General features: G+C 38.8%; 2 protein-coding genes across 3 annotated transcripts; one reads left to right on the plus strand and one right to left on the minus strand.

The window, feature by feature from the left end:
• The first annotated feature begins 4,433 nt into the window (after positions 1 to 4,433).
• Positions 4,434 to 60,265, plus strand: abcd3a (ATP-binding cassette, sub-family D (ALD), member 3a). 2 transcript variants are annotated; one of them, XM_051933278.1, is made up of 23 exons: positions 4,434 to 4,591; positions 8,518 to 8,557; positions 9,491 to 9,589; positions 18,945 to 19,033; positions 19,420 to 19,489; positions 26,761 to 26,858; positions 31,076 to 31,199; positions 32,664 to 32,720; positions 34,123 to 34,265; positions 37,155 to 37,224; positions 37,319 to 37,388; positions 37,706 to 37,803; positions 37,983 to 38,074; positions 41,622 to 41,713; positions 41,825 to 41,897; positions 44,301 to 44,364; positions 46,333 to 46,410; positions 46,499 to 46,564; positions 46,665 to 46,754; positions 52,906 to 53,025; positions 54,097 to 54,201; positions 54,423 to 54,479; positions 59,569 to 60,265. In XM_051933278.1, exons 1-23 carry the CDS (start codon positions 4,482 to 4,484, stop codon positions 59,644 to 59,646), a joined length of 1,983 nt encoding a protein of 660 aa, XP_051789238.1. In that variant the 5' UTR covers positions 4,434 to 4,481; the 3' UTR covers positions 59,647 to 60,265. The 2 variants fall into 2 exon arrangements, with proteins under 2 accessions (XP_051789238.1, XP_028666943.1); XM_028811110.2 differs by lacking the exon at positions 19,420 to 19,489 and adding an exon at positions 24,574 to 24,643.
• A 15,015-nt stretch (positions 60,266 to 75,280) lies between these two features.
• On the minus strand, positions 75,281 to 86,416 carry f3a (coagulation factor IIIa). The gene is made up of 6 exons (XM_028811111.2): positions 86,082 to 86,416; positions 84,294 to 84,411; positions 83,219 to 83,409; positions 81,570 to 81,754; positions 79,750 to 79,912; positions 75,281 to 75,963 (listed from the first exon to the last, which is right to left on the minus strand). Exons 1-6 carry the CDS (start codon positions 86,149 to 86,151, stop codon positions 75,818 to 75,820), a joined length of 873 nt encoding a protein of 290 aa, XP_028666944.2. The 5' UTR covers positions 86,152 to 86,416; the 3' UTR covers positions 75,281 to 75,817.
• Between the last annotated feature and the right edge of the window lie 57,763 nt (positions 86,417 to 144,179).

Raw genomic sequence — 144,179 nt, forward strand, 5'->3', positions numbered from 1 at the left:
TTTTTCCTATGCTGGTATCAGCAGAAGGATGTGTGGAGGGTGCAGTACTCCGAGGTGAGAGTGAGAGTGGGTTAGGGTGGTCAAACCTGTTAAAAAAGTTGTTCATTTGGTTTGCTCTCTTCACGTCTCTCTCAATGGTGGTACCCCGCTTCGAGCTGCAGCCAGTGATAATAAGAGGAAGTAATGAATGATAACCCAGCCACAGGGGATGCACAAACCAGTATGTTTCTTCGTGCTGGTCCCAAGCCCGGATAAATGGAGAGGGTTACATCAGGAAGGGCATCCGGTGTAAAATTTTGCCAAATCAAAATGTGGACAACAATTCAAATTTCCATACCGGATCGGTCGAGCCCCAGGTTAACAACAACAGCCACCAGTATTGTTAGCCAACAGGGTGCTGGCGGAAATTGGGCTACTGTTGGCCGAAGAAGAAGCAGGAGAAGAAGAAGGGAGAGACGTGTCCGGAGGCAGGAGGAGATGAAGAAAGTAAAGAGAGTGGAACTGAGGGTAGGAACTTTGAATGTTGGCAGTATGACTAGTAAGGGGAGAAAGATAGCAGATATGATGGAGAGAAGGAAGGTTGATAAATTGTGTGTGCAAGACACTAAATGGAAGGGGAGTAAGGCCAGGTGGATTGGAGGTGGATTCAAATTGTTCTATCATGGTGTGGATGGGAGGAGAAATGGGGTAGGAGTTATTCTGAAGGAACAGTATGTCAAGAGTGTTTTGGAGGTGAAAAGACTGTCAGGCAGAGTAATGATTATGAAGCTGGAAATTGGAGGTGTGATGGTGAATGTTGTTAGTGCATATGCACCGCAAGTTGGGTGTGCAATGGGTGAGAAAGAAGATTTTTGGAGTGAGTTGAATGAAGTGATGAACAGTGTACCCAAGGGACAGAAAGGTGGTGATTGGAGTGGATTTCAATGGGCATGTTGGTGAAGGGAACAGAGGAGACAAGGAGGTGATGGGTAGGTATGGTGTCAAGGAGAGGAATGAAGAAGGTCAGAAGATAGTGGATTTTGCCAAAAGGATGGACATGGCTGTGGTGAATACGAATTTTAAGAAGAGGGAGGAACATAGAGTTACGTACAAGAGTGGAGGAAGATACACACAGCTAGATTACATCCTATGCAGAAGAGTTGATCTGAAAGAGATTGAAGACTGCAAAGTGGTGGCAGGGGAAAGTGTAGTTAAGCAGCATAGGATGGTGGTCTGTAGGATGACGTTGGAGATCAAGAAGAGGAAGGAGAGTGAGGGCAGAGCCAAGGATCAAATGGTGGAAGTTGAAAAAGGAAGACTGCAAGGTTGAGTTTAGGGAGGAGTTGAGACAGTCACTGGGTGGCAGTGAAGAGTTACCAGACAGCTGCGAAAACTACAGCAGATGTAGTGACAGCAAGAAGGGTGCTTAGCGTAACATCTGGAAAGAGGAAGGAAGAAAAGGAAACCTGGTGGTGGAATGAGGAAATACAGGAGAGTATACAGAGGAAGAGGATGTCAAAGAAGAAGTGGGATAGTCAGAGAGATGCAGAAAGTAGACAAGAGTACAAAGAGATAAGGCGCAAGGTGAAGAGAGAGATGGCGAAGGCTAAAGAAAAGGTGTATGATGAGTTGTATGAGAGGTTGGACACTAAGGAGGGAGAAAAGGACCTGTACCAATTGGCTAGACAGAGGGATAAAGATGGAAACATACTCACAAGCGAGGAGAATGTGTTGAGCAGATGGAAAGAGTACTTTGAGAGGCTGATGAATGAAGAGAACGAGAGAGAGAAGAGGTTGGATGAAGTGGAGATAGTGAATCAGGAAGTGCAATGGATTAGCAAGGAGGAAGTAAGGACAGCTATGAAGAGGATGAAAAATGGAAAGACTGTTGGTCCAGATGACATACCTATGGAAGCATGGAGGTGTTTAGGAGAGATTGCAGTGGAGTTTTTAACCAGGTTGTTTAATGGAGTCTTGGAAAGTGAGAGGATGACTGAGGAGTGGAGAAGAAGTATACTGGTGCCGATATTTAAGAAAAAGGGGGATGTGCAGGACTGCAGTAACTACAGGGGAATAAAATAGATGAGCCACAGCATGAAGTTATGGGAAAGAGTAGTTGAAACTAGGTTAAGAAGTGAGGTGATGATTAGTGAGCAGCAGTATGGTTTCATGCCAAGAAAGAGCACCACAGATGCAATGTTTGCTCTGAGGATGTTGATGGAGAAGTTTAGAGAAGGCCAGAAGGAGTTGCATTGCGTCTTTGTGGACCTGGAGAAAGCATATCACAGGGTGCCTCGAGAGGAGCTGTGGTATTGTATGAGGAAATCGGGAGTGGCAGAGAAGTACGTAAGAGTTGTACAGGACATGTACGAGGGAAATGTGACTGTGGTGAGGTCTGCAGTAGGAGTGACAGATGCATTCAAGGTGGTGGTGGGAATACATCAGGGATCAGCTCTGAGCCCTTTCTTATTTGCAATGGTGATGGACAAGATTGCAGACGTGATTAGACAGGAGTTGAGGAGACCCTGGAGAGGTGGAGATATGCTCTAGAGAGGAGAGGAATGAAGGTCAGTAGGAACAAGACATGAAATGACATGTGTGTACATGAGAGGGAGGTCAGTGGAATGGTGAGGATGCAGGGAATAGAGTTGCAAAGGTGGATGAGTTTAAATACTTGGGATCAACAGTACTGAATAATGGGGATTGTAGAAGAGAGATGAAAAAGAGAGTGCAGGTAGGGTGGAATGGGTGGAGAAGAGTGTCAGGAGTAATTTGTGACAGACGGGTACCAGCAAGACTGAAAGGGAATTTCTATAGTACGGTAGTGAGACCAGCTATGTTATATGGGTTGGAGACTGTGGCACTGACTAGAAAGCAGGAGACACAGCTGGAGGTAGCAAGGGTTAAAGATGCTAAGATTTGCACTGGGTGTGACGAGGATGGATAGGATTAGAAATGAGTACATTAGAGGGTCAGCCCAAATTGGATGGTTGGGAGACAAAGTCAGAGAGGCGAGATTGCGTTGGTTTGGACATGTGCAGAGGAGTGATGCTGGGTATATTGGGAGAAGGATGCTAAGGATAGATCTGCCAGCTCAGAGCGTTTCAGCAGATGCAGTGGCAGAGGCAGTTAGGACAAAAGTCAGAAGTGTGGACCGCAGCTGCAGATGTCTTAGCATTGTGATGAGCTGGGGAGACAAAGGAAGAAGACATGCTGGGCTCAGGTGGAGAAATGAGATAGAAAGAGAGAGAGAGAGTACAGAAAGTACCTGATGACTGTATGTTTTTTTTTTCAGTTTTATTGTTGAATTATTATTGGATTTTAATTTATGGACAGACGCTGTTTTTTATGGATTATTTAGTTATTTATTGAAATAACAGTTTGGACATTTTATTGTTTTCTGTAATAAAAAGCACTGAGCACTTTTCACCTTCCTTTTTTGTTGACTGTGTGTGTCCTCATTTGCACTAGGCACATCCTTAGTGACTGATCCAAGTTCAAGCTGTCAGGGACTGTGGAGCCAACCTGGACCATCACACACAGGCGTAGATATTTAAATGTTAAGGACTGTTTATGTGTTGAGGCATACTTATTTTCCATAAAATGAATCCCAACATTTCATTAACTTTTAAAGTCAATAAAATGGATGCAGAATGGTGAGCTCATAATACTGGAGCAAACTTCTTCAATATTATTCATTGAAATACCTGATGCATGATCCATACTGACATTTTCTGTCTCTTGTTCTAATTCAAAGTTTTGTGTTTCCTGTAATTATTGTTTTAAGTGGATATTATTTGTATCCAATGTTGTATATGCCCTGTTGTTCATTTTCAATTTCTATGAAGTGCTTTGAGCTTGAGAAAGATGCTATACAAATAAAATGTATTATTGTTATTGTAATTATTATCATTATTACTCGAGTTACAATAAAGAAAATCATGGAAGTGAAGAGACATAGATAATGAAAAAATTAAAAATGTACAGATCGCGGTGGTTAACGCTCGAATTCTGCACCCAGTTGTTATCTACATTTAATTTTATCGTTCCCTTCATATCTGTGCTGGTTTCTTCCTTATGTTTGCTTTCATCACACATCCAAGAAATGTGCCAGTTACGTTGACTGGGGACTCTCAGCTGGTTTCTGTGTATGGGTGTCAGTGAGTTTGGTGTAGAATAGATTGCTGTAATTTGCTTCTTTGTTGCTAACATTATATAAAATGTATTAAAATAACCGTCTAATTCTAATGTAAATGCTTTGAATAGATTATTTCTCTTTTGCCCAGTTTTGTTACGAATTTAACGATAAGTAACAGACGAAAAACAACTTACTAAGCAACGAACAGTATTCCACTCTGCAGGCGTAATGCCTCTCATGCGCATGCTCGGCTAGCAGAAAACAGTTAATGGGCGTGGAAAAACCTTTCCCATTGACCCCTCCTCTCACGCCATCTGAATTTTCCCAACATGCACTCATTCTCCTGCCTGCCGCTGACAGAAACATGGCGGGGGCCAGCAAGTTTTTGACAGCGAGAAATTCTTCCATAGCTACAGCCGTCCTCATCGCACTTTATTTTCTGAAGCGTCGCCGTAACGCTAGTTTTTCCAGAAGGTAATATTTTTACTAGTGGTGTGTCTTGTAACTACTGCCGAGACTTTAACATGTCTGGGAAGGGCTTTGGGATTCATTGTGCTTGACAGGACGGACAGGTGTTGCAAGAGGTCAGTGACTCCACATTTGAAAGCAGGTGGTTAAGATTCATGATGAAATTGAGGTGCGGGATGCGAGTGCTATTCGAAAGACAAAATGGAAAGAAAAAAAATATCAGGATCACTGAAAAGGCTGCAGACTAGACTCGGCCTCAGCATTGTGACAAAGGGGGTCTTTATGAACAGTGGAAAGCACTGGACTTAGTGAAGTCCCTTTTAATTGCAATGGAATGAATCGAGGCACTCGGCAGCTTTGTCTTATATGCAGAATTAAATTTAGCTTCTCTGTAATAAAATGATATTTTACAGTGTGAATTAGTGGACTAGTGAAGTTGAGCATTCATTTGTATTCAGAAAGTAACACCTAAAGACGTTCGAGAAATGATCAATCGATTACACATACTTCGCACGGTACGAGTGAGCTTGCATTGCGTTTGACTGAGGCCTCCCACTGCCATATGTCCAGTGTCGCAGGGATAGTCACCGATGTCCCAGTGAAACAGATTTGGAGAAAGGAGGAGCAGGTTATGGATGTATAGATTTAAATGACACCTGTGATTCGAACTGTATGTGAGAAAGCAGTTAGGGAGCCAAACATATTATTTCGTGTTAGTTCATTGACGGTTTGAGTGACCTTAAAGTTCACTAAAAATATCATATTTATATATTTTGTAGCCAGTATCTTCAGCATCTTAGACTGTAAGCTAGTAATATGTGGTGCAAGGAAGTCCTGACAGTATCCAGTTTTATTGTATACACCGTCTTTATTTTAAGTGGCAAAGACTAAAAGTGAAGGCTTTGAAAATTTTCATGTTGACCGTTTTCAGGTATCTATAATAGCATGAACACAAGTTGTGCGTGGAGATTTTATGGTGAATTAACTGATAAGTATAATTGATCAAAAAGAAATACTGTACCTCACCCTAGAGTAGCAAGATATTCAGTGATGAAAGGTGGACCATGTGCAATCATAATTAAACATTGCATAAGATGTATCTTGAATCGATGAAGTACATGGTGTACACTCCAGCCCAATAGCTGAAACATCAGCTTAATCAGTGCATGGAATGTTTATTTTTGAGTATTGGAAATGATGGTCCAATCAATATCATAAATTGAAACTGACATGATCAGTCACATTAAGTACTTTTATTGGTGAAAGCATATTTGAGCCCTTTAGACTGTAGTAACTTGTATTAAAGAACCGTTTCACATTTTGTGGGATTATTTGAGTCTCCTCAAATTTTTAACATATTTCATTTTACCATGTGGAGCTGTTCAGGATCAGAGCAAGTAGTCATAACCCCACAGTTGACCCAAATTTAAGACAGTTTTGATTCGCCAGTTGCATTTCACTAAAATACAGTAATATTTCCCAGTTTAAATTTAGAGTGGAAATAATACTTGGGCCAAGTCTGGAAAGAAAGGTACAGGTTCAAAGTAGTGTGTGGTGTGAAATACTACAAAGTGGACTTTTGATAGAGAAATAGTGCAGTGTGAATGGTGTGATGGTGACTGCTTGCTTTTCTACCAATATATCCAGTTCAGCTCCATTACGTTTAACTTTTCATTTTTAAACAAGCATTTCCAGCACTATTTTTGTCATGGCCCCAAGCTGCCCCGTATGACCATATTTTTGCAAATGTTTTTCAATGCATTTTTCTAGGTTTGTTATTTAAATCTATTATTTAAGGTCTAAGGTTTTGTAGTTAGTGATGCTTACACAGAAAAACATGATTTATGCCTTTTCTGATTCATCCAAAACAGACATAAATAAAACAGAGACTACAGGTTGAAAGTTATACAAACATCTGAAATATTTAAATTCTTTTGAAAGCAATACTTTCTAAACTAAGTACATCTAATGGTTTGATAGTAGGTTTTTATTGAGTGTTATAAAACACATAAAAAGAACTATACACCCATAGTATTTTTATTACATCCAGTATTTCTTATTAAAAGCCATATGTTACTGAGAAACTGTTCTGGAGTGGTTTGTGTGGGTCTTTAAAGCAACTGCTTTTCTTGATTTGCTGAAGATAAATTGTGCATATAATGGGTGTCAACAGCTGAGATGGTGTTTTGAACTTTGCCCTTTGACACATTCTTAGATATCATCCACATTAGCTCCAGTAATTTTTGCCTACATGTTTAGTAAAATGCAGGAACACTTTAAATTTTTGCTCTGGCAGACCACTGAACTGGATAGTTCTGCTGAAAATGATGGCAGATTTGATAACACTGTGATAAAAGGATAGCATGAGATCCCTGTCCACTTTAAAGAATCTGAGTTTATGATGGAGAAATACATCAGGATTGCTTTTAGAATAGGTATTTTTGGATTAAAATTCTAATTTATGTAGACTACTATCTAGGTGAGTTCTTAAGACTTTATATTTTCGCTTTCTAAAGTCAAAATTAAAGTCATAAATGTTTTTGTTTTTGACTTCAGGTAAACATAGTTATCATTTCACCAATTTACTGAACAGTCCAGTTGGTTGTAGTAATAGTTTTCGTCCACCCTAGATATCTGTCCTATTGCCGTGGTGTCCTCAGTATATTTCATAATGAAATAATGGTCATTTTTCTGTCTAAGGCCCCTTGAGCCCAGCTGCTTTTGAAAGAATGACCTTAGAAAAAGTATGGTTACTTTTAAGCTTTTTTGCTGTAGTCTTTTGAGGATTGCAATGAAACAATGAAAAAACAAGAATATTGTGTAAAAGAAGGTTTCCAGTATTAATAACAATTAAGTATTATTAAATGCAGCAGTTTTATTCCACCTTTTTAATCTACACAAAGCCAGGTAACTCAGCTAGTACATTTTAAGTGCATTTCCAATATATACTGTCTAAATAAATCATCAGATCCCTCCATTGTTTGTTATTTCGACAGTGGCAATGAAAGAGCAGTAACTTGTGTACTATTTCATGTTAGTTTGTCTCGTTTTCTGATCCTGTTTAATGTTTAGCTTTCAGGAAGATGGCCTCAGATATAATCTGTGAGCACTAGAGTACATTTTTAAGTTCAGGATAGACTCATTTACAGCATTACATTCAGGTCTTAAGAAAGCAAAGTAGATATTTACCTACCCATCCATCCTCCATTTGCTATTCTTGTTAAAGGTAGCGTTTCTATAGAATTGCTTCCTTCTAATGCACAAATCATTTTCAAGTGCAGAATTTGGTTGTCCTTGTAATATAATCTCTTAATTTTAGACGATAGCATAAATGGTGTTGTTGTTCATAAAGCCATACCTCTGTTTTGAATGCATAGTGATAAGATGGAATTCCAGTGTTCTTTTTATTTTCTTATTGGACTTTGCAAGGATTGAGTGAAGGTAAAATATGTGTTAAGCTGAAAAGGTCATACATTGATGTACTCCCAAATTGGATGTGCATACTGTATATGCTTATAGATGTATAGCTGTATAATTAGTATTCAAAGAATTGTGTTGTCTGACAGAAAAACCATTAAACTGTTTACTAATTACAAACATGTTCTTTAAAAAAATAATATACTTGATATTAAAAAAATAATGTTTTATGATATGAAGCCACTGACAATAACACCAAACATCCCAGAGCATCTAATTATTTTTAATATGGCGCTTGTACCACCTTAATTTATTGCCTATAAACTTTCCAAAATTAATTTGCTTGTGTTGTTGGGGAAAAATAAGATAGATAAGAAAATGTAATTATAATAAACTTTCATAACACCAAAATCTGGCAAACTACATTTTACTGAAAAGGCACATATTTTTAAACCAAATAATTCAATTTTGCATAGTACTTTAACACATTTTTTTGCTTATTTTGTTTCATTCAGCAAGAAAGGTGGATCAGACTCATCCATCTTAAATAATGATGTAAGTACTTGTTGCAGCAACTTTATAAAATTGTAATTTTACTTGTGCCATTGTTAGTCTTTTTATAATAGGTGTGTTTTCAATGATTAATAACAATTAAATGGAAACTGTATAATTTTGTGCAATTATCTGCTCCTAGAAACTCAAATTATATTGTATTTTTGCATTAATTTTATTCACATAGTGTTCACATACTTTCAGTTGAATGTTTTGGTTGCTGTATTTATTTATTTAAGTTTATGTTAGTTGTTACTACTGGCCTAGTTACATTTTGAGGTTGAATTGTTTGAATCATAAGATGCAATGAGTATCATCCAGCAAAGTAGGTATTCAACATTCTTCAGATAAAATGGACAATCCATTATTCTAATTTTAATTTAATGGCAAATTTTTATTTGTTTCATGTCACTATCTTAAGATAGGAGGAGACAACATTACTTTTTAACATGTTAAAGATATGTTGACACGGTTTTATAGTCAAATTGGAGGGTTTTTCACTGTGTGTCATATTTTGTTTCAGAAACCCATACGAAGGTAGTCTCCAGGTCGTGCAACCTATATTTTGTTGGATCTGAAACCTAATATTAGCTGTTTGTTTAGTTTGGTTTTAACTTTGGATCCCTTTAACCCTAATGTAATAAAAAAAGTATTTAAAGTTTAAGTACACTTTTCCTTATTCTTTTATGGCAATACTCATATTGCTGTGTTGTGTGTTTTTAATCTTCTGAGTAACACTGTAGTTTTTACTAGAAAGAACCCTTGCTTTATACCCCTGCTGTAAGTAGGAAAAATGTTGAAAGTAAAATTCACAAACTGTATCTATTAATTCATCAAATATGTGTAAGATGTATTTTGTCTATTTATCTTTTCTTTTGACAGAAAAAAAACACATCATTCATCTCATTGAGTCGTCTTTTTCAAATTTTTTTGCAGAAAGATGGCAAGAAAGAAAAGGCTGTTGTGGACAGAGTATTCTTCGCAAGAATCTGGAGAATCATGAAGATTATGGTTCCTTGTACATGCTGTAAAGAGGTATGAATATTATCTTTAACCCTTTGAACCCTGCCCTCCCCAGCAATTTTGAGCTATTTTGAAAACCAAATGTTTTGATTTATAAAAGTAAAGTTTTATTACATAATAATATAATGATAAGCCACAATGTTATAATAACAAATTGATACTATAGAAGAAGCTGTATCACTTTCAGTCATGTTTTCAAAAAGCGCTATAGAAATGCAAAGAATTATTATTATTATTATTTTCTATTGTCTATTTCAAGGATCTAATGCCAGAACTGCACTTTTGAGTAATATGCTTCAAAAAAGCTTTAGTGCCAGAAGCAATGCCAAGAATACTTCATATGATTTTCACCATCTTCCAATCAATTGCCCTGTGTCTCCCCTGTCCTGCGCGGTTTTTGGTTCTGGAGTCAAGCACCAGAACTCCTTCTGGCATGGTGCAACCCACTGCAGGTACAGTGGCAGGTGGGGAGTTTGACTGGGGTGGTACAGTTGTCACACTGTAACTCAGATGTTCTAAGGCGAGCTTAGCAAAGAAAGAAACCTACCATGGAGCAGAAGGGTAAACACTCTCTTTGCTTGCTTGTACTGCACTGCACACATTAAGGATCTAGGTTTAATATTGATTATCCAACATTATGACATATAATAATAAAACCTGCCTTTTAGATAGGCATGCACTACTGATCATCTTTTGATAGCAAATCCCAATGCCTATTACTTTAACAGAAAGCCAAATACAATTACTTATCTTAGATTTACAAAAGAAATATGAGAAGAATATTATATTCTTGTTAGATTAGTGTATAATACCTAGTTTTTTGCTTAACTCTTAATGAATTACTGTTACTAGTAATACCCTCTTGTTTTTTATCTTGTTGTCTGTTTTATTTGATACTTGCACCTTCTAATCATTCTTGTATGTATTAAAATTTGCTTTGTAAGTTGCCTTGAATAAAAGTATCTGCTAAATAAATAACAATAATAATTTATATTTCAGTTTCAGAGTAGCATCATGAGCAGCTAAATCATTGCCTGGCAAGTGTAGAAGTTTTGAAACAACAGATAGTACATTTTATTTCAGAGTAAATAAAACAGCTCATTTCACTGCAATTGTAAAGTAGGTGCTTGTAGAGAGAACCACTTGGTGTAAAATATATCTGTTTTTATTTGCCACAACTGTGAATTCATTACAGTTTCCTTAATATTAGCCTTAGATTTCAATATAATTTTTAATTTCCTGATTCTTTTTAACAAGTCCACTTTTCTAATTGCGAGATACTAAAATTAGTTACTATTCGCAGTTAACTAATTGGTCACATAATTGCAATTTCAAAGCATGTACAAGTCAAGTGTTTTATTTTAGAACTTCCACTATAGCTGGCAAAAATTGTGAATAACTAGTTTTTTTTCTATGTTAAAACTAGCTGGCTTTTACTACTTTATTAAGTTAAATTGTATAGCATTTTATATTAAAACTAGCGACTTGGCGCGCGCTACGCTGCGCGTTGGATGACCACAGTTGAAGGACTCCCTGTTTAAACGCGCCTGGCAGTCGTGAACTGGGTCCTTCATCGCACCGCATTTGATTTTTGCATGGGAAACAAAATTTCAAAACAAAACCCATGATTCATGAAGTGCGGGACGCAGACTAATCAGAATCGTATACATTGTGTAAATGGTTGTAAGGAAGAGGAGTGGAGACGCGTCGTTGCGGTAATGTCTGTGAGTGGTGAGTGTCAGTTTGTTGCGAGCGAGAACGGTGAGAGCGTTCACTCGGAGTTTCTTGGGAGACTGTACGTTTCTGTATATTACGGTTGTTTTGCAATCGTAAGGACCTGTCGTCGGGTGTCTCATTGGCACGCTTTTGCCTCTTTCTTTCGCGATCACGGCGTAATGTGTCCTCTCTCTCTGTAGGAGTTTGTCTATTACGGTTATTTTGCAATCGTAAGGACCTCTCGTCGGGTGTCTCATTGGCAGGCTTTTGCCTCATTCTTTCGCGATCACGGCGTAATCTGTCTTCTCTCTCTGTAGGGGTTTCAGTTGCCTTTTGTTGTGTGGCAGAGACGCATCGTTGAGCTAATCTGTGTGAATGCTGAGTGTCCGTTTCTTGCGAGCGACTGACACGCCTTTTTGCTTCGTGATCACGCTGTAATGTGTCCTCTCTTGCAGGAGCAGGTTCAGTTGCCTTTCGTTTTGGCATTGTTCGATAAGGTCTCCTCCATACAAGTGCACATGGGTAGCTGAAGACGGAAAGGCATAGTGGGCTGGAAGGGAGAAAACAGAAAATCGCGGCTTGAAACACCCATCCGACTCAGACGCGGGGCTCGAAATACTCAAGTGCACATGTAGCAAAGTGTAAATGTTATTTATAATTTTTTTTTTTTTTTGTTGTTGTTATGAACTTCCCCAAAAGAGTTGATCCCTGTAAATAGTTAATAGTATATCAACAATATAATCTGTTGTAGTACGGGCGTTAATTAGCGTCACACCTCATAACCTGCATACACCACGTTTTTGGCTCTAACGGCAGAAGCGCGGTGGATGCTGTAAGGGTAGGTTGTGGTTTCTGTTTCTTTCGTGATTTTTTTATTTCATTTACTTTGTGTTAATAATTTATAATCGATTTCATTTATTATTTAATAGGCAGAGGGGAGAAGACGTTAATGTGACGCTCTGTCTGTTTTCTTTACTTTTGTTTTGAAAAGATTTTCGGGAACAGGAAAAATAAAAGCAAAGGGGAAAGAACGGAAGGGGGTAAGCAGGAATTCTGAGAGGGGAAGGACTGGGGCTTTTCTACGGGGCGGCTATACAGCCAAAAGGAACCTAGACACGGACACCGCGCTGGGCTTTTATTATATAGATGTGTGATTCTCAAAATTCTGAGCTGGAATACAATTAAATCTCTTAACAGAAGATATTTGAATGAAAAGTAACAGTTTAATTGTAAATTTCTTATTTTTTTCCTTTATTTAGAGAAACTCTCTGGCTCCCTGTGATCATGTACATTAGAACTATTCCATATTGATCTCTTTAACATTCTTTTTAGAAATTGTGCAACACACTTTACAGAGACTAGGTCTCATTATACAATGTATTCCAAGTGAATAAGCTTTTTGATACTCTTCTTTAAGGCAACGGAATGCAGAAGAGGAGGAAATAAACTTGTATTGCTTAGCTACAGTATATGAGCTAAGATAATAAAGTGTGCCAATAAAATCACCAAAAAGTGATAGATGGGGGGACGGGGAGGGGTGTAGGTGTGCCGCAAAGCATTGTGCACCTAGAGGAAACGACACATGATCAACGATCGGGGGTTTAACCTATGAAGCACAGAGCGCTGGTAAACTATAAAACACAGTTGATGAGCTTTGTCCCCTGTGAAGTGACACAGTAACACATGTGTGACAATTCAAAAGTGCTACACAGGACTGGTAAAATTGCAAATGACTTGTGTGTTTATGGAATATCACGCTTTACTGTTAACAAAAGCAGCTTCATTCTCGCTAGGCATCTTTATTGCAATATGTGTTCAGCAAATTTCTCTGATTATGTTTGGAAAACCTGACACTGTGTCAAATACAGTCATATGAAAAAGTTTGGGAACCCCTCTCAGCCTACATAATAATTTACTCTACTTTCAACAAAAAAGATAACAGTGGTATGTATGTCTTTCATTTCCTAGGAACATCTGAGTACTGGGATGTTTTCCGAAAAAGATTTTTAGTTAAGCAGTATTTAGTTGTATGAAATTAAATCAAATGTGAAAAACTGGCTGTGCAAAAATTTGGGTACCCTTGTAATTTTGCTGATTTGAATGCATGTAACTGCTCAATACTTACTTACTTGCAACGGCAAATTGGTTGGATTAGCTCGTTAAGCATTGAACTTCATAGACAGGTGTGTCCAATCATGAGAAAAGGTATTTAAGGTGGTCAATTGCAAGTTGTGCTTCCCTTTGACTCTCCTCTGAAGAGTGACAGCATGGGATCCTCAAAGCAACTCTCAAAAGATCTGAAAACAAAGATTGTTGAGTATCATGGTTTAGGGGAAGGCTACAAAAAGCTATCTCAGAGGTTTAAACTGTCAGTTTCAACTCTAAGGAATGTAATGAGGAAATGGAAGGCCACAGGCACAGTTGCTGTTAAACCCAGGTCTGGCAGGCCAAGAAAAATACAGGAGCGGCATATGCGCAGGATTGTGAGAATGGTTACAGACAACCCACAGATCACCTCCAAAGACATGCAAGAACATCTTGCTGCAGATGGTGTATCTGTACATTGTTCTACAGTTCAGCGCAATTTGCACAAAGAACATCTGTATGACAGGGTGATGAGAAAGAAGCCCTTTCTGCACTCACGCCACAAACAGAGTCACTTGTTGTATGCAAATGCTCATTTAGACAAGATTCATTTTGGAACAAAGTGCTTTGGACTGATGAGACAAAAATTGAGTTATTTGGTCATAACAAAAAGTGCTTTGCATGGCAGGAGAAGAACACCACATTCCATGAAAAACACCTGCTACCTACTGTCAAATTTGGTGGAGGTTCCATGATGCTATGGGGCTATATGGCTAGTTCAGGGACTGGGGCCCTTGTTAAAGTCGAGGGTTGGATGAATTCAACCCAATATCAACAAATTCTTTAGGATAATGTTCAAGCATTAGTCACAAAGTTGACGTTACACAGGGGTTGGATATTCCAACGAAACAATGACCCAAAACACAGTTCAGAATCTACAAAGGCATTCATGCAGAGGGAGAAGTAGAATGTTCTGGAATGGCCATCACAGTCCCCTGACTTGAATATCATCGAAAATCTATGGGATGATTTGAAGCAGGCTGTCCATGCTCGGCAGCCATCAAATTGAACTGAACTGGAGAGATTTTGTATGGAAGAATGGTCAAAAATACCTCCTTCCAGAATCCAGACACTCATCAAAGGCTATAGGAGGCATCTAGAGGCTGTTATATTTGCAAAAGGAGGCTCAACTAAGTATCGATGTAATATCTCTGTTGGGGTGCCCAAATTCATGCACCTGTCTAATTTTGTTATGATGCATATTGCATATTTTCTGTTAATCCAATAAATGTAATGTCACTGCTGAAATACTACTGTTTCCATAAGGCATGTCATACAGTATATTAAAAGGAAATTGCTACTTTGAAAGCTCAGTCAATGAGAAACAAAAATCCAAAGAATTAAGAGGGGTTCCCAAACTTTTTCATATGAATGTAATATGAAATGAAGTAGGTGAACATTTTCCTAATAAGAAAATCGAGAACAGAATTTGGTTGATGTCAAATAAAACCCAGTTATGGTATTGAGATTATATGAAACATGGAGGACTAGAGAAATGCTACTATTCCATCAAGTAAATATTCAGATTTAGGTATGTGCTCCGTTTAAAAAGTAGTGATTTGCCTTAATATCTTCTTTTTGTAGACATGAATTGCTTTTAGTTCTTTAGCAATGGCTATTTAAGTTCAGAAGTTAACTGCAGTTCAATGTCCTTTTCTTGCTTTGCCAAGTTGTGAGGTACCTTTGTACTTTTTGTGACAAACTCCCCTCCCAGATAACCCTTGTCCTTCAGTGACATTGTGTTTTTAACAACCTTGCTTTTTCAGTTGATTTTAACATTTGAAATCTGGTACATTAGCATTTGTAGAGCGAGATACATTATCTGGAGTACTAAAAATGTGTATTATTTACTGCTGCAGCTGTAACCTATCAAACTAGACTTACTTTTGTGTATTTTAAACACAGTTCTGTTGTACCACCCATATGCTTGTGAATGGTGGCAGTTAGAATTAATTCAGGTTTTAGGTGTGCATCAAATTAACATTGTTTTGTCTATCAGATACCCTTGGTGTCACAATCACTCCTAGCCCACTGACAGCTGTGTTCGGTGTACTTTCAGATGGGCTTAAAGTGGAGAAGGACAAACAAATCGTAATTGCTTTTACATCACTACTAGCATGTAGACTTACCTTGCTCTTATGGAAGAATCCCAACCTACTACCTTTAAATCAGTGGGACACTGATGTCCTATATTATCTGAAATTAGAAAAAAATCAAATTCTCAGTCAGATAATCTATTCAAAACCTTTTTAAAATATGACAGGATCTAATCTATAACATTTTTAGAATATGATGCTATATCAGGGAAAATGATACTCTTCCTTCCTTGTTGCTTTGAGAAGTCAAGCAAAATTACACCTTTTATTGGCTAACTAAAAAGATTACAATATATAAACCTTTGAGGCAACCCAGGCCCATTAATTTCTCAGCTTTTCTATCTAAATCAGGGTAATGGAAAACTGGTGTGTATTATGGCAGTGCTGGATGCAAAGCAACAGCCTACTTTGGAGGTATCTCGGCACATCTGCTCTATCCACATGTGTATACTTATATTCAGAGGGACAATTCAGAGTTAAATTAACCTACAAGTTTTGGCAATGTGAAAGAAATACTGTATGAAAACACTTTAAGGAAAATACATAATATGGGCAGAACAAGGAATTGCCACATAATCCCAGCTGTAGTGGTGCCAAGAAAACACTGAAACATGCTTTAAAATAAATGGATATCCCAATACCTGTGACTACTGTTCAACAGTGATGAAATGAGCCATTTTCATGTGTTCATTCTAAAATTAAATTCATTAGTCACCTTTTCAAACCTTATTCACTGATCATCAGGCCTTTGTGTAACACATCAACATCAATTTCAAACTTGAGATAGATGTCCACTCCAGTGACATGTTATCAAATGCAGTGATCACAGCACAGAATCACAGAAAAATACAATTGTGGGGCTGCTTTGTATTTGGAGCTATCTGTATGGCGATTGTTGAATTTTAGGCCTAACAGAGTGTCCCAGCAATACAACAACCAAAATGGGATGAAAGCACGTACACCTCGTTAATAATTTAAGAAGGATTTTAAGTTTTTGATATATGTTAATTACTGCAATTTAAGCAGCAGTAGAAAAAGTGTGGCCATTTATGTAAGATGCATTTAAAGAACCATAGCATATACTATATTTACAGAAATCCTTATATTATTTCGCTTGTGTCCGTCCGTGCTCAATATAAACAAAGGTTTCCACAACTACTATATCCCTCCACAACAATAGCGAAGAATCCATGTTTCTGGCAGAGTTTTGGTCTTAGGCTTATCTTCATGTCTTCAAATTCTTCAATGTGACCAATTATCGACTGTGGTATTTGACTGTTTATTCGGTGTATACTTTGTTACTGACTGAAACTGCATTATGACACTACCATTTTATACCTCCTCTTTCCTTCACTTCAAGGTAAGCTTCCAGATAAAATGGCACATACAGCCTAGCTGCGACCAACAGGAATGGTCTCGCAGGCCTACATACTCACACCAGCGCACAGAAGCAGAAACATCTACATTATGCCAGACCAACCAGCACAGGCAAGATGCCTTAGAACAACAAAGACAACGTATGACAAATCACAGAGCAACATTATCCAAAGATCAGCGGCAGCAAGTCTTGCACCTAGACTACTAATGAAAAATGAATTACACACACAACCTTTCTGAAGAGTAGTGGTAAACTGCCAGACAACAAGAAACATTACAATGGAAAAAATACAGGGATTCCATAACACTGACAACTCAAAACAAGATATTCCTTTTATATTATAGTGTAGGCAATTCCACATTCGTTTAGCATATTGTATGACTATCACCAAGTCACTGTGACAACGTTTATGCAACAAATTGCTTTTTCCGACAATTATTATAGACATTGGTCTATATTCTAATATTGAGTCCTCTCACAAGTCACTACTTATTAAAATAATCTCCTTTCTTACTATAACGTATGATGTTCTTCTCTCCCTCAACATCATTTCATTAATGCTTTTATTCTTGTGATATTTGTGAAAACATGATGTGCTAGTTCAGAAATAATTTGATTGATCCTCATTTGAGAAGTTTGATTTCACAAAGGGATTTTTAAATTGATGTCTTATATTAAAAAGTAGGGATTGATTTGAAAATTTAAAGAATCAGTACTATGTGACATTTAAAAGTTGAGTAAATTTGTCTTTTTTATTAAATTTTAACTTTTCAGTTAAGTATTACTAACTAGTGAATACTTTCTGCATGCACTGATACACACAGAAATCTCCCAACATAAAATTCTCAAAATCTGAATAAGTGCCATGTTTTATATTTCACATAAAGAGAGTTATTAAAGCAGCTTTGAAGTTTTTTTTGTATAAATGAGATTTTTTAATGAGTATCCTGAATAACCTTGATGCTTGCAAATTTATTCTAGTAATGATGTTTGAATTTTGATTTTATTAATTCCTATTTAAGCAATAGCTCATTTTAAGTTGTAATAAATAAATTTAGCACATGGGGATAAATCCACCTGCATCAAAAGGAAATTTAAGCTCCGTTTTTTACATTCTGCCATCTTTCAGGAATTTGTTATCTATATTACTAAATGAAGTTTGTATATATGCACGGATGCCAGATGCACCGAAAGCGCATGCGCACTGCGCCTCAGCACCCCAGAGTCAAACTCAGCAACTTCCCAGAGTCTGTAGGTGGCGCCCAAACAACACAACACAACCTGTAAACTAAACTTGAGGTAAAGTGTGCACCCCAGGTTGTGCATTCGTTTAGTAATGTAGCCCTCCAAGCCCGGATCCACCGCCATGGTCACTTCAGCAGGCGAATCCGCCACCGTAAGCAAACGACTTCTAGCTAACGACACAGCCATAGAAAAACAAAAATGAGACCGCATGGAATAAAACAATAAACGCATGCACCTACAACGCGCTTCTGAAACACCAGAACCAGATGAGTCACAGCTCCAAAAAGAAACCGCTTTAGTACAAATATATTTATTTAGTTAAATGAAAACTTTCCCAGGACGCACCCACCCTCCATGATTTTTCTTCCCTCCAAATATCAGAGGGAACAGAAAGTGATTGCCATTCTTGGATTTGCAATTCTTTCGAGAATCGTGAGTTTGCTGGTTGTATACTAAAACAATCAAACCAGACTCACTGGGAACTTTCAGTTTGAAAACTTTGATGTTAATTTGTAATTGAAGGTTCTTTGTTTGCAAATATAAATTCAAAACTTAGTGAAAATGAAAACATTCAAAACAAGTAATGTTATTTCAAGTATTACAAGATGCTTCATTTATACAGTAAGTGATTTTTTTTTTAAGCAGTGACAGTAACCATTTTTGCTCTGCTAAATGTTTTAAACCTCTTCTATAGGGTTGTGGTAGCAACTTTCTTTGTTGTGTAGATATTAGATATTACTGTATTTACTTATATGCGCTTACTTATTTTTTTGTTATTGCTTATCAGACAGGTTACCTGCTGCTTATTGCAGCTATGCTTGTTGCACGAACATATTGTGATGTTTGGATGATACAGAATGGGACCATGATTGAAAGGTACATTTTCTTTTACTATAGCATCTTTTCTACTTATCGGTGCAAATATTGTGGTGTACTAGATGATGATGTGTATGTATGTATATATAAATATATATAAATAAATTTGTGTTTCATATTTTTGTAATTTTGTTCTGTTTTTTCAGAAATTTATAATATACTGTAGGAAAGATGTTGGAATTAATCATTAATGATACTTGTAAAATGTGTTTTAATGGAAGCTGATAATTGATTGTCTGTACATTGTCTGTGTATTGACATATACTATATATAATCCTGCAGGTGTGTTGTCAATAAATGATGATAAATTATATTTTTATTTAATTGAGAATAATGTTGATGTCCTGTACTTAAGTATCTTTCATATTCTCTTTAATTTTCTGCAGTGGTATCATTAGCAGAGATATCCTTCTATTTGGGAAGCATTTTTATTGGTTTTGTGCTGCTTTGCCAGTGGTAATTTTATTATTTTTGCAGTTGTAACGTTTGAATTAAATTATTAACATCACATTTTTTTTTTTTTTTTTTTGCATCTTGGGAGTGGAGTTGAAGTCTTTACTCTTTAAATGCATCTGCTCGTTTTTACAGTATTGTTTATGGTTTAGACAAATGTTTAAATATCAATATTGGAAATATATTTTCTATATTTTTATATTTAAAATAGGAAAGAATAACTGATTGATTTGGTGACATCTGCCTAAAATACTGTTTTGTATTACATACTGTATATACAGTGTTTGTGTATATGTGTATACATACTATAGGGCTGCCACAATTAATCAATGCACCTGACTGAAAATTTTAATCAATTTATATTTTCTTAATTGAATAGTTGTCCCTGCCCCTCCCCCTCCCCCACATGCACCCACATGCTACAACTCCCTGTGCTGTTTTTGAGTAAGCTAACAATGGCGACAGCTGCACCACTTTCACTGCAAGAAATTTCCTAAAATGTCAGGCAAAATTCTCCTCAGTGTGGGAGTAACGCACCTGAAAAAGTGAAAATAGTTGTTCATTGTGTAAAAAACATGATATTCTACAGCAGTACTAGCTCAATACATACACCTGCAGAGGAAGCATGCTGAAGTATATCAATAAGCAAGCCAACAGTGCTGTAAGTAACCCAATTGCCCTTGCTGGCTGTTTGACAATAGTTCTTTTAGTATTGTGAAGCTGATTAATAGGGATGAAGGTTTGAGCCATATCATTTTGGCAGTCACACCAGGTAAATTGACTGCTAAATGCACTTGTCATTTGTCACAATTGTTACTTGCAAATGCACTGAATTCAAATAAGGTTTCGGTATATATTCTAGCTAAATATGATAGACTAGTCTGTTAAATGCACTTGCTAGTTTTATTTTGGTCAGTGTTGCATTTTCACCCTTTGTCATATATTTAAAACTGCTAACTAGTAACTGTTTAACTGTCACCTCGTAGATTTGAAGAAAAGCTAATTGTCAGTGGCTTTCAAAATTGAGCAACAATTAAATCTCCATATACATAAAATCCAATGTCTGTCTCTGTGTATGTCTGTCCGCTTTTCATGAGAGAACTATTTAATGGATTTAGATTGTTTTTTTTTCTATAATTTTCTTGAACATTCCAGTTGATTTTGTGGCTTCTCTCATTGCGATAAGTATCATAGTTAGCTTGCAGGAGTGATTTTATTTGCGCTTATCCGAGACAGAGGCTGCGGGCCGAGTGGAGGGGAAAGCATGATGTCAGGAGTGGGGAGCCAGGCGGGGCCCTCCTCACTCACTCACGTGCCAGTCTCAGTTTGAGCCGGTCTTCATCTTGCCACGTTTTGGAGCGTAGCTTGCCTCTGCTTAGCTAGCGAAACCTGTTTGTTTTATGATTTTTAAAGTCTGTCCTGTTTCTCTACTATTCGGGCAGAGCTGCAGGGGACAGCTAGTCACATATAAACGTACAGTTAGGTCCATAAATATTTGGACAGAGACAACTTTTTTCTAATTTTGGTTCTGTACATTACCACAATGAATTTTAAATGGAACAACTCAGATGCAGTTGAAGTGCAGACTTTCAGCTTTAATTCAGTGGGGTGAACAAAACGATTGCATAAACATGTGAGGCAACTAAAGCATTTTTTTAACACAATCCCTTCATTTCAGGGACTCAAAAGTAATTGGACAAATTAAATAACTGGAAATAAAATGTTAATTTCTAATACTTGGTTGAAAACCCTTTGCTGGCAATGACAGCCTGAAGTCTTGAATTCAAGGACACCACCAGATGCTGGGTTTCCTCCTTTTTAATGCTCTGCCAGGCCTTTACTGCAGCGGCTTTCAGTTGCTGTTTGTTTGTGGGCCTTTCTGTCTGAAGTTTAGTCTTCAACAAGTGAAATGCATGCTTAATTGGGTTAAGATCAGGTGACTGACTTGGCCATTCAAGAATTTTCCACTTCTTTGCTTTAATAAACTCCTGGGTTGCTTTGGCTGAATGTTTTGGGTCATTGTCCATCTGTATCATGAAACACCGCCCAATAAATTTGACTTCATTTAGCTGGATTTGAGCAGACAGTATGTCTCTGAACACCTCAGAATTCATTCGGCTGCTTCTGTCCTGTGTCACATCATCAATAAACACTAGTGTCCCAGTGCCACTGGCAGCCATGCATGCCCAAGCCATCACACTGCCTCCACCGTGTTTTACAGGTGATGTGGTATGCTTTGGATAATGAGCTGTTCCACGCCTTCTCCATACTTTTTTCTTGCCATCATTCTGGTAGAGGTTGATCTTGGCTTCATCTGTCCAAATAATGTTTTTCTAGAACTGTGCTGGCTTTTTTAGACGTTCTTTAGCAAAGTCCAATCTAGCCTTTCTATTCTTGAGGCTTATGAGTGGCTTGCACCTTGCCGTCCACCCTCTGTATTTACTTTCATGCAGTCTTCTCTTTATGGTAGACTTGGATATTGATACACCTACCCCCTGGAGAGTGTTATTCACTTGGTTGGCTGTTGTGAAGGGGTTTCTCTTCACCATGAAAATGATTCTATAATCATTCACCACTGTTGTCTTCCGTGGACGTCCAGGTCTTTTTGCATTGCCGAGTTCACCAGTGCTTGCTTTCTTTCTCAGGATGTACCAAACTGTAGATTTTGCCACTCATAATATTGTAGCAATTTCTCGGATGGGTTTTTACTGTTTTCGCAGCTTAAGGATGGCTTCTTTCACCTGCATGGAGAGCTCCTTTGACTGCATGATGTCTGTTCACAGCAAAATCTTCCACATGCAAGCACCACACCTCAAATCAACTCCAGGCCTTTTATCTGCTTAATTGATAATGACATAACGACGGACTTGCCCACACCTGCCCATGAAATAGCCTTTGAGTCAATTGTCTAATTACTTTTGCGCCCCTGAAATGAAGGGATTGTGTTCAAAAAATGCTTTAGTTGCCTCACATTTTTATGCAATCATTTTGTTCACCCCACTGATAAAGCTGAAAGTCTGCACTTCAACTGCATCTGAGTTGTTTCATTTAAAATTCATTGTGGTAGGACCAAAATTAGAAAAAATTTGTCTCTGTCCAAATATTTATGGACCTAACTGTAGTTCAGCTTTATAAAGTATCTTGGGTATTTTCTCCAATCATTAAACTAAATAAATCACATTCAATAAGCAATCAGGCTGACTCAGTGAAATGCATTTTTTTTATTTAGTGCAGTATTAGAAATGATCCATTGTAACACTGAAGTCTACGGGAACCAAAAGCCTAATTATTTGGTCTTGTTTCAAGTTGCACTGCTGACATCAAATTATGTTAATAATTACATTATTAATAAAAATATTTTTAATTTTAGGCTTTTTAGACTTATTCTCTACTTGTTGGAGTTATTTTAGTTGTTTTTTCCCATATCCTGTTGTTTACTAATTCAACATATAATTTTTTTTCTCTATTTATATATTGTACTCATTCATATGCATAAGTAAATTTCTTGGTCAAAAATTAGTTGTTAGATTATTCGCAAAAATACTTAATAATTTATTCATTCACAAAATAATTGTTTGTAGCAGCCCTAATATACTTTACGTACGTGTGTGTGTGTGTGTGTGTGTATATATATATATATATATATATATATATATATATATATATATATATATATATCTCTATCTCTATATATAATCTTCATTTGGATCTTGATCTTTGTTGGTCCGTGAATGAATTAGAAGAAGAAGCACTAGATGGCAGTAGAGAGACAGCTAAAACATAGGCATTGCATTAAGAATCTCCTCCAGGCTTATACTACTGATGACTGCAGTACTCCAGTCACACCTCAAAACACAAACATTCAAACTAAACAAATTGATGTGCTTTAAATTAACTAATCATTATATATAATCTTCATTTGGATCTTGATCTTTGTTTGTCCGCGAATTCCATGCATGCGTAGACCACCTTCCAGTTTAGTACATTGTTGTGACTCACGGATGTCAACAATGTGCCGGAATAACGAAAGGTGTGGTGGACAGTGTTACGCTGGTTAGCTCCTGAGGCCTGGTTAGAGAATGAGATTGCCGAAGATATAAGGTACGTGCCTACGTAACATATGAATGAAAGAAAGACGGTGGGTAAAATGAATGACAACGTAACAGCACGTTCCGGAAATTATTATTGTTATGTTGTAGCCGGCGAGTGCTGCGCGTCTCACAGTTGTACCGTGGCTTGCTCACATGTCAGTGAAGTGATCCCTATTTATGCTTTAAAGAGTCTGGATACCTATGTGTCCCCCTTTTATAACCATTGCTCCGTGTATATTGCCTTACTCTTTGGATTGCCACAAAGCAACCTGCGAGATTGGAGAAAGGTTGAGAAGAGATCGTGAGAGGAAACGACAGCGTTGTGAAAACGAGACGGACTGTGAACGGAGAGAAGCAGAAATGTTCCTACACCACAACATAATTACTATTCGGACAGTGATTCCGAGTAGGTCGTTCCTATCGAATCAATGTCCAAGGGTTTTCTTTTGTAATTTTGTTTACCTTATAAAAAATCATAATGCTGTGCAACGAAGGGCCCAGTTCATGACTGGCAGCCGCGTTTAAACAGGGAGCCCTTCACAGACAACTTTAACACGCGCAACGTAGTTGGGCGCACATGGCTAGTATATATATATTAATATAATATACACACACATTTACTGTATTTATAAATCATGCATGTATGTATGTATGTGTATATAATATATATATATAATATAAAATACTTGTATGGCAAGAGTGCAACATACTTTTAGGCATTGTGCCATGAGGTGTGTGTTTTTTTTTTTGTTTTTTTTTTTATTTTTATCAAAAATAATTGTAAGACATTTGACTGCATTTACAGAAGCAAAATAATTTGTTATTTTTGAATGCTGGCTTTTTAACCATTGTTTAATGTGCAAAACAAAGAGCAATGTTGTTATAACAGAATTGGCTTTGGCTTTTCAAAGCATGTATAATTTATAAATAATTGTTTTTATGTTGCCTGCTAACAGCCTTTGCTCAATTTGTTTTTGTGCATGTTGTGGTCTACAGTGCAATTATTGGTCGTACAACGAAAGATTTCAAGAAGTATTTGTTCAACTTTATTGCTGTTATGCCAGTTGTAAGTTTACTTTTTATATTTTCATTAACTTTGTTAAAATCCATTTCATTTTATTGTCTAAATATGCTGATTTTAATTAAGTGGCATTGAAGTAAAAAAAAAATAGACTTTCCTAGATTTCCAAACCTGTGGTAAATAAAGTTGATTCTACTTTCAACACATTTTTTATTCAACCATTAATTTTACCTTGATTTGGAAACTTTGGGTAGTGTGAAGGCTTATTTCTGTTCACATACTAAAGAGCCACAGATACAGTACAATTAAAGATATGTACTTTTGTAAGAAATTCTAAGTTTATTATGCATACTATTAAAAGAACTATGTAATTATGTTATAATTCTTGTTGTAAGTTTTGTTTATACGGTACTTTAAGCTTAATTAAAGGAGGAAATGGCCTTGGAGATTTCGTTGAGTTTAAAGCAACAACTTCTGTGTCCTGTGAGTCTAGACTTGAAATCCAATGCAATCAAATTCACAAATAAAATCAAGTCAATTATTTAATTGATTTAAGAGTCATTAAATGTAACTGCAAATTAAATCAATGATGATTCTGATTATATTATTAAAAGATTGTTTGCTTCATAATAATTTCCAGTAAATAAAGCAACAGCCTGAATTAATTTAGTCATTGGCTTGATTAATAGTAAATTACCAGTAATTATTAATTTTCCAAAAGAGACTTGATTGACTGAATGGTATCCTCTCATTTGTCAACATACTTATATTCTTTTGTTAATAATAAGTATGCTTGCACCTACAATTCACACAATTTTTATCAAACCTAAGGGACTGCAGAGTATCTTATGTGTTGATTGCAAACTGAGATTGAAAGCTCAGCATTTTTCCTCAACAGCAGACATTTAAAAAAATATATTTTTAGAGAATGAAAATAATTCAGTATTTTAGTTGACTATTATTGAAGGATTATCTTTTAATATAAAAGTTATAGTATGCTATTTGCCAACACTTACTAGTTTATTTTATATATTATAGTTTATATTATGTATATATACAAGTATATATGTATGTGTATGTGTATATGTATATATATATATATATATATATATATATATATATATATATATATATATATATATATGATCATAGGAATAGTTTGTTAATTGTTAAAATAGAAAAATAGCTAACCTAGTCCTTAATCAATGAGGAATCAAAACTGAAGATATGCCATTGTTTTTTTCAGTTTAAATTAGTTTCAGTTTTTTCCTGGCAGAGAAAACATTTTGTGCATGTTGTCTTTATATAATCTTTGTATACTAATTAGATTTCGATCCACTATGTTTTCCCTTTTAACGAATGCAGTAATTATAAAAAGAAGGTACATATAAACAGCACTCAAGTAGGAAGAATCCATTTACAATGTAGACCTTAACTCTTCACTGGGCACTTGTATCAGTGAATTTGTTTTTAAGTTTTAAAAACTACAATTAGCCATAGACTCTTGACACAATATTTTGTTTTACATCTTAGTTGAATTGTGTTTTCTGTGAAATCTACAGTAGTTTAGTCACCCCAGTCCTGTCTGGGCTGTTTTTGACTATATGATACTACAAAATGATATTAAAAAAACTTGTATTTGATATAATTTGGAGTGCTTTACTAATGCAAATTATTAAATTCAGGTGTTACTATTATTTTGATATGACTCATTGTTACAAAAATTATTATCTCTGTGTTTGATGAAGCAGGTAAACAAAAATTCAAGAATGCTCTTAACTTTGAAAACAGTTAACTGAGTGCCCTAATGTACCTGAAAGTTACTCCATGTTTACTTCTTTTTTGTGTTAGATTGCTAAGTGGTCATTTACCAAACTACATTGTTAGTGATTTACTTAAGAAAGAAAGCTGTATGACAATCTGTTATAGGGACTGCTCTAGTCAAAATTTACAGACACTTTAAACATAATTGAGCAAAGACTTTATTCTGTTAGACATCTTTGAATTTACAATAGACTTGTAATAAAGGTTCTGTAGACATGCATGATTTTTGTTTTTCTACATATATTACACTTTAGATGTAAAGTTTTTGTTTTATTTTACATGATGTGCTTTTAAACATATTGACACAATAATCAATAATAAATTGTTTTCATTTCCAGATATCCTTGGTAAACAATTTTTTAAAGCTTGGCCTAAATGAATTAAAGCTGCGATTCCGTGTTAGGCTCACCAGACACCTTTATGATGAGTACTTAAAGTAAGCTTGTTTTTAATCTTTATTTATTGGTTTTCTGTTTTTTTTTTCTGAAACCAAGGTTTTTAAAGAATTTTTTGTTTATAAAATACCTAATTATTTTAATCCAACCAGCACTATATTTGTATAACAGAAGTGCAACTCCCATCAGACTAAGATGTTTATGTGGTTGGATGGCTTTGAATGGTCTGGTCATGCTTGGCAGTTTTTCTCTTAACAATAAACAGCTGCATAACTGTGCAATCAACCAGATGTGCCCGTATTTACAAATGTATGTCTTTGAGTAAAGCGTCTGACCTTGAAATTGTCCTGGTGAAGGGGTATTTTCTTCTGTTCAGCATTTGTGCACCTGTATAATATGTGACTGAAGGGACCTGCAACAGTTTTTACAGTCAGTGTGAAAGTGTTAATGAACAACACATAGATTGTTGTTCTTCTTATTGATTAAATAGGTTTTAGAGTAGGACTCTGGCTCCTGCATGTACCACCTGTGTGGGTAAGCCTGATTTTCATTTTTGCTGTCATTTCTGCAATTTGAATCCTACTCCCTGCCTGCTTTGTCAGTATGGACTGATGATGAGACAGGCTGCTCACACTTTTTTCCACAGGAAAATGGAATGGTATTCTTTGTGATAGCTGTAGCAGTATTCGGGAACTGAACCTTTTACTCTGCTCATCTTTACATAACAGTATGAACAGAAAATAATAAATGGAGAAAAAAAAACATTAAGGTCCCACTTTGGACACCACCCTGCTGTACCAATTCCCCGCTATCTGTCAAATAGGCCAGACCAGGTCTGCAACTACTAGCTGCTGATTGTTTCCTATAATAATAATAATGGGACTGTACCCCATTTCCCCTTTCCTTAAAATAACAAGATGCCACACTTATAAAATGTACTTAACCGTGATTATATTGTATTAAACCAAGACATAAAATACAAGATTGATAGGTGTGTACAGTTTACAAACACAAGACAAGCATGAAACAATATAAGGAACACAAATTACAGCAGTCCAACAAATATTAATCCTGACAATCCATAATCAGATGTAGCTCAGTTAAAGATGGGAAGCTTTGCAGATTAAAGCAAAAAAAAAAAAAAAAAACACACACATTTTACTATTACAAACTCGTCCATTCCTCCAGAATAACCCTTCCCAACTTGTCTTGCTGCAACAGATAAACTATCCACCTCTGGATGGTACAAAACTGGCTTCCATCCTAGTCCATTGTATTTCCTCCAGCCAAAAAGTTTCTCTACCTCCACAATTGCTGAGGTCCTCAGAGTTTGAAAATCTCTCTTTTTCTTGAGACTTCCTGTTTCTGTTAAGCAATGTCCTACTCTTCCAATTGGCCAGTCCTCAGTCCATCTTTCATGTTAAAGGTGTACATCTTACCTCTAGTTTGGGGCAAGTTAACGCAGTCAGACAAATTGACAAATAATAAGAGGAGACAACAACAAAGACAAAACTGATACAGCAACTGCTACGTATAACTCCTGCTGAAGAAAAACGTTTTGTGAAGTTGTTGTCAATTTATTATTTGTAAGTGTGCTAAAAAGGGAGAAAGCCCCAAGTTACCAAAGTAGCTGTGTAAAGCACATAGTAAATTTGTATTTATGTGTACACCACGCAACAAGACAGCACTAAATGCTAATTCCAAGCAAAGACTCCACTAGAAATGGGAGACATCTATACACCTCTCATTCTGAACATAGCTGCCACTCAGAATTGTACTTTACCGCCACTCATTTATTTGCTGTGACTGTACAGTACTTCACTTATATCTACATATTCTTTAAGAATGTTTTAATTATGCTGATGACACCCCTTTTGTGGGGTACAACACAAATTGTGGTGTGTCATGTCTGTGTTTATATGAATAACATCACTGGATTAGTCAAATGTTGTAACCGTTTGAATATTCTGAAAGTACTAGGGGCTCCGCCCCCTGCTTGTTTCGCTCGCCCACCCCCGGGTTTGGTTAACTGGATATACAATTAAAAGAGATTGTTATTTTCATTTCATTCATTTTCATTCATTTTTTATTTCTTGATATTTGCCAGTAATAAAGCTATAGTGAATGAGTTATTCCCCCTCCACCCGGGGCACGCTATGCGGCAGCCACTTCGCGTCTCAGCCTTTCGTGTTGTGAAGAGGGAGGCTGAACGAACGCTAAGGAAATGTGGTCGCTCCTCGGAAACGCCCTCTTAAACGGTGATACAATGGGAAACAAATACATTTTTTTACCTCCTCTATGTTCGATCAGCTCGATCAAGATTTTTTTATTATAATAGAGAGAAATGTCAAAAAGAATAATTATCCAGGTCTTAAATATATTGAAAAATTTCAAGTTCATATTTTAAAAGTCCAACATTGGAGGGCATCATATTCATTATAGTTGAGAAAGCTCAGTAGAGGCAGTTCTATCTGTTAAAGTTCAAAGTGTCATAGAAAGCAATGACCCTTTTCTCCATGCTCATTGTTTAGATAGATAGATAGATAGATAGATAGATAGATAGATAGATAGATAGATAGATAGATAGATAGATAGATAGATAGATAGATACTTTATTAATCCCAAGGGGAAATTCACATACTCCAGCAGCAGCATACTGATACAAAAAACAATATTAAATTGAAAAGTAATAAAAATGCAGGTAAAAACAGACAGTAACTTTGAATAATGTTAACGTTTACGCCCCATCCCCCCGGGTGGAATTGAAGAGTCACATAGTTTGGGGGAGGAACAATCTCCTCAGTCTGTCAGTGGAGCAGGACAGTGACAGCAGTCTGTCGCTGAAGCTGCTCCTCTGTCTGTAGATGACACTGTTTAGTGGATACAGTGGATTCTCCATAATTGATAGGAGCCTGCTGAGCGCCCGTCGCTCTGCCACGGATGTCAAACTGTCCAGCTCCATGCCTGGAGCCAGCTTTCCTCACCAGTTTGTCCAGGCATGAGGCATCCTTCTTCTTAATGCTGCCTCCCCAGCACACCACCACGTAGAAGAGGGCGCTCACCACAACCGTCTGATAGAACATCTGCAGCATCTTATTGCAGGTGTTGAAGGACGCTAGTCTTCTAAGGAAGTATAGCCGGCTCTGTCCTCTCTTGCACAGAATCAGTATTGGCAGTCCAGTTCAATTTATCATCCAGCTGCACTCCCAGGTATTTATAGGTCTGTACCCTCTACACACAGTCACCTCTGATAATCACGGGGTCCAGGAGGGGCTTGGGCCTCCTAAAATCCACCACCAGCTCCTTGGTTTTGATGGTGTTCAGGTGTAGGTGGTTTGAGTCGCATCATTTAACAAAGTCTTTGATGAGGTTCCTATACTCCTCCTCCTGCCCACTCCTGATGCAGCCCACGTGGCAGGACTCCGAGTTGTATTGGAAGTCCGATGTATATAGGCTGAAGAGGACCAGAGTGAGTACAGTCCCCTGCGGCGCTCCTGTGTTGCTGACCACAATGTCAGACCTGCAGTTCCCGAGACGCACATACTGAGGTCTGTTTGTAAGATAGTCCACGATCCATGCCACTAGGTATGAATCTACTCCCATCTCTGTCAGCTTGTCCCTAAGGAGCAGAGGTTGGATGGTGTTGAAGGCGCTAGAGAAGTCTAGATACATAATTCTTACAGCACCACTGCCTCTGTCCAAGTGGGAGAGGGATCGGTGTAGCATATATGCTCTTCATCATTGTGTAGTAAAGGAATATTTTAGATGAAGGCAAGAAAAAAGTTGAGTGGTGTGCACTGCTTTTAACATATTTGTTACTTCTCAGTATAGATCTGTCCTACTCTGTTAGACTGGAATATAACACCATTCTCTGACCATTCACACCCCGGATATCCTGTGTTTAATCTCCTGTTGTTTGGTAAACATATTAGATTTCTCAAGATCAGGATTTTTAGGTTTGATGTTAATACTTACTGGGATTTTCTGTTTTTTTTTTCTTTGTATTGCTTATACAGTATATGATTAAATCAGAATGATTATTGCTGGTATATTTATTCTGTATGGTTGTATTGATGCTTTGTTTCTTTTGGGCTTCACCAAATTAGATTGCATGCAAGATTAATGGCAATAAACTAAAGCAAATACTGTAAATAAGTAAACCACTTCACAATAGTTTATGATTCATTGTTTTTGATTTCAGTATTCACTGATCACTGTTATGTACAACACACATGTAAATAACATATTTTGTTGACAGAGGCTACACCTACTATAAAATGGGAAACCTGGATAACAGAATAGCAAATGCTGACCAGCTTCTCACCCAAGATGTGGAAAAATTTTGTAACAGCGTTGTAGATTTGTATTCAAATCTGAGCAAGGTATCTGTAACAGGACATGTTTGATTGTATTAGAATATTATCAGTATTGCTCTCTCTCTCTCTCTCTCTCTCTCTCTCTCTCTCTCTCTCTCTCTCTCTCTCTCTCTCTCTCTCTCTCTCTCTCTCTCTCTCTCTCTCTCTCTCTCTCTCTCTCTCTCTCTCTCTCTCTCTCTCTCTCTCTCTCTCTCTCTCTGTTTAATGGCCATTTTCCTGGTTATGTGAATTATTTTATTTATAAGCAATGTTACTGTCCTGTAATATAAATGCAAACAAATAAAAATAATGTCACAATGCAAAACCAAATATAGCACAATATGTTCTATTGTGGAATTTCACATTTATTTGACATTGCATGTCCTACTTTGTTATGTGTGTGATAGATAATATATATATATATTTAAAATTTTCTTAATTGTGACTAGGGATGCTCTGATCAGGTTGTTATAGGACTAATACCAATCACTGATTACTGAATCAGCCGATTCACTTTTCCTTTTTATTTTTCATCTTTAAAAAACTTTTTACACTAAAAAACTGCGTAACTAGATGCAGAGAAGGCTTATCTTCTATATTAAAGTGTTAACGTTAGTATTTTTATACTTAAACTATAGACCACTGTTGTTACCTGTTAATTTTTTAATAACATAAACTTCTGCAGCCTTATTGTTAACTGACCATAAAAATACTAAAACAAATAAAATTCTCTTTAAAACGTACTTTTTAACTAATAAAATACCTGTTAAGTAGAGAAAATATTTATCCACAATACATATGTCATTAAAGAAAATAAAATGCTTCTCATTATTGGAATCTTACTTATTGTTTAATTTCCTATATAATGTATCTATTTGAAACAAAGCTTAATTTAAAAAATGTAGTCTCTACCATTTGTCTAACAGAAAAAATATATATCCTCACAAAGGTGAGGTTGATATTGACAGTTAAACACTGCTTACATGTTAATATAAATGTGCTTTTATGTTTTAAATGAAGCAGGCTTATAAAATGGTCTGAATTCATTAGCATTTGTCTAATTGCAAAGGGTGACTCCTCAGATTCCTGTTTCGCTGTTTGTTACTTTATTTTCTTTAATGTAAAGGCTAACCTTCCAACCTTCTCAATGTCTGGTAAAGTCTGCTTTGCTGCTCTCTGTTTAAAGGATGTTAGCAGCAAAAAAAAAGACGTGCTAGCTCAACTAATGTAATACTTTGTGTAAAGCTGCACTAAAACTAAATTACCATAAAACCTGGAAAAGCAGATGCTGATAAATTCAATTTTTGTGATCGACCAATGTACCGTCCACCTGTCAAATCTAATGTAGTGAAAATCGTCTCATTTAGCTTGGCAGTCAATCGATCAGAGCATCACTAATTGTGACTTTGCTTTATTCTAGTCATTTAAGTATTTCTAATTCAATGACAAAGAAAGCATACTTATTGAATGTTTATTTTTGTTTCCTTTCAGCCTCTTCTTGATATTTGCTTATATATATTCAAACTTACTAGTGCAATTGGTGCCCAGGTACATCTTTTTATAAGTACAATTATTATAATTTATCCATTAGGCATACCATAAGATTTTATAGTACTTTGTATAAATTCAGATTGTTTCAAAGTTGTTACAAGGAATGTGCATTAATGCTTTATATTTTTATATATTATATATATATATATATATATATATATATATATATAATTTTTTTTTTTTTTTTTTTTTTTTTTTTTTTTTTTCTTTTCTGAAATGAGCAATAACTCTAATGCTATTCAGAATATGTCAAAACAAAATGTTCAAGTTCAATATTACAGGTTTTTTTGTATTTCTATTTTTGAGGTGCTTTTTCTTTGAATACTCTTTTTGGTTTTTTTTATTATTGGTGATTTGATTTCAATGTTTATCATTTTTGTTCATTTTGTTTTTTGATATTTAGCTTTAAAATTAATTTGTTTGTAGGTTAATTTAATATGGTGTATTAAGCAATTTTTAATCCCTGCTCTTTTCTGTTTTGAAAGAAAAAATATATTGTTACTTTGCTCAAGCTAAAAGTTTCAGTATAATTCTGCTTGATAACTTGGTTAAAGGAAGAATGGCAAGGAGGTAATACCCTGCCATTTTTTTGTTGTTTTAGTTATGAGCCGGTAAGACTGCATGTAGAAGTGTTTAAAGGAATATTTAACTTAAATTCAAAATTCCATAGTTGTTTTTAAATGATTAGTTCACGCAAAGTTTCACATCTGTTTCTTTACCTTGAGATAGATATGGAAAACATGATTTTCAGTAAATACATTCCAGTTTCCTTGCCAAATGATCTCCAGTATCATTAAGCATTAGATGAGTGAGTGAATTGTGGGACACATGAATTTGAGAAAAAAATTTGTTTTATGATGAAAATTTATTTTCCCTTTCAATTATTTTAATTTATGTTAAATGTTAGGTTTTTCTTAATATTTTGTATGAAAAATCAAGATGATAAATTGCCTTTTTTTATAGCCGATTTTGTTTTTATTTACCAAGGTGTATGTGTGTGTGTACACATATTATGTTAGTGAATCTGTATTAATTTGAGACAGAGTGTAAACTTAAATTCCATTCATCTCAAATTCAACCAGCCTGATAATATCAAAGTCTTCTCTAGATATTTACTATTTCCAGTGCCACAAATTTTTAACCATTCATTAGCATCTCAAATGGCAAATGTTAACATCTCTAATATATGGCTCATTGCTTTTATTTATCAAACGGTACATAATGAGTTTTAAAGGGGTTAATTCATGTAGTGCTTCCTGAAATTCTTTCCCTTGCAAAAAACTGATATGAGAAGGATTTTACTCTACTACTGCTACTGTCATGAATATTCTTCACATACAGTTTCACTATGTGAATGCCATTGAAGCCTGTGAATTTATTTTTATGTTTTATTTTTAAGGGGCCTGCCAGTATGATGGCGTATCTGATAATTTCAGGATTGATCCTGACAAGATTAAGAAGACCTATTGGAAAAATGACAGTAACTGAACAAAGATATGAAGGGGAATACAGATATGTAAACTCGCGTCTCATAACCAATAGGTGAGTAAGTTTGAGTTAAAAATTTTAGAATTACCCATGTATGTCAAAACCATGTTAGAAGTGTGTTGAATTAGATGCTCTTCAATTTAAAAATATCTGATGTTTATTTACTTCAAAAACATAATCACAAAGGAATATTTATAAATAATCTACTATAGCTGTATACAATTTAAGTGCAGTAGGTTGGAGTTCACTGTAGAAGGGTTGAGTTTACTTATACTTTTAAAGAAAGAGGGTACATTGGGTTTAATGTGTTTTAGTTTATTTTTATGAAGAGCACTTCTATGTGTACCGTATAGTTAAAAATTAAACAAAAAACTTACATACAGAAAGTACATCATTTAATTAATAGAAGTATAAACATATTTCTGTTCGTTTCTTAACTGTCCTTATACCAACAAATAAAATGCGCCACTCAGAAAGAGGTTCTACCCCAGATGTATCAAAGGTTTGCTCTGCTAAGATAATATATAATCAGTCATGATTTACATAATTAAAAAGGTGAGGCTCTTCTTTTTTAATGTATTTTAAATTAATTTTTTATTATAATGAAAACATTATGACTCTGAAACTCATGCAGGTACTAGTTGACCAACGTGCATTTTAATATGTATGAGATTTGTCATTTCTGATATGCTACAATTGTTTTCGAAAAAGTTCTGGAAGAACTGCTGGTACTCTTGGATTAATTTATCAATTTTGAATTGAATTCGTCATGCTTGATTTTCTGAGTTCCAAGATATATGGAGAATTGCCAGAAATAACAAAGGTGTTAATAACTGCAAGATGTTATAATGCTCTGCTGGTATGGATGTAGTAGGAATGCAAAGGAACTTGTTGGGAAGTGACATACATCCATTATAACAGGAGTGTTCTTTCTTAATAAATAAGCTTTTCCTTAGAATGCATAAGCACATAGTTTTCTTTACTTGTGCTAGAATTGTAAATAAACTAATATGAACATATGAGACACTGTCTTCTAGAAGGGTGTTGTTGAAGGCGGTCTTTTTCTTGATGTGTGAGTTTGCACATTGTCTCTTCTTTTGTTTTCTACTGCAAGTGTGTTTATTTTGTGGTAAGCTTTGACTATTTTCCCTGTAGACAAGAGGTTAATTTTCATGAATCTAGAGAAAAGCCAAGCAATATGACACCTTTTATTGGCTAACTAAAAAGATTACAATATGCAAGCTTTTGAGGCAACTCAGGCCCCTTCTTCAGGCAAGATGTAATCAAGTAAGTAAGATTACATCTTGCCTGAGTTGCCTCAGAAGCTTGCATATTGTAATCTTTTTAGTTAGCCAATAAAAGGTGTCATTTTGCTTGGCTTTTCTCTACATTCATAATGGCTAACACGGTACAACACCCTAGTATTACAGATTTTCCTGAATCTGAAATTTAAAGCAGTGATGAGAACAATGTTGGGTGCAGACTAAGATCAATAAAGTAAGAGATCAGTAAAGCCCTGAGGGTATAATAGTGTTTCCTGAATTTTCCATATATAGCACGGTTAAGAAAGCCCCAAAAAGCTCAGGAATTGGTCTTGCCTGCAGACTTGCAAAGCTCTCTGTAGATGGCTGATGCAGACAGTGAGTTTGATCATCTACAATGGTGGAAAAACAATAAAACCAATTTGCCTTAAATGTGTAACCTTACAAAGATATACTTATATATTCCTGCAACTAATGCCCCACCTAAAAGTACATTTAGCAGAGGTAGATACACTGTTACTTGGCATAGAGCATATCAGCTTATTATTCAAAAAGTAATAATCTGAATCTATTTACTTAATTACTTGTCTTTCATTTAGTTCATGGTACACATTCAAGGATTCTAAATATTTTCTTACAAAAAACAGATACAAATTTTTATTACAGTACATTTATAAATGCCATTCACTACTCCAAAATGTTTATAATATGACAGTAATATTCTCATGAGTATCACTGGTGCTGTCTCTTTTATTGAAAAAGGGTTTGTGTTATGCCAAGGTATTCTTCTTCTTCAAAGTAGCAAATTGTACAAAATCTTGCAAAAACCATTACTATGCTACCTCCACATTTTAAACAATGAAAAAGTTTATTTATGTGAAATTATTAGGAATTAATGAAATATGCATTTGTGAACGTTCTGTTACATACAGAAAGACATGTTTGAGGTGTCTTCTGTAATCATGTGTGAACATTTTCAAATGCTAATAAGCTGCAGGAATTTAAAAAAAACTGCTGATTTTAAAGTAAATTATTGTTCACCAGTACCACAAACCACAAAAGCTATTGTTATTGTATTTCCTTTAGTCCTTTCATGTAAAATTCAAGTATAGGACTGTTGATATTTTGATATGTTGTGGAGTTCCTAACACAAAGAACAAAATAAAGATTGGATGCTTAAAGTATTTTACAGGAAGATGCTTTTTATGGATGTTTTCCTGAGCTGGAGCTGGAAAAGGAAGTATGCTAATTATTATAGCATTTTTGTTACACACACAGACCAGGCAGATTACCTTGCCATGTTGCCAGGCTGCTTTAGGTAATGGATTAAAGTCCTCTGCTTTATTACGTAAAAACCTTTTGGCTAGGATTTCAAGTAGGGTGTTAAGCAAGTGGTTTACATTTTATACTAATAGAACAAGGTTATTTTTAGTACTCTGTATTTAACACAATTCTGCATTGAAGTGAAAATTTATCTTTGGAAATACAGTGAAGTGTCCTCATATTGCAACACGGGAGCACTGACTAATATGCCACCATGTTACCATGGTCTTTTACTGTTGTACTTTATATTGTTGTTTACATTTGCTTTTTGATGGAGAAATGAAGCCAAGTTATTGAATATTTTGAATTAAATTTAACCCTCTTTACAAAAAAATATTTCATTTTATTTTTTTTTTAGTGAGGAGATTGCTTTTTATAATGGAAATGCAAGAGAAAAACAAACAATTTATTCTACTTTTCAGAAACTGGTAAGAATTTTTGTTAAATAAGCTATTTTAACCGTATAACATGTCCATTTATTTTAATAAAAACAAGTTGTTTTTTTCCTCCTCCTATTTGTAGGTTGACCACTTGCACAATTTTATCTTCTTTCGGTTCTCTATGGGTTTTGTGGATAGTATAATTGCCAAATGTAAGTATATGGTATTTTAATGTATTTTTTATCAATTCATGTTTATATTGTTTACCACTATTACAAGGAAATCTGCCACTGCTTTGTTTGCTGTCTGTTTTGCATTATTTTTGCCTAATTGTAACTATAGCATAAAGGTTGTTATTCATTCGAGCTGTTTTATGTATTAGTACTGCAAAGTGTTTTAATTATTTGCGTGAAGCAGAAATTAAAGTATTATCTATTTTTTTAACTTACATATTTCTTTAAACTGCCAAAATGTTTGATACAACTGCTTAAAACAAACTTCAAGTTTTGTTATATTATATTTTTTTAAGACCTTGCCACAGTTGTTGGTTACCTGGTGGTTAGCCGTCCATTCTTAAATTTATCACATCCAAGACATTTAACGAGTACACACTCAGAACTACTTGAGGTAGGAACCACTTCTTCATGAAAAACTGTTTTTTTCTTCTTTTTAATATAGTAACATACTTATAATTGTTGACATGTATATGTCAATTAAAATTTAACCCTCTCTTACTTGCATACAGTAGGCTTTATTATACAAATTAGAATAACTTTTTTTTTCCTTTTTTTTGTTCTTTTTCCCAGGATTACTATCAGAGTGGCCGTATGCTACTTCGTATGTCCCAGGCTCTTGGAAGAATTGTACTGGCTGGAAGGGAAATGACAAGGCTGTCTGGGTAAGGTACAGTAATTGAAAAGTGTTTCTGACACAGAGAGCTGTATTTTTTGTTTTCCCCTTTGACCTTACCTATTATATTTGATCATTTTTTCATATCAGAAATCTTAATGAGTTACTTGTCCCATATTTTATATATATATATATATATATATATATATATATATATATATATATATACAGTGGTGTGAAAAACTATTTGCCCCCTTCCTGATTTCTTATTCTTTTGCATGTTTGTCACACAAAATGTTTCTGATCATCAAACACATATAACCATTAGTCAAATATAACACAAGTAAACACAAAATGCAGTTTTTAAATGATGGTTTTTATTATTTAGGGAGAAAAAAAATCTAAACCTACATGGCCCTGTGTGAAAAAGTAATTGCCCCCTTGTTAAAAAATAACCTAACTGTGGTGTATCACACCTGAGTTCAATTTCCGTAGCCACCCCCAGGCCTGATTACTGCCACACCTGTTTCAATCAAGAAATCACTTAAATAGGAGCTGCCTGACACAGAGAAGTAGACCAAAAGCACCTCAAAAGCTAGACATCATGCCAAGATCCAAAGAAATTCAGGAACAAATGAGAACAGAAGTAATTGAGATCTATCAGTCTGGTAAAGGTTATAAAGCCATTTCTAAAGCTTTGGGACTCCAGCGAACCACAGTGAGAGCCATTATCCACAAATGGCAAAAACATGGAACAGTGGTGAACCTTCCCAGGAGTGGCCGGCCGACCAAAATTACCCCAAGAGCGCAGAGACGACTCATCCGAGAGGTCACAAAAGACCCCAGGACAACGTCTAAAGAACTGCAGGCCTCACTTGCCTCAATTAAGGTCAGTGTTCACGACTCCACCATAAGAAAGAGACTGGGCAAAAACGGCCTGCATGGCAGATGTCCAAGATGCAAACCACTGTTAAGCAAAAAGAACATTAGGGCTCATCTCAATTTTGCTAAGAAACATCTCAATGATTGCCAAGACTTTTGGGAAAATACCTTGTGGACTGATGAGACAAAAGTTGAACTTTTTGGAAGGCAAATGTCCCGTTACATCTGGCGTAAAAGGAACACAGCATTTCAGAAAAAGAACATCATACCAACAGTAAAATATGGTGGTGGTAGTGTGATGGTCTGGGGTTGTTTTGCTGCTTCAGGACCTGGAAGGCTTGCTGTGATAGATGGAACCATGAATTCTAGTCAAACTCCTGACCTGAATCCAATTGAGATGCTATGGCATGACCTTAAAAAGGCGGTTCATGCTAGAAAACCCTCAAATAAAGCTGAATTACAACAATTTTGCAAAGATGAGTGGGCCAAAATTCCTCCAGAGCGCTGTAAAAGACTCATTGCAAGTTATCGCAAACGCTTGATTGCAGTTATTGCTGCTAAGGGTGGCCCAACCAGTTATTAGGTTCAGGGGGGCAATTACTTTTTCACACAGGGCCATGTAGGTTTGGATTTTTTTTTCTCCCTAAATAATAAAAACCACCATTTACAAACTGCATTTTGTGTTTACTTGTGTTATATTTGACTAATGGTTAAATGTGTTTGATGATCAGAAACATTTTGTGTGACAAACATGCAAAAGAATAAGAAATCAGGAAGGGGGCAAATAGTTTTTCACACCACTGTATATATATATATATATATATATATAGTGAAAGGGTACGTCCCAGACACAGACAGGCAGACACGTTTACAGCTATCACCACACGTTTATTTTACAAACTCACTATTATTTACAAAGTCCTTAGGTGCACCACACCAAACCCTCCCACAGTCTCTCACAAGTCCTGGCTCCTTCAGCCTTCTCTTCCTTTCCACACAACACACAGGGCCTCTCCTCGCCCCCTCTGCATTGGCCTTGTCCACCTCCTACCCGACTCCAGCCTTGATTGCAGGGCGGCGGCTCCTTAAATAGGTGGCTGATTGCGGGCCGCACCCAGCCACCTGCACCATGACTCCCCCGCTAGCTGAGACCTCCAGGGACCAGCGGACCGTTCCGCGAGGACGTGAACCCCTCGGCGGCAAGCCGACACTCCGTAGCCTAGGGCCTGATCCTGCAAAGACAACAGAAAAACAAGGGGCGGGGACATTGCCCTGACGCAGCCCCTCGGCTCATCTTCTCAGTTGGGCCAACGCTCTCGGCCCCGATCGGCACCCAGATGCTCTTTTTTTCAGCCTCCCAGCCCGAGCAGTCCATGCTCCCCGCCACGGGACCACCAGTGGGATCACGCTCCGTTTCCACCTCTCAGCCAATGGGTATTTCCTCTGCCTCCGCAGTGGACGGCCCTTTGAAGAACGTGTGCACCCAGCGGCACGTCCTCCCTTATCGGAGAAACTGGCTTCCCCAAGCCGCTTCCTCCGTTTACTTTGGGACGCCGCGACGGTTCGGATCTGCCCATTGTAAGAGGGCAGACCCAGCCCCGCTGGCATCCGGAGCTTCACGGGGTCGGTCTCCCTTACCTTCCCCGCTGTGCCTCTCCGTCCAGGAGCTCCTGCAGCGCGCCGATCCTCTCTTGTCTGCGGCTCTCGATCCGACGCCGCTGCCATCCTTCCTGACTCCAGCGTCTCCGCCCGGAGGGCGCATCGCTCGGCCGGCAGCGATAGCACAAGGCGCAGCTGTTCTTGCAGCTCCTGTAAAATCGCTGCCAAGGAGAGAGAAGCAGCCGGCGGTGGGCTTACCTTGCCAGTAGTTCCACTTACCGACTGCTCTCTATGGGCGCTTCCGTGCAGCCCACTCGGGTTTCTTTGGAGCACGGGACGGACATTCCCTGCTCTCGCCTCCGACCAATCACTGGCGAGAGAACAGGACACGCTGTCCAATCCCGTGCCTGTTAGGAGGAGGGACTTCTGGTCGGCCATCTTGCTCTCCTCTCTCACTGGAGAGCGATTCTCTGGGCAGCTCCGCTGCTGCTGCGGCTTCCCCAGCTGCAGCCTCTCCTTCTCGGCAGCCTCCTTCTTGGCGACCATGTCGGTGAGCCGCCCCTGAAACACAAAGTCCCACCACGGACCTCCACTGGTCCGCGATGCCGCGTTTCCCTGCGCGGTTGGGTGCACGCCGCCCCTGCGGCACGTGGGTGAGCTTGCCTGCTGTGCCAGGCCTTTCACAAACTTTTCCATGAATGCAGGTCCCCACCTTGACCCAGGTCGAGCATCCTGCCGGCTATGCCACTGTGAAAGGGTACGTCCCGGACACAGACAGGCAGACACGTTTACAGCCATCACCACACGTTTATTTTACAAACTCACTATTATTTACAAAGTCCTTAGGTGCACCACACCAAACCCTCCCACAGACTCTCACAAGTCGTGGCTCCTTCAGCCTTCTCTTCCTTTCCACACAACACTTCTCCTCGCCCCCTCTGCACCGGCCTTGTCCACCTCCTACCCGACTCCAGCCTTGATTGCAGGGAGGCGGCTCCTTAAATAGGTGGCTGATTGCGGGCCGCACCCAGCCACCTGCGACAATATATAATACATTTGCATAAAATATTTAATTGCAATTAGAGTTCTTTTTTTTTGTTTTTTTTTTAAATAAGGTTTACTGCTCGCATCACAGAACTGATGCAGGTGTTGAAAGACCTTAACACTGGCAAATATGAGCGCACCATGGTTTCCAATCAAGATAAAGGTAAAAGTCAACATTATTTTTACCTATTTTATCATTGTAAAAATTAGTATGACAAGGAGTTTCTTAAATTTAACCAAATATATTTAATATACTTTTGTCTTTATTGTTTAGGTTCTGAAGTGTTGAATTCAGTTCCTTTGATCCCAGGCAGTGGAGAAATTATTAAAACTGATAAAATTATCAAGTAAGATTATATGTTTTACTTTCACATTTTTCTTAGTTTGTTTATAGAAGATTTTTTAGAGGTGGGCAAAGGCAATGCAGAATATTACTGACACCCCACTGCTTTTTATTCATGACGCCTATAACACTCACTGCCTTAGAAAGGCAAACAGGATAATTAAAGACCTCAGCCATTCTGCACAGCCGCATTTCTCACTCCTGCCATTTGGCAAATGATACAGGACCTTTGGTTCTGACACCAAAAGATTCAAGGACAATTTCTACACGTAAGTTGTAAGGTTTCTGAACAGCCAATTAAAACGTGAAAAAACATTGTAACATATCAAACAGTATGTATATATGTATATACAGTATGTACAAATGGGTCCATATGCATTTAAACGGTGAAACAATTTGGTTCTGTACACCACCAATATAGATTTGAAATGAAGCACTCAATATATGATTGAAGTGTAATTTTTGCTTTTGATTCAAGACATTTGACCTGCAAATCTTATACCATGGCAAAAATGAGCATAGCCCCTAGACACAAGGTGGTACTTGCATTGTCGGGGTCTCATCCAAACAGAAATTTTTGTGGCAGACAGGCATTTTTAAATGTGCTGCCCAAGCTCTTCTGCTGAAGCACACACAAAATGGGTAAGGTTGAGGACCAAGAGCAAGATAAGATGGTCAGCTACAGAAACTGATTGAAGAAAACAAATACATCAAGCTTAATTTTCTTTGAAATCAGAAGATATCCAGCATTGTTATTAGCACAGAATGGGCAGAAGCCATTGGGACCCTGGTACACCCATCTACAGTCCAGAGAAATCTTATCAGAAGTGGTCTTCATAGCAGAGTTGTGACCAAACTGCCATTCGTTAGAGGTGCAAATAAAGCCAAACAACCCACCTGCACATGAAAACACAAGGACTGAGTGCAGCAAAATGGCAGCAGGTACTCTGGACTGATGAATCAACATTTAATATGTTCTAATAGAAGGCAGTTTATCCACTGAAAGGCTAGAGAATGGTACATAGATAAATGTGGTGGTTCCCTACAGTTTTGGTGCTGCATTTCCACAAATTGAGTTGGTGATCTGATCAAATTTGATGATCCTGTCACTGTTGAGAAGTATAGGCAAATTCTTATCCATCATGCAATGCCATCCATTAAGTGCCCAATTAGTCTCAGTGTTTGCCTCTGCAGCTTGACAATAACAAAATAATACAGTAATTATCTACAGTGAAAAGAGAAACAGTAAGACCTGCAACAAATGGTATGGCCCCCAAAGAGCCCTAATCTTATCATCATCAATTCAGACTTGTATTACTTGCAGAGATAGAAGTAAGTACGATGTCCAAAGTCTATAGTTAAATTATGGCATGCTCTCCAAGAGGTTTGGAGCAACCTGCCATGTGAGCACAATTGGTGGCATCATGTAATCCAGTCTCTACACCTTTTTGCTCCCCCCAGTCTGTTAACACCATTACACAATGATAAACCATCTATCTCTTCTGTGTTTTCTTAGATGCTTAAAAATGTATTTGAATACACCAATAGAAGGATATCCTTTGTTTTGTATATTCACTTTTTGATTCTCTCATAGAAAAGTATTTTGGTATTGAAAAATATTTAAACTACCAGCAACGTTCCTGTATCTTATGTGTACCCCTACAGCTAAATGTATCATATTATTTGAGGTCACTAATGAACAACCAAAATGAAATCTTTTGAGTGTGAGAGGAAACAACTGTACCTGAAGAAAACCGATGAAGATAATGTGTACACTTCATACTGACATTGACTTGAGGCTGACGACTTAACTATTGCATTGCTGTGTCTCTGTTTTTAAATCTTACATTTTCCTTCAACTGAAACATACTGCATGTTCTGTATTATTTTAACATGCATTTGCAATAGGATTTCAGTATACACTTCTGTAAGAGCAAACCTAAAATAATTACAGAGAACAAAAGTGAAGTCAGTTAATTGAAACCCTTTCCTGCAGATTGCAGTAAGATTTATGACTTTTAAATAGCTCTCATAGTAAGCAGTGATTACAAAGATGCCCTCTTTCTGCACAGTGACAGAAATTATGGAATGTAAAATTTCTATGGCTGAGTCATTATAGATTCCAGCTCTCTTTGTGTATCATGCACCCAGTCCTTGTATTATATATGATTATCCATCAGCTTTTCTGATTATCTATATTTAACTTGATATTAAATGAAAAGCATGGTTTTATTAGTTGCTACAAACAGTTTAAACAATAATTTAAAGCTGTTACTTTAAAGGTGAATTTGTCTACTGCCTTGGTTTTTAGTATTACTGCTGATTATTATTTTTGAGAGTACCTCTTTGCTAGTACTGTCTTGCAGAGTCATCATTCTGACAACTTGGAAATATTTGTCTGTTTCAGGTTTGACCACACACCTTTAGTAACTCCTAATGGTGATGTTCTCATTCAGGATCTCTCTTTTGAGGTATGGTAGAAAATGCAGTTAACTTTATCTATTTAAAGCAGAGAATGAAATATGCTAAAAATATGTTTACTGTGCAGGATAAGTAGGGTTGCATGGTATATTGGTATTGAGAAAGTACCCAAAAACTCAATTTTTAAAATGGTACAGTACCAGCAGTTCGAGAACGTAAAGAGTAGTTTTGAAGGTCCTTGTGCTCAGCTCTTTTTTCTTTCTTCTTTCTTTCATCTGATGTGCTGTTTTGGTGCTGTAGACAGATCTGCATTCCTGTGGCACCCAAGTCTTTTTTTTTTTATATTTTTTTAAGCAGAGAGGACTAAAATTTAATAGTAGTGAACAGACATGTACAAGTCAATATTATTCCTCTGATGCCAATAGGGCAGTCACTAAAAAATCACGTACAATCAGAAATTAAGAAATAATAGTGTGCATGTGTTATACCACACTAACTTTTCTTATTTTAAATTGAATTTTCTAATGAATCACAGCAGGCACAGTTGTAAGTCATGTGCACAATAGTGATTGCTAGCTGGAGTGATGTTGTTTTTTCTCTTTACTTCATACCTGTACCAACTAACCTTCATGTGTTAAGGATTGGTGACATGGTATGCTATGCTGAGATCGGCTTGCATCTTGCAGGAGTGTGTGTGAATGGTGCATATTTAAATGCCTGTCCTAGTGGTTTGCACAGCAAAGTGGCATCTATCTATAAAAGTGACCAGATTTTGTTTTTAAAAGTGACAGGGATATTTTCAAAACTTGACTCATGTCTATGTACAATGGATCTTTATTAATATTTCTAATTGAACAATTCAATCATTTTAAATATTAGTTTATATTCAGTTACTTAGTAAACCATTAAAGGACTTGCAGAATCCTTAAGAGTGTTTTTTTGTTTTTTTTAAGCATACTGAAAACATGTGGAGTAGAAATGAAGACCTCCACGACAATTCCACATCTGTTTTAAAAATTATACTTTTTTGGAACTTTCAGAAATGTATTAAAGGAAGCGTCACCAAGTAGTCTGTCACTTCTGCTGATGACCTCTATTCCTTTAAAGCCGTTTAGTGCTGCTGAGAGCAAACGTAAAGTTTAAGTCGCACAGCCTGCTCTTTGGTCACATATTTGGCTTCCCACTAATTAGGTCCTATCGAAAACATGGGTATTATTATTATTCCTAACAAATGTAATTGTTTGCAAATGTACAGTATACTTTGGCATTTGGGGCACCTTTTGTTCTTTTATATTGGTGTTAAATAGGAATATGGCCATGCCATGTCCTCCAAGCTTTCACTTAACTCAGACTGTCATCTGTGCTGCACGTGAGTTGCACTGACCACGAAATATGTATGTGTCTCACATGGATCGGAGAAAATCTGAAAGTCTGCTGTCTTTTTACACAGTATAATAATGATCAAGACAAAATCCCACACAGTTTTTGGGATTTAATAAATATCAGCGAAAGAACTGTTTCAAGTCTGAAAAAGAGGACATCGCTGGGGAAAAGAGAACATCTTGTGACCCTTTTTTATCTATTCATTTATTTATTATTTATAAACAATAGATATATTTAAATTCTCAACTGCATCGTGAAAAGGGTAAAAACAGTCATAAACAGATGTACTTGAAAATGTGTGAGTCCCTCTTTAATCCAACCACAATCTGATGTAACTTGAGGTGGGCAGATGGGAGCAGACGGACATGGGATAGCATTTTTTTGCAACCGGCATTAGTGAGATGAACTGAATAGGTGTGCAATTGTAGCAGGGCACAATGCTAGGGCATGGGTGGTGAGTGTCCACTTCAATAACATTTTAGTAGCAGTACTGAGGTCCAAAAGCTGGTATTGATACCAAAGTCAAAATTGTAGTGTCAATCTAACACTAGTGCAGAGTTTCCTTTATTTGCATGTTTAAATGCAGTTATCCCACGAGTAATAATTTAATGAACTTAATCATTTGTTAATTTTAGGTGAAATCTGGTACAAATGTTCTAATTTGTGGCCCCAATGGTTGTGGAAAGAGCTCACTTTTCCGTATTCTTGGGGAGGTAAGCTTTAACATTACAGAGCAAAAACTGAAATTAACATCTTTGTTTAATTTTATTATGAAAACTTGTTTCTCTGTTTTATTCCTAGCTGTGGCCTTTGTTTGGTGGACACCTAACAAAACCAGAAAGAGGGAAGCTTTTTTATGTACCACAGGTAATTTTTTTTTCTTTTTTAACATATGCTTCTTTTTAAACTATTAAAAATAAACAGATTGTTTTAACTTTTGTCTAATTGAATATTTTGTTTTTCACAGAGACCATATATGACACTAGGTACGCTACGAGATCAGGTCATTTACCCAGACACAATAGAAGATCAGAAGCAGAAAGGAATCCCTGATCAGGTGCCCAATAAGCAAGCTGGTAGTGATAAAATTGTCAATTTATTTATCAAAATTGGTTGTTTTTTGGAGGTTTTAGAATAAAACACAGATAAAATTAAAGCTGTAACATGGCCGAAAAACAAACTGTTGTAGGCAGGTTAAAAAATGGGCCATCAGCTGGGTCACCTCATTTAATATCAACAGAAAATGCAGCTATGCAGCTGCAAAATGAAAAGTGAAAAATGGCTCTTGTTAGATTCTCTCTGTCGTGGGATCTTGAAGCTTGAGATCTGGATGTTCTGTCTTCCTCTTTCACCACTCAAGGTCTGACTCCTGAAACTCTGGTTGCCTGATTTTCAAATCACTGGCAACAAAAGGGGCAGAGTCTCCTCCGGGGCACAAGGCAGATCCACAAATCTTCCTTAGATCCTACTGGGGGAGAGACTATGCTGTTAGCTTTAGCACCCCCTCTAACCTGGACAGTGAGGTTACTCTTTGACCTTTTATAGACTAGTTGTTTGTTTTAAAAGTAATAGGGTAAGCATAAAATATTTGTATTAAGTCACGTTAAGTAATCTATTCAGTAAACAGTAGATTCATGGTTTTGGTAGTTTTGCTTCTTATACATTTGACTCTTCATAGGTTACTCCTTCAGAATATAAACACTTAAGTGAAATTGTTGACTTCAGATTTAACTGATTATATCCACTTATCTGTTTTCTTAATCATTTATTCATCTTATCCAAGTTTTAACTTTATGCCTAGTGCTATCCCAGGAGCAGAAAACATAAGACGGCATCCAACCCATGACATGGCACAAGTCTATTTCAGGTCACAGTTAAGCAAATTATCACATTTACTCTTAATTAAACAATTTTAGTGTTGCCATTGTCCAGAATTGCTTCACAGAGGTCTGGAGCTGTGTGTTAGCAGCACAATCTAATGTACCTTCTCAAGATTTGTTAAGATTTTAAGTATAAAGTTTTAATTATTTAAATGATATGATGCATTTAAAATAAGTCTTACCAAATTCTCAAAAAAAAAATAGACCCAGATAATCTGAATAATCAGCATCTATATTCCAACTCCTATTTCTTTAAAAATTTCAGAGAAAGTGTTTTGGTCCCCTAATTGATTAATTCTTGGTAGGTGTTTTTAAATTTACAGTCTGATTTGCACTGTCAAAACAAGACTAAAAACATTTAATATATTTGTAAATATTAGACTGTAGATAATACCTACTGGTAAGTAAACATGTACTGCTTTGCTAGTTTTTTTCATCCTTATCCTTAACACTTGTTAGTTCCAGATTGTTTCATTCTTAAGAAGTTTAAATTCACTAGTTTTAGCACTAACCTATTTTTTATATGATAAAAAGGTCTACAGTCAAATCCTAATGTGCCATTAGGGCCGAGGGATAAAACAATAAAGATAATTTTCACAAAATAACTTTTCCTCAATAGAATTATAAGACATGGTCAATACAAGTCGATAGAACTCATTCCATCGATGTTTTGAGAAGCAATATGGAAAGTCAATGATAATGAGAATGGCGCCCCGCTGAACCGATCATTTGGCTGGAGCAGAGTTACAGCCACATCAAGTTAGGTTGACACACACAGCAGTGAGCACAGGAGTAGCATTTGGAATTGACCAAAGAATTTAGTTGTCTATTTTGTTTATGTTCTCCTGTAACACTTGAAGCTTTTGACTGGTGCACTTTCGATTTTAGTTTATTATATATACCTCTTTGATTTATTTGAAATACAGTTTATAATGTTCTACAGTATATTTGTTATGTTCAACTTCTGGCAGAAAATACTGTACATATTTAAACCAAAATTAACATATATTCACATCTCACTTAGGAGTTAGAAGGAACCTTTAAGCTTGACAGAAATAGTGATTTTAATTTATATCATGATATGCATTGATTTTGACTGATATGAAAAAATTTATCATGATAAGATTTTTTTCGATGGACAGGATTAGAAATGAGTACATTAGAGGGTCAACTCTGGTTGGATGGTTGGGAGACAAAGTCAGAGAGGCGAGATTGCATTGGTTTGGACATGTGCAGAGGAGAGATGCTGAGTATATTGGGAGAAGGATGTTAAGGATAGAGCTGCCAGGCAAGAGGAAAAGAAGAAGGCCTAAGAGAAGGTTTATGGATGTGGTGAGAAAAGACATGCAGGTGATGTGTGTAACGGAGGAAGATGCAGATGACAAGAAGATATGGAAAAAGATGAATTGCTGTGGCAACCCGTAACGGGAACAGCCGAAAGAAGAATAATTGCCCAGCCCAATGTGCTATATGTTTCACTACTTACAAGAAAGTTAATTACTTCAATGTGTACGTAGCCTACTTAATTCATTGCACATACTGAAATTGGATTTTATTATAAGGGTCCATCGGCAAAATACTCAAGCGGCCACTTGGCTGCTTTCAGTGGTTTAGTGTTAAAAATGGTTATGACTTTATGCATCTACCTTATCGCATGCAAAGTGGTAAATGGGTTACCCTTTAAAGAATGCAATAGTGTTTGCAACCCCTAGGTGTGCATGGAAATTTCAAGGATAAATAAAGTTATTGTTGAAAGCAGAGACTTAATCTGTAAGGCACACAAGTTTACATTGATATACCTGTCAAGGTCAGAAAAGCCTCATCAGTCTACTTTTTTTTAGTAATGTCTGAAAATTCCTTATTTTAGCACTGTTGTTAAAGCTATTACTAAGATTGTTTACACTGCTGCATTGCCACTTTGGTCTGCCTTGTTGTCTTTTAGAAGTGCACATATAAATAAGTTTAATTTAACTCCATCCATCCATCCATTTTCCAACCCGCTGAATCCGAACACAGGGTCACGGGGGTCTGCTGGAGCCAATCCCAGCCAACACAGGGCACAAGGCAGGGAACCAATCCTGGGCAGGGTGCCAACCCACCGCAAGACACACACAAACACACCCACACACCAAGCACACACTAGGGCCAATTTAGAATCGCCAATCCACCTAACCTGCATGTCTTTGGACTGTGGGAGGAAACCGGAGCGCCCGGAGGAAACCCACGCAGACACGGGGAGAACATGCAAACTCCACACAGGGAGGACCCGGGAATCGAACCCAGGTCCCCAGATGTCCCAACTTAATTTAATTGGAAATGGCATATTTATGGGCTGCTTTTTATATTTAAGTGGCAAAAGCACGTGTGGATTAATATTGCAATTTTTAGTTTGGTAGACATGACTTGGAAGCAGTAACATTTTTGGCATAAAAATTCTGTTAGGGTTACACTGACCATGGGAGGGAAATGTTGACAGAAGAGCTATTTATAGAAGCTTTATGTGTATGTGTATGTGTGTGTATTTGTATGAATGAGAGAGAGAGAGATGATCATGCACTTAACGAGCAGAACATAAAAGACCCAGTACTCTGTTAAATTCATTGGCCCCTGGTGATCTCAGTAAGCATCCTAGCTTGGATTGGCTATTGAGTTGATAAAAGCGAGAACAGATTAAGTTGCTTCTCACCACAGGTGAACAGTGTGAGGCAGAGCCAGTAGAATGAATGGACAAATAAGGGATACTGCAGAAAAAGGTCACTGGCGCTGTATGTAAGGAGTAGCAAAAGTCATATTTTGAGTAATATATGAAATGGAAAAATAGATGCAAGATTCCTTTATTTTCACTGTACAGTACAATGAAGTATTGTTTGGAGGAAGCCTTTAGATGTCTTAGATAAAAGTATGAATCAACATACATTTAACGTTTAATCTTCAGCAGTGCCTGCAATGGAAAAAATAAGTGCCAGTATTTTTGTTGTCTTCTTGGTCCTTTTCATACACTCTAATTGAATAAAGGTTAAAAAGAAATTTGAGCTCTGGCCCACAAGAAAGCCAAACACATTTTTTGGGTCACTTTTAATAACTAAAGATCTCAGCTTATCAGTGATTATATAGAGTAGTTGTAGAAGTAGGATGTTGTTACAAATAAAAGGGCTTGACTATAAAAAGTTTATATTTTATTTTTTATTTTTTTTATTTTTTTTACAAAATTGTACTTTCATTTCTTTTTTTAATAGATCAATATATTAAGAACAAAGTGTTCTTAGCTGTATTGTAATTATGGTAACTTATTCAGACTCGCAACCTGAGACCATTGTAAGCTTTCTGTCTCATTTCTCAGGTTTTGATTTGACATAAAAGAAAAAAAAACTTGTCATAATTATTGAAGCTGAAATTTTCATGTATTTTATTATTCAAATGACCGGTCACTTTTATTGATAATTTAAAAAGCAAACATTAGTCCAAGTAAGACAGAAGAGACTAGAAGGTTTAGTACATAGCTCAGTTTTTGATGTAGGTATAGAGGCACAGGCTTATGGGCCATTAAGGCATGTATTTGGAGATTGGAGCTATACCACTGGTACTGGTTTGATTAGAGCTAGAAGGTTAATATGCTTTGGAGTAATAAATGCACTGGTTAATTAAGGTTGAAACTAGACAGTAGGAAAGCAGGAAACTTAGGACAGGGAAGGTACTGGTAGTACAGTAGTAGTTTCATAGTTTGTGTAACTATTAAACAGTAATATTGGTAAATATAGAAAAGAACAAGTCTAATATTATCAAGAAATGTGTTTTAAAAAGTTCTAGCTATTAATACAATGATTGCATGTTTCAGTAAGAGCTGCTTTACTTAAAATGCCTAAAATTTAAAATAAAGCAAACAGAATTTTCTATAACTAACATTAATATGATGTTATGGTTGTGACAGAAATATTGTTGAATCCTGTTGTTGTAGATAACTTGTATTTAGACTAATAGCCAAAATCTGAAAGGATGTTTACATAAGTATTAGTTATTTACATATATCAATTTACATAATTTAATTTGGGCTCTAATTGAAAGCAGCCATGATAGAAGTATTACATTGAGGACATTCTGTAGGTAGTAATTTCAATTTGCTTCTTTTACAAATATCAGAAGGAACAAGTTTAGACAGAATACTTAGTGTAAATGTAGAACTTTTATTACTTGTATGTAAGCTGGAAACCCTAAGAAAATAGTGATGCACAGGAACAGAAGCTCAATAACATACTATTTCATTTTGTTATCCCAATGAAAAATGATACCTGTATTGCTTTATTATTCTGTAGATAGAATTCACATTGTCCAGCAGGTCTCACTCTTGATTTCACTATTGCTCTTTGCATCACTAACTATCGTAATTCAATGAGTATGATGTAGTAAGTTTTACAGCACAAAGCAAATACACACTAAAATGTGTTGTAATTTCAGTTAATCAAATTTTGAATAGATAATGTGCATTTATCTATTGAGAAAATTCCTAAAGGATTTAAAATGTCCCATTTTGTAAAATGGAGATGATGATGACCTTTTTAAATACAGGCCAATTATCTGTACATTACAAGAGGGATTCGGGGCATAATGTTCAGGTGGTTAATAATTAATATTGGGGTTCCTCTGGGATGAGTGTTACATGCATAATTAGTATAAAAGTGTAACTTAAAAGTCTGAAATAATTACATATATGTTTGCAATCTATGAACCCATCTTTTAAAAATACAACATTTAAACAGAAGATATATGCTGCTGTTGTGCTCCTAATACAGCATAAGGATTGCTCTAACTGAGCCCATAGCAGATAAATAATTTCAGCCTAATATAAAACAAGTATTTTGCATTTTTATTTTTTTTCCCAAGTAGTATTGTTGTGATTTTTTTTTTAAATCAAGGTCTCTCCAATTAGATTTTTTTTAAACCTTGTTATTATTTGTTCATGAAACACATGCAATTCATATTAAGTTTAATAGGTGCAATATAGGTATTTTTTTTTATTAAAGTTATTATTAATGTATATGTTTTTCAGAGACATCAACAGCAGAATATTTGTAATTTCAACACTATCATCAAATACATTACTATACAACTGTATACAGTGTGCTGATTGAGCAAATTGCAGTTTTTAAAATGAGCTCAGACTTGTTTATAAACTGTGTACTGTATAAAACTTTATTGTTTCTAAGTATTCTTGAAGTCGTGGTTGGATTTCTTTTTAAATACTACTTTATAGGTTACAGTATACATGATTCTTAAAGTGCCCTACTAAGAAATAACCTACCAGCTCTGTGTCTTTGCTCTTCAACTTGATAGGTGCTTAAAGAGTATCTGGATAATGTCCAGTTAGGCCACATCCTAGATCGGGAAGGAAGCTGGGATACGGTTCAAGACTGGATGGATGTCCTCAGTGGAGGAGAGAAACAAAGGATGGCTGTGAGTTTTTTTTGTTTTTTTTTTTAGTTGTCAAATAGTGTTTCTTAAATATAGGGTGAATTTAAAAGTAAAAGAGTTGACTAGTCTGTTGCGAAAGTTGATCATTTTAGAAGCACATTTTAGAATAAGCATTTATGTAGGGGAAAAGAACATTCTACCTTCTTTGTTGTTTTTTTAAAAAATTGCCCTTGCTGTTGGCTCTTCTTTCTTTATCTCAGGTGGGGGTTGAATTCTGATTTGTTAAGTTCATCTTGATTGTATGTAATATTGTCTTCTATGTTGTATAAGTTAGACTTGATCATATGGAATGTTATTATCTTCAAATTAAATTAAAAAAAGTAAATCAATGTGATTAAAAAGATCAAAATTACAGTTGGAATAGGAATTTATTTTAAAATACCAATTGGCTTTTAATATTCTAAAGGGAAAATTCTGAATATACATCTTTGAAAGTTTTAATTATGTGTACACTTGTAGAACAGATCATCAGTAACTTACACTCAAAGAGCAGTACTGAATATTGAAAAATAATGTAGATGTTCCTTTGTATCTGTTTGTGCATTGTGTACAGTATTTCTCCTTAAAGTAATCTTGTTTAATTACACTTAGAGTAACACATATGTTTAATGCCTAAAACAATGGTATAAATAGCTTTTTATTGTGATCTGAACTCAAAAGTCTGTTTTAAGTTACTTGTATTTCTTAATTTTACATTGAGCTGTCTTCAGATTCTTGAAAATTTTCAATGGCCAATTCTGTTGAAGAACAAATAAAGTTCATAATTAAACTTGCATGTTATATGGGATTTGTTTTAATTGTCATATTTTCAGTTATGCTATCCTGAATAAAAATATTTTTTCAAAGAAAGGCTTCTGCTGTTCTGTATTGAAAAAGGGTTGCGTGAGAATTTATTATTTTTGGAATATTTGCAAATGTTTAACAAATTGTGACGTTCAGCTGAAAGATAAAACCATAAAGACAGAGGTTATTTTAAACTAAACAATAAAAATTACTGTCAGTAACAACAAACATAATATGAAGGAGATGTAATTATAAAATGTTTTGTTACAGATGGCAAGACTGTTTTACCACAAACCACAATTTGCCATCTTGGATGAATGTACTAGTGCAGTAAGTGTTGATGTTGAAGATTACATCTACAGTCACTGTAGAAAGGTAATGTATTACAATTCTAAACATTTATATGTGTATAATTACTATTTAAAGTACAGAATTCTAGTACTGCAGTAAACCTGTATCAGCACAGCCTTGGCTTCTGAACATTTAAATGTATATGAAAGATATTATTGAAAAAATGTATTAGATTTTTTTCAACACTTTACATTGAAATCTAAACAAAACACGTTCTAATTAGGACATTTGCGTCCGTTCTGCAGGTTGGAATAACATTGTTTACAGTGTCTCACAGAAAGTCATTATGGAAACATCATGAGGTATGTGAACTACATAATGCTTTGGTACGGAATAATTGTTTGACAAAAGGTTAACATGGTTAGTTTATGCTAGTACTACTGTAGCCACATACTTAGCTGCTAGTACTACTGTAGCCACACACTTAGCAATAAAGTCAGTTAACCAAATTTTTGATCGGACATAATTAAATATTATGTATTTTGCAGAAATACAGTATATTAAATGTAATTGAATATGTTTAAAATGCCTGCACCAGTTATTTACTGTAGTTCCATTTTTTCATTGAATCTACTCTACTGTAGATGTAATGCTACAAGAAACGTGGACTTTTTGATGAGGTGAATAACGCAGTTTTTAATTATATCAAATGTTTTATATATGTTTTCTAAGACAAGTGGAGGAAAACAGTGATTTTCCTCCAATATTCTTATGATTAAACTAGGGGGTTTTGCCCCCTGCTCGTTTCGCTCAACCTCCAGGCCAGCACTACGCTCTAGGCACTTTGCGTTTCTGCCGTCCGTGTGTGGGGATTCGGATGTACAATTTAAACAGATTATTTTCATGGGAATTGTTACATATGCATAATAGAACTAACTGTTTTGCATTAATGAGAGTAATTAACCCTGTTAAAAAATAGTTTGAATGTAAATTATGTTTCATGTTGCATTAGTTATTCATTGCGTTATACGATTTTGTTCTGTTTGGCTTTGATATTAACGCTCAAATACTTTTTAAACTTACACTTTTACTGTAAAACTTCAGTAAAAACAACTTTTTGAATTAAATTTTCGTCAATATCACATTGAAATTTGATTCTGTGTTTGGACTTGCATCGTGACAATGCAACCTGTAACTGCCCATGAATTAATTTTGTTTTTTTCTCTCTAATAAATCACCTGACTTTTTGAAATGTTTGTCTCTGTGATTTGTTAATTTTCTTTGGAAAAGCTATTCTAACGGGAAACTGTTAACGTTTTAATACGAATGGTATATCAAGTTCTCCTTTGGTGTCTAATGTTATCCGTAGAAGATGTACTACAGTACATTACCTTTCTTGGATGCATCCTTCTTTCAACAGTAATTCGGGTGGTGGAAGACCGAACGGTGTTAATGGTTGTAGATATTCTTCAGGATATTGTAAATTGATGTTTTCATCTTCTGCACGATCACCACCAACCAGCATAGTCTATTGATACGCATTTAACCAATTTGCCGTGTATCCGAACGACAATTTTCACATTAATTCATTTGAATTCATCGTTTCTCGGTGCTAGGATTGCCCATGTAATCATTTCTTCTGTTGATAACCCTTCGGGATGAAATTCTTCAATAAGATTTGGACATAATAAGTCGTCTTTAATTGGGAACTTAAAGTGAGGAAATTTATAAGAGCTGAGAGAGCAGGAACTGTGTCTGACAAAAACATTCACATGAATGAGAGGTGAGAGGACCGTGTGCATGGTTGAATATTGTTGAGAAGAAGGGCGGGACTTGAAAAAATCTCTTAGAAATAGACTTGTCTCGTCTCAGGATTTTCTTTTATAATAGAGAGATACTGTAGGTTGGCCTTGTAAATACAGAATGTCTAGCAAGTGTAATACTGGCAGATCTTTTCAGACATATTGGCAATACTGGGGCATCTGAGTAATCCCTCTTTCATATTTTTGGCACCTCAGGTCAGAATAAAAGAGAGAATTTTCCTAATTGTTTAGATGTTAGCCAAGGTTATTATAGTTTTGCCTTTTTATATTAGTTTTTATTTCTATATTTTTTCTGACCTTACTTGGAAATTCAGTTTAGTTTTAGTTTTCCTTCATCGTGTATTTTAAGTTTTAGTTCAGTTTTTATTTTACAAATACATTTCTATTTTGTTTTTATATATATTAGTTTCAGTTTTAATTTTAGTAATTATGGTACATTTAAAGAGCTACTATGGAGTTTAGTTTTTGTATCACAATGAGACAGAACTGTACACTTAATGGGTTTGGATATAATGTTAGTGGAAGCTTACTACACTACATGACACAGTTTACTATTTGGTTATTTTTTTGTCTGATAAAAATACGCATAATCAAAACCAGGTGAATATGAAGAATTTTATTTTTTTTTTATATTTTCTATGTCATTTGTGCTGAACAAATCTGTGCTGACTGTTGGCACATTTTTTCTTTTCCTTTTATTGCCCAGAATGGGTCAATTTGTGATGAAATTTAGGTGAATTTTAAGGTGTGAGGGTTTTTTACTCTAAATGTCTACAGCACACAACATATCCTGCTCCAATGACAATTTATAATGAATGCCTTCAATATTGCATTCAAAACTCTCAAATACTGGGCTTTGTTATTTTCTACCAGCCGTATTGATCTCTGATCTCCGGCACAAACAATTTATAGATATAATTTTGTCACCTGCAGGCCTGGAAAGACATAAAAAATTAGAAAACAGAATCTGCTGTGTTCTGACAGGTGTGACCATGAAAATCACAGGGGCTTAGGAAGAACAAGGCTCTTAGACTTGAATCAGTGTGCAGACTCCACCTAGCTGTATTGAGGGAAACATAGAAAAACAAGCATGTAGTGTTAAGGTTTAGGGGCAGTGAGACTTTAATAGCCCGTGCATAAGAACAGTAAATGCATAATGAGCAGAGCAAGAGCAGGTAATAAGAGTATGGACAGGCACAAAATGACAGAGACAGCATCTGAGATTAAGAACAATATATACATTATCTAAATCTGTTTATCCAGAGCAGGATCACAGGAAACTTGGAGCCTACTCAAGCAGGTTTGGATGCAAGGCAGGAAAAATCCCTTGTATGCAATATGTATGATATGGCTGATGTTAAGAATGATGATTTCAATTCTATTTTGAGAGAGAGAGAAACATTGAAAAAATGGGGACAGATATTTTGAAACATAATTCTGCTACTGGGTTATTTTCACAATATCAGGTATTTTGAGCTGTGAATATTAAATTAACTAAAAAAGATAAATTAATAAATATTGCATAAATACAAAAACACATGTTTAGCTTTTCATCACTTAGCAGACTCTCTTCGCTTACCTAACTGTAGTTCAGTAGAGACATTGCCAGCTTAGTAATTTTACAAGGTTTGTATCGCTTTGTTGTTAAAACGACATTTTTAAAGCAAAAGTGATTGGTCAGCAACAATATGCTGATCTTGTATGATGACCTAGTCAGTCTCTCAATCAGTGCTGTTTTATTTTCAAAAATCGGGAGTGGTCTCCCCTAGACTTTCTTGTGCACTCGGATATGGGAATGGATATTTGAGGAGTAAACCGCAAGACAATTATTATATTATGTACATTAAAGAACCATCAGCATCAAATCAAATTAATAATATATGGAACAATTATTATAAAAGTTAAATTGAATAAATCAGATTCTGAAGCTGCACAAAAAAAATAAAAAATCAAGTATGTGTTCAGGTAAAGTACCACTTCCGGTTGATGGATTTGGCCCAAAAGTTAATACAGATCTACAATTTTAGTGCAACAACCACATGCCAGATTTCATTGATCTATCTAGTTGTGTTTTTGCGTTATCGTGTTTATACACACACGCACATACATAATTCCAAAAAACTGTATTTTCGGACTCGGGGAGGTCTAAAACGCCAATATACATGTGCAAAGTGGCAAGTGAATTACTGTCAACAAAAAGCAGGCACCTGAGAAATAAACTGAAACGTTACTCACTCGTGATTTTTTTTGTCCATATGTTAAGTTTTTGTTGACCACCAGCACATTCTGATTTCAGGCATTTGAATTACATCTTGATATATACAACAAGCGCAAAGAAAGGCAGCACATAAATTGCTTTCTATTCCACACACTTTACGCGTGTATTCAGCTTTCTCTGTCACTGCAAATTCTGTGTGAGCATTCGCCCTCCGTCATCAGCCGCCATTCACTGGATGAATATGTGTGGGCGACTCGTGGTGGATGACTTTCAGTTTTAGAGTTAAAAGTTAGGGTTAAAAACTAACAGCAAGAATATTCATTCAAAAATGAAAATGAAAATTTATTTTTTAGTAAATTACTATTTTATTTCAGTTAGTCGTTCCAGTTACTTTATTAGTTTCGTTTAGTTTTAGTTTTTCTTTTTGGTTTTGTTATTTTATTACAGTTTACGAAAATGTTTTTTTTAATAATAGTTTCAGTTTTGATTTTAGTTTTCATTAACTATAATAGCCTTGATGTTAGCGTCCATTAATGAATGAACCAATAGTTTGCTTAATTACTTTTGGTTTGTACATGTCTGAATGTATTCAAGGCCAATTTTTTAGTTAAATGAAGGATTGTATATCTACAATTTGTTAACTGAATTTCCGGAGTTATCAGCATAATTCATTTAAACTCAGAAATGTTATAACACCCAGCTTTAAAAACATGGGAACATATTTAGCAAAAATAGGCCATTCAGTTCCCCACAACTCATCAATACTTACTCACTTGACTTTTTCAAATTATCATTGAGAGCCAAAGGTTCCAAAAAGTGCTGCTGGCTACTACACTGCTTGTTAAATTATTCACTGTATCTGTCTTTGGGTGAGTAAATGCTTTAAAGTATCAGTGCAAAATATACTTTCACTAGCTTCTATCTGTGCCCATGATCTCTTTTCATTGAGTTAATTTTAAATGAATCGCTAGCATCCATTATACAATGTACTTTTAATATTTCTAGATGTTGCAGTGGGATTGTAAGACACCATGACTCCCATCATTATTTTATTGGTTTCAGACTCCATGATGGGGTGAGGAATTCAGCAGTACCAGAATGTTGTTCATTAGAACTGCTGTTTCTTTGAAAAGAGAAAAGATCAGTTGAGGTAGAGGAGTTATGTAGTTAGGCTTAGGTAATATATATATATAATATATATGTTTAATATATATATACACACACAGCTTGTTATGTGAATTGAAATGTTGAGAATATAGAATATTTTGTCAGCTAATGTTAAAGTTTCAAATAATTAGCTCATGCTATGAAATAAACGCAGTGTCCATTATCACATGTATTGCTAAGTACTATTTGTGCTTCTAATTAGTAAGTGTTATTTGCAATTTTCTATTCTGTTTTTGTTTTTAGTTCTACCTGCACATGGATGGAAGAGGAAATTACGAGTTCAAGCAAATTACTGAAGACACAGTAGAGTTTGGATCTTAAAATCTCTCCCATAGGTCATGACGTTTTGTTATCAAAATCAACTAAATCCTGCACTAAAGTTGTAAATTAAAATCAGTTACTTTTTTAATTGGTGAAAATGTCTGTTTAGATGCTACTGTATTTAAAATAATCTATAATGTTTAGATAATTACTGTATATTTGGAATTTATATTGTTATCTGTTCCATATTTTTATGTTCCAGCTAATTCACTGGAGCTTAAAAAAACAGTATGGCACATTGACCTTATCTAATTATAGCAGTAATCTTGTCCGTATCATGCTAAATCTATTTAACGGTTTTCCTGTAATAGTGTTTTATATGAAATGAACAGGACCTAAAATACTTTATGAAAAGAAACGAAATGCCGTGCCACTGTTTCCATCCCCTCTTCCATTGTGCACATTTGTTAATTTTCAATTAACAGAAAAATCACTGAAATGAAACAACCCTTTATCTTCTAGTCTTTATCCATTTTTTTTCAATAAAATCTATTTCAGTTTTTTGAAAATAGTGTACAGTTGGTTACCCAGCACTCTGCAGTAACATAGGAATGAATGCACTCTGTATGGTGGCATGAACTTAATCACACAATGATTTTCATTAAAATATTTTAAATGATTTGGTCTCATTTCTTTGTTTGTACAAGGGAAGTTTCTTAATTTTTAAACACATACAGTATTTGGTGGTTGTTGTTTATGAATTATGAATTCCTAGATGTTTAGTTGAATATTTTACATGTGTGTCTATCCAACAAAACTTTACATTTCATGATATGCTGCAGTTGTTTAAAGATGTATTTTACAGAAGGGACAAAGGCATATTGAGTGACTTGCATGGAGGTTTTGGGTTGACACAGATACAGTGGGGCAAAAAAGTATTTAGTCAGCCACCAATTGTGCAAGTTCTCCCACTTAAAAAGATGAGTGAGGCCTGTAATTTTCATCATAGGTATACCTCAACTATGAGAGACAAAATGAGAAAAAAAAAATCCAGAAAATCACATTGTCTGATTTTTGAAGAAATTATTTGCAAATTATGGTGGAAAAAAAGTATTTGGTCAATGACAAAAGTTCATCTCAATTCTTTGTTATATACCCTTTGTTGGCAATGACAGAGGTCAAACGTTTTCTGTAAGTCTTCACAAGGTTTTCACACACTGTTGCTGGTATTTTAGCCCATTCCTCCATGCAGATCTCCTCTAGAGCAGTGATGTTTTGGGGCTGTCGCTGGGCAACATGGACTTTCAACTCCCTCCAAAGATTTTCTATGGAGTTGAGATCTGGAGACTGGCTAGGCCACTCCAGGACCTTGAAATGCTTCTTATGAAGCCACTCCTTCGTTACCCAGGCGGTGTGTTTGGGGTCATTGTCATGCTGAAAGACCCAGCCACGTTTCATCTTCAATGCCCTTGCTGATGGAAGGAGGTTTTCACTCAAAATCTGACGATACATGGCCCCATTCATTCTTTCCTTTACACGGATCAGTCGTCCTGGTCCCTTTGCAGAAAAACAGCCCCAAAGCATGATGTTTCCACCCCCATGCTTTACAGTAGGTATGGTGTTCTTTGGATGCAACTCACGACAAGTAGAGTTTTTACCAAAACGTTCTATTTTGGTTTCATCTGACCATATGACATTCTGCCAATTCCTCTTCTGGATCATCCAAATGCTGTCTAGCCAACTTCAGACAGGCCTGCACACGTACTGGCTTAAGCAGGGGGACACGTCTGGCACTGCAGGATTTGAGTCCCTGGCGGCGTAGTGTGTTACTGATGGTAGCCTTTGTTACTTTGGTCCCAGCTCTCTGCAGGTCATTCACTAGGTCCCCCCGTGTGGTTCTGGGATTTTTGCTCACCGTTCTTGTGATCATTTTGACCCCACGGGGTGAGATCTTGCGTGGAGCCCCATATCGAGGGAGATTATCAGTGGTCTTGTATGTCTTCCATTTTCTAATAATTGCTCCCACAGTTGATTTCTTCACACCAAGCTGCTTACCTATTGCAGATTCAGCCTTCCCAGCCTGGTGCAGGTCTACAATTTTGTTTCTGGTGTCCTTTGACAGCTCTTTGGTCTTGGCCATAGTGGAGTTTGGAGTGTGACTATTTGAGGTTGTGGACAGGTGTCTTTTATATTGATAACGAGTTCAAACAGGTGCCATTAATACAGGTAACGAGTGGAGGACAGAGGAGCCTCTTACAGAAGAAGTTACAGGTCTGTGAGAGCCAGAAATCTTGCTTGTTTGTAGGTGACCAAATACTTATTTTCCACCATAATTTGCAAATAAATTCTTTAAAAATCAGACAATGTGATTTTCTGGATTTTTTTTTTCTCATTTTGTCTCTCATAGTTGAGGTATACCTATGATGAAAATTACAGGCCTCTCTTATCTTTTTAAGTGGGAGAACTTGCACAATTGGTGGCTGACTAAATACTTTTTTGCCCCACTGTATGTAAATTGGACTGGCAGCCTTGGGGTTTTCTTTAGTCACAACACAACATTGTCTGCAAAGATACACTGATTGTTTATCCATTCTTACAACTTACAAACTGAAGCATCAGGCTTAATGTAGGAACCGGGCCAGGATAGGAGAGCAGTTATATAGCAGAGCTTACGATCACTGCTCACACTGAACCAATTTAAAGTCATCAGTTAACCTAGAATGCATGCCTTTTTGATTTTAGACAGTGTCATGGTACTCATTAGAATGACGGTGAGGAAAAAAGTACAAACTCGACAGTGACCAAAGGCAAGCTAAAAAAAAAAAGCATCACTAACCTTTTCAAAACTATCCCAACCTCCATGCCTCTTATTTGTGCTACCTAGTATGCAGCAGTCAGTATTTATACTGGTACCGTTTCATGTTCCAGTATTATTTGCCCACAGAGTTAGTGTGGTTGAGCAAGCACTATATAAATAGTTTCATATTATTTTCCTTTCCAGTGGTAAGGTGTTGTTTTCTTCAAATGCCTCTCCTTTTTGTGGCTGTGGCTAAAGAGTTCCAATTTTAACCTCATCTGTTCATTGCACAGCAGTTTGCTCTCCAAAATACGTTCTTTTTTATGCAGATACTATTTTGCATGTGCAAGACATTTTTTGATCACAGGTACGGTTTCCTTCTGATGGCTCTTCCATGAAGGCCATGTCTGTTTAGGCAGCACTCCAATGTAGAGCTGTGCACCACCACAGCTTTCTCGGTTAAGTCTGCCTGCAGGTCCCTTGAATTCATATGTTTGCTTTGCCTTCCAGTACAGTATACAAGCTGTTTTGTCTGTCATTTTTCTAGCCCATGTGTAGCTTTTTCTTGACCTCCATGTTTCCCCTTAACTGCCATTCAGACTGTGGAAATTGCTAGCTGGAAACACTTTGCTGTCTTTGTATAGCCTTCCCCTAATTTGTAGCCATCAAATAGTTTAATTTTCAGATCCTCAGTTATTTAGCCCATGGTTGTTGAATGTTGTACAACGTTTGAAGAGTCAAAAAGAATTTCTTGGGCTCTGGGACAGTCATCTTGACAGTTCTTGACCAGACTAACATCTAATGAGCTAAGTGCAAATCGGTGATCTAACAAATTCTGAGACCTTACAGCTGAAAGAGGTGAAACTTTTGCAAATGCCACCTTTACTGTTATTTTGTACATTGTTTCAATTCACCAAATAAATCATTACATTAACAATTACATAAAAATGCCATTGTTTTAATGTCTTTGCTGTCGAGGCTGTATTTATTATTTTTTACTTTAAATGTCAACAAAATATGTAATTTACCAAGGTGTGTCTATACTTTGCCTTGGAACTTTACATTATCTTTTCATATCATGTAAGAGGTTCCACTTTTATCTTATTTGTTTATACAACATTCTTCCAAAACTCTCATGGATCATATAGTGCGATTTGGCACATGAGATAGGTGAACATTTAGGTGGTTCTTGCTTCTTGCTTCTTGCTGCTCTTCAGTGACACTCGGGTTTGTCCATTGTCTTCCCAATTGTGGAGCCTTGAATGTTCACCTTTACTGGGGCAAGAGAAGCCTGAAGATCAATGGATTTTTTGTTTAAAGGATCTTTTGACTATGTGCCATTGATGTAATTTTGGCAGATTGGCAAGATTAACTACAGTATAAGCATTTTCCATTTGGAAACTAGGCCTTCCAAGGAAAAATCCTTGAAGGAACAGTAATGCTGCTGCCCATGGGATTTATTTTAAACCGTAGTGACCAGTAAATTATTTGCCTTTTGCAAATGTATATAGCATTCAAACCTCTCAAATTGAGTTTTAGTTGCATACAGGTATGCAACACAACTGCTATGGAAAGCAACTCTTCTGTGTCGGCTGTGTTGGAATATGGTTTCCTTCCATGAAGGCTGACCAATTAAGGGGGACGTAATGAGCAGAAGCCAGTCAGGGAAGGGCTATGTAATAAGTAGGAACAAATTAGAGTGTTACTAGGTCTGCTTTTTGACAAGTTTACATTTTCACCCATCCACATTATAAAAGCATATGGCTCTGGAGAGCATTTTCAAAAGTCTCAGTTTTCTAGGGTTGAACACGCCAGGAAAGTGCGGACAAAAGGCGATAAAGGGGACTAATGTCTTAAGTTTTAAATGATAACGTAATAGTGTGGACAGTGCTTTGGAAGAGTGCACTTGATCAAAGCATAGCACAGATTTTCATCTCACTGCTCGTGATAATGTTTCATTCCAAATCCTGCCAACTATGCTATTAACAGGAAATCGGAGCATTGTAGTAAAAAAAACCAAAGTGTAGGCATTAGAGTGCCTGTGTGGTCAGAGATTGACATTGAGTTAGACTGCACATGTGTTCTGATGCCCTCTGCTTTTCTTTGTATTTATATGATAATTCAAAAACCCCAAAGCTGAAATGTGGTGGTGAACAAAACCTTTACTCAAAATGCCTTTTGGAGAGTAAAACACGAGTGAGAAATGCTCCAGTTTACTTGTTAAGTATTTGTATTTTGTCAGCGGTCACTTTGCACAGCCAAAGGCATTTTCGCTTATAGAACTGACGCTCACTGGATATTTTCCCTTTTTCGGCCCATACTCTGTAATCCCTAGAGATGGTTGTGTGTTGAAATCCCAGTAGATCAGCATTTTCTGAAATATTCAGACCCACCTCTCTTGCACGAACAACCATGCCACGCTCAAAGTCACTTAAATCACCTTTCTTCCCCATTCTGATGCTCAGTTTGAACTTCAGCAGGTCATCATGACAATGTCTACATGACTAAGTGCATTGAGTTGCTCCCTTGTGATTGGCTGATTAGATATTTGCGTTAATAGTTGAAAAGGGGTACCTAATAAAGTGGCTGGTGTGTGTGTGTATCCTGTCTAGAACAGGTTGAGACCTCTGTGTTAATATTTATAGTGCACCATGCGATACGTATGTCTCTGTTATATGCCATTTGGTGTGGGATTAGAAAAAGCAGTGTTATTGTTTGTGATGCACCATCTGTTGGAATGATAAGAGACATAGCAACCAGACAGACACGCAGGCACATAACCTTTTTATTAAAATGGATGTACACACAGACACATACATCGCTCGTGATCTCAGATGGTCGTTCAGTGGTTTTTGCTGTTATCCTTTCACCTATTGCTTTACATACAGTCACACATGCATCAGGGGAAGAACAAGATGGGTGTGCTATCACTAAAATTGCCTTCTTCATCTCTTCCCACAGCACTGAGAAATCGCCCCTTCTGGTTCCCTATCAGTAAGAACCCCATGCTCCCAGGAGGAGGCATCATTTAATTCCAGGATGAGCCACTAGACGGAACTCCTCTTACAAAGTGGCTTTTGTTATTTTGGCCTGAAATTCATGGCAACCCAACAAAAATGAACTTTAGTTTTGTTTATTTCTCCCTTATATTAAACAGGACCATCTGGTTTGGCACCCCAAATTTTGATCCGGCAATCGGCCATTCCTGTGCCTGACCACAATACTTGGCCCTTCAGAACCCTTAGAACAATGGTATAAGCCTAGAAGCCCCTTTTTCTTAAGTCCACCCCTACCTGTGTGAACTAGTTAGTGTGCTGGGTGTAATTTATTTTGAAAATATTATACCCATAACCTAGGAAAATTATTAGAAACAGCAGCCATGCTTTTACCTTGCAGCACCAGAGTTACAAGAGCTGCTTCACAGTTCTGGGAGACTGAATTGGAATCTCTCGCCCAGTCGGTTTGAGAGGAGTTTGAACGTTCTCCCTGTGTCTGGTGTGATTTCTTAATATCCCAGTTATCCTTCCATCTGGTAAAGTGACTCCAGACAGGCCAGAAATAAGTAAATACGGAATTAGTGAGTGTTCTCTATGATGGGCCATGCTGAGTGCTGGTTCCTGTCTTGTGCCCTAACAGCAGTCATGGTGGATTCAGTAAATGGATGAACATCCAGATTCATTTCTGTTGTTTCTGATGGGTTGAAATTTTGCTTTTAACATAATAAAAGAATGTACAGTTTATTTAAGAATACAAAAATGGTACACTGATCTAAATGAATCTGTGTGGATGATGGATGCAAGTTTAAATATAAAGACATGTTTCAAAGCTGGCTGACTCACTGACAATGCCATTTATTCCATTGCAGGGATGTAAAGTTCAGGGGTTTGCTGAGCTGCCCCAGTCCATCAGGAGACCATCACAAGACCCACATGCACACATTCGTATTACGAAAAAAAGTAATGCTTCTTTAATGGCACTTTATTGTTCTTTACTGGATTGTGTGGTTCTTTGTAGAACCATTGTTGGACAAGGCACCATTTCATTCTAGGAAGGGTCCTTTGCATATGACGTTGGTTCTGCTTTGAAAAATTTTTTACTATGTAGAAAAAACTGAAATCTTTAATGTATGGTATGCTACCTGTCAGTCCAACTAAGATTAAGAAAACCTGCTTTTAAAGCCATGACCCATTGGTACTTCACAAACCTCTTTACTGTCTTTTTGTGGTCATTTAATGTATTGAGTCTGTAAAGGATCTAAATACACAAAGTTATGTGGATGGGTCTTTTGTGAACCAAAAAGGTTTCCCCTATGGCATCACACTAAAAAACCGCACTGGCACCTTTGTCTTTAAGAGGGGACTCTGGAGAGCTCAGAGAAGGTGATAATGACACTCAAGAAACTCCGCAAAGGAAGAGGAATTGACGTCTCTGGAGTTGTGAGTTGACAGCATTCATCGTGATTGCGATTATGATTGTCACCCAGGTATTGTACTTTTTTAAAACCTTTTTTGAGAGAAGAAGCACAACAAATTAATTCCGAAGTCATCTAATCCAAGCCGTTCCATACATCCACTTAAATTAAATAGTAAGGAAAACCAACTTTTGAGACAACAGAAAATGTAAATATGTCTGTTATGTATGTACTATGCGTATGTGCCAATAATGATCTATAAACCTAGAACGGTGATTTTTTTAGGGGGGCAATTCGAGAATTTAGGTACATTAAACTCTAACATCACATGTGATGAAGACCATGGAGCGGCTGCTGCTTCACCACCTGAGGCCACAGGTCCAACACGCCCTCAACCCTCTGCAGTTCGCATACCAGGAGAAGGTGGGAGCGGAAGATGCCATCATCTATATGCTACATCGATCCCTCTCCCACTTGGACAGAGGCAGTGGCGCTGTAAGAATTATGTTTCTGGACTTCTCTAGCGCCTTCAACACAATCCAACCTCTGCTCCTTAGGGTCAAGCTGACAGAGATGGGAGTAGATTCATACTTAGTGGCATGGATCGTGGACTATCTTACAAACAGACCTCAGTATGTGTGTCTCGGGAATTGCAGATCTGACATTGTGGTCAGCAACACAGGAGCGCCGCAGGGGACTGTACTTTCTCCGGTCCTGTTCAGCCTATATACATCGGACTTCCAATATAACTCGGAGTCCTGCCACGTGGAAAAGTTTGCTGACGACACTGCTATCGTAGGCTGCATCAGGAGTGGGCAGGAGGAGGAGTATAGGAACGTCATCAAGGACTTTGTTAAATGGTGCGACTTAAACCACCTACACCTGAACACCAGCAAAACCAAGGAACTGGTGGTGGATTTTAGGAGACCCAGGCCCCTCATGGACCCCGTGATCATCAGAGGTGACTGTGTGCAGAGGGTGCAGACCTATAAATACCTGGGAGTGCAGCTGGACGATAAATTGGACTGGACTGCCAATACTGATTATCTGTGCAAGAAAGGACAGAGCCGCCTGTACTTCCTTAGAAGACTGGCATCCTTCAACATCTGCAGTAAGATGCTGCAGATGTTCTATCAGATGGTTGTGGCGAGTGCCCTCTTCTACGCAGTGGTGTGCTGGGGAGGCAGCATTAAGAAGAAGGATGCCTCACGCCTGGACAAACTGGTGAGGAAGGCAGGCTCTATTGTTGGCATAGAGCTGGACGGTTTGACATCCGTAGCAGAGCAACGGGCACTCAGCAGGCTCCTATCAATTATGGAGAATCCACTACATCCATTAAACAGTGTCATCTCCAGACAGAGGAGCAGTTTCAGCGACAGACTGCTGTCACTGTCCTGCTCCACTGACAGACTGAGAAGATTGTTCCTCCCCCAAACTATGCGACTCTTCAATTCCACCAGAGGGGGTAAACGTTAACATTATTCAAGTTATTTTGCAATATAACAAAAATATAAAATGATCAAAATATTACAGAAAATGCTGTCATTAAAGTTATTTTGTATTTATGAATATCACGTCTCTTATTACAGTATGTTTTCAAAACTGTATTTGCTTATTTTCATATTACTTCATATTATTATTATATATATATATATATATATTATACTATATATATATATATATATATATATATATATATATATATATATATATATTACAATTTAAAAAATTTTACAGTTTTTTAGTGATTTCTTTTTCAGAACTTCAACTATCCTTTCCCTCTTTTGTTTCCATGTTCTTTGGAAGCTGTTTAAACGAAATGAGTGACATTATGGGCTTCCTCCACGTGAGTAGGAGTTCACTTTTTGAATAGGTAATAATAACAATAAGGTATATGTTACAGTGGGGGACATCATGATTTTAGAGAAGCCTAGCTGGGACATGGCCAAAAATTTGTTGGCAACCACTGACCTAGAAGATGCCCACAGCTTCTGCTTCTTTGTGCCCCGCGAGGTTGTTATCAGTCGATGGCCAAACCAATTCCGAACATCTCCGCTAGAGGTCACCTGTATATCAAAGAAACTGTTTAAAGCTCAGGCTGTGTCTAAATCGAGATTAAAACAATCAGAGGTGATTAAACTGTCTATATAATTTCTCCGTTCACTCTTTTCTTTACAGAGTAGAGTGCCTGTGAGCCATGCAGTCCCCGTTCAAACTTCATCGACCCCACTGTACCCTGGATAATCGCAGAGCACACGTACTCCTGGCTAATTTAGCCTCACCACTTAAAATGGACATATGAAAACCGGGAGTTTAATGAATAAATTAAACGCAGGAAAGCAGGAAATACGTACAAGTGGTAGGTTTCCTAGCAAACTAGTTTTTTTTCTTTAAGATGGGTCATATTATTACAATTTTTCACCTAAACGGTATATTTTTAATCATCCCGTTTGTTTTTCTGCTTCCCATATTTAACCTCAAGCACGTAAAACGTTTACTCTACAAATATAATTCATTTGTTTCTGTCCATTAATGAACGTAAAAAGGCGTCTTCAGTCAATACGATGGAACTGTTGTCTTCACAATCTGTTATTTAAAAAAATCAAAGTCGCACATTTTAGGAAAGAGTGGCATTTCCTAGCCAATGTAGTAATCGATTTCTGCTGTGGCACAGACACCTTTCAGTGTGGCTGTCAGGATAATCGCGCAGTCTATTCTCTGCGCTATAATCAAATTTATAATGACATGCACACGGAACTGCCTCTGACGCCTGTGACAGGGGGCGGGGATACTTGTTGAAGCCTGCTGTATAACAGCTCCTGAGAACATGGACAGGTTTGGCAGCGCAGGTACAGCACTTAAGCGGCACCCTCAAACGCGATCGAGCTGCGCAGCGTGGCGGAGCAGCAATTGTAGATCCTTTTATGGCCACTCACCACTGACCTTATGTAAAGTTCTGATTCCATTCTCCTCCCATCCACCTGTCCTTAGCCTACTACAATGTTGTTTCCCTACTTTTTCCGGATCTGTTAATTCAGTTGTATTCATTTGCCACCAGTTCACATCTAATGGAAACAAGAAACCAGGCCTGGCTCGCAAAGGCAAAGGCAAAGGCAAAGAAGGCAAAGGCAAAGAAGGCAAAGGCAAAGGCAAAGGAATAAGCTACTATATAGCGTGGCAGACAGTAGAACTTTAGGGACTTTCAAAATTAGATTTGATGTTATTTTAGAAGAATTAAGTGGATAGGACGGGTGAGCTTTTTTGGGCTGAATGCCCTGTTCTCATCTAGATTGTTGTAATGTTCTAAAGTGTGCCATTTAAATGCTTGTCTATGGACCCCTAGCCACAGTGACAGGTGTCAGGCCTTCACAAATCTGTAATGTAATCAAATGATTTAAAGTGATTTGGCTTCATTTCTGAAAATAGTTGAATATTATTGAGAGTGAGACTAGCTCTTCTTTTTGTATCATTTTGACCATTCTTGGTAGGAAGATAAACCCCTCTAACTTCTTCCACACACATGATGGGCCTTGCTTTCTTCAGCTGCAGCTCCAGACTTGTCATCCTGCCTTTTCAGCTCCAGGCCTCTTGGTCTCCTGCTGGAATGCTTTGAAAGGCCGATGTGTACTGAACCATGCACTTCTGGTGTTTATGTGGGGCACCAGCATTCTCCTTTTATCTTAGTTGTTAAACCTGGCCTGCATACTCTACACTTGCTATGCCAGGGACCTTCAGAAAGTGACAAGAAACAGGCTCGCCTTTGTTTTTGTGCTGTTACATTTCAACAGTATTGCGTTACCTCCCTCATTCTTTAAATTACTGGCTGTGCACTTCTGTCCACAAAGTGAAATGTTTTCATTGCAATGTACCAATGTAATTTCCAAGAAAGAAAGAAAAAGAAGAGCTGTACCTGATAGGGTTGTCCCTCCATAGACAGTAGTTAGCAAGGACTCTATCCAAATAAGCTGAAGAAGCACTTTATTTTGTTTGAGGGGCTGCGTGACTCTGATTTGGAGGTGAGAGTGAATCTCACAATGGCAAACTACAAATCTCTCCAGTTTATGAACACATTTGTATCTTTACAGCACTACAGAGGGAATGGAAAGACAATTCCACTTATTTATTTTTCATACCTACTTGTAACCCCGGAAGAGACAGGGAGGTAAAACTGAATATCAGCTTAGACTACAACTAGGGGGCTCCGCCCCCTGCTCGCTTCGCTCGCCAACCCCTGGTGTTGGGAATGACAAAGAGCGTGATGTATGAATGAGATATAGAATAGTGTGACGGTGTAGATGATGCAAATAGAAAGCAAACAATAAAGTGTGTGGCACAGTGTAAAGGTTTATTGGAAAATTTCTTTATACACGCCGTTTAAGTGTAAAAGGTAATTCCAGGTCAGAACTTGTAATGTCAATGAAGATGGTTATTGTTGTGATCAGAGTCAAGTTTGTCAGAGCTTAGAAAGAGTTGTGTCTCTCCAGGAAGTAATGGAATGACTTGGGTATTTATGTTTTCCACATTAATATTTTTTGGACATAATATAGTGCGTTGTGTTAAAAGGGGCATTTGGTCTAATGAGATTGCTGTTCGAAATGTCTCTGTAACTAAGTCGTCGCAGATAAAGGCTTGAGGAATTGTAATAATATGTGGCTGAAGTCCATCTGTATTGGTGAATGTACCATCTCTCAGTTGTAATAAGCAATTGTTATGATTTGGTTCTGGACATCGTATCTTTTTTACTAACTGTATCTTTTGAAAGCAATGCCAATTGTCTGCGTATTTTAAGGTGCACTGAACAATAGCTGAGTGCATGGCATCTGGAAGAATAGCTAATCACTGTCTAAAATCTCCTCCTCATAAAAGTACCTTTCCTCCAAATCGAATATTATTATTCATAAACGTTTGTAGAAGTTTATGAATGGTGTTGAGTAAGTGACTTCATGCCATTGTACATTCATCAATAATTAACATTTTTTCAAGACGGATGTCACGTGCAGTGCCACCGTTAATGTTCATAGTGGATACCGATTTGTAGGATCTAATGCAGTTGATAAAGATTTCACTTTCAGGTACATCGTCAGTTCTAAGCTTCTGTAGATATTCAGTATATGAATGTAAAGAAGGCAGTCTAATTTGACCCTTTTGACAACAACGTGTAAATGTATAACTTGTATTGCCAGTTGTTTCTTCAGGGAAGTGAACTGAATGACAATGATTGCAAATGACATTCATTAATCCGAATGAATTTTCCTGGTGTATGTTTTGCTTGTGCCGTTTGAGAGGCGCGTTGTTGCATGTGTAGTATTTGGGACGTGTTGTTTTGGAGCTGTAATCGATTTGCCTGTGCTGTGTGAGAAGCCCGTTGTAGCCTTCGCTGCCATTAACGTATGTCTGAGACGGGAGGTGTTTCGTTTTGAATCCGTGCCTGTTGCGATGCAGCACTTTGATTGATAGATTGCGTCATGTGGATCTAGGATGTAGATTTGTGCATATTTGCGTTGTTGATTTGTTTCAGGGTGCACTGTTCCAATGTGATGCAGTATTTGTGCACATATGCGAAAGCAGTATGGGCCATTGCCTTTTGGTGGCCTGATATTTACTCCGGTAGATGCAAAAGCAAATGAACTATTGTAGGATCTAATGCAGTTCATAAAGTTTTTACTTTTAGGTACATCGTTAGTTAGAAGCTGTAGTTGAGCTTTGCGTTTTTGGAGTCGAGACATTTTTTCTTTTAGAAATATGGATATGTAATAAGGAGTATTGCACTCACTGTTAATATGGAGCCTTTTCTGCGGTTGAACGGTTAATAGTGCCTTATTGTAATGAGATCCACCTATGCTGCATAGCCGTCTATTTTGTTGTTTCTTTCGTGTTCGTGTGTTTGTTCCTGTTATCCTTTCCTTTTCGTTTTGTACCCGTGACCGTGTATTCATGACTTGTTTCTTTCTCAGCATGCGAAATATGGATAAGTAATAAGGAGGATCGCAGTCACTGTTAATATGTTTCCTTTTCTGCAGTTGAACGGTTAATAGTGCTTTATTGTAAGGAGATCCACCAATGCTGACACCTATGCTGTCTAGTGTGAAGGTGTTGATGTCCACTTTAGAATATGTGGCTTTGGGTGTCACTTCTTATGGATGTGGGGGGGGGGGGGGGTGAGGATTGTTGTCGCGCGAGCGTCTTCTTTCTTTTTGTGTTCCTGTGTCTTGTTGAATCCCCCTCTTTGTGTGTGTCCCGTCCCTTGCTTGTAGGGTCTGTGGGGTGGTTTTGTGTTCTTTTTTTTGTGTTCCATGGGCTTGTTGAATCCCCCTCTTGGTGTGTGTCCCGTCCGGTGCCTGTAGGGGGGGGGGGGGGGGGGGTGTGTGTGCCTTGCTGTTGTGCGCGGGCCTCTTTTTTTTTTTTTTTTTTTTTTTGGGTCTAGTTTCGTGTGCAATGTGTTTCGTGCTTTGCCTGCGTTTGACTACTTTTTTATGTACCTTTATGACCCACCATGACCCACTACCAATAAAGAATAGAAACTTGCGACTTGACCCAGTGAGAGGCCCACCATAACCTACTACCATAATAAAGAATAGAAACTTGCGACTTGACCCAGTGAGAGGCCCACCATGACCCACTACCATAATAAAGAATAGGAACTCAAGACTTGACCCAATGAGAGACCCACCATGATCCACTACCATAATGAAGAATAGAAACTCACAACTTGACCCAGTGAGAGACCTACCATGACCCACTACCAATAAAGAATAGAAACTTGCGACTTGACCCAGTGAGAGGCCCACCATGACCCACTACCATAATGAAGAATAGAAACTCACCAATTGACCCAGTGAGAAACCCACCATGACCCACTACCATAATAAAGAATAGAAACTTGCGACTTGACCCAGTGAGAGGCCCACCATGACCCACTACCATAATAAAGAATAGGAACTCAAGACTTGACCCAGTGAGAGACCCACCATGATCCACTACCTTAATAAACAACAGGAACTCACCAATTGACCCAGTGAGAGGCCCACCATGACCCACTACCATAATAATGAATAGAAACTCATGACTACCCAGTGAGAGACCCACCATGACGCACTACCTTAATAAAGAAGAGGAACTCATGACTTGACCCAGTGAGAGACCCACCATGACTCATACCTGTTATAAAGAATAGCATCTCACAATTCGACCCACTGGTTGAAAGACAGTGTTATCCAGTGGGAAGTTCAGTCTTAAAATTAATGGTTCTAAAATAGCACTTCAATGGGTGTTCTAGTTCCATGTACACTCATTGCTTGACAAAGAACCAATTCATTCTGAAGGCTTCTTTGCAAATTAAATTAATTGTTTGAGCTTTGCAAAGGTTCCTGATATGTGGACAAAACCAGAAATCTTTAATGTATAGTAGATGACCTAGCAGGATACTAACAGATCAAGAATACCCAAACTTATTGTGTGAAGGTTGAATCCTTTTGAAATTATGAACCCATTGGTGTTTCACAAATCTGTTATCGTCTATTCATGGCTATTTATGGAACTTGTTATGGATCTAACTGAATGAAGATTCCTTGTGTGAACTTCATGTGGATGGTTCTTTTGGGATCCAAAAATAGTTCCTCTACGGCATCTCTGTGAAGAACCAATTTGTCCCCTTTATTTTTATTATTGCAGGGCACTAGTTAAAAGTTTACATTTTTTCATAATCTGCATCTTGTCTTACATGGTTGCAGGTAAAGGTCATCTCACATTACGCAACTTTTCCAGTGAATTTTCTTAGCAAGTCGACAGTGTGCTCCTGTGAAGGTCAGACACCTAATGCGACATGTCCAGCGACTCACTCCAATAAACTTCAAACAGGTTCGATTTTGTCTTCAGTCATAGGGTGGGCTCTATGTGCATCACAGCTGACAACCAATGAGCAATGCATATAGTGCAGTGAAGAGGAGTAAGTAACACCTCACAAAAAGAAGAAAAGCTCCTCTCTCAGATGTCTTGTGTTTGACTATGACTGAATGGGAAAAATACAAAAATGGGCCGTGATTGCGGCTGAACTTGGCGTAACTGTTAACACTTTGTACAATTCTGGATTCATCAGGCAGCATACTATTGGCTGTCACAAAAAGGGGTGAGCACGGCCGTGCCGGAAGGTTGGCACTCAGTTGGTAAATGTGACATGGGTGGTGATTTTCAGATGTTTAAACTCACTGTCCAGCAACAAGATCAGAGTCCGTGATTGTTAAATCTGACCGAGTCCATGATTAGAAGTCACGTAATGTGACATTGTCTTTAGATGTACTGTACTATCATATATTAAAATACAAAATCTAGAAAAATGATTATTTATCTTCAGCAAATTCACTGCCTCCCCTCTTATTCATCTTGGGACAAAACGGCTCTGATAAAGTTGTAAAGAAGGGAAACAACTCTTAACACCTGAAACCTCATTAAAGTTTTTTTAAAAAATGGCAGTGAAACCACACTTAAGATAGAAGGAGCCCATACACCTTTATTTACATAAATAGAATTATAAAAATATTGCCATATATACAGATATCACAAAATAATTAAATAGACATCCCAAAACCACTTATAAATACATCTAATATTTGTATTAATATGTTTAATAATCCTACTTCAATACACCAAATGGAAAAGTCTCAGTGAATTGAGACAAACCGATTTTTAATAAATAAATAAATAAATAAAAGTACTCGTCTATTTGCGTCAGTGTTTCATACTCCCAGGCAGGTACCACTCAAGCTTAATGGTAATTTAGTGTGATGTCCACAAGGAAAATCACCTCTACATACATGATTAAAAATTATGTAAAAAAATGCTAGAAAAATAAGTAAAAAAAAATGTTTCCTAGAAACAGATACTTCTTCCCATTTCAGACTTATTGCAGAAATGCCTTTTGTTTTTGTTTTTTGTATTTTTCTTGTTTGTTTATTTTCCGCTGCAAGCCAGGCGTTCTCGTTTTCAGTGTTCGGCCGGCTTCTTTGAAGTCCCATTTCTTTTGCTTCTCAAACTTTATTTAACGCCAACCCTTCTGAATTGGAAGATTTCTTCCCGTCGTTTTTCTTTTTACAGACAACTGCAGTAATGATGACAGCAACGATCACGATCACCACAGCAGCACAGACAAGCAGTTTTGCTCCAATTCCATATTCTGTAAACAAAATCCAACAGGGCTGTTAAGAGGTTTATTGACAACATTCTGCGTTTACACTCAGCTCATTCCATACACGGCTTTACACACTTTGTTCAAAAGCCTGTTACTACCATCATCCTGTACGCTTTGCTGCAGCCTGCAGAATGGGGCGTGGCTAAACCTGGGTGGAGTTGAATATTTAGGGCCAATACAAATAGGCTATAGTAACAATGTGAGCTCAATAAACACCACAGAGACGCCACAAAACAAAGCTTTTTTCTGAAGCACGTTTGACGAGGCATATGATGCACAGTGAAAACAAATGCATCGCTATGTGTTTTTCTCATTTTTTCTGAATGTTGTTAGGTCTACAAATTTCACTGGCAGTGTATACTACCGCCAGTTTATGTGAACTCTCTGACATCCAGTCCCAGCTGTAGCGTGTGATAAAATGTGTGATCTACAGAAAATATGGACGGCGTTAAAGTGTACCCTTGAGCCAAATATGTGATTCCCGGGAAATGTGAGCTAATGGGAGTTAAATGTTTAACTTCACTCAGGTTTAGTCATTCTCCATTCCACATGCTGCAGCAAGGACCTTCTTGCCATCATAAAACACTGTTTACCCACAATGCACCACTCTACCAATCATCACACACATGCCTTTGGTTTGCAGGCCACAGTAGTACTAGGGTCTTGTACTGCATTAGCCATAATGAATGTAGTGACAAGTCAAGTAAAATGACACCTTCATTGGCTAACTAAAAATATTACAATATGCAAGCTTTCGAGGTAACTCAGGCCCCATCTTATCTGAAGAAGGGGCCTGAGTTGCCTCAAGAAGCTTGCATATTGTAATCATTTTTTAGTTAGCCAATAAAAGGTGTCATTTTACTTGTTTGCAGTCCACAAAACACAAACAGACTTTGTGTGATTTCACTTTCCTATTTTCTTCTAACAAAAAGTCCTGTCATAATTTAACATTTTTATATTTAGAAGCTGTGGCAACTCAAGCCTTATCATCTTTAATATTGTTAGAGATGTATTATAGATGGGCGGCACGGTGGCGCAGTGGGTAGCGCTGCTGCCTTGCAGTTGGGAGATCTGGGGACCTGGGTTCACTGCCCGGGTCCTCCCTGCGTGGAGTTTGCATGTTCTCCCCGTGTCTGCGTGGGTTTCCTCCCACAGTCCAAAGACATGCAGGTTAGGTGGATTGGTGATTCTAAATTGGCCCTAGTGTGTGCTTGGTGTGTTTGTGTATGTCCTGCAGTGGGTTGGCACCCTGCCCAGGATTGGTTCCTGCCTTGTGCCCTGTGTTGGCTGGGATTGGCTCCAGCAGACCCCCGTGACCCTGTGTTCAGATTCAGCGGGTTGGAAAATGGATGGATGGATGTATTATAGATAATCTACTGTAGATAACTGATTTGTTCATTCCATGCACCAGACAATGTCAGGCCTAGTAGAAATTGAAAACCAATAGCTTAAGTGTTATTTCTTCATTTACTGTACATATTTTTAAAAACCTTGTACAAATGCAGTGTGGATACATGCTAGAGGGTTAATGTGCCATCCCAAATGTACCTTACCAAACTTTGATGGAAGCCATCTCTTCATTTGTATTTCTTAGTTGAGTTCAAGTCTCTGCTAGTTATTTTTGTCACCAGCCTACTGTCTACACCTCCTGTTTATAACAGCATCTCATGATAAGAGATCATGGCCGGAATCATTTCAGGGTGAGCACAGTCACTCATAACAGGTCATTTAACCCTTTGCGGTCGTTAGGCCAGAAAACTGGCCTTAGTAAAAAGTGCGCTATAGGTCGTCAGGCCACCGCTGGTGGCCCTGCAAGTTTCTGACCGATTTGCACAGTCGCCTGGTCGAGAAAAGTGGCCTGTGTTATTCCTACGTGCTTGAAAAAAATAACTGCTGTAATTATTGGCGTTTTTTCAATAATTAATTACGACTAATGTAGCGTGACGTTGAAAATTAAATATGACTGCAAAGGGTTAAGGGCTGACCACCAATGCAACCGTAGATTACTGTAGAAATATTACTGGAAGATGTATAGAGCTTGTAATCTCCATTACAAAATGTGCCTCTCAAAAGCAGATGGCATCAAGCTGCAGTCTCCTGCCTGCCCCACTTCTACTGCACATCTGCCTTCATTCTTTGTGTGACTTCTAAATTAACACCTATCAAAATCTAAAGATTAAACTGCCATTTAATCTCAATGGAAACCAGTTTCACAACATTTTTCTAATCGTAGCCAAAAATTAAATGAACGCAATGCCCAATTTAGTCCATTAAAAAGCACTTCCAGGGATGTCAGATTTGATGATGCCTGAAAGTACTGTATGTGGAAAGTGGTCTTCACGTTGTTTTTTAATTATTTTTGAGCCAGAGCTCATCAATTACTGGTTTAACTCTTTATTTCATTAGATATCCCTGTTCCAAATTTGATCAGACTTATTTTCTGAACGTGTCTATTCTATAGAAACTCTGCCAGTGACTTTCGATGTTAAGACACATGCAGCGACATTTGGACAGTTTAGAGTCACATATCAAAACAGAGTACACGTGATAGTGATACGGGCGGAAAACTGGTGCAGCCGGAGAAAAGTGTGCGAATACGACGGGAGCAGGCAAACGCCACCCAGGCAGAATGTGAAGCCGGGACTCCAGAAATGCGAGGAGTTCTCATCCAAAGTCTGTGTAATCGAATTATCTGAAAACGCAGGGTAACTTTGTGAATAGATTGCTCCATAAATGCCAACCAGTTTCTTTTGTTTTTATTCACAGTACTTTATTTGATTTAGTGTGGTCTTTTGATTTACTATTCAGAATTCCCAAACAGCCATAAACCTATGAACATTTCCGTAACAAATCCATCACACCTGCATATCAGTATTGCATTGTGACAGGCAGTATAATTATCTTTTTATATCAGTTTTCTTTGTTTTGTGCTTTCTATTAAGTTGTTGACAGCCCATCACACCAAGCACAAGGGTACAGTCAACCCCGGAGAAACTGGCCAGTTAGTCACAGGGCCCATTACCCACACTCAGACAGAGCTGCTTTAGTTTTTGGGATGTAGTGGAAAACGCAAGCATACATGGGTTGAATGAGACACCCACACAGACAGTGTGCACTGTGGCATTATCCATTGTGCCACAGAACTATCCTAAACAGTGACATATACAGTACATCTCGTTATTAACAAACTAAGTTAATCTGAATGTCAGATACTTGTGCCGTTAATAGTCATATGAGCCATTGGTGTAGCACTTGGTGGCTACTGAATCAGAGCACCCTCAGTTTGAGTGGTAACGTGGGCTCGATCCAGATCTGACAGTCATCTGGACTCTCCATCACTCCATCCATCCATCTTCAAACCCTTTTATCCCGAGTAGTGTGGCAGGACAGCTGGAGGCAATCCCAGCATGCACTGGTTGCAAGGCATGAACAACACCTGGACAAGGCACACACACACCAGGGCCGATTTACCTCACCTGCATGTTTTTGGACTTCTTTTAGACTGAGTGGGTAAAAATGGATGGGTATAAAGAATTGGAGCAAGCAACCGACTCTTCAGATTAAAATACAACTTTCCATATTTTGCTACCCTTTCTCAATATTTCTGAGTAATGAATTTGACTAAGAGCACACCAATCACCCACTTCAAAGCTGAGTCTCTAGCAACAGCCTTAGCATTTTAGCAGGAGTGTCAGGACGGAGTCCTTCTGATGAGACAGCAAACCGAATGGATTACACTCATCTAATTCTAGTTAAGTTGAAATACTTTACCATTTAGAAAGTTTGTCTCCATCGGCGAACACTGCATTTCTGATTCCTGGCCAAACTGACTCGAGACATCCCGAGAGGGAATGATGGCCTGCACGGTGAAGCAGTAGCTTTCTCCTCGGTCGATCTTCAATTTGTATTCATTACTCTGTGTATATGCTTCTTTCTGCATAATAAAAACATAGTATATAAAACGGTTAATATAACTAGAGATTATAACTTAGTAATGAGCAATTACAAAAATGCAATTAATCTGCGTATTTATTTTCTTAGCCAGGTCAGAAGTAGCCAACTAGCTCATTAGGATCTGTCTGAATATTTTACTTTATAAAAAAAGTCACATAAAAAAATTGGACAACTATAAAATATCCAGAATATATTTACAGCAAGAGGAATATAAACCATTATATGCTTACAAGACAGTGACAGGACTGTACTGGAATGATGCAGGTTTGTTCACTTTAGAAACTGAGTAACTTAAACCTGCCAAATAGAAGTCAGCAGTTTTGGGAGGTCTCAGTGGTGACCCCAAACATGTCCAGCTTAAATAGAGCTACTCCCTTAAAACTGCCTATCATGAATATGATGAAGTTCACCGAGAAAGAATCAGTCTGAAAGAATTATTATTTTTTTACCCTGGCATATAATTTGGTAATAGGACTATCCACACCGAAAGTAATTTAAACAGATTCAAAAGAGAAAAATGCATTAATATGAGAGAATTTCAATATGTCCTGGTACTGTTCAGCAGTGCTCTGATGGCCATTACTCTTAAATATTTTAAACTAATGATCAACTAAGTAGTAGCATAATTTATATAGCTACATTAATACATTTTTAGCCATAGTAAATCAAGTGAACTTGTCATATCTCCCCCAAATGAAACAAATCCCTCATACTTAAAATGATTAAAGATTCAGTAGACAGAAAAACAAGAACCTTAGTGGTCTCTCAGGGAAGAAAAGTCAACCACATGGATAAGGTATGCTATCCCAACCCCTCAGCCTCTGCCAAGCTTAACAGAGATGTGAGAATCTTCTCCGATCCTTGGCCATTTGCCATATAAACTACATGTGTGGTGTGTCATGACTGCCTGGAGGCGCTCTACGAATGCATGGCCATGTAAACCAGTTGGAGTATTTCTCAATAAGTCTTCACATGGACTCTGCATTCTGTCATACACACACAGACACACACACGCTATACTGTCCTGTAACTAAAATGATATCATATACAATGCCAAATATGATGCTTGCAAGTAAACATTATTTGTCTTATTAATATGGAAGTGAAAAAAAACAAATCTGGAATGCTATATCTATACTGATATCATTCTTCAATTTAATTAACTTACTTAACTAAACTTTAGGGTCATGAGGCCTCTCATGGAAACACTGGCCACAAGGGGAAAACCAACTCTGCATGGAGAAACAGGCCACCACAGGGCAAACTGAACCATCCTGGGCTAATTCAGAGTTGTGAAGTAACCAAGCATGTACACTTTTGGATGAAAACTGGATAAATCAAAAGAAAAGCAATGCAGACACAAGATGGGACTTAAACCTGGCTTCTGTACCTCTGAGACAGTTTCACTAGCCGCTCTAGCACCCTATATTATATTAGTTTGCTGTAAAGATTTAAGTGCACACATTATATGCAGTGGATATTATATCATATGTTAAATGAAAAAGTAAATTCTCAATAAATCAGTAATATTACATGTAATGTTCTTGAAGGAGACCAACCAGTTTTCAGCATGTTCATAATTCATTGCCCAAATCAAAACCTTTAAAAGATGTCTTTCAAAAGGTGAGCTACTGTACCTTTCCTGTACTTGACGCTCTCCTGTAGAACACTCTGTACTTAAAGTCATCTCTGAAGATCTCCCTTATGGTCATGAAACTTCCGTTGGCCTTTCTAACTCCTGAGACTGGATCTTCTATTAGGAGTTTGATCCAGTCCTTTTGTTCGTTAATTTCAATACTGAATTTGGGTTGTCCAATTTGAGCTGAAATTGGGAAAAAATACATTTTTGAAATTAAAATCCTCCTTAAATTCACATTCTCCTCCAGTAGCGGTTATTTTGAGAGTTCATGCACAATTGAAAGAGTCATACTCATAGAAAATAAAGGTAATGATAAGCTGCCTGCTGGACTTCAAATTATAGGATCAAACCATCAAAACCAGACACTTACTCACTTTGTGCTAACAGCAAATGATTTACCTCGCCTGACGGGAACATTTCTGTTGCATTATAATGTGTAAAGTTAATTACAAAGTTGCTCACCGTGAAAAAGGCAACTACCATGTGCATCTGCATACACCAAAGACGTCTACAAAAGGTAACTTTCATACATTTAAAACAGAATTGCACAATACTAGAATTCAGATCTAAAACATTTTTATACCAAAATACAAAATCTATGTTCTGGCTGTTTTTAAATTGACAATACTGTAATGGACGCTAACATGATGCATACTGATGTTGGGACTTGTTGTGTGCATGTCTCAATAGACATTATATAGCATACAATACATATTTATTATATATTTATTTTTTAAAGTATATGAAATTGTAATTGTAGTTTTTTTTCTCTTTATTATTTATAATTTAGTGCAGAACATACTTTTAAGAAGCATTCTTGCTTGTGTAAGGTAAGCAAAGATAATTAAAATACCATGTTCATTAACAAGTCTATGTCCTAAATAGATGAACAATTGCTGTTATGTAAGCTAAAAGAGGGTTGAATACTTATAATATGATATTGCCCTTACTTGGCCCTTTCTCTTTAGTATAAACCTATCGTACAAAAGAAACAATGCAAAAGAATTTGAGATGTCATGTAATGAAATAAGCACACATGATTTTATTGCTTTGGCTCTAAAACAGATTTTTCCTTTGTATGCTGCGTCCTACCTACACTCTTAAAAATAAAAGTGCCATAGAGGAGACCCTTTTTATTTCTTGAGATCCTTAATCGGCTCCGTATATAAATGTCAAGAGATTTATGAAATACCACTGGAATCCTGATTTTAAAAGGACTCATGCTGCACACAATGAAGTAGGCTACGTTCAGGGTTTCCCAATGTCAGTATCTACTTGGTGTTCTACTATACATTACTGATTCCTGATTTATCCACATATTAGGAACCTTTTCAAAGCCTAAATGCCAATTTCAAATCCAAAGACCTCTTCCCAATTTCAAATGCAAAGACCCCTTCCCAGAATAAAGTTGTACCATAAAAGAATTAATACATTTATGAGCGTATTATCAAGCAATTCATTATCTATCTATCTATCTATCTATCTATCTATCTATCTATCTATCTATCTATCTATCTATCTATCTATCTATCTATCTATCTATCTATCTATCTATCTATCTAACTAATAAATGAATTAGTCGTATATGTTTCATTTACTTGATAAACTAAATGAACTAATATTAAAATCTTCAAATGTAGTACATACTGTCTCTGTAGGGAGTAATCTTGGGAGATAACGCATATCGTGCCTCTTCTGGATCTTCACTCTGCTGGTTGGGCACAGAGCTGACATGCGCCGTGTACGTGTCACTCATGTTGGTCATAAGCGAGGTCAGATCGCACTCCGTTTTGGTCGTTCGTATGCAGTACTTGTTCTTCAAAGCATTTGACTTTTTCCTGTATTAGCAAAAAGAAAATCACTATTAAGACTCTAAGCATTGTGGAGAGGAACGTTTTAAAACTAGATTCTCGACATTGATATTGATGCTTGAGGGCTCTCACATGGAGTGTTTCGCACAAGCTGACCGTTAGGTGGCAGTAGACGAACGCACCTTCACTAGCAACAGGTCTACGGAACCGTGAGTTAAATATCTGTGGGCATCTTAACTCTCAGCTTCGAAAAAACACACTTCTTATATGATATTCATTTCAGCACTAATATGATGTATTTCATTAAACATTTCCACAGAATTAGACCTTTTGGAAAATGTTCCCACATTTTTACATTTTTGGCTAATTGTTCATTAACAAAATCCATCTATTTTATTACACAGCAAATGCAAACACCATATTCAGCTATTCATCCGGTAATACTCTTTCCCATAATTGCTTGATTTTTTTTCTTTCTCTCTACAGAATTCCCAACATTTTCCACATTGCATCACCATGAAATGTATACATCCCCTTAGCTTGTGGTCTCCTCTGTTTTTGTCAGTGATGGCTGCTGGCGTTTGATCCTGCGCTAATTACTCTTCTAGAAAAGGACATCCTGGAGTAAACGAAATATCTCTCTCGATGGAGAGAGACGCCATAAACAGGATCTAAAGATCGGATGCAATTTCCCAGTAACGGAATACACCCACAAGAACTGTCTCCTCTGAGATATGGTAAGCAGATGCCCCTTTCTAAAGACACACCAGAGATCTTTTTATTTCTCACAATAAAAAAAACTAAAATATTACAGCGGATACAGTATTTATCCGAATTTAATACACATCGTCCTGTACTTTCTTGAGCAGCTAAACATTTGAACTCCTTACGCTTTAAGTCTGGATACTTACCCATATACTTCCACCGTGTACGTGTAATTTGTCGGCTTAGGTTTCCATTCAAGTATCGTTTTGAAATTTATTGAAGACCACACGATATCCGTCGCCAATGGCACGTCATTTGGGTTACCTTTTGGGAAAGAAAGGTGTGTGAATAAAACGGCTGAAACTGCCCTTGCAACAAGTATCTCGTGACAAGTTCTTAAATGCTAACATTATCAAAGCTGCCTTTTGCACTGCACAATATCCTAGACGCACATATTCTCAAACATCGGTACCAAGCGGGCTTGATTTGCACATGCCGTGAATTTCCATTTCCATTTATTGTCTCAGCAGACATTTTAATCCAAAGCGACTTACAAAAACATAATCATGTAAACATTAGTTTTGGGGACAGGGTAACAAAATTGATCATCGCCGGTGAGGACCTCAGAACAAAACACAAACTAGTTACAATTCCTAGGTTATAAAAACGTGAATTATCTGTAGACAGAAATTCACCGAACAAGTTAAGGGCCTCAGGCGCTTCTTAAACACACTGAGGGACTCGGACAGAAGTGGGTAGCTCGTTTCACATGAAAACTTTGTGCACCAAGATTTGATGCCACGCAGAGATGGCGTCACTGGACAGTTAGGTTTGCCGATTAAGTCAACAAATATTTGGACACCAGAAGAAAATGCAAACACAGACCCAACTAGTGGGTCTAAATATCACAGGTGTTACTGTGGAGTTTTCTGTGTTAAACTGAAACCGCATCGCATTCTCAAAACCGATTTAACACAATTCAGGGTCGTGGGGGGATGCGATCCCAGTACGTAGGGCAGGGGACAGTGCAGTCAGTCTCAGGGTCCACACACGCACATACGAGTGGCCACTTCCAAAATGTGTTGAATAAATAAATACATACATGCATACATAAATACTTCCAATACCTGCATGCTTTTCGGAATGTGCGTGGGACAGCAAACGCAGACACATCTGGGGAATATGTGCAGAGTAGTAGGGGACAGAATCTGGGACGCGGCTCTAAATTCGACACTGCTACAATGGGTATAGCGATTTCATTCATCCATCCATTTTACAACCCGCTGAATCCAAACACAGGGTCACTGGGGTCTGCTGGAGCCAATCCCAGCCAACACAGGGCACAAGGCAAGGAACTAATCCCGGGCAGGGCGCCAACCCACCGCAGCATATGTATTTCAGACTGACATTATTTAAGTGTGAATTCGTGCTTTATTATGCACTGGTATTCCGGCCTGGATTCGTTCCTGTCCTGATGTGATCCACTTAAACGGCTTTAGAAATCATTTACGTTTGTTGACTTTCAAAAGACGGCACTAGAGAAACAATGCCACTCAAAAATGATAACACCAGCTACGTGTGTGCGACGAATGAATGATTTAAATACTTGATAGTTGTACTGAGTAGACTTGACGAGTTTTTATTGCTCTAAATATTCACCGTTTCATCTGATTAAATTTTTTTTATGTCAGTAGGACAGTCGGCATGCTTATTACCCATGGATTGCTTGCAGAAGATAATCGTTATCGGTCAGCTGAATTTCGTCAGCACCCTCTACTGCAATCGCAGCACCGCATTCTTATTTTATTACCCACGACCAATGAAGCTCGGAAACTCAACCCCACGAACACACCAAAGTGTACAAAAATACGGTGCTCGTCGTCAGTCTTTCAAGCTGGCATCTTCATAAGATAATGCTCTCTACTTTCGGAAATACCGCTGCAGATTGTATTAGCAACCTTTGAAATTAAATTTTAAAAGTCAGACTTCCTTACCTGTAACTTCTCCGTTCAGAGACAGTAAAACGCAGCAGCAGAAAACTCCGACAGGTAATAAAGAGTACATGTCCAAAATAACGCGTGTTTAATTCAGAGGTTACTTGCAGTAACTCGCCGTGTGGCCGGAGGGATTTCTTTCTAGTAGATAATTTAATAAGCCACTGTAGTGTATATAATCCCAGGCTTTCTTCAAGATGGTAATGTCCAACTAGTTTATGGGGAAGACACGGGAGTGAGTGTATATATACCTTCCGCACAAGGGAAGAAACTCAAGACTTTTACCGATGCAATTTATTCCAGTGACTCACACATACGACGTGATACAAAGCCTTCCGCCCCCAGGAATGTGGCGTTCCCCTGCTAGAGAGAGAGACGCAGTGGGAGTGACTGACACGGGAGCGGGACGAGGAAGCGTTGAAGGGGGGCATTAAGGTGTGTGTGTGCGTGTGTGTGTGTGTTGGAAAGGCTTCGCTATTACAATGAATGGGGGCTTGTACGGGAAATGCGCTCACCTGAACCACGTGTGTGCAGTAACGCGCACCTTCACACTCGTCCAGCAGGTCGCTTTGACACCAGAAGAGGCTTTGATTTGACGAAATGGGGTGGTCTTCGGCTTTTTTTTTTTTGCAATGATGCGTTAAAACTGTTTTACGTATGTAACGTGTTCATATACCCATTCAAAATAATTTCCACATGTAAGGCTAATGTTATCACAATATAAACTTTGCGCTGTTCTTAATTGAACGAGCATGTATGTCTGTGTCTTTAAACATACATTACAGTATTTTTTTTATGTCTCATATTAAACAAAGGATTCACGTTGTTTCCACAAAACAAAAAAGTTGTTGGAAAATACACAAAATTTAAACTTTCTCTGGACACTGATCCGAAATTGGACACGTATTTTTCAATGGGGCTTATTTCTTGACTTTTGATCATTACTGCATGATTTTCTTCATTTTCATCAACTCGTCCAATATCTCAGAACAGGAATGCGCGGAGTTTAAGCCGTTTTACAGTAGAACTGGATCAAGCCTGGAGCTAAATCTGAACAGTTTATTACAGTTTGTGTACCATTTTAGTCAAGAGGGAGCTAGGTTTTAGTCATCTTCATGTCATGCGTGGCGCCGGATCGGGGCTCAGCAGTTGTGATGCAGTAACTACACACGCGACACCACCTTTGATGGTATACAGTAGTGTACATTAAATACGTAAAATTTATAATAAAGAATATGCCAGACGTTTGATCTTTGTGGTGCATTAACTGGAGTTCAAAAATAACACGTACAGACTATTCTGCATAGGGGCAAATACATAATATATACGAATGTATAAGAAAAAATATTACTGTGATGTTGTTTCGGGACAAACACAAAAAAGACACTGATGCGCATAAATCCGTACCTCTCGGCATCAATACCACTCTCTTCACTTTATACGACAGAAACAAATATTCCCTAAATGTACTGTCATGTCGTAGATATATTAGACAAATTAATAGTCATATATTACGATTTGGTCTGCGTATTAGTATTCTTAAGTGTTATTTATATACATGAGTATATATCAATAAATATTATTTCCGCGAAATAGAAAAAAAATCTAACTTTTTAAAATGTACGAAGACGCAGAACAGGTATAAAAGATACATATTTAGGAACTGAGCACAAAGTGTTAAATTTTTCGTTACGGTACATAAAATGGAATTCAAACGGCAAAGTGATTGGCGCCGACGGGGAGAGTGCCCATTTAATTTTATTAATTTAATCTTTTATTTTTTTTATTTGATTGGTGATTTTAACTAATTCATATGTTATCGAGAGTGACAATAAGTTTTCATTAGTAAACCACGTGCAAATTTAAAGTTCAACATTTAAATTTTATACGTAGGGAAAAATGGCATTCGTACTAATAATAATAATTATAAAGTGATCTTGGAACAAATGATTTCAAACTACTTCAAGCGCTGCTGGGATAGACTCTGCAACTCGAGACCTTTATTTGAATTAAGCCATTTTGAGAATGTCATACTACATACAGCGTGTTACGCACTGAAACATCAGAGCCCTGGAGTGCGATGGTTTAGCACAGTCGGCGCTCAGCTCCGGGGACGCAGATTTCAATCCGGTATAAAGTCTGCGCACCGATGTTAAATTAGCTTGAGGTTCGACAGTCGTTCGGCGGGCCGCGCAATTTCTCTCTCATCTTTTCACGGACGCGATTGTTAGGCTCATTTGAAAATCCACCGACCGCTGTCCGTGTATGCTTTAGACTTGTGCCCCTTCCAGGTCTGGATTCTGCCTGCATATATTATGATTTCCCCACAAAACATTATTAGGCAATTAAAAAATGAAAGGAAAATAAGTACAGGCTGTATGGTGGGAACGGTGCTGAAAGAGAAGACTGTATATTGTTCACACTCGGTGGTCTGCATTAATTCACCCCGTTTAATGAATTTCATTTTTAGTGAAGGTTATCATAATCGTTTACTCAAAACATTTTCTTCAGAAAATACACTGTTCGTATTTTTTTTAAATTCAGCATGTCAGAAATTATAACAAAACCACTTCAATGTAGGAAGCAGGAATGGGCCAACCCTCTAAAGATGGAAAAATTGTAAGAATAACGTCAGGCTAAACGTCTGTTCACTCACATGCAGTGTTTGCTTGGGTCAGCTCTACATATGGAATCAGGAGAGATAACGGACAGGTGGGCACGCACGTCCACACCATCAATGTACTTGACCCGTTCGTGCACTCTTAACGATGCTGGTTCTTGCACTGGCTGCGTGGTTTTTCGTAGACCCATTGCTTGGCATTCTGGAAAGGGTCCTGCCCATAAATTGATGCTTAAATTTTTGGTCGAAACATAAATCTTTAATGTACAGTATATACCTAGCAGAATACTATTTGATCAAGGATCCCTAAACTCAGCATGTTTTATTATTTATATACAGCAAGAGTTGTTTAAAATCATGGAACCCATAGGTACTTCTCAAATCTGATATAATATATGTATGGTTATTTACGGTGCATGTTAAGGTCCCAAATAAAAAAAAAAAAGATCTTTCTGAAACCTTCATTTGGATGGGAACTAAAAATGATTCCCCTTTGACATCACTCTGAAAAACCGCTGTGGCGCCTTTATTTTCCAGTGTATCTGTAGATGTGTTAAAAAAAATAATAATAAATAAACGAAATACTGTAAAGATATTATAAGGAGAACAAGATTAGGACCCTTGGCCCGTGTGCTGACAACGCGAAACACTGCGCCACCGTCCAGGGGTGGCCCTAGGCATGGGCAAACTGTGCACCTGCACAGGGCCACCAAATCCCAGGGGCCGCCACGCCAATATATATTGCATATAAAACAGAAAGAGAAAATAACGACAGAGCAGACGGCAATGTGGCCGAAAAACATTGTGTTTCTTGTTAATTAGTACGTTGTATTTACTAATGTCGCTCGAGTCGGAGCAGTAAGCTATATGTAGCATTATAACGTTCTGCCGTAATGAGAATATCATGGGCCGCCACTTGGTTTTCAAGTTACGGACACGCGCATATAGAAGCGTGTCACGAGCACGAGGCGGCTATGCAGTGTCCGTCCGCAACAGACGTGGCCATCCGCCGAGCATAAGATACCATATTGGCACTGGCGGGCGAAGGAGCCACCGATTCTTTCTCTGCCCAGGGCCGCCACGAGCCTAGAGCCGCCCCTGCACCGTCCACGCCTTGCTCGTTCGACCCCAGATTGGATGAAGTATGTTTGAGAATTGCATGCTAATTTAATGTCTTTTTTAAAAAATTTCGTTCACTACCAAAAATAAGCATTTCAAAAGATGTATTACAATATAAAAATCATTCACACATTGATTTAAAGAAAAGGGGAAAGGGGGCAATCAGGAGATACGATCAATTTTATGTATCAAAGAAAGTTGTTACTCATAAACCATATGAACAAAAAACTTTACCAAACCGTAATTAGTAATTTAAACAATGCAATACATCTTCTTTTTGTGGCGCCTTTATTTTCCAGTGTATCTGTAGATGTGATAAAAATAATAATCTATAACTCCTATAGGAATTTTTAGGAGAAATGCAGCCAGGGTGCAGTTAACAGAGAGCGTCGAGGAAGCGCCACGTGACCCCCTCGCCGTGTTTCTCGTTGGACGGCGGACCGACAGACAGTGGCAGTGAGCTCTCGCGTGACGTTCAGTCTGCCGCGCGCCTTCACGAGGCGGGCAACTGGCTGGTGGTATTTGGGCTTAATTTAGACGACATCCACCAGTATTAGAGGAGTATTCCACAGCAGCCGCTTCAGACATGCAGAATTAGGCGTACTTGGACATAAAGGATCATTTGCTCACTGTTAATTTTAGGTTTTGTATGATTTAAAGGATAAGTATGCAACTACAGACCATAATGTTGGATTGACCTTCCTTAAGGAAGCTTTATCCCAATTACACGAACGCAATTGTTCTGTAGGCTCTTGTTCAGACCTGTTTTTGATTAAGTAATACTGTGTAACTGACAAATGTTCTCTGGCACACCTGTTGATTTTTAGGGCCGCGCTAAGGTATTCTGGCAGTCTTCTATTATCTTGTCATGTAAACTTTAATTTCGACTAAGATAAACATTTTTATATGATTTTTGCATATGCTAATTATTCCCAAAATAAAAAACATACATTATCCAGTGCACAAAACATAAGCTAAAATCCACATAAACACAAACAGAAAATAGATCTGTCAAGCCGCAGGCAATGCTTTATGCTTTTCTTTTAAACGTCACTTCACATTTTAGACTGGCGTCACATAACTGAGTATTGATGCAGATGTAGCTGGTTGGCCGAGACTCGCACTCGGTTGTGTCCGTCGCTACATATGCGTGGCTCTGTTTTATTCACAAAGTTATTATGCAGATTTCTAGGTTTAAAAATCATTATTGTCTCCTCAAAAAAAAAAAAATTCATGGTATGAACTTGTGTCAATTATTGGACACAATTCCAGTCAGTAAAATGATGCTAATTTATCATATCCAGATGTCTTTATGTCAACATAAAGTACAATTGTTGAGAGAACTTAATTCATACATATCCATTCAATTTGTTTTGGCTTTTATTGATCAAAACTGACTTGTTTTTGTTAGCATAAGCATATTTATTTTATTTTAACTTGATGAAGTTAATTTTTTTTATTACAATTTATTTAGATTATTTTAAAGCTATTCTGAGAAATTTAGAGTAATTCATATTCAAAACATTTATATTGCAGCAACACAAATAATTAAGAATATGAAACACTTTCACCATTTACTTTGGATGATTGCACATTTTGTGTAATTTTAACATTAGTAGTTCTTTTGAGTAGAAGGTAAAGAAAAGGATACTTTTCTGATGTATAGTAGGCTACAAATTTGTCAGTATATCAAAAAAAATATAAATCAGTTTTCACAGCCATACAACAACATTCAGAAATAATGAATTCCTTAAAGTCTTTAACTTTCTTTCCCACTGTACAAAAAGTGTGGCGAGTCCTTGGATCACAAAAGGGCCAAGGTCTTTATGCAGATACAGTATACGATAGACATGTACATAAAACGTGTTTATTTGAAGTTAAAATAGCTTAATTCAACTGTGTACGGTGAAAATGGACATAGCATGTTTTAGTATTAGAAAAGGGAAGTAAGTCTGAAGTAAGATTAATTTAAACTAGGTGAGAGCAATCCCCAAAACTGATTATGCTTCTGTTAAAAGAAAATAATAATGATGGTTTTGATTCAGCATCATTTAATTGTGTTAATGTGACATCTTAAAATATTATGTTAATATAACTAAAAAAAGCTACATAATATCAACAAATGTGATTATTTTAAGGTATATTAAATTAGATAGGGCGGCACGGTGGCGCAGTGGTAGCGCTGCTGCCTCGCAGTTAGGAGACCCGGGTTCGCTTCCCGGGTCCTCCCTGCGTGGAGTTTGCATGTTCTCCCCGTGCCTGCGTGGGTTTCCTCCGGGCGCTCCGGTTTCCTCCCACAGTCCAAAGACATGCAGGTTAGGTTGATTGGCGATTCTAAATTGGCCCTAGTGTGTGCTTGGTGTGTGGGTGTGTTTGTGTGTGTCCTGTGGTGGGTTGGCACCCTGCCCGGGATTGGTTCCTGCCTTGTGCCCTGTGTTGGCTGGGATTGGCTCCAGCAGACCCCCGTGACCCTGTGTTCGGATTCAGCGGGTTGGAAAATGGATGGATGGATGGATTAAATTAGATATATAAAGTGAAGAACCCTGTTAGTTCATTGTTTTTTTGAGTGGTGCAGTGAAATTCTCCCTTCGATGGGCTGAGTGACATGCAGTATGTCACCGCTGTCGGCCTCCATATGATCTCCAAGTAGAACCACCATACCTTGTAACCTCTGTCTTTTTATGTTAGCAAAACAGGATCACTAAAAAAAATAACAATTTGCAACTAGGTTGCTGTGTTTACGTCTGTTAAAATTAAGTAGATCCAACACACTTCAATGAGCAAAGCAAATTAGCTTTTCCTTTACATTTAAAAGTATTTATAATTACTGTGTGCTTAATAATTAGCAATTTAAACCCACATTTTTATGTTGGATGCACACACAAACTGAAAAAAATGTAAAAAATAAACTAAATTGTCCCAAAATCCTTTTTTTCTCAGTATGTAAAGGTATTGTGGGCACCATCCATCTTTCTACGCCTGCTTATGCAAGGCAGGGTCACAGGGCAGCTGGAGCCATTCCAAGCCAACAGTGGGAAATAGGCAGGAACAGCACTGGGACAGGTTTAATTTTGTCTTTAGTCGGTGGGGTGGGCTTTGTGTGCAGGAGAGCTAACAACCAATGAATGCTTATTCAGGAGCACAAAGCATGGAATGTTTTATGTACTTAAACAGCATGGATAAATCAAAAAGAGCAGAGACTGTAGTTGAGCTCACCACAGCTAACACTTAGCACAGCACTGGTACAATGCTGGTTCTGTCAGGCAGCACAAGGGGGTTTTGGACCTCATAAATGGAAGAGAGGCTTATCTGTCTGATGTCCAAGGACAAAATGGAAAAAAGAAAGGTAGAGATTGCTGCTGAACTTGCCAAAGGTGTTACCCCTTCACACAATGCCAGCGTAGCTCCAGCCAGCCAGCACACTATTGACAATCAGAAAAAAATCGTAATCTGTTCAGTAAAGTAGATAAGCTCCGTGATTAGTGGTGAAATATGACATGGTGTGGTGATGAGATCGGCTGCTGTGGTTAGCAAGTATGACACGCCTTACAACAAAAAGTCGTGTGATGGAACATCAGCGTTAGTCACTGGAGCTGAAGGAGAGTTCTGGATACGATTTCTACTCTGGCTTTTTGACAGCTACGGTGATATTTCCTATAGTAGCTTCACTTCATTTCAGCTCTTCTGCACTTGTCCCTAGCATAGCCTCAGCACATTATTCTGCTGAACTAATGAAACCTTAGTCGATGAAACTTTTACACTTATTATTTAATTCATCTACCACACTGTATTGCAGTCACTTTATTTAGGCACATGACTGCTAAATCTGATGTCTGTTTCATATATCCCACTACTGCCACCAGTGTCGTGCAGCCCTATTGAATAATTCTAGGGATCTGTTTTGTGTTCTTCTAGTTGCTTTAATAAAATCAATAACAAGTAATTCTTTTATTACACAGCTTCCATCTAAATGCTGAAATGTCCAGTACAAAGGTGATTTGCTGTGTTTGCAAGCTGTGACAGGACTCCGCACCCTTTGTATCCCTGTCAGATACAAACCGGACACATAAGGGATGACATTTGATTTATTCCAGAAGTCTTAGATGCAAAGCAGAGCAGCAGACACACAAATCCTACACTGCCCCTGTTTTCACACACTTCGACTCGTATCCACAAATGAGTAAAACCACCATATTTATAACAAGTGCTCCCAAGCCATGCATTTTGCCAAGTTTTTTTTTGTTTATTTTATTATTTTATTTATTATTATACTTAAGAGCAGGTGCGTGGTGCGAGAGGAAATTGAAAGTCTAACGTTAGTGATAAAGTTGCAAATATAGCTAGTTTTTTGGCATGAAAACCAATACTGCTTAAGGCAAATTTGTGAATTTATATATTTTTAGTTTGCATCTCTTATTTTGCAGCCTTGATTCGGAATTGTATGAACAGTCAAATTTAAACCAGGAAATTGGCATAAAATTGAGCAACATATAATTTAAAGGGTGGAATCCAAGAATGCCTTGAGTGAAAATATTAAATTACCTCTATGGCAAGCAGATGATCTTTAGTCAAGCCCAAAAAAACAACAACGGCGTTGACAGAATTCCGCATTGTGCTCTGAGCAGCTGGAAGCTATTTCTTGTTGACACGGCCATGTGTTCACGTTACCCACAGATGGTCCTAATTGTTTCATTGGTTAAGCTATTTCAATTATCGTTGAACAGGTTAGACTACAAAAATGTTGGATCCTAAAAGGAAAAAAACGTATTTTTAGCAACAGATAAATATCAGCTCGACAGCTGTGATGAAGTACATTGAGGTTAGAAGCGGATATCAAAAGTACATGAACAGATTCAGAAATTAAAATTCCTTGTTTTGTTCTGGTCCCCTGTGCAATAGATAATAGCACTGAAAACAGAGAGGAAAAAGCAGATTTTATCCATCCATTTTCTAATTTGTTTAGTACTGTTGCGATTTGTGGCTGCCAAACCTGAACTGGGTGCCAGTCCGATTTATTACATGTGTGCACACAAAACTGTCACCGAAAGAGGACAACTCAGAAATCACCCATTAGATTAACGAGAACATCTTTGGGATGTGGGAGAAAAACCAGACGAGTTGGAGAAAAGGCAGCAGCCTTAATCACTGCATGGGCTCATCGGCATGCAACATATCACCACTCTGTGCCACCATGCAATAACTCGTATCACTGCTTTACCTTGAAGCTTTAATCTTTCATACTTGAAAAATCTCAGAACACTTTCATGTTAGTGAAACCTCAAAAATTACATCTACAGTACTGTCGTTCACCACGAGATGAGGAAGTCCAAAAGCAGGAGACGTGTCTGGAGCACACATTCTTCTGCCTGCTCTTTCATTTGACTTTTTTTTTTATTGGAGTTAGGACTGAATCTGCCATTACTATAGAGCCATCCTTCAAAACTTTATTAATTAGCTGTCAAAGAAAACAGTGAAAAGGAAAAAAATCTTTAAAACCTACAAAATGCAGAAGAACAAGGTCAGGATACTAATAAAAGAAACAGCATTACCATTACAAAAGCACACATTTTTATACATTTTTGATAAAAGTGAAACAAGGATTGTTTTTTGTATTTCTGTGACTACATTTGGTGGTTTTGCCACATGATATCCCCATGGGGCATCAAGAACATGAATCTGGGTTCTGCCCTCCACACAGAGAACGAAAAGCAACTGCCTTAGTCATTGGGGCTGAAGGAGAGCTCTGGTTATGATTGTGAAATTCATCCTGCACATGCACCAGGACATATCATTAGTGATGTTACCTGGCGTCATCAGGTTGTTATGGTCTGTCAACATCATACACCCTCACCCAGTCAACCCAGTCAGGGATTATCAGAACCCAGTTTGTATCCCAGCAGTATTGGTCCACGGATCAACTCTCCTGAGTCATTGCCTTCTGGGGACTCTCTCAGCAGCCTCTGTGGTGGTCCTGATGGCTTTCCTCTTGCAAGCCCCAGCAATGGCAAGGGTAGAGTGAACATCTGCCAAAACCCCTGCACCGTACTTTGAAGGGCTCGTAGCAAGCTTTCAGGCCTTGTCTTTAGCGCTGCTCCCCCAGTTCCATGTTCTTGGCCAGTCTCCTCAATGCAGTCCTTCCAGTTCCTCTGGGATGATTTTGGGAGTGTACTCTGGTAATGCTCCCTGCTACTGCCTTTAGCTCCTGGTCATGGTGCCTCCAGTAGCGACCTTTCCCCAAGGCTTTAGGGCAGCTGTTGAGGATGTGCTCCAGTGACCCTCCTCCTAGACAGGGTGGGGATGCTGGGGTATTGCTCTTGCCCTAGAAGTGGAGGTTTGCAGAGTTTGGAAAGACTTTGTAGACAGACTGGATCATAAATGTTCTGCCTGCCAGATGTTAGTCCAGGAGATCTTCCGCTCCAGGGCACCCTCCCATTTGTCCATGCTTCCTGCTGCTACATGCTCCCCAACCTTCTGTACCCCTCTGCTTTAATGTTACCCTATGCTTCCTCCAGGATTAGTTGGTGACTGTCCTTGGCTTTGGCCTTGCTGTAGCAGGGTTGTGTGAAGGAGCCCAGTCCTGTCTGCTCAATAAAGTTCCCTCACTAGCGTTTGATAGAGATAGTGTCTTTCCTGTAGTAGTCTCACTGCATTTCAGCAATTCTGCACTTGGCCCCAGTACAGCATTGGCACATTAGTCTGCTGAACTAAAGAAACTTTAGTTGATGAAACTTTAAAACAAATTATTTTTCATCTACAACTCTGTATTGCACTTACATACTTTATTCAGGCACAAATCTATTGTCTGTTTCATAAATTCCACTCCTGCCACCAGCAATGAACAATCCTAGGGATCAGGTTCACTACCTGAAGAAACGACAGCAGTGCTCACCACTGCAACACCCATAAACAGATTTGAATTCTCACAGATTCAGTGCTGAAAAATAACACATCAAGAATATAATGTTGGAAGGAAGACTAGAGACAAGAAAAGAGATTAAGTAAGGAAAAAGTGGCAACACCTTAAAACAAGACCCACCTGAGTGCATCTATTAGTCAGATACTTTTATGTAACAAGATGTTACCAAATTCTTAGTGTGGTGTTAATAAGACTTGGAAATCAGCAGAATGTGCACTGCCTGTATCACAACCACGAGTCTTCTTAATGCTGTGTATCCAGAGCACAGAGATGTTAACTGACAGTACATAAAAATAAGCGACTAATAAACACAACACAGGCAGTCATTAATGTCCCTGTTGTCAGGTATGACTGAAAATTGTGAACTCCTTCAAACTCAGGCACCCTTTATATTATTGATTGTACTTAGACCTGCCCCTGAGTGATTACGAGCACATTCATTAGAACAGCGGTTCCAAAACTCAGTCCTGGGGACCCCCTGTGGCTGCAGGTTTTTGTTCTAACCAACTTCCGTTTTTCATTGGACTCCTAGCCTAGTTAAGTGAGCTATTATTTCCCAGTTTCTGTGTTTGGGTTCATTGAAATTACAAAACTAAGTTTGGTAGATCTTTATTAAAATGTACTAAGCAGTTATTTGGGGAATATGTAGGATTTATTTTAAGTTATTAACAGTATTTTCATCCTACTTTTCATTCTGCTTTTCCAGGTGTTCTGGTTATTTAATTGATTATTTACTAATTAGAGGGTCTGACACTGATGTCATTGCAGCTTTCATCATCCTTGGTGTCTGCTCTCCTTCTTGTTAATTGTCACTATTAGGGTTAAATGAAGGGAGCAAACTACACAGGAAAAAGGGAAAATAATAGGAAAACAATAAAAGAGAGTTAAGCATTTATAGCTTTAGAAAAAAATAGGAATATTTCAAAATTTCTTATAAATGTTAAAAAAAATACTGTTGTGCTTTTCTGAATGCAGAATAAAATAAGAGAACAAAAGATCAGCTAATTAAATGAGATCAGTTGTTATCAATTATTATCAATGATTGTGAATCTGCTTGGAACAAAAACCTGCAGCCACAGAGGGTCCCCAGAACTGTGTTTGGGAACCACTGTATTAGAGAATAATAAAATGAAAATATTTATATCTCTGTATATATAAAATCCAACATCTGTCTGTCTGTCCGCTTTTCACGAGATAACTACTTAATGGATTTTTTTTCTATAATTTGCTTGAACATTTCAGTTGATTTTGTGACTGCTCTCATCGTGCTAAGTATCATAGTATGCTTGCAGTACAGATTTATTTGCACGAATCTGAGAGAAATGCAGCGGGCTAAGGGGAGAGGGGCAGGGCCCTCCTCACTCATGTGCCAGCCTCAGGGCATATCTTACATCCGCTTAGCTAACAAACGAGAGAACTACTTAACAGATGTAAATCGGGCTTTTTTCTAGAATTTGCTTGAACATTCCGGTTGATTTTCTGACTTCTGTCATCGCACTAAGATGCAAGTTTGCTTGCAGGAGTGATATATTCGCGCTAATCTGAGAGAGAGGCTGTGGGCTGAGGGGCAGGGGAAGCGTGACGTCAGGAGTAGGGAGCCAGACAGGGCCCTCCTCGCTGTCCTGTTTCACTTCTATGCAGGCGAAGCCGTGGGGGACAACTAGTATATATATATATATGTACATACATACAGTGAAAAGCACACAGAGGAAATATGGAGGAAGTGGTGGCTGCTGTATCAGTGATAGCAGAAGAAACAAGTCAGGAAAGTACATCCATCATCTGGTGTATGGGTGGCATGAGCTTAAAGTAAGCCTTTTCAAATATGTTTTAAGATTACTAAGGCACATCATCTAAAACTTAAAAAACTGGCTAACTGTAAAGAACACGCATTAAACCTTGTTTACGATTGTTGGCTTGTGTGAGTTATTCAACCCTTCTCAGTTTCACTGTGCTGTCCATAACATAGTTGCTTGAGGAAGTCATGAGGATGGAGAGACAGCTGCAGGACATCAATCAGTCTTCATTTTGTAATATATAGAAGTTTTTTAAAGAGAACCGCCGCACAATCTGCTTTACAGATCAAACAAGAATGCAAGGAAGCAGAGAAATAAGGCAGGGCTCACTAGTGTAAGAAGAACTTCAGGGATTAGTGATTTGAGCTTCCATTTGAAAGCTGGTTTTAAAAGAATACTTCACCCAAAAATAATATTTTATAAGTTACTTACTACAAAAAATTAAAAATTTTAACTACATTTTTAATTATTACTTACAATTGAGGAATTTCAATAATGCCCCTTCATTCTTTTTTATTACTTCTTCCCTCACCTTTTTATTTCTTCAAAAAGCAACACTGCTCTCTTTTGTTTGCTGTTTTGTTTGTTGAGATTGAAAGAAAAACAAAATACTAATAATGAGATTGAAAGGTTCATCCCTTTTGATTGGAATAATTCGACAAACTGGTCAAGATTTGCTTTTGTAAAATATAACTTTGCAACATGTATTTGTAACAGTTTTTAAACATTAAGTTTGACAATACATAACACACATTGGCTTGCCCTAACAAACAAAATTGTCAAAAAAGTAAAAAAATTCTAGTACTAAAGTTTATTAAGAAAGTATCGCCCCTAAAAAAGTGCCGCCCGGGGTGGACCACCCACTCTGCCCCCCAAGCTACTCCAGTGAATTGGGGTCTTTGGTGACCAGCACTGGACAACAGTAAATGATATCAAAAAGTCCAAAAAAAAAATCTCATAATTGTTGTCGCCTAAGCCACATATAAATTTATCCATGCATAAGCTCACATGACGTAAAACACATGTATGTTTATATTTTTAATAAAATATTGTTAAATGAAGCACTTCCGGAAACACTTTCATGAAATGAAAATGGAATGCACTTAAATATATCCAGGAATTTGAGTTAAAGTCCCATCTCCCACCCTCATTCATTGGTCAGGAGTCCAGCCCATGAACAGCTTATTTGTTGGTTAATATTGTGCTTCACGTGATATCAACAAAAAGTGTGACATCTAAAGTGAAAGAAGAATGAATTAAAACACAGAGAAAGAATCTGCCTCGGACTTGTGCATATCTGTGCTGCTTCAACAAGCAGAGGGTCAGTTCACCTGTGCAGTTTCACCTTCTGCCTCTAAATATTCCTGAGGTACTATAAATACAAATGTAGCTACGGCAGGTCTACAATTTAAATGCTCAATCTATTTTCGTCCATGAGAATATTTTCTCATGATCAAAATAACTTTACATGTGGATTATGCAACATTTTATGATTTTACATGTGAATTATGCAACCTGAGTAACGTGAGATTTTTTCATGGGTGTTTTTGATATTTTTTGCTTTGGTTGCTGTAGGCCCCTATTATGCCAGAAACGTTCTTATCTCCTTTCTGCATAAAAACCATACCATACCTTACCATTTTCAAAGCCTGCTTAATTCTGGGCAGGGTCATGGGGGGCTGCAGCCTATCCCAGCAGATATAGGATGCAAGGCAGGAACAGTCTCTAGGCAGGGTGCCAGTCCTTTGCAAGATGAACACACACACATTTAGGACCAATTTAGTGTCAGCAATCCATCCACCCTATATGTCTTTGGAAACAACAGATTAAAATTTTTCTCAGTCAACAAACTACATGGATTAAGTAACATATTAAAAATGTATTATTTTTGGGTGGATAGTTCCATTAATATCAAAAGAATCCATTAAATACAACTGTCTTTTCCTTTAGACTTACATGTGTAAAAACTACAATACATTTATATTATTTCAGTAGGGTTATCAATATCACAGCAAAGACTGAATGTTCTCTCACAATGTACTGTGCATGAATAGGCCCAACCAGTTAAACATCACTGCATTTTTCAATTTCTTCTTGAAGGCCTACCACTTGCTCAGTGTTTTTCAACAGCCTTAGGGAACTCCTTCAGATCTAACAATGTCAATTAATAAATTATTATTGTAATAACAATAATAATAATAATAATAATAATAATAATAATAATAATGGATTCATAAGCACTAAAAGGTTGCCACATACCTGCATTGGAACATTTGCAAAGAATTCAACATCAACACAAAAGAAAAATGGTATGAGCATGAGCCACAAACAGTAACAGAAAAAGATTACATCACAATCCTATGGGACATGCCAGTACAAACAGATTGTGAGATAAAAGCCAACAGACCAGACATCATCATCAAGAATAAAAAAGAAAATTTCGGACGCGAGCATCAGTAGTCTTTGCGCTTGTCATAAGCGCCTGGGAGACAGACCCAGCCGGGACGCCTGGAAGGACCGGGAGGTGGCATGTTCGTCCTCCGGGCCACGAGGGGGCAACCGCTCTGGATCGGGAGAGGACCATGGGAGAGAAGCAAGGAGTCTCAAGCCCGTTGGGGCCTGTGGCCACCGCCAGGGGATGCCTCGAGCCTCAGAGAGCCCGGGAGGCATTCACTTACGCCACACCCGGGAAGATGGAAGAAGAGCCTTCCAGGGACACCCGGAGTGCTTCCGGGTGCAAGAGCAGCACTTCCGCCACACCAGGAAGTGCTGCCGGAAGAATGTCATCAGGCACCTGGAGCATGTCCGGGTGAGAATAAAAGGGGCTGCCTCCCTACAATTGGGGAGCTAGAGTCGGGAGTGGGAGCAGGACGAGGCTCCCGTGGAGAGAGGAAAGGCGGCCCACAGACATTTAAAGAGAGGCCCGTGTACAAGGTGATTAGTGCTGGGAGCATAGTGTGCTGTGCGGAACTGTGTTGTACAAGAACTGTGAATAAACGTGTGTGCTTTTGTATAAAGAAGAGGTGTCAGTCTGGTGGTGTTCGGGCATGTCTCACACGCTCTAAGAACCAAGTTACCCAAACTGTTCTGTAACATTTCAGTAATTATTTACTGCTCTGGTGCTGATCTTTCTGATCAAAAAGTAGGCCATTACGATAGCAATTGACAATAAGAATTCATAATTAATTGCAGAATTACTGTATTCGATGGTTCCTCTAGAGTACCTCTTTCTCTTGAACAATTTGGCTCAAAAACTATTCAGCACATCGTCATCTCATAACAGGGTTAAGTTTTGAGTTTGGTATTTTTCCATCCAGCCGTTTTAGCTTTAGGCCATCCTCAAGAAACTGTGACACACAAACACACAGACAGATACACACCCCTCATTGACATATTAATGCTTTCGGTATCAGGGGACCCTAAAACGTCGAGATCCTTTGAAAACTTGAGATCAACATTTTTGATGAATCTAAAGCTTTCTCTCCTTCCCCATAGATGATAGGTTATGATGGCGGAAGGGCGCAAAGCTATAAAGCTGCCTAGTCATTGATATGCCCATCCCAACTGAAAGAAATGCCTCAGTAAAAGTAACCGAAAAACTATCAAAATATAAAGACCTTGTAACTGAAAATGAATGAATATGGAGAATGAAAGCCACAACAATACTAATAGTGATAGGAGTTCTTGGATTTATAAAGAATGGAATGGAGAAATATACCCAACATATCTTGAGTAACATCAAAATACAAGAATTACAGAAGATCATATGACTTGGAACATGTCATATCCTAAGAAAGGCACTATCCATCCATTAAATATACTTCTACCTCATTCAAACCCTAGGCCCAAGGAATAGACCCGGGTATTATGTTGTATTATAGCTCAAATGGACTAATAATAATAATAGTAATAATGTTTAGCACAGCTGACTACACAATCGGCCTGCTCATTACATGTGTGGAGTTTGCCTGTTCTCCCTGTATCCCTATTTGTGTGTTTCCTCTGGATGTTCTGCTAATCCTCCCACATCCCAAACACATAAGCATTTGATTAATTATAAAATTTAAACTGGCCTTGTGTGGGTGAAGTGGTGCCTTGTTCTGTAACCACATTCCCTCCCAACGCAGCCGAGACACAGTAGGCTCCTGCTTGCCCACCCTGAAATGAGTTGACATTGATGGATAATCACACTGAAATGGCATAGGAGTTCAGTTTGCTTGATGCTGCCTGTCACTGGGACTGATAGGAGCAAGTTAATAAAGTGGGTAGAATAAAATCAACATTTTGTAAATTTTGGGTAAAATTGTATCTTTGCTTCGTTTTATTTGGTTAAATTACAATTGCAAGAAACATATGAGGTATAAATAGCTTAAAAGTGAAGTTATTTAGATGATATGTGAGCTTAATCTAAATGGACAGTTCAATTTATTTTGGCCACAAAATGGTAACATTTTAAAAATCTGGAACTTTTTTGGAATAAATTGCTGGATTATTATTTGTGTCTGGAATCTTTTCACATAGCAAACTGCTTAGGAAAGTAAAAAGCCGGAACCATTAAAGGGCAGAATTAATGGGAAGGTATGAGAAAGCCATAAACTGAGTGGTGTCTATCTCTAATTTCAATCCTCTAAAGGAAATGGCATGTCTGGTGTGTAGAGAAACAAGAAAGAAGTGACAAAAACTTATCGATGTTAAAATTTAAAAATGTAAATTCTGATTAAAAGGCTTCAGAGCCTGGAAAGTAACAACCTCTGCAGTTTCTCTACATGTCGTATAACACACTGATGCAGGACAAACACTGAGAGGACAGAACGTAGATTAGCCAATGCAAAGTCGGAGATCGAAGACTGACTTCATGTGAGGGACAAAAGGCCAGGAGAAGTACTTCAATTAACATCATCTCAGTCGTCTGGTGGGGTTCCCCACAGAGGTTCAGGAAACCCTTTCTAAGCCTTTCCAACCACAAACTCCACCAATGATACCTCCCTAGTTTAGGACAATCAGTACAGTGCTTCAAGTGACACCACCTCAGTCACTTCAAACTCTACAAATGACAACACTTAATCCCTGCTTCTCAAAAGACCACACCTTAGATCCCCTCATAACCCCCATTTATAGCTACATTTCTAATTCTAATTAAACCTTAAAAATGACCATAACTCAGTTTAGGACAGTAATGTACACTGCGAAGTGACACCATGTCAGCCATTTCAAATTCTACAAATGACCCAAGCTTAGTCCCTTTTCTGTCTCCTAATGAGACTACCTAAATCACTTCAAACTCTGCACCTGGCACCACATTCTTCAAAGTAAAGGTGCCAGAGTAGTTCTTCTATAGGGCAGGGGTCCTCAATCACAGTCATGGAGGGCCGCAGTGCCTGCAGGTTTTTGTTCTAGCCCAGATTCTTAATTAGAAAGCAATTCTTGCCAATAATTTAATTCCATGGCTTGCTAGTGCTTTAATTCTGCTATGTCAGGTCATTCTCATATCCTAGATTTTCTTCCCTTTTCTAAGGATATCATCCAAATGATTTGAAGGCTAAAATGAAGGAGTAATTATCAGTCCTTCACTTTTTTCTCTTCACTTTCCTTCCAAGTATTTCATTAAACCCAACAGTGCATGCTAAATACACACAGGTGTCAATGGTAACAAGCTAAATGGAGAAATGCTGGTCTCTTTTGTCATTTGCATGTTATTGTTAATTAGGAGCAATTAAAAACCAAGAATACTGAAACTGTGACTGCATTCACTACACTTTTGGCACGCAGACTTATTTTGCTAAACTGGAAGAATCCTAACTCTCCTCTTTTAAGTCAGTGGGAAACCAATGTTTTATACTATTTGAAATTGGAAAAAATCAAATATTCAGTTAGAGGATCTGTACAGAATTTTTTTTAAAACCTGGCAGGATATAATCAATAAAATTTTAGAATAAGCTCTTAAAGCACGGAGGAAGCAATTCTCTCCGTATTTCTTTTTCTTCTCCATTCATCTCTACTGGCCTATTAAACTCATCAATTTAGGTATATTTACAAGCCTTAAGTTTTACCCCGTTGGCCATGCTCTCTCTCTCAGGGGTGGGGGTCGACTTGTTTTTCAATCCTATTTTTTGTAAAAATTGATCAATTTCTATGAATGACTATAATAAAATTAAAAAAATTTAAAAAAAGAACAAAAAAAAAAACAAGAATACAGATGTTTAAGACTGAAATAAGCAATAAGCGTTCAAAATCTTAACGAGCGAGACAACTGAAGTGAAGCAGAAGTGTTACTTGAGCAATAAGTGCTTCTCATTAAGCAAATGGGTTGGAGCAAAAACCTGCAGCCACTGCGGCCCTCCAGGACCGTGATTGAGGACCCCTGCTATAGGGGAACCATTTTTGGTTAACCAAAAGACTCATCCACATGAAGGATCCAGAAAGAACCTTTATTTATTTAGACCCACATCAGTAAATAACCTGAGTAGGTAGTAACAGATTTGTGAAATACCAATGGATCATGCTTTCAAAAGGACTCTGACTGCATACAATAACACAGGTTATGTTCAGCCTCTTCATACCCCCCAACTGACACATCAATGATCCCTTTATATCCCATAAATGATGTCTACCTTAGTCCTTTCTTATCTCTGACATATGCCACCTCGGTCCCATTAAACCCTTCAGGTGACACTACTTCAGGATGAGACAAACATGCATAACACTTTAAATGACACCAAATCAGCTACTCCAAACCTTACAAATGATACCACCTCAGTCCCTTCATGTTCCCCAGTCCCATTAAATCTTTTAAATGTCACCATTTCAATTTGGGACAATCCTGACCAACACTTCACATGGCTCTACCACAATCACTTCAATGTGTCTATGACTTCAACATCTGACATCACCTCAGTCACTTCATTCCCTTCAAATTAAACCATCATGCCCAGTGTGAAATGAGGGCAGCTCAGTCACTTCATTCCATTTAAATGTTGTCACCTCAGTTTGGGACAATCGTGTACACTGCTTTAAATTACACCACCACACTCACTTAACGCTCTATAAAAGACACAATGCAAGTTTGGGACAACTGCCTGCACAGCTTCTGCCAGTCCATTGCATATTACTTCTCGTAAAAAAACAAAACCATCCTGGAACTTTCTGAAAATATCTTAATGACCGACAAGTTTGTTTTCTCCCGTCTTTATACCCCACTGATTTACTTTCATCCATTCCATTCACACACATCCTTCATCATGTTATTTAGGATATTAAAAGTATAAAATCAATCTGGTCTGTTCTGGTCTTCTTACAGTAAAGGGAAGAAAATCCTAAGAAAAAATTCTATGGAGTAAAAAAAAAAATTACAAAGAAAGGGGGCCAGTCTTCCCAACCAAGACTTGTCCGAGCACATTATCATGCTGTCTTTCTCTCCAGGATTTGCCTGTCTTCTACATGAATATACTTGCTCATTCTTAACTTGTTGCTTAGAAACTAAAATCCTGAGGCCAAGTGTATTATACTCTGAGCTGAGGAAAAATGTGCCAGCAAACAATACGGATCAGGGCTGCTAGAGTTACAAGAGCTCACCACGACTCTGAAGTTACTTTATATCATTGTTAGTCTGCACCTGCCTGTGACTGTGAAGGGCCAAGAACTGGAGCCAAGTGTGTCCATCAAGTGTTTAGCACACATCACACCTTTCGCAGCATTAGCAGGAAAAGTGTGGCATGTGAACTACATTCTCACGACATATGGAGCATATTTTGATTCAAATCATTTTTATTTGCCATTTAGGCTTGTTCTTCATAATGTTTGCACTCCATGAGTTTCTCATTAATCATAGGAGGTGATTGTTTATTAGGCATGCTTACTGTGCACAGCTACAATTAGATATAACCAACGGTATGTAGAAACCTGATTTTATCAACACATGGAAAGTCGTTTCAATTCCCTGCACCTCTACAAATAAAATTTCATTTTATAAAGAATAGTGTCTCCAGTGAGCACCGCCCAAAGTATGTTACAGACACCAGACATTGAGGTTTCTGCGTTTCTCAGACTGAATCACTGGCAGGCTACCTGATTTTATCATAATAACACAGCAAGTGGGTACCAAAATGGCAGCTTTGTGTATTATAGTCCAGCCATTTAGCCATTGGGATAAACTGCCATAAAAGTGTACAAAACACACAACTAAAAGCTGTTAATATATCCCTTTTTAGTGGGATTTGAATTCTAACAGAGGTATGGAAGTGAATAACTAATAAACAGACAGACAGACAGACAGACAGACAGACAGACAGACAGACAGACAGACAGACAGACAGACAGACAGACAGACAGACAGACAGACAGATAGATAGATAGATAGATAGATAGATAGATAGATAGATAGATAGATAGATAGATAGATAGAAAGTGTCACACGTGTGCGAATAGGGGACAGTTTCAGAACTCAGATCATTGCACTTTTCCTCCAGAAAGCCCGAGGACATTGTCAACTTATGCCTCGTCTCTTCCTCACTCTGCTCTGATGTCATGTCAGGTTTCCACCCGCCTGGACCCTCCTCATCCTGCTCAAGGCCTTTATCTCCGGAAGCAATGCCATCTTGAATCAGTCTAATGGAGACTTGTGTCGTTTTGACATTTTTCATAGCCCTTTAACTTGGTTTTTATTTGAATATACGGGGTTTACCATCATGGTTCCCCAAAGATCTCAAATCACTCTTGTCTCATTATTTCAATAGATAGATAGATAGTACAAAATTTTAATCAAATATTTTTAATCAGTACATGATAATTATTACAATGTAATGCAAGTATATACCTAAATGAAGTCGCAACATTGGATTATTAAAAATATAAGGAAAAGGACTGAAGGTAACTAAAGGTTTAACTAAACGTGGCTTAAAACTTAACCATGTAAGGGTTGTCTCATTTTAAGAGGAACCATCAAGGAAATTACTAAGATTAAAATGAAGTAAATGAGTACTAAACATCCCCTTAAAAAGCATGGTCATCTCCCTGATCAAAGTCTTCTTGCCCGGTTACTTAGTTTGGCCAGATAGCCAGCTCTGGAAAGAGTCCTCGTGGTTACAAACTTCTTCCATTTCACAATTATCAGGGCCACTCAGCTGATGACTAGATATTATTTCCTTCCCTAAGCCTGAGCTAGGCCACAATTTGATCATGGATGCCTACGGAGAGCTCCTTGAACTGGTTTTTACCCTGACATGCAGTATGGATTACAGGACCTTACATACACAGGTGTGTGTCTTTCTAAATCAGGGGTTCCCAAACTTTTGGACGTCAAGTACCAACTGAGGTTAAGTGAGTTGCATTGCGTAACACCCCGAATTTTTAACAAAAAAATGAAAAAGCAAGTGCTGCAATGAATGATTAATTCTTAATTAGGTAATATACAGCAAATTCACGACACTGACTACAATATTGAATGAATTTATGTTAGTACAACTATGTAGCGGCACTGCACGTATAACAACAAACACGAGCGATTTCTGTGAGGCAGAGTTACCAAAGACTAAATAGTGTCAGTGTTGTGCTTTCATCTAGTGACCAAAAGCTCAAACAGTGAAGAAGTAGAAGTTGACTTCCGCGAAACGGAATTATGGTAGCGTTAAATGAACTAAATACTGATTCGAATAATAGGTTTTATTTATTCAGATGACGAAATTTCACACTACACTATATTTGGGAATCCACGTATTATTGTATTTAAACAGTTTCATTGGTTTTTGCTCACAACAGACTTGTCATAAAGGGTTTTGCAAAGATAAATTACATTTCATGGACCCCGATGCGTACCACCTGAAAAGGTACCACAGTTTGGGAACCGCTGTTCTAAATGATGTCCAACCAATTCAATTTGCCACAGGCGGACTCTAAACCAAGTTCTAGATACCTCTCAAGGAGATGAATACTTTACATTAATGAAAGATTTCAGTTTTTGATTTTTAATGAATTTGCAAACCTTTCTAAAAACATGTTTTTACTTAGCCATTAAGAGTTATTTGAGTGTAGATTGATGGGCAAGAATGGCAAATTTGTCCATTTCAAACTAAGTCTATAACACAATAAAGTGAAGAAAGTGAAGGGATTGGAATACTTTTGGAATGCACTGTATAAAGCAATAGATCCATAGATCATTGTTTCAATATTGTCTCATGCACAGAATCTCAAGTACTGTATTTACACGTGTAACTGTTTAACATCTTCTTATAGTGGAACACAGACAGGTTAAGTGTTGCTCATGCTCAGTCAGTGGTCAGAGGTTTAACTGAAGGAGCAGTTTTGTGGTTTAATGTCTATTATGGCATGTGGCCTACTCACAATATGCTGAAGCTCTAGAGTACTGCCTTACTATCACTGAGTTACGAAATCTGGACAAGTGGAGTGTAAGGTCTGGTACGTCTATATTAAGCACCAAACTCATGACAGCATACTTCACAAGCACTTTATTTTTAATGCACCTTTTCATTTCCAAGCATCTCTTTGAGGAATATCTGAAAATGAACTGTGCCACTGGGTCTCTCTTCTGTGCTGTTATATTTACATAAACAAGATGTCCTAAAATATTTTCATACATTCATGAGATAAAAAGATATTCCTAAATAATTTTACATTTTGATTACATAAAAATATTTGTACTTTTTTGGAGAAATAAAATTATATATTATGTACCTCGGACCTTATGTATAACACCATGCGTAGAATTCACACTAAAAGATGGCGTATGGACAAAAATAGAAATGTGCATATGCACAAAAATATTCAAATGCATAAAACTGTGCGCAAGCAAAGTTCCATTTGCTTCCCAGTTGTTAATCCCAATCAATGTGAATTTTAACTCACATGCATGTGCCTACAGCCCCACCCTGACTTCTCCCAGAATTTTGCATATTTGAATATGCAAACCAATATATATATCCCCTTCTGTTCAGTGGTTTGTTAAAAGACAATGTTAAAAGCAAATATAAAAAAGAAGAATTTTGAAAAAGAACTAGTCAGATGTCAAAGTCGACATGAAAAGGTAACTATATGAGTGTCATACGGAAGCGTGTAAGGGCCACAGAGTAGAGAGAAAAAAACAGGGACACAGTGAAGAAAAAAAGGTCTATGTTGAGATTAAAGTCAAAACGTCGACTTTCATCTTGAAATGTCAATTTTTTTCTTGTAGTTTATTTTGTCATTAAAGTACAATGTCGTAAACTTCATCTTAAAATCGATGTTTAATTTACTAGAGTTTCTCAGACCCCATTGTATCTAAAGTAGCATATTAAATGCTTTGTGTTCTATGTGTTCCCCAACCCAGACGTTAATCGTTATGTGCTTCTTAAATGAGCTTTCTCCTAAGCCGACAGGAGCACACAGGCAGTGATCACCACGCAGAATACATTACATTCATAATATTGCAGCTCTCTGGACATTTTACAATACCAAGGTATATACTTGATATCATTGTCATGATGAAATGCATTAAAGCATGTATTAAACATGTGTGGGCACGGTGGCACAGCAGTAGCGATGAGCTGCTGCCACATCCAGGGATTGTTCCTGCCTCCTACAAGATGCTTGCTGTGAAGCACACAACCCTGGATAGAATCATTTATTTCAGCAGTATTGTATCTGTCAAACATACCAACCCCCAATTCCTGTCCTTCTGTTTTATTTCTCCACGTAAGTAATCACTGCAAAATAAGTGTCTGTAATAAATATAAAACCAGCTGGAACACTGAAAATCTTCATTTTACATATTTAATTATTCCATCCATCCATCCAGGGTCATGCCAGCCCCAGCAAGCAGAGAGTACAAGGCAGGAGCAAATGCCTAGATGAGGTGCCAGCTCATGGCTACTGCTTTCCACTGTGCCCCCACATATTTAATTATTATTATTTAAATGAAGTTAACAATTTTTGTGTAAAATGTAATACATACTTTAATGCATTTCATCATAAAAATGATATCAAGTATACATCATAGTATTCTAACAGCACACAGCTCCAAGAGCTCTTGGAAATCTAAATTGACTTAGAAGCCAATCATCATCATTTGTAAATATGTGCTCCCTTCTATTGAATTGAATTGAATTCCTTTATTGTCATTGTTTGGTATAATGAGATTCAATATGCAGATTCTCCATAAACTTTTGCTATACTATTATAAAATAATATGAAAGCATATTAAATATACAATATGAAAGCATAAGTACATTTAGTGTAGATGGTTCAAAAAGTGGCTCAGGTTGTGCAGTGTTACAATTGTACTGTAAGTTTACAGTGAGGTAATTGTAATTATAAGTACAAGCAGTTCCACCGGGAGCACTTGATGGACTGATTTATTAAGACTGTTTGTTGCTGTGTGTTTATAGCTCTTGGGATGAAACTGTTTCTGAGCCTCGAGGTCCATGCAGGTAAGGTTCTGAAGCGTTTGCTGGATGGGAGAAGTTCAAACAGACTGTGGCATGGCTGAGTGCAATCCAAGCAGGTGCTGGTGGCTATCCTGAGGCAGCATGTGCTATAAATGTCCTTCAGGGCTGGAAGCTACATCCTCTGCTGTAAGCTGTAATCCTAATGTACTCTCAACACAACCTGATATCATACACAAATACAAAAAAACGGTTAAAATTCTCTCTTTGGTGTACTAAGAGTAACAACACTAAAGCAGTTACGGTGTTTGGAATAGTTTGGCCATTGCGTGCACCATTGTATTGTTACAGAATGATTACAATCAAGTGCCTTAAATCTGTAAACGATATGCAACTAATTTCAGTGTATTTCATAAAACCCGCATTATGGTTGTGAATCTAAAAAAGAAGACCACAGAAACAGTAGCACTGCTTTGACACCGGGAGTTGCCCATTTGCAAAACAGAGCAGAAAAGTGCGTACCCATGATGTGAGGCTTCCGTGAAAATTTGCGTAGCTTTACGGCAAGTTTAGTTTTTATACATTTTGAAGTAAGCGTGGAAACAGACGTACGCAACATTTTTGTGTGTATGCACCCTTTATATATGAGGCCCGTCGTGTTTAAATTTGTTCACAATTAGCACCTATGCAATACTGACCTTGTAAAATCTTTAAATGTCCACTGAGGTGTCTGCCAGGACTGTCATAAAAATGTTCAGTTTCTTCACTTAGTACCTCTGTTTTATGTTGCATTTTGCATGTTCTCACCACATCTAGGTGTGTTTTTCACCCACATTTCAGTGACTTACATTTGCCTCAGTTCAGTACTTCTACTTGTGATATCAAAGCTGGGAAGAAAGGGAAAACCCTGGGAATGAAATGAGGAACTCTGGATACCTTATGGCACTTTCTTCTCTTTCCTCAGCAGAGATCCAGAGGACAGTTTGGAGTTGAGGCACCCATCAGAGTCACAGGATGTCTAAGGAAGGAAAGAGCTGCTCAGTGGGGTCAGTAAAGGCTACAAGACCCCCACATCTTTTGTTCCTGTGACCTTGGAATCTGGAATGAAAAAGAAAAGTCAGCATGAAAGGCTTCAGTTCACTTCCTGCAACGTTAGGAGAATGAACTCCATCTAAACCTTGTTGTTTCTATAGGAAAAGAGACTCTCCCTGGAGTTTAGGGCATGAACTATGAACCGTAATTATTTAGGATCTGAAGAAGATCTTCACAAAGAGAGACTCAAGGCAGTTTACAGACTACGTTAAAGCAGGGATCTGGAAAGTTGGTCCTGGAAGGCCGCAGATGCTTCAGGTTTTTCTTCCAACCCAGTTTCTTACTGAGAAGTCAAGTATTGCTGATGAATCTCTTAATTTTTATGCTTCATTTAAGTTGTCTCACTTGTGAAGATTCTCCACCTTTAACTGTTTCTTTTTGTCTTAAATTAAGGTATTCCCTATTTTATTGGCTCCTTATCAGCAATATGATGCAAAGAACAAAGAAAGCAGCTGTTCTCCATCTAACTTGTTTCCATTTACACCTGTGTGTATTCATCGTGAACTATATGGTTTAAGAAAACATTTGAAAAGAAAGTGAAGAGATTAAAGTAATGGCCTGAGAATTATTCATCCACATCAGGCTACAAATCATTTAGATGATATACTTGGAAAAGAATGACCTGACTTGGCAGAATGAAAACACTTACAAGCCATAAAATCAAACAAGATCTGCTTATTTATTGGCAAGGATTGGTTTGTAATTAACAAATTTGATTGAAATAAAACAACCCTCCAGGACCGACTTTATAGAACCCTGCATGAGTGCCTTAGTAGACAGGGACTCTGTAACTCTGTAAGAGCAGACGTATTCAACTCCAGGCCTGGGGGTCTGCAATGGCTGCAGGTTTTATTCCAGCCAGTTTCATAATTAGACATCAGGCCTAGCAGATAATGAAACTTGGTATTTAATTAAATGTCCTTTTAGTGCTTTGATTCTTCCAAGACAAATCTTTATCACATTGTAAATTTTTCAAACAATTTCTACATTTTTTGTGGTCCTTCACTTCTCTCTTTTTTATTTTAAAATGTTGTATTAACACAGCTATTCCATGATGGATGCATACAGGTTTAAATGGGAGCGTATTAGCTGGAGAGCTGGTTCCTGTTTTATTTGTGTCTGATGGCTGGTTAAAAAAACAGGCAACGATTAAAATGCAAATGCAGTGGTTTAATACTCAAACAGGCGATTAAAGGTTCTGAATCATAACAAGCAAGTTAAATAAAACTACGCCCAGAAAACATACTGCTTTAGTAGTAAATAAACAGGTTCAAATTGAAAAATGTATGCCCCTGGTAGGGCCACCCAAGGCAAACTGGTCCTAGGTGAGTGATGAGACAAAGAGCGGTTAAACAATCCTTCTATGATGAATGAAAACTTTGGACGGCGTTTTCCGTCGCCTGGACGCGGGTCACCAGGGGCCCCCCTCTGGAGCCAGGCCTGGAGGTGGGGCTCGATGGCGAGCGCCTGGTGGCCGGGCCTGCACCCATGGGGCTTGGCCGGGCACAGCCCGAAGAGGCAACGTGGGTCCCCCTTCCCATGGACTCACCACCTATGGGAGGGGCCAAGGAGGTCGGGTGCAGTGTGAGTTGAGTGGTGGCCGAAGGCGGGGACCTTGGTGGTCTGATCCTCGGCTGCAGAAGCTGGCTCTTGGGACTTGGAATGTCACCTCTCTGAAGGGGAAGGAGCCTGAGCTAGTGCACGAGGTCGAGAGGTTCCGGCTAGATATAGTCGGACTCACCTCGACGCACAGCTTGGACTCTGGAACCAATCTCCTTGAGAGGGGCTGGACTCTTTACCACTCTGGAGTTGCCCCCAGTGAGAGGCGTCGAGCGGGTGTGGGTATACTTATTGCCCCCCGACTTGGAGCCTATTCATTGGGGTTTACCCTAGTGGACGAGAGGGTAGCCTCCCTCCGCCTTCAGGTGGGGGGACGGGTCCTAACTGTTGTTTGTGCGTATGCACCGAACAGCAGTTCGGTGTACCCACCCTTTTTGGAGTCCCTGGAGGGGGTGCTAGAGGGCATACCTTCTGGGGACTCTCTCGTACTGCTGGGAGACTTCAATGCTCACGTGGGCAATGACAGTGAGACCTGGAAGGGCGTGATTGGGAGGAATAGCCCCCCCAATCTGAACCCGAGCGGTGTTTTGTTACTGAACTTCTGTGCTCATTACGGATTGTCCATAACGAACACCATGTTCAAGCATAGGGGTGTTCATATGTGCACTTGGCACCAGGACACCATAGGCCTCAGTTCGATGATCGACTTTGTGGTCGTGTCGTCGGACTTGCGGCCACATGTCTTGGACACTCGGGTGAAGAGAGAGGCGGAGCTGTCAACTGATCACCACCTGGTGGTGAGTTGGCTTCGATGGTGGGGGAGGATGCCGGTCAGACCTGGTAGGTCCAAACGTGTTGTGAGGGTCTGCTGGGAACGTCTGGCAGAGCTCCCTGTCAGAAGTAGCTTCAACTCCCACCTCCGGCAGAACTTTGACCACATCCCGAGGGAGGTGGGGGACATTGAGTCCGAATGGGCCATGTTCCTTGCCTCTATTTTTGAGGCGGCTGACCAGAGCTGTGGCCGTAAGGTGGTCGGTGCCTGTCGTGGTGGCAATCCCCGAACCCGTTGGTGGACACTGGCGGTGAGGGATGCCGTCAAGCTGAAGAAGGAGTCCTACAGGACCCTTTTGTCCTGTGGGACTCTGGAGGCAACTCATAGGTACCGGCAGGCCAAGTGGAATGCGGCTTTGGTGGTTGCTGAGGCAAAAACTCGGGCGTGGGAGGAGTTTGGGGAGGCCATGGAGAATGACTTTCGGACGGCTTCGAGGAGATTCTGGTCCACTGTCCGGCGTCTCAGGAGGGGGAAGCAGTGCAGTGTCAACACTGTATATGGTGGGGATGGTGCGCTGCTGACCTCGACTCGGGACATTGTGGGTCGGTGGGGGGAGTACTTCGAAGACCTCCTCAATCCCAATAACATGCCTTCCAATGAGGAAGCAGTGCCTGGGGACTCGGAAGTGGGCTCCCCCATCTCTGGGACAAAGGTCAATGAGGTGTTCAAAAAACTCCTTGGTGGCAGGGCCCCGGGGGTGGATGAGATACGCCCGGAGTTCCTCAAGGCTCTGGATGTTGTAGGGCTGTCTTGGTTGACACATCTCTGCAACATCGCATGGACATCAGGGACAGTGCCTCTGGATTGGCAGACCGGGGTGGTGGTCCCCCTCTTTAAGAAAGGGGAACAGAGGGTGTGTTCCAACTACAGAGGGATCACACTCCTCAGCCTCCCTGGAAAAGTCTATTCGGGGGTTCTGGAGAGGAGGGTCCATCGGATAGTCGAGCCTCAGATTCAGGAGGAACAGTGTGATTTTCGTCCTGGTCGCGGAACAGTGAACCAGCTCTACACCCTTAGCAGGGTCCTGGAGGGTGCATGGGAGTTTGCCCAACCAATCTACATGTGTTTTGTGGACTTGGAAAAGGCATTCGACTGTGTCCCTCGGGGAATCCTGTGTGGGGTACTCCGAGAGTATGGGGTACAGGACCCCCTGATAAGGGCTGTTCGGTCACTGTACGATCGGTGCCAGAGCTTGATCCACATTGCCGGCAGTAAGTCGAATCCATTTCCAGTGAGAGTTTGTCACCAATTCTGTTCATAACTTTTATGGACAGAATTTCTAGGCTCAGCCAGGGTGTTGAGGGGGTCCGGTTTGGTGGACTCAGGATTGGGTCACTGCTTTTTGCAGATGATGTTGTCCTGTTTGCTTTATCAGGCCGTGATCTTCAGCTCTCTCTGGATCGGTTTGCAGCTGAGTGTGAAGCGGCTGGGATGGGAATCAGCACCTCCAAATCCAAGACCATGGTCCTCAGCCGGAAAAGGTGCTCTCTCAGGGTTGGTAGCGAGATCCTGCCCCAAATGGAGGAGTTCAAGTATCTCGGGATCTTGTTCACGAGTGAGGGAAGAATGGAGCGTGAGATCGACAGGCGGATCGGTGCAGCATCCGCAGTAATGCGGGCTCTGCATCGGTCTGTCGTGTCTATGTTCCTACCCTCACCTATGCTCGTGAGCTATGGGTAGTGACCGAAAGAACGAGATTGCGAATACAAGCGGCTGAAATGAGTTTCCTCCGCAGGGTGTCTGGGCTTTCCCTTAAAGATAGGGTGAGAAGCTCAGTCATCCGGGAGGGGCTCAGAGTAGAGCCGCTGCTCCTCTTAATCGAGAGCTTGCCAGGAGGAGTGGAGGAGGAGGAGTACTGTATATATGTATATACAGTATATACTGCTGCAAGCTACAAGTTGAGGAGAAACACTGAGGTCCTATCTTGCTCATTCCTTAGAACTCCTTCCTCTCAGTAAAGGATGCAACTCTAGTCAATGTATTTATTTATTTTTTTTGTTTGTTTGAGATGTAACAATGCTACCTTACTTGCCTTTTGCAAAGATCCTCAGATTAGTAAATGTTATTTACATTTTTCCATAAGAAAATCAGAGCTTTCCCAGACATAAGCACTATTAAAATGTCTATTTACATTCAGAATTGTGCAAAGTCTCCTAGGTCAAAATGGCTAAATCTATGCTTTTTTTGGGTAGTTAAAAATTTATATAAAATATTTCCTACATTTCATGAATAAATTATATGGATTATTCTGATAAGTTGCTCACAACAAAGTGAGTAGTTTTGAATTTAACTAAAATATTTAATGTATGGACAAATCCCAGGATGTAAGTCTTCTTCACCCACTGGTCATTGAGTTGATTGCTGTGTTTTAGCTCCTTATGCCAGTGGTCTAGGCTCTAATGGTCAGAAGACTTGTATTGAACTAGCTGGTTTTGAAGAATGGTATGTTAAGCTGTGTATGATTTTTTATATAGAACACATGTAAAATTTTTTAATGACTTGTTGTTTTAAACTGTAATTACTGCTCCTTATCTGTAGTCAAAGAATTCTAAGCTGACAGACAGACCTCCACGCCAGCATGAGTTCATTGCTAAAGAGTCCAAATCAAATACACTGTTTTGCATTCTTTCTTCTTTAATTTCATCTTCCATCATTTTACATGACACCTGAAGATGACAACATTTCCACTACAAGCAGCTCATCAATTTCACTGTGCCTCATATATCTGAATGGAGCTAAGATTTAAAGGTCTCCAGTGAGAGGATTTTCACTCAGATATTAATTTTTCATCTTCTTCCTCAATTACCTTTTTGTGTAAACAAAACATATCTTAACTATGAAGGCAAAAGCTGTTTTTAGTCTTGTTTAGGGTACAGATTTTCAAATAATGGCTGTAATCGGTTATATTTGATGACCATTGCAAAGTAAATATTCATCTTTTTGGCCATCAGATCATAAAGAATAATACAACATTAAAGTTGTTGTGTCCTTTTTTCCACCACTTTGACAACACTGCTGATTTTTACACTATTCTTCCATCTATTCATACATCCATCTTTCAGTGCATAGTGTGATAAACCCCAGGGCGTCAGTGAGCCCCAAAGCCCAACACGAACACATTTGTACAGTCCCGGGTTCAAATAATCAAAGCTTTTTAATTTAAATACCTCCAAATGTGACACAAGCACATGCAAATGCAGGTCTTCCTCTCACAATATCTCTCTTTTCTCCCTACCTCACTACCTTCCTCCACTCAAGCGTTGCTCTACTACCTCCCAGCTCCGACTTGCTTGAATAAGGGAGTGTGGTCCTTTGTATTACAGACCCGGGAGTACTTTTGTGCCAAGGCGACCAATGAAAGCACTTCCGGGTCGTACTGAAGTCCATAATAGGGAGCTTGTCTGCCTACAGAACCCTCTCGTGGCACCCAGTGACCCCAGCAGGGCTGCTCTGCCGAACTACATATCCCGGTATGCCCTGCTGGCTTCTTACTGGGCACAGACCATCAGGGCTGCTGCCATCTAGCATGTTGGGGGAATAAAAAAACCTCCAGCAACTTCTACTCTTTTTAATGGGCTGTCTGTCCACCCTTTCCGGTCCTTCCTTCCAGGTCTGCTCCCTCTCCTGGCCAGGATGCCTGTCCAGTCCATGTGGCATCTACAATAGTCACAGTTAGCTGGAGCCATCCCCAGAAGAAATGGACACAAGACAGGAAGAAACTCCAGAAGGACACCACATTCATTTATGCAGCATAGATATTGAAATAATCTTGTGAAAGAGGTACTTTTTTATATTTTCATTATAAAATACCTGTGGTCTTTGTGTGGATCCCAATGCTCCACTATAATGGCGAAGATGCTGTGCTGTATAAATTGGTGCCATCCTTTGGATGAGATGTAAAACTGAGGTTCTGACTTTTTATAGTAATACAAAATCAATTGGAGTCCATAAAGACTAAGGTGTTCCCATGTTAATGAAAATAATTTGTCCACTCTGGTCTGGTCATTCTAGTAGTCCCCTTATCATCTCAAATCAGCTAACTATCTCTCTCATCCACTCCTTTCCCCATCTAATAGCTAATGTGTGGTGAGCATACTGGCACAAGAATGGATGTTGTTACACCATACAGGTGGATGCTACACTTTGGTGGTGGTCAAAGTGGCTTCTCTACTGTCTATGTAAAGTGCTTTGAGTGTCTAGAAAAAGTGCTACATAAATCTATCTATCTATCTATCTATCTATCTATCTATCTATCTATCTATCTATCTATCTATCTATCTATCTATCTATCTATCTATCTATCTATCTATCTATCTATCTATCTATCTATCTATCTATCTATCTAGGATTCCAGCTCAATTTATACATATTGAAGATGTGGTTATGGTCAAATATTTTCAACTTTCCATTCATCCATTTCTGGTTAGGGCCAAAGGAATCCATTATGATCATCAATTTATCCATTTTGATTCCTGGGTCAGGATCACATTGAGCCAGAGTCTATCCCGACAACATTTGGAATTAAGGCATTAAGCCGGTTCAACATACACAAAATTCACGCTGATATAATATAGTGACAGATGTGGCTAGTCTTAAATAGTGTCTTCCTCCATACTTCCATTTTCTAAATGTACTTTTTCCTGAATAGGGTGAAGAGGAGTTCTTGCAATCCTCTAGCCAATTCTCCAGTTTGAAGCCGCAGGGTACCACTACACATCCTGGTAGCATTGGGTGCAAAGCAGTAGCCATCCCTTGACAGATTGCCAGGCCAGTTTACATGAAAATCTTTGCTAAAATAACACGGTGACAGATGTGGCTGTTGCTAAATATTTCGAGTATAGTTTTCCGTCCATCTGTTTTCCAAGCACAGTTTTCTCTGGTCAGGGTCAAGAGGAGCTGTTGCACTTCATAATATCTACCAGAATTACAATTTGTTCAGACAATATTTTTTTGCAGAAAGTGAACTTTTTACAATTCTGGAGCTTAGACAAAAATTCTTTACCAGCCTGGGAACATTTTTCTTTTAGCTGTTTAGCTTGTGCTGTGATCTGGAAAAAACATTAGAGTAAATGAAGGCCCCAAGTGATGTTCCCAGAGGAACACGGGGACAAAACTGCAATTGACTGGATGTTCAGCCTTCACTCTGATTCATCGGTTTACAGAGCACAAAACGGAACCTCGACTAAGGAGCCGTTTGGGAAGCACAAGTGGAAATCATGCTTACATGACATCTTTAAACAGCTCGATAAGATAAACTCCTACGAAGCTTCATGTGCCTAGCGGCGGAGTGCCGCTCCCAAGCTTGCTGGCGGACAGATTGTGCCTCTTGCCAGGACACCATGTGCTTTATAATAAAAATAGTATATCAGTGTGAGTAGAGAAATTTGAGAGACAACACAGTCTGAGATTTATACACATTATTGATAGGTTTAACTGGCAAAAGAAAGGAAAAGCTGCATGTAAGGAAAACATTGAGAGAAGAAAACTACTTGTGTTGACGGCATTGAAATATTTACACTGGATTATTCAAGACCTCCACTTGTGACAAAAATCTTACTTTGTACTAGTGATTCAGTATTCCAAAGCAGAGGCTATGGTCTGTCAAACAGAACCAAGAGGCAAAGCAGGGATGAGCTCTGGACGGGGTGCCACTCCACCATTTAGTTACACTCTTTCACCAAATTAGGTGTCAATATCACCTGAATGTCTTTATGATGTGGCAGGAAGCGAACACAGACAAGGGGAGAACATATGGAATCCACATGGACACTAACCAGGCCTGGATTTGAGCTCATACTCCGAGAACATTAGATCGTACTGCAAACCACAGCAGCAACGTGCTGTTTTTGCGTAGTAGATCAACTTTTTTGCCATTTTTTGTGAGCGAGCACATTATCAGTGTTAATATCACTTGTTGGCACACAATCTACCATTTTTGGGTTTGATTACCTGCCCAATTACACATAGGAGTGCAGGTTAAATATTCAACCTGTGTCTGGTTGACTTCGATTTCCCCTGACATCCCAAAGATGTGCAGGTTAGGTAGAGTGAGAACGACTGGGTCACATGCCAGCCAAGATGTCACATGTGTTTTTATTGACAGTGGCTTTCTCTTTGCAACTCTCCCATAAAGCTGCCACTGGTGAAGCACCTGGCCAAGAGCTGCTGTCTGCACAGTCTCTCCCATCTCAGCTACCGTCGCTTGCAACTCCTTCATAGTTCTCACAGCTGTCTTGGTGTTCTCTCTCTCACTATCTTCATGCACGATCACTCCGTTTTTGTGGACGGCCTGCTCTGTGCAGATTTACACCTGTGCCATACTCTTTCCATTTCCTAATCACTCATTTTACTGGACTCTAAAGGATATTCAACGACTGGGAGATTTTTTCATCTCCATCCCCTGACTTCTGCTTTTTACGGAGCTGCTTGGAGTGTTCATTAGATAGGTTAGGCCACCATATTTGACTCATCACAAGCTGGGCCTTTCAGATAAGGTGCATTTAGACTACAATCAGTAGTTCCTTGAACTAATCATGTGACTTGTAAAGGCAATGGGCTGCAAAACTGACAATTAAGGAGTGTCAAATTTAAGAGGGTGAACAATTATGTGATCGACTGCTTGTAATTAACTTAGACCACTTGCAAGATCTGTTTTTGACATAAAAATGTCTGTTCTCTTTCATTACTGTCAAAAAAGCCAAATTAAATCCACTGTGATTCAATGTTATATAACAATAAAATGTAGAGAAAAGCCAAGCAAAATGACACCTTTTATTGGCTAACTTAAAAGATTATAATATGCAAGCTTTCGAGGCAACTCATCTTGCCTGAAGAAGGGGCCTGAGTTGCCTCGAAAGCTTGCATATTATAATCTTTTAAGTTAGCCAATAAAAGGTGTCATTTTGCTTGGCTTTTCTCTACATTCATAATGGCTAACACGGTACAATACCCTAGTACTCACAATAAAATGTGAAGACTTCCAAAGTGGCAAATACTTTTTATTGGGACTGCATCTATGTGTTATTATTAATTATTATTATTATTATTATTATTATTATTATTATCGTATCTGCAGCAAGGTGGTGCACTGGTGACCATTGCTTCCTTATATATCCAGCATCCTGCGTTTGCATGTTCCCTCCATATCTACTTCGGTTTTTTGTTTAGGTACTCCAGTCTTTTACACACATCCCGAAGGTGCACATGATAAGTGAATTGGTAATTGTATGTGTGTGTGTGTGTGTGTGTGTGTGTGTGTGTGTGTGTGTGTGGGCTCTGTGATTGACTGGTGCACCCCGTCATGGTGGGTTCCTACCTTTCACCTGATCCCGCAGGAATTGGATTAGGTGGGCAGATAATGCTGTTCTGTTGTTTTATGTCGGCATGCACACGATGAGCCTTATGTTTTGTGTGCTGTACATCACACTCGGTTAACCTTTGCTTCTGTGAGCGTTTATTCTGTTTTGTGTTGATGACTCTGAATAGCCAGAACTTCACTGTTGTGAAGGATGACTTACTTGCTAATTCTAAACTAGGCCCGAGTTGGTGGCCCTATGATGAACCAGCACTCTTATCCAAGGCCAGTTCCTGCCTTGTGTGGCCTATAATTCTAAAACAGTTTTTATGTGTTTAATATTGTTATTATTATTATTATCATGTATTTTACAAATTCAGCACAACTTGTACTACAATACTTTTTTACATTATCAGCCTAAGGTTAAAATGTATTTTTTTGTAAACCTGAATTTATAACGTATATTTACTTAAATGACTGGCCCTTGTTATGCAGTGGGCATCCACGTCCAGTCATACAAGTGAAGTTGCAGTAGGAAGCTGAACAGCGTCAGTGTTCTTGTCTCATTATCATCTGAAGGGCATTACTTAAGACTGAGCATGTAAAACGACACAGATTTATTTTAAATTACTACGTGACATCACCATTAGATAAGGGTACGACACAGCAGCAGTTGCAGCAGTAACCTTCATTTCTTGTAACATTCTCTGTTAAGGTTTTCTCAGTCCTCCGCTCTCTGCCCCTGACCTGGCTGGCACTTGTTACTCACTCTTTGTGCTTTTATAATTAATCAGCTCCTTTATATGTCTGCTTTGATTAGGTCATTGTTGTGTTTGATAGCAGTTGAGAAAGCTGTCATCTTAATTTATCTTTTCACTTAAGATAATGTTCTCACACTCGCTTCATGCAGTTTAGGGTCACAGGGGCTGGAGACAACGGGCTCACATCTACAATACTTTAGTGGACATGAAGAGTGTGCAGTGTGGCCTGTCTCAGAGCCTAAACGTGTCAGACAAAAGTCCTGGGTTCAGAATATCTTTCATTAGCAACAATACTTTGACAGTTTTTCTCCCAAAACACAACTCTTTTTCTTTCTCTCTCTTCCTGTCCTTAGCTCCTTCCAGGAAGAGTGAGGTGAGGCAGCTTCTCTTATGCTGGGGGCACGGGATTGCTTTTCGCACCCAGAGTACGTCAAGGTAAGGTAGAATTGCAATAATGTTTTATGGCGCGAGACCCAGGGAGCCCAATAGGGCTGCCCTTCAGAATTACACTTCCCATGCAGTCCTGTGGGTGTCCAGACTGGAGCCAGGCCAGAGGAGCACTGCCACCCATCATACTGAGGGTTCTTGACAGAGAGTCTCTCGTACTCCATCAAGTATTTCTTCTTCTCGACTGGGTAAAGGAAAAGGAATCATCCATGCCATTGTTACATAATGGCCTCCTAGCTTAGTAAGGAACCTCTCTCCATCCTATTTGGGATGTCTTTCCATCCATTACGTCTATCAGAGCAGCTACATATGCTGTATACACACAGTGGATGGTTATCCTTTGATACTAAAACTATATGCTGTATTTTAGCAAACTAATCATATGACCAGAATATACTGCAACATGTATTGAATCACTTTCATACAATAAGGTTTGATGTCAAATACATTGAGTATTCGTCACACAAGTACACAAAATATGTTAAACATCAGGAACTTGATCACTTTGTTACATTTTTTAATGTTTTATTATTTATGATCAAGTTTATTTCATTAGTAGTATTGTGATGTTTTCGCACAACCATTTTCTTTTATGGATGCCACCATTTAGTGCTTTGTTCTTCTTGGATGTCAGCATATTACTCCTGTTGGTAGTCATGTGACATGTGCCACATACGCACGGATAGGAGGCAGCTTCAGGGCTTATTATATGGTAATTCCACCCTGAGTCAAGGGATGGCACTCTCACTTACTGCCTCTCCTTTTTTCTTCCTCTTAGAACGGATAAGTGACTGATGGTTCTGGTGACCTTGAACCCGTCCATCTCAAATAGGATATCACCACCACAAAACCTCAGTCATGAGCTCAAAGACATCACCGGACAGTGCCAGTTGTTATTTTTTTTTAACCTTTTACCATTGAAGCCCCCAACCCTTCATCTTGTCTATTTTTTTGCATTTACATAAACAGAGCCAGTCAATGCATTAGACGACATAGATGGTCATCTGAGGGGTGCCATTTATGTGAGTTAAGGTCATTACAGTATGATAATAATGTCCACAGTAGATACACAAAGGGGTGCCATTTTGTTTTGGTGAAGGTGCACGCACTCTGGACACCGAGGTACTGATTACCCACTATGGATAACCCAGAGCAATGTCCGTCAGTCCCACCTAGGAATCCAACTGGGCTTCAATTGCCACTGTACACATGGAAAGCACATTGTTAGCCATACACAGGAAAAACTACTAAGTTTAAAGGGATAGCCAGGAGAAGAAATGTAAGACGGGCAGAAAATTCAAACCAAAAATCAGTCATAATCAAAGTAAGAAAATAGAAAACAAAAGTCAAGAATCGGGAAACCTAGCAGCAAATGTTTCTCTTTGAGTATCCACAGCTGAAAGAAATAAGTTGGATAGTGACGCATCGAATGCACCAATTCTGGAAGTCAACCATACAAATTGTAGCTTTCGGGGAAAAACAAGATGGTGGCGAAAATGTTGCAAAATATTTTCTAAGCTGAAAACACTTTCTAAAATAGAAATACATGTAAAAATCACATTCAGTTTCTTCAAAAACTATAATGGGAATCATCCATTATTATAAAAAGGCCAACATACAGATTCATAACAAAATTGACATTTTATCTGAAGTTATTAAGCTTCCATTAAAAAAACAGTTGGTGAAATCCACAGGAAAGTGTCTGGACTTTGACTCATGTAGCAAATTAAACACATTGGGTGGTGGAGATTCAAAGGCACTCTGAAAACAAGGGTTTTTAGTGTAGGGTTTCTGGTTCTGACCTTTGGAAGACATTACTGATGTGTTGGTTTTGGTTTCTAGTTTCCAGATCTCTGTGTGTCATCGCTGGCCTATACTGGGGCCTCTCTTGGACTGGCCTATGTTTCTAGTCTTTTCTCTGTTGTAATGATATCATTCCTAGTTTGTATGGACTCAGCTTTTCTCTTGAAATGATCTTTACAACAACTCTGTGGATTATCTGGCTTATATATTGGTTAACACACAACTCTTATCAGTTTACTGGCATTTACTATCTGCGTGTGATTCAACACGTGTCAGCATTTCAACAAAGCTGTGCTCAAATCGTACGGCTCTTCACTAATACAAAGTGTTTGCCCACACTGCTTCCTCATGCACATTTCTGCTGCTTCACCAAAGGCATCCTTTGTGTGTCGCATGTGACAAATATTCACATATGGACATACTGTATCTGTACTGATACAAATACCTGGAGATGTTTGAATAGCTCTGAAGTTGAGTATGGTAATCAAAGATATGGTCAAAAATTTACAAAATTTACATTAACATTTGCTTGCTTAGCAGACACTTTTATCCAAAGCAACTTACAAAAGAGGTCTATATAATTGAGTAACATGAGTCTAGGGACTGTTTAGGCACAAGTGTTACAGGACAGCAGTTCAACAATTGACCATCACAAGTGAAGCACTCACAACAACACACAAGCAAGTTACAAAACCTAACACTGTTAGAGAGAAATTCACCAAACAAGAGAGTCTTGAAATGCTTCTTAAACACACTGAGGGTGTCTGGACTGAGATTTGATACCACGCACAGATTGCATCTCTAGACCTGAGTGGCTCAGAGGTAGTATATGATCTCCCAAGTGTCTGCTGTCACACATGTGCACATGGGAGGCAGCTAAAAGGCCTGAATGAAAGTAATTCCGTGCCAGACCAGGGGGTGGCGGAGTGCACTAGCTCCTTCTCTCACTTCTCTGCAGACCAGTTATGAGAAATTCCACCTGGCCCTGATGACATCACTTCTGGTCCCGGGGCCAATGATGCCACTTTTGGCGCCATGGATGATGTCACTTCCAGTCCCAGGCCCAGTGACATCACTTCTGGTTCCGGCCCTATTTATGACATCACTTCTTTCGCCCTCCCTTAAAGTTGCCATCTTTGTAACAAGCAAATCAGTTCTGTTCTGGACTCCAACCTGTACACTTCTGTACAATTATTTATTTGGTTTTGCAGCCAGGGTACAATATACGGATGGTTGCCCCAGAACTTTTTATGGCTTTTGTCAAGTATGTGACTATACATATATATAGATGCAGATTCTCTGACTGCTCTGTAGGCAAGAAGCACACCACGTCCTTTGCGGGGCAGAATCACACAGTCAGGTAGAAAAGAGTTTGCTGCGAGTAATCTGGTAACAGAATCCTATAAATAAAGCACCAATTTGACTAAATATATTTATAAAATAAAGAAAATTATCACAGGCTTCATGCCTGTTTTTGAATTCATGGTGGCCAATGATGACATTTAACCTTTTTTTGCATAGTGTAATGACACTGCAACATTTTGCCAAAGTAAAACTCCAGGGGACTCGTGTGTAAACAGTGCATACACACAAAAATGCTGCAACCACCTGTTTTCACGCACACTTTGTGATTTAATGGTATATGGTGTAAAGCTACGCACATTTTCACAACATCCTCCCCCCTTCCATACGCACGTTTCTGCTCGGCTTTGCAAACTGTCAGCACCCAGCATCAAAGCAGTGATACTGTTTCTGTGTCATTTCTCTTTCTTTTTCATATTCGCATCCATGACGTCAGGTTATCAAATACACCAAAATGAAGCTTGGAGGAGCTTGATGGCAATCATTCTGTAACAATATAATGGTGCATGGAATGGCCAAACTATTCCAAATGACACGGCTGCTTTATCGTTGTTAGAAGACATCACAAATGGAAGAATTAGAAGAGAGTGCGAATTTAAAGATGATGATGATGACTGGCTTCTAAGCTGATTTCGATTTCTAAGAGCTATCTTCCTGGAGTTGTGTGCTGAACTGGCACCAGCTTTACAAAGGCAGACTTTGAGGAATTGTGCTCTATCTGCTGCTTTGCAAGTTCTGTCCACTCTTGGGTTTTTAGCCACAGGAGCTTTTTAACGTGAACTTGCTGACTGATTGGGTATTTCACAAACATCACCGAGTTGCACCATGCCAGCTATATGGGATCGTATTGTCTGCTTGTCATTCAGGTAAATAAGATTTTCTTACATTGTGGTTCAACTGGGAAACATCAAATCACAATTTGCAGCAACGTCCAGTTTTCCAAAAGTAATCAGAGTGGTCAACTGCACGCACATTGCTATTGTAACAGTGCTGGACAAGTTACATCAACCAGGGATGAATCACTAAATGAATGAGCTGCCGTTATAATATCAATAGCAGGAGAACATATAAAAACGGCAACTCCACACAGTTGCAGGTGCTTTTTCCAACTAGTGCGGCAAATTGCAAGCAGTCCTTTTAAGGATAGTAAGTCACCTCAAAGAGCCATGTAAAAAGCAGAGAATCGATCCGTTGTGGCGCACGGCACCGAGTCTGCACTATAAGGGCGCCTTCAGAGAATGAATTTACTTATGTAAATAGAAAGCAATTTCACTCTGTTAATGTTCTGCACTCTAGTCCACAGAAAGTGTGTCGCATTATGCAAGCATGTAGCATGCAGTATATTATGGCATACAACAGTGGCTTGCCCGTACCTGAAGAGAACCTGGCCCTGACACACCAAATGATCAACCAGCCAGAGTGTGCACAGCAGCACATTCACTGCCTGGAGTTGCGTCATTGGCATGGGGGGCAGCGTTTGTAATATTGTCTGAAACAATAAACAGACGGTGGGCTGTGACTCGCTTTTTCACGTTGACTTTGATATCTGACCACTTCTTTTTTATTTTGGGTACTGTGCGGCTTTCTGAACTTGATTTTTTGAGTGTCTCTGCCACACTGTATCACTCCATAACTTTCTTTTGTTTTCCTTGCCTCCATTTCATATTTGCTGAAATTCTTCTTTTTTCTATGTGTTTTTGCCATTGTATTTTAACAAAGCACTGAACAGAAGGAGCTATTTATATTGATTTCCATATTCAAATATGTGAAATTCTAGTAGGAGTCGGGGTGGGACTGTAGGCGCGTGCACGTGTGTTAAATTTCATGTTCTTTGGGATTTATAAGGGGAAAATGCTTGGAACTTGGCGTACATACAATTTTATGCTTCTGGATTTTATTGTGTGTACACACATTTCCAGTTTTGTCCATACATCATGTTTTAGTGTGATTTCTATGCATGGCATTATACATGAGGCCCCAAGAAGATTACTTGTCCACATAAAGGGGAATTATTTAAGAAACCAGGCTTCTGCCTTAACTAGGTTACTCATCTTATCCCAATTAATTGTGTGCATGTAAAGTGATTGACAAAAGACACAAATCTGACTTGGTATTGCCTTCCTGATTATAAAACAAGCCTAGGACAAAACAACTAATTATGAGATGAGATTGCGTAGAAGTATTACAGTAATCATTAATTGTGATTAAACAGTATCAGTTAACAAAAAGTAGACATGGGTGTAAATGACAGGAACAGTTGTTTCAGTCTTTCTTCTGCTTCTGTGATCATTTAAATATCCATCCATCCATCCATCCATCCATCCATCCATCCATCCATCCATCCATCCATCCATCCATCCATTATCCAACCTGTTATATCCTAACTACAGGGTCACAGGGGTCTGCTGGAGCCAATCCCAGCCAACACAGGATGCAAGGCAGGAAACAAACCCCAGGCAGGGCACCAGCCCACCACAGGGCGCGCACACACACACCCACACACCAAGCACACACTAGGGACAATTTAGGATTGCCAATGCACCTAATCTGCATGTCTTTGGACTATGTTAGGAAACCGGAGTACCCGGAGGAAATCCACGCAGACACAGAGAGAACATTCAAACTCCACACAGGGAGGACCTGGGAAGCGAAGCCGGGCCTCCTAACTGCGAGGCAGCAGTGCTACCCACTGCGCCACCGTGCTGCCCAGGTCAGAAGTAATTAAGCACGACGACGCCCCATTTAAATAACCAAGAATTTTAAACTGATAAAGTAGCAATATCCTAAAACATGAGAATAGGAGAATTCTGTCAAACTTGTTTTATTACTTTAAAGAGTAAACCAATTATACTGTGAATTTCAGAATTAACACAACAATAATTGTGGAATAGCAGCATATATAATGCAGGTAGGAGTCCAGTTAAAATCAGGAATTTAGGATTCATTCATGGACTAAGTTGAATAGTCAGGCCCTGGAAAGTTTTTATTCAAAGTATTTATTATAGAAACAGGTAAGTACTGAATAAAGTGGACATCATGGTTGGACACTGTGGAGATCCAAAGAGCAAAGGATGGAGCTGCTTTTTACAATAACAAATGATGTTACGTTACTTTTGGTCATAGAATCATAGCTAGTTTTTGTGCCTTGGGTGCTAGCAAAATCTCCCGCAAAGTGATATATTGAGTAGAAGTGAAAGAACCCCTTACCCCCAGACATTAGAGCAGGGCCAGGGCCAAAAGCAAGCATTTTACAAAGATGAGTACAAAGCAAATGCATTTAGGTACACCATGCACAAACTTTGAGGGCGGAGCAGGGATAAGGAAAAGCACGATCCGCAGTCACATTCCTGGTGGATCAGACTCAAGAGTGCCGTGTCAGCTGTTCAGTCATCTGGCTTCCTAGCAAATCCCTGACCAAACATTGAAAGGGCAAAGAGGTAAAGTATGATTATACATGTAGTCACGCTTAACTCACAAGGGAACTCTTTGGAAAAGGCAAAATGTGCAAGAGAGTGTAACAATTCTCATGTTCAACTCATACAACTTCAAAAATATGCTTATCATTTAATACGTGTGCTGATGTCACATCTGATGTGGTGGCTAGTGCCAGGTCACTCGCTCCTGATATATGTGTACTTGTACTGCATGCTCACCTCAAGACTGGCGCTTCACAAAGAATATGTTTCTGTCTTTTTGTTTCCACAATACTCCTTACTTGGATTAAGCGGGATCAAGAAATTGTCGCCCTTTACCTTTTCTTGAGAGAACACGACAGCCCTAATGTCAAGTGAAGCAGTTCTGTTAATTTATACAGAATTATCGCATAGATAGATAGATAGATAGATAGATAGATAGATAGATAGATAGATAGATAGATAGATAGATAGATAGATAGATAGATAGATAGATAGATAGATAGATAGATAGATAGATAGATAGATAGAAATTAAAGGCTCTGTTTTATAGATAGATAATGCAGCACCTCAAAGACAACAGAATGCTTTGGGTACAGGGACATTATTGATATACCACTATTCTTTACACAGATCTATCTATCTATCTATCTATCTATCTATCTATCTATCTATCTATCTATCTATCTATCTATCTATCTATCTATCTATCTATCTATCTATCTATCTATCTATCTATCTATCTATCTACCAAAGTACAGATAAACTGCCCCACCACACCAATATGTTTTGATTTTGGTGCACTTTTGTAATGCCCGAGGAGAATATGCCTTTTCACATGACCTTTGGTGGTCAGTGCTCAGGGTCACCCATTGTACAACACCCCTGGAGCAATTTTCAGGTTCAGGGCCTTGCTCAGTTAACTGAATTAGTAACAACTGATTTGTTCCCTTCCTTTTTCAATCATTCAAATACTCGAAACAAAAACTGCGCAGCCTTTACAACTTTATAATGATCACACCTTTAATAGACAAAAATCGGAGCCTCTTTTCAATGTCGCTCCCATCTGAATATGTATGAAATGCCACGCTACTTTAGTCACCGGCTGAGTCTGACTAAGCGCTTTGGCCTGGTGCTTGTATTAATTATAAATGGAAAGCCCTTACAAAAGGTATTTGGTGGAAAGCAGGACACAAAAAGAAAGCACTGCAGCTGAATACAGAATGGAGTGGAAATAAAGAGTGTAGGGCTCTTTGAAAGGCAGTGTGATCTGCATTTGTATTTTACCTCCCATGTACTGAATAGATTTGAGAGAGAACTGTTGCTCAATGGTGATTGAACTGAAAGATTTAACAAATAAACAAGCTGCTTATTTGGGATTGATCTGTCTTAAAATTAATTATTATAAACAAAATTAATTTGTTTATAATAGAGAGATGTATTTCAGAGGGTTGCCAAAGAGTGCATGCTTACAGTATATTCATGCTGAAACAGACATAAAGCAGCTCCCAGTGCTCTGATGCAATGAAACACTTTTGAACTTTCACTCAGTTTGCTTGAATTTTCCCTTGTTTTTCTGAGCTGGTGTCATAAAATAGCTTAAATGTAATTATGGGCTACAGATTATGCCATTAATGGGGCGAAATGGTGGTGCGGTGGGTAGCGCTGCTGCCTCACAGTTAGGAGACCCGGCTTCGCTTCCCGGGTCCTCCCTGCGTGGAGTTTGCATGTTCTCCCTGTGTCTGCGTGGGTTTCCTCCCACAGTACAAAGACATGCAGGTTAGGTGGACTGGCGATTCTAAATTGTCCCTAGTGTGTGCTTGGTGTGTGGGTGTGTTTGTGTGTCCTGCGGTGGACTGGCGCACTTCCCAGGGTTTGTTTCCTGCCTTGCGCCCTGTGTTGGCTGGGATTGGCTCCAGCAGACCCCCGTGACCCTGTGTTCGGATTCAGCGGGATGGAAAATGGATGGATGGGTTGGATAATGGATGGAAGATTATGCCATTATAATGGTTCCTTCAATGACTTTGGTCTGAATTTGGGCCATTCCTATTGAAATTAAACCACTAAAAATGTGATTCAGCTCTCCATCCTAAAAAAGAAAAATGTAACAAGTCTCATCAAAATACTGGAGGGTGTCAGGCAAGGCAAGTGGAGTTCAATTGGAGTAGTTGGCGTCTTTTATAAGTTGAGTCTCATGTATTTCTGAAACTGTGAACCACAAACACCTTTGCTACAATAATGTGTCAAAGTCAAACTGGTGATTGTGCAGTTTAGGTGAAGATTGACATCTTAGAGAATGGTGATATGTAAAAGCTAACTCCATCAATCCATCAGTTGGTTGTGTCTTAATCCAATTTTCTGGTGTTGGAGAGAGGCATTGAATGGCAGCGTGATTGGGAGATCTAATATTAATGTAAAATTACAGAAGGTATTGGATTATAGTGAAGGTCTGTCTGTATATTCACATCTGAATTGCATGTCACTCAGAAATCTTGCCTGACAGAGAAATTCTATAAACATATTTGGATTCAGAATGCAAAACCAGTAAGATTCAGGTATTTTCACCCTTGGGACAATTTTATATAAACAGGGGGTCTCCTTTTAAATTTACTTTTTAAAATGTTAAATACTTGCAATTCCATATGGTATAAGAGCCTCTTCAACTTCAAAGTATGACTCCACTATTCTTACTATGTGTGACCAAATACTATATTTTATACTGAGCTTGTGATTCCCTCCATGAGGTTTTTTTCTGAGCTCACTTTTTCCGTTCCGTGGTGTCATGGTGTCTATGCTGGCATTTTCCTCTTAACTTGTTGTGGCTTATTGTCAAAGTGGAGCAGGCAGCCACAGACCTGCAGGTTCAATCCATACCACTGACTCACCAACAGTCACTTGCCAGCACCTTGGAATGTTGTTTGCGCTTTGTCTAAATCAGTGTGCCCTGCATGTGACTGACATCCCATCATGCACTAACCCCTGCTATGATAGACTCACCGATCAGGAGAAAGACGGCTAAATAAAACGACGTAAGGATGATCTGCTACTGTAAGTGAAAAACTTTGTAAAGACGATGATACTGCATCTGCCTGTTTAATTAGGTTATTGTGACTTCATTTATGCCAGCACATCATATTATACATGAGATCCAATGACATTTGAACTTTTTATTTTGTTCTCTGATAATAATTTACAGGTAAAAAGTCTAATTCTATGAGCCAAATATTTACCCAAGGCTTTTAATCTGTTTAACTGTTTTAGGACCTTTAGATATTGTTAAGCCATAACAGTGTTCAAAAAAATATACCATTTATCCATGTGCTGATTGGTATAATTAAAATGGTTCCTTAATTATGTTATGTAAATGAACATAACTGATTAAAGGAACTATATTGTTAAAATTGAACAGTCTTTCCATTGAGAATTCAGCTCTTCACACGGCAGAGCTCCACCAGCCTGGTGAAATTAAGGACATTAATTTTTGGATTTGTTGGTAGCAGTGGCTACCAACGTTTCTTTATTTACTGAGTATTTTCCTTAACAATACCATTGTTCGTGTGATACACTTATTTAAATAAAATGCTTTATCCTTTAGAATATGCAACTGACTATGGGTCATACTGGAAAGAGGCAATGAACGTATCTGTATCTGAACACCTCACATGGATTATCAGAAAATGCACAAAAATCAGCAAATCACAAATGTTGGGATTCAATGGTGAAATGGTTTTATCTTTCTTCTTATCACACTGTCCAGCATATATTTACAATATTGCAGAATTCCCAGTTCGCTTCCCGGGTCCTCCCTGTGTGGAGTTTGCATGTTCTCCCCGTGTCTGTGTGGGTTTCCTCCCACAGTCCAAAGACATGCAGGTTTGGTGCATTGGTGATTCTAAAATTGTCCCTAGTGTGTGCTTGGTGTGTGTGTGTGTGTGTGTGCGTGCCCTGCGGTGGGCTGGTGCCCTACCCGGGGTTTGTTTCCTACTTTGCGCCCTGTGTTGGCTGGGATTGGCTCCAGCAGACTCCCGTGACCCTGTAGTTAGGATATAGCGGGTTGGATAATGGATGGATTGATAGAGTGCCCAGGTGGGGAAGGACAGCCATTTGGCATAGGACACTAGAACTGTAGAAGATTTAATCTCCTATAACCGTCGTTGGACTGTCAGAGGTACATTTTCTTCAATATTACTTCCCTCTTCTCATTTGTCAACCGGTCACATCTCAATTATAGTGTTAATGGATTTTTACCGTCATGATTGTTTTCATGTCAATGGAGTTACCATGTGTTTAATGTAGTTTAGATTCTTCTGTATATTAATGTTATATTTACTGTAATGCAGAAATGTTCAAATACTCGGTGACGAGCGCTATACAAAAATATACTGAATTGAATAGTCATTAAAACAGAGGGGTAGATAAACTAATCATTAACAAATATATGACTTTGATATTCTTGATATTCTCAATGTAAAGCATGAACATGGAGTTTAGCACCAGCGTTGGGCCTCTTTTTACTTTATCATTCCAATCTCTCTCTACGTGACCCCAGGTGAGTGGCTTATCCTGCCATTGCTCCAAATATGACAAGTGCACATACTGATAATCTGCGGTGAGTTGGCGCCCTGCCCGGGGTTTGTTTCCTGCCTTGCGCCCTAAGTTGGCTGGTATTGGCTCCACCAGACCCCCGTGACCCTGTGTTCGGATATAGCGGGTTGGGAAATGACTGACTGACTGACATATTAATAATTGTGCTTTTGCTCTGTTTCTATGATGCGCTGTGGTGTGGTGTTTTGTGGGTCACATCATCCGATTAGTCGAGGTATTGAAGGTAACTATGTATAGTCTTCCTTTCTGTGTAAATAGTTATCAGGTAAAGCACTTACCTTTTGGGTAGAGGAAGAAGTGCTGTGACGAGAAGAGGGGCAACTGGGACACCACTGGCTCGAGTGCATGCGCCTTGGGTCAAGGGGAGATGGCAGCCACTGAAATTGTGATGCGACGAATGAAACAAAAGTTTATTTAGAAGGAAGAAATAGGAGTCTTAAAAGTGACGTGACTTCTTTTATTAGTCCCCTTGGGTGGACCCTGACACTTAGTTCTTTGGATTTTTATTATGGTGGGCAACAACAACACCAGTGAGGGTGAGGGTACAACGCGTGTGTGTGAGAAAGCTCTAGAACACAATAGTGGGGTTGCTAAGTTCTTCCTGTCTATATAAAAGAATCCTTATTGGTTTTTTTTCTTGATTGTTTGTTGGAAGTAAGAAGAAGAAAAGTATTTTTTCACTGTAAATATTTTTTTATTTTTACCGACTATTTGATTTGTAGCATGTCCTCTGGACTTCCTTTATAATTAATATTGATAACCCAACACTGATGTTGATTTCATTTTTGTTTCATTCACCTGTAAATAAAGCAGCACAGTTCTTTTCCCTTTAATATTTGTGCTCTGTCTATCGTTTCTCTCTACTACTGAGACTCGGCTTACAAACTACCAGATGCCCAAAGTGAGCTGTGCTTGGATCCATGGTACAGAGGATCACAATAAAATATTTTTTTCATTTTCTTTTTCTTTATTAATTTGGCCCTCATTTTGTAATATAGGAGATCCGTAAATGTTTCTGCAACCAATGCTGGACGCAATACCAGTGCATCAATGACCCTGCCACAGTCAATGGTCCCAGGCCAGTTCAGAGGTGCAAATCAGGCAGACAAAAGTCACTGTGAGAGGAAAGGCGCCTGAACTCAAGAAGAATGTAAACTCACCCCACTCAGCATGCTTTTATGTGGCTACACTATGTGCTGCACCACCATGCTACCGAATCAACACATGTTTTTGTTGCTTTATTGCTGCTCTGGGTTTTAAATGTGGTTTGAGGCACCGTAGTGAAATGGAGCTGTCAGGCGCCAGATTGCAGCATCGCTGCGGAGGGTGAGCTGCTGGTAATATAAAGGTTTGGAAAAAAATGGTCATGCTGTAAAAAGTTGTTCACTTTGGTCTAGTTACTTTCGACAAAGAAACTTTTGAAAAAGATGAATGTTTCAATAAGTCGTTTTTTCCAAGGCAACCGATGGCATCATGAATCATGACTCATGAATAATCCATATGTCAATCCACTCTTACATCTTGCTTCATTTAGAGTTTGCTCCAGCACCATCAATTTAAATACATGGACTAACTGTGGAGGGGATTCCAGACCATAACTGACTCGTATCAGAGAGACAGAGTACCTGAAGTGTACAACATGATGAGGACATGCTGACTCCACACAGACAGAGGTTGGGAATTAAATTTTGCTCGTTTGAACAGTGAGGCAGCCATGCTTAATACTGCACCACCTTGCTGCATTATATTATTATTATATCTAAATCTAACACACACATAATCCATACACTTTATGAATTCTGATATCCGTACATTTACTAACCAAAGTATTCCAGTTTTAGAGCTGCAGGGTGGTGGAAGCTGATCCTGGCAGCAGTGAGCAGGAACCAACCTTTGGCAGAGAACAAGTCCAAGTGGCAGAGAGCAGATCACCATTATAGAGTGGCCAGTCAACTTAACACACATGTTACTGGGATGTGGGAGGATAACCAGAGTACCTCAGAGGCAGGGTGCAGTATGGGATATGAACCCAGTCACTGTGCCACTCTAAAACACAAATGATCACAAATGTACCATCATGGGCTTATGAGTAGGCGAAGTTTATCTTTATCTTGCTGGGTCCTAGGCAGGAACTAGGCCTGGAGGGGATACCAATCCATCACAAGACTCACTCACGTCAGCCAACAATTAACTTATCCATCACTTCATCAAGTTCTGGGATGGAAACAGAAGAAATTCTACATGAGCACATGGAGAATATGCATGACAGAGAGCAGCCTGGGAAATTAAGGCAGGTAACTGAATGGTAAGGTGGCAGTGCCAACTAATGCACCAAAGGGTGTCCCAAACACCAAAAAATAATGCCATCCTCACTAAAACAGTCTAAAGAATAAATTATACTGGACAACAAATACCCCGTACTCTTGGAGCACACCCCACAGGATGCTTCGAGGGACACGGTCAAATGCCTTCTCCAAATCCACAAAACACATGTGGATTGGTTGGGCAAACTCCCATGCCCCCTCCAGGATCCTGGCCAGGGTGTAGAGCTGGTCCAGTGTTCCACGGATGGAATCCACATTGTTCCTCTTGAATCAGAGATTCGACCATCGACTGAACTCTCTTCTCCAGCACCCCTGAATAGACCTTACCGGGGAGGCTGAGGACTGTGATCCACCTATAGTTGGAGCACATCCTCTGGTCACCCTTCTTAAAAAGGGGGACCACCACCCTGGTTTGCCAGTCCAGAGGTACTGCCCCCGATGTCCATGTGATGTTGCAGAGACATGTCAACCAGGACAGCCCCACAACATCCAGAGCCTTGAGGAACCCAGGGTGAACCTCGCCCACCCCAGGGGCCCCTGCCACCTCGGAGCTTTTTAACTACCTCGGTGACCTTGGCCTCTGTTATGGACGGGCCCCCCCACGGAGTCCTCCAGCTCTGCTTCCTCTAAGGAAGACATGCTGGTGGGATTGAGAAGATCCTCGAAGTATTCCTTCCACCGGTCAATAACGTCTGCAGTTGAAGTCAGCAGGGCCCCATCTCCACTGTACACTGTGTTGGTGGAGCATCCGCTTTCCCCTCCTGAGGCGCCTGACGGTTTGCCAGAACCTTTTCGGTGCCGACCGAAAGTCGTTTTCCATGGCTTCCCCAAACTCCTCCCATGCCCAAGTTTTTGCCTCTGCAACAGCCGAAGCCGCCACACGCTTGGCCCGCTGGTACCCCTCAGCTGCCTCTGGAGTCCAGCTGGTCCAACCAGACTCGATAGGACTCTTTCTTCAGCTTGACGGCCTCTCGAACCTTAGGTGTCCACCACCAGGTTCATGGATTGCCACCACCAGAGGCACCGACAACCTTGCGGCTCTGTTCTGCTGCTTCGACAATGGAGGCTAGGAACATGGCCCATTCAGACTCAATGTCCTTCGCCTCCCTCGGGGTGTGCTCCAAGAGTATGGGGTACAAGGCTCATTGTTACAAGCCATTCAGTCCCTGTACAGGTGGAGCAGGAGCTTGGTCCGGATTGCCGGTAATAAGTCGGACTCGTTTCCTGTTGAGGTTAGACTCCGCAAGGGCTTCCCTTTGTCACCGATTCTGTTCATAAGTTATATGGACAGAATTTCTAGGTGCAGCCAAGGAGCGGAGGGGGTCTTGTTCGGTGACCTCAGAATGTCGTCTCTGCTATTTGCAGATGACGTGGTTCTGTTGGCTTCATCAGACAGTGACCTCCAGCTCTCACTGGAGCGGTTCGCAGCCGAGTGTGAAGCAGCGGGAATGAGAGTCAGTACCTCTAAATCCGAGGCCATGATTCTCAGCCGGAAAAGGGTGGAATGTTCTCTCCGGGTTTGGAACACATTACTGCCTCAAGTGGAGGAGTTCAAGTATCTTGGGTCTTGTTCACGAGTGAGGGAAGAATGGAGCGGGAGGTTGACAGACGGATTGATGCGGCATCCGCAGTAATGCGGACTCTGCAATGGTCCGTCATGGTAAAGAGGGAGCTGAGCCAAAAGGTAAGGCTGTTGATTTACCAGTTGATCTACGTTCCTACCCTAACCTATGGCCATGAGCTTTGGGTAGTGACTGAAAGAGCAAGATCGCAGATACAAGTGGCCAAAATTAGTTTTCTCCGCAGGGTGGCTGGACTTTCCCTTAGAGATAGGGTGAGGAGTTCAGTTATCTGGGAGAGACTCGGAGTAGAGTCGCTGCTCCTCCGCATTGAGAGGAGTCAGTTGAGGTGGTTCAGGCATCTGGTTAGGATGCCCCCTGGATGCTTCTCTGGGGGGGTGTTCCTGGCATGCCCCACTGGGAGAAGGCCATGGGGCAGACCCAGGACATGCTGGAGGGATTATATCTCCCGGCTGGCCTTGGAACGCCTCGGGGTCCTCCCAGAGGAGCTGGAGGAGGTGGCCGGGGAGAGGGAGGTCTGGGCTTCTCTGCTTAGGCTGCTGCCCCCACGACCCGACCTCGGATAAGCAGTGGACAATGGATGGATGGATGGATGGATGGATGGATGGATGGATGGATGGACAACAAATATTTGGTTTCCTGAACAGTTTTGAGTGTATCTTATGGATTTTGGCCTGCTGATCACAAAAGTCCCTCATAACTTTTCCTTTCATTTTATTGCAATCACCAATTTTTGTGATTTCTTCTCATATTATAAATATACATATGCAGCAGAGCGACTACAACTGGAACATCTACAGTGATCTAAAAGCAGTGGCACTGTTAATAGGATGGCTGCTCTGATATACCAAGTACTGTGAATAGGACAGCCATGATAAAAAGCCCCATTATCTTAAAAAGTACTGGCCACACTGGAAGCATTTGGTTCCACAGCAGAAAACTGTGGCACATCACTTTTCAACCTAAAAAAGATATTTTTGCTTCCTCTTCATATAAAACTTGGACTGATCAATAGCGCAATGAAAACAATGAACAAAGCAGGTGAAGCATTTTGATATTTGGAGGCAGACGTTTCCACAAATAACTGATGCCAAGATTAAGGAAGGCATTTTCATTGGTCCACAAATCCAAAACATCATCAATGACAAGCGGCTCAAAGATCTGGTACCGTTGCTGGAGGAAATCACATTAGAGGCATTCAGGGATGTTGTTGAGAATTTTCTTGGCAGCAACAGAGCATCAAACCAGGTCTTGCTGGTTGATAACATGTTCCAAGCATACAAAACCATGAAGTGCAACATGTCACTAAAGATTCATGTTCTGCTTTCACACTGGACTTCTATCCTGGTAGTCTTGGTGTAGTCAGCAATGAACATGGTGAACAGTTTCACCAGGACATTGCAATGATGGAAAAGCAATATGAGGGCAAGTGGAATCTATCAATGCTACCTGACTATTGTTGGACACTAAAATGAGAAGCATCAGATGCTGAGTACAAACAAAAATCTGCATCAAAACATTTCTAGCTCAGTTAAAACATTAGAAAAATTTTGACAAGAACAGGCCATTCTGCCCAACAATCCTATTCACTTAATTCCTCCTAAAACATCAAGTCAAATGTTGAAAGTCTCTAAAGTCTTACTGTCTACCATACTACTTGGATACCTTATTCCATGGGTGAGTAGTTATTTGTGTTTAGAAAACTTTACTAATATTTGTCTGAAATTTACACTTTACAAGTTTCCAGCCTTGTCCCCTTGTTCTTGTTGAACTCACTTTAAAGTAACAGCCTCTATCCAAAATACTAATTCCATAACTTTGAACACTTCAGTCATGTTCCCTTATTAATCTCCTTTTGCTTAAACTGAAAGGGTTCAACTCCTTAAAACATTCCTCATAACTCATCCCCTGCAGTCCTAGAATTGGCCTATTTGCACTTCTCTGGACTCTTTCTAGTGCTGCTGTGTCCTTTTGTGAATTTCCCCTTGGGATTAATAAAGTATCTATCTATCTATCTATCTATCTATCTATCTATCTATCTATCTATCTATCTATCTATCTATCTATCTATCTATCTATCTATCTATCTATCTAGTCTGGAGACCAAAACGGCACACAGTACTCCAGATGAGGCCACACCAGTGCGTTATGAAGATTGAGCAGAACCTCCTTGAACTTGTACTCCACACAGTGTTCTATATAACCTCATATTCTGGTACTTTCTTAATGGCTTCTGGTCAATGTCTGGCAGTTGATAGAGTCCAGTCCACTGCAACTCCTAAATCCTTCTCATAAGGCTTACTTTCAATTTTTAGACCGCCATTGTGTAGTCAAACCCAATAGTTTTGCTTCCTATGTGTAATACTTTACATTTACTTACACTAAATTTCATCTGCAACAAATCTGCCCAAGCCTGTACGCTGTTCATTTCCCTCTGTAAAGATTCAATGGATTCTAGATTATCTGCCAATCCACCTAGCTTGGTATCATCTACAAACTTAACCAGTGTGGAGACTGGCTCGGACACAGACAGGCAGACATGCTCATGTCACCCAACACACGTTTATTATACATACTATTTACAAATTCCAAGTGCCCACAAACCCCAAAGTCCTGGCCACACAACAATGCCTTGTTCAGACCGCCTCCTTGCCTTCCTCCCGACATCATCTGACTTCCTCCCGACTCTTGTCAATGACTGGAGGGAGGCGGCCCCTTTTATACACACTCGGATGTGCTCCAGGTTCTCCCCGGCAATCTTCCACCGGCACTCCCCAGTGTGGCGGAAGTGCCGGCTGCATACTCGGAAGCACTCCGGGTGTTCCCTCTTTTTTTCCCCCCAGCACTTCCGGGTGTGGCAGAAGCACTGGGGTCCAGGGTCCCCAAGGCATCGGGGCGCCCCCTGGCGGTGGCCACGGGCCCCTACAGGGTAGAGCTTCCAAGCTCTGTACCTGTGGCCCCCAATACAACCAGGGCGGATGCCCCCTCGCAGTCTGGAGGAGGAATGAGCCCTCCTCCTGTCTTCCTGGGTGTCCCGGCCGGGCGTGAGCCCCGTCCGGGTGCCACACCAGCTATACAAATCATTAATATATGTTAAAAATAGCAATAGCCCTAGCACTGACCCATAAAGGACACTACTTTTAATTTCACCCGATTCCACACATCATAACCCTCTGCTTTCTGTATTTTATTCAATTTTGCACCCATCTACAAATGTCACCCTGAACTCCCAGACCTCTCATGCTGCCACCTTATCAAATGCTTCCTGAAAGTTAAGATAAATAATATCATAAGCTCCACTTTGATTGTATCTTTCTTCCTCATAAACTTCCAGCGTATCAGTAAAACAAGGCCTCCACTACCTGAACCCATTCTGATTGTTCAACAAAACTCCTGTTCTTGCCATGTGTTGCTCAATCTTCATCTTAATAATTCCTTTTATTAATTTACTTGCGATGCACTGCTGTTACACTTACTGGTCTACAGTTGCCTGAATCTGCCTGATTGGCCTTTTTATATAACGGATGAATATTCGTTATTTTCCATTTCTTGGGAATTTCCCCAGTGAGCAGTGACTTACTAAAAATACAGATCAAGGGTTTATAAATGTACTCACTACCCTCCTTAAGTACTTGATGATAAATGTGTTGGCAATTGCAACTAAACCAATATGTGCATCATTAACCGATTAAACACACTCAGTTCAATAAAAGTTCATTTCATGTTTCTCTAAATTCCGAGGTTACGCGTCAATTTGAAATGGTATTTTTAATGAACTTGAAGCTTTCTATCATAATTAACAAAATGTTTCCAGGAGGCAAAACCCTTTGAAATAAATTGTCCTTTTCTGTTGTTTCATTTTATGAACTCACCCATCCAATTTTAGGACTGCCATGGGTGAGGTTATCCTCAAGTCACGGAGGTTATTCAACAGTCACCTATGCAGACAACTGACTGATTGTTTCTTGTAAATACTGTAAATACAGGTACAGTATGTGTTATTGTATTTGCTACCAGTATTGTATTACTGCCACTGGTCTGAGACAGCAGGAATTTTATTGTACGCATGAAAAATTAATCTGATTCTGAACTTGAACTTGCAGTTTCCCAAAGCTCTGAGCACCTGGAAAGAGGCAATCCAAGGTGGGCCACCAATACTTTAAATTTACACTCATTCACATGTGTATAATGGGACAGTTAGATCGACCAATTAACCTAACACTAGTTGTAAATGTCTTCCTTAACACGGAGAACCACAGACACATGGAATAATTGACCAGGTAGAGTGGTACACAGTAGTACATACCACCTGCACTTCAGATCAGATAATCCATCTGAAGGTAAGAATGTTCAGACCTGGCCAGTACTTGATGGGAGACCATCTAGGAAAAGCTGGAGTTGTTAGTGAAAGAGATATGGTGAGACCAGCAGTACGCGCTTACCCAGTGGTCTGTGTGTGGATCCCAATGCCCCATTGCAGTGACAAGGACACTATGCTGTAAAAAGGGCAGCTTCCTTTGGGTGAAACGTAAAACCGAGGTCCTGACTATTAAAGATTCATGGGCATCTTTCAAAAAGAGTAGGGTTTACCCAAAAGTCCTGGTTAAATTGCCCACCATGGTGTCATTCCTTGTTTCCAATTTGCTAACTCTCTTCCTACTTCACCACCTAATAGCTCATGGGTGGTGAGCGTACTGGCGCAATAATGGCTGCCATTGCATCATCCAGCTACACATTGGTGGTGGTTGAAGTGGCACCCTACTCTCGATGTAAAGAGCTTTGATTAGGACAAAAAGCACTATATAAGTGTAATCAATTAATTATTACTGCAAAATCTGACTTGATGCTGTTTTGGAGAAATGAGGTGACTAGGACTGAGCTTTGCAGGGGTGAATGACCTTTTCTTGTCAACACTCTTCTAATGATCTAAGAAACTGAAAAATGTACCAAGGTACAGAAGAGTCCTCTGAGAGCTGGTGGCTTCTTCTACTCTTTGTCAGCATGGGATCCCTGATTTCTATGCACCTCAGGTAAAGGGTCACCAATAAGAGGGCACTGCTCGCACCATCAAGCCACTGTGTCTGCCACCCCTAGGATGTCTTTGCAGTCATTCACTTTCTCTAAGGAAAAACACAAAAGATCCCAAAAATGAACAGCCTGTCCTCTTGTGAACCGAGACTGTTTTAACCTGTTCATGTAAACTTAAAGCATGGCTTTTCACCTTAGGGTGTTCAGAGTTTATTTTAAAAGCAAAAATAATGGACCGATTGTGTGCAAAGGCAGGGTGGATTATATTGTGTTATTAAGTAGAAAGGGAGTGCAAATATTTGCATTTCAGTGTGGCTTGTTAGCTAAAGAAATGTGAGATGCCACAATGAACTCTGACTATTAGCTTTTGTCACTTAGTGGAACAGATCAGCACTTGTTTCCTGCCCTTTTCAGAGAACGGCCTCTAGAAGAAAACCCATAAAAACTTTAAGAGTGAAGCACACTCAGGGAGAATATGGCCAATAAAAAGATGCCAACGCAAAGAAAAGATTAACAAACCCATAAGTGTGGAATGTGGCTTTCAGTAGCTTGGACACAAGTCTTCATCTCCCAAACTGGGGAGAATTTTCATATTACGTATTCTTCTTCTTCCAAATGCTTGTTTCGGCCACATCTAAAAATGGACAAGCTTCTACATGAAAGCAGGTGTGTGAATGCAGGCTGATGTCATACTGGAGTGGGGGCCCCAGCGGCTCTGAGCGCGACACTTGATCCTCAAAGCCCTTGACTCATTACTGTGTGGGCCTTTCTAAGGATGCAGGTTTACTACAGAGGTGGGCTAATCTGTACCAGATATGGGAGTCAAAGTTCAACAACTATTTCCAGGCAGATGTTAAAGCTGCTAAAAAACATTCGACAGTTAAATTCAAGTGAAAGTCAAATTTTAACTTTGGCAGGTGAGATTTGTATCTCATGCAGCATTCATTTTCCTTATCTTCTTATTTCATTAGAGAATTGCTGGAAAAGGAACCCAACCTGGCAGCATCAAGCTTAGGGCACGGACCTGGAGGAGGCACCACAGACCCACGTCAGGCTACCAGACAGCTTCATCTATTCTTAAGCAATAATAACCAGAAGAAAATGCAAACTGACGCCAACCAAACAGGGATTTGAAATCAGAAAGACAAAGGACTCTGAGCCAGCAACTTTAACTG

This window comes from Erpetoichthys calabaricus, chromosome 10, assembly GCF_900747795.2.
Source record: "Erpetoichthys calabaricus chromosome 10, fErpCal1.3, whole genome shotgun sequence".
Taxonomy (NCBI): Eukaryota; Metazoa; Chordata; class Cladistia; order Polypteriformes; family Polypteridae; genus Erpetoichthys; species Erpetoichthys calabaricus.

Coding starts and splice junctions, on each gene's coding strand:
- abcd3a (XM_051933278.1), top strand. CDS start 4,482: ATGGCGGGGGCCAGCAAGTTTTTGACAGCGAGAAATTCTTCCATAGCT. Junction 41,898..44,300: donor AAAACTGATAAAATTATCAA/GTAAGATTATAT, acceptor TGTCTGTTTCAG/GTTTGACCACACACCTTTAG. Junction 53,026..54,096: donor GAGAGAAACAAAGGATGGCT/GTGAGTTTTTTT, acceptor GTTTTGTTACAG/ATGGCAAGACTGTTTTACCA.
- f3a (XM_028811111.2), bottom strand. CDS start 86,151: ATGTACTCTTTATTACCTGTCGGAGTTTTCTGCTGCTGCGTTTTACTG. Junction 84,412..86,081: donor TCTGAACGGAGAAGTTACAG/GTAAGGAAGTCT, acceptor CTTTCCCAAAAG/GTAACCCAAATGACGTGCCA. Junction 79,913..81,569: donor GAGCGTCAAGTACAGGAAAG/GTACAGTAGCTC, acceptor TTTATTATGCAG/AAAGAAGCATATACACAGAG.